Source organism: Maylandia zebra, linkage group LG22 (genome assembly GCF_041146795.1).
Source record: "Maylandia zebra isolate NMK-2024a linkage group LG22, Mzebra_GT3a, whole genome shotgun sequence".
Classification (NCBI taxonomy): Eukaryota; Metazoa; Chordata; class Actinopteri; order Cichliformes; family Cichlidae; genus Maylandia; species Maylandia zebra.
Genome location: NC_135187.1, coordinates 17,087,219 through 17,219,886, shown reverse-complemented (window position 1 = coordinate 17,219,886; position 132,668 = coordinate 17,087,219). Strand labels below are relative to the sequence as shown.

Here is a 132,668-nt window from a genome sequence, read left to right as displayed (position 1 = left end):
GAAAGTTTTAAGCCCAATTTTAAAAGTAAACAAGGTGTCTGTCTTGTAAATCCAAAATGGGAATTTGTTTCACAGAAGAGAGGCTCAAAAGCTGAAGGTTCTGCCTCCCATTCTACTTTTAAATACCCTCAGGTCAGTGCTCCTCAGTAGTATGCATAAACTGCACAAAAACAGCTCAACTTACAGAACCAAGAGTTCAATGCGATGACCTGCCTCCAAATCATTCATCGAGCATCACTGAGGAGGTCCCATCAAGGAACCCGCAAGACCCAAAGGATCTGCTGCCATCATCCTGGTGCACTGATATATAAATATAAAAGTCTGATATGCCATACACAGATTAAAGAAATGTTTTTACTATTTGGGGAGATTTATGCAGAGGCACAGTGAATTGTCTGGAAGAGTAGTCTGAGGGCTGAAGGTCAGCGACTGGTGAGTTGTGCACTGAGGAGATGGCATTTTATTAAATGACAAATGAAGAAGGGGACTGGCTCTGCCATCTTACTGCAGAGCAAAGGGCTCTGCGTTTTATGAGTGCTTTTTTTAAAATGCAGCATACAGATAAGTCAGCAACACACTTAAATCTCAGAGCTCTTCAGGTTTGTTTTTGAAAAATCTATGTGTATGTAATCAATATTAAAACCATCTTTGTCAGGAGTTTGTTCACACTGTAAGTTGTCCAAACAATGCAGCCTGCTTACTCTGATTACCTGGATTCATATGTCTGGATCCAGGCATGCAGTCTGCTTACTGTAAACACCTTACCCACGCATAGTAGAAGAAAGGAGGGAAAGGTATAAAGAACAAATGTTTGTGAAACATTATTTTAATCAAACTGACATGGATTTAATTAGCAATGGCCAAGAGCTTGATCCCTCCAATTAGATACCTGCAGTAGGCTACATAGTGGGTATTTGTCTAACAACTCATGTCAACCATCTAAGTGTTTGACCTTTAAAGTGCACCTGTCTTTAATGAGCCTCTAATTAAGACTCCCGTTAGGATCAGAGAGCTTGCAATTAATAACTCCTTAAATACAGATACAAATACAGATAACGATTCAGGTCTCTGGTGGAAAATGGAGGCACTCCGCACGGAAAGTGGGAGGCAAAATGTCATCTAACAATTATATAAAACAGAAGCAGAACCATGTGAGCAATTTAGAAACTAGGTCTTACATGAACTGTCACTGCTGGAGAAATCATTAAAAAAAAAAACATAAAAAATGGCTGAAATGACCCGACTTTTTTTATCTGCCATGGGGATTGTGATTAATATGTAAACCACTCCTCGAGGTTAATCGAATGCGTAAATGCTTAAACACAGGTATTTAAGTTAAATGCTACTTCTTTAAAAGTGCTATGTAACCCTTCTTTTTTAATTGACAATGTGTTAACTGATCGTACCATAACTAACAAAAAAAAAAGAGTACCATACTTACTAGTCTCCCTTCACCAGCATGTGGACTGATTTATAAGGACACATATGAAATTTGGCAGCAAAATCCATAGGATGTTACATTTACGGTCTTTTCTGAGTACCCCACATCACTGCCTCTCTTTGGCTCTACAGTGATAGCAGTTAGCAAGATTAGCTAAAGTTAGCTTGCTAGTACCCTGTCACACAGGCCTAGAGACCAGTCAAAGACCATCTGGAGACAACCAGCTGCGAGGTAAAAATGTGTATTGTCTGATTGGTTGCCAAATAAATGAAGGTTGATTGCAGTCACTGTGAAATCAATTGCTAAAGCCCCAGTCAAGCATGTTGTTAAGGAAAAATATGTATTCACAAACTGAAGTCACCAGGTTAAATTGATTGCAAACAAGTATATTGTACTGAGCTGATAATTGTTTTGATTGATTACAGATTGCCACACTCACACACAGTTTGCATGGAAGGTGCTGACTTGTACGCAAACATTTGCTAAGTACTCTCCGAGTGATAGCAAAACAGTGAAAAGTGCAACGCAAACCATAGATGGAAATCTTTCACCTTCAAAGCAAAAGTTGTGATTTTAAAACACATTGTAGCGGTGAGGTCCAGCTTGTACTTTAAGGGTCAATAGTGTGTGCTACTAGCTAGTAATCTACAAGCAACTAAGGCAATCATAAGGAGGTTTTTTGCCACTGGGTCGTATACCCCTTTGTGACCATTTTCACCGCCTGACAGCAACCTCCATCAGCCACTCACTTTTTGGCGACTACACATTTTCTCTTGTGGCTGTTACCAGATGGTCGCCAACCTGCCTCTAGGTCTGTGTAGTTGAGGCTTGACCAAAAGAGTCCGCTAAACAACATTTAGAAGTATTTTCTTTAGTGCTAGGAAATAAACATCAGCAGTTTCATGCTTGATTAAGCCATGTCAGCAGGGATAGGCTGCCCTGGGAATTCCGGACATCCTGCATGAATGTCCATCCAACCAGTTTCTTAACTGCTTATAAGAAAGTGGTTGGATAGAAACTCATGCAGTGTAGTTACATCTGGTTGGCTAACTTACCTACCTAACCTGTGCTTTCCTGCCTAATCATATCTTAGTGGAAAGATTGTTTCAATAAAGAGAGTTCATTTAAAGGAATTGAACATGATTTATTAGTTAAAAAAGGCGATTAGACTGATGAGGCTGCACAACCCGTTCTCACTCCCAAAGCGTAACATTTTACGCTAGGTGACAAATCGTCACCATATTACGTTTTCGGCTACCCACCACGTTCCTAAATGACGACCTCGGAAACAGAGGAAATATGAGAACCGTCTGGACTGAACCTACACATGTTCGCTCTTTTTCTTCAAATCGCTTAGAAACACGCTATTTAACATCATTAAAGTCCTGGTTAAGGTCAGGAATAAGGTTATGGTCAGGGCTAGGGATAAGGTTAGGTTTAGGGCTGGAATACAGGGCTGGAACGTCTACTACCGCGGGAGCGTCATTGCACTGGATTCCAGCCATAACCCGCCGCGTACCATAAGAACGCCGAAGGTCTCCTTTCGCGTTCCTCAGGAACGCCGCGGGACGTGACAAAACGTCGACATGTTACGCCTCGGGAGTGAGAACGCTCTGGCCTGCATAGCAGAGCTGTGTCCAACAGTGGTAGGAAGTATTACAGGACCCCTGGAACCTAGATGTCAATGGTGGCAGGGACGAAGCAGGTGGAGATGTGGATGAGGATCTCTATCTGGCCAGGATGAGGCAGAGATGGGATGGAGATGGGCCGGACAAATGAGATTCTAAAAGGCACAATAACAGCTATGAGATTTAAAGCACAGAGAGAGAGAGAGAGAGAGTGGTTGGCTTTCAGAAGATGGACAACAGAATGATTGGGCTAACATGAGACATGTTCAATGTTGACACATCATGTAAGAGTCCAAACAAAGATGTACCAACAGCAACAGAGATGATGGATAGTGATGCTGTTTCCACGTGGAATAGAAGTGTGGTCAGACTATTTCAAACACATCACTGCAGTGAAAGAATTAAAGACACGTCTTCGTTTTTTAACCCACACTTCACTGGTATCTTATTTGATTACCAAATGTTGTGAACACTGTCACACAACGTCTTCTCCACGTACACACCCTAGTTTTACTGAAGTCTGTTTTTTTTATTTAAGTCACGTAAATTTATGTACATCAAAACATCTCTTACATGTTGCATTTTACATGTGGTTAAGTGCAACATGACTCTTACAGCTGCTGGCCTCTCAGTCTCTGTATATCATGCATGAATTCATTATGCAGCATGACAGTGCAGGATTGTATATCTTGCTGTTTCGCCCAGTCCCAGCTTGTCCTGACAGCGCGTGCAAACATGAGAAAGATGACTTCAGTTTATTTAACATCAGGTCTGTAGTCAAGCATGAATTTCAGGCTGGGAGAACACACTTTTTTTCTTGGGGAGAAAATGCAGTCCTAACTTTTCTGTTCGTGTGCTCACTGAACTTCTTCTGGGCTTCTTCACCTGCACATCACTTTAAGAACAGCAAAGAGATTATATAATGGTCAGATAGAGGAACAACTGATTCAGCAGCACAAATATATTAGTTAATCATTTAATGTGGACAATCATTCAATTTGACTTGTCTTTTCCTCACATTTAGAATCTATGTATGCTGGGCTTTTTGTCCCAGCAGTCTTATCCTTCTCAGTTCTTCCCAACAGGAATAAGCTATTTGTTAAGGAAAGCAGGTTATGTTAATGTGCACCAAGGTCAAGATTCAAAATGTCTTTAAGGATTGTTTGTTTGTTTTCTTACCTTCAACTCACTGTTGATGCAAATTAAGCAAATTAAAGGAAATATGACTATTACACTTACTTGGTCTCCTCTTGATAAAGTGTCCAAAATGAAATGACTGCAGCTAAACGATTTGGCTGAACTAATTTGAAGGATTTGGTAACATCTAGCTGATCTGTTGCCATCCAGAGGTGGTGGCGGTGTAGTCTACTTTTAGAGCAGATGGGGTTTTTTAAATGGCCACAGACTTGGACATGGGCAAAGCACTGCCACGTAAACAGGAGATGAGGAGGAATGGTGATCAGAATCATGTCTGGAGTACCATTTGATAGCATCATCAAGGGTGTCCACATTTTTATTACTGATGGTTAAATATCTTAAAGAGGGAGTGGGTGGCTGTGTATGCATATTTGTGTATATGTTTATAGTATTGTGTCTGGCCTAGCTTGTTTCTTTAAGCCTGAATGCCTGTATGCATCTTGCTATCTGATGTTGACTGTTTGTGAGGCTCACTGACCTTTGCCTGGATAAGCCAAAGTCTCCATCCGTCCACACACTGGGTCAAACATTGATATTTTCTTCCTATGCATGACTAGAAAAATCTGCACAACAAAGTCCTCTTCCCAGCCATACCAATCGAAAACAGAATAAGTTTTGTTCTCCCCCTAGTCATTAACAGATAAAGCCCCTCTTTCTTGCCCTTTAATCAAACGAGCAATGGCTTGACATGGCTGGTTAGCTCCTCGATAGAGTGCTCATTGTGCCCGCATTGAAAAGAGCTATAGAAGGCTTGTCTGCGAGCAAATCATGGGATCACTGGATGTGCATTCCTCCCTCCCTCCCCCATCCCGGCCTCCCTCGCTCCATCTCTCGTCTCCTTCTTTTTTTTTTTTTTCAAGTCATCGTGTAGAAGAGCGGTGTATTTATTGCTCATTTGCATTCAGGCATACACTGTGGGCGTAGATTGCCAAGGACAAATTGACTGCTAAAAACAAGTTAGCGAGAAGAACGAAAAGTTGTTTGTGGAGCTTTTTTCAGGCTAACACGGTTTGGTCACCCTCACACATGTAAAACAAGCCAAATTTGCCCGTCTTTTTTTAAAGGCATTCCTTTATAAGGCTTTGTGTTCAGTCACCCTCAGCTTTAGGTTGCATGGCTGCCCTGCTCTCCTCACACACTTCCCCCCCAACAGGATCGAGAACAATGGGTTGCAAGGCGAAGGCCCTTCGTGCTTGCTGTCTAGTTTGTGATGGACCCTCAGGGGCAGGGACTCCTGAGTATTGTACTTTGTCCTTTTTCTTTTTTTTTCTCTCCTTTTTTAAAGCTTCTCCGGAGGCAGATGTGCTCAGTTCAATTCAGACACAGCTGCAGATGAAGAGGAGCAATATTGGTCGGGCAAAGCCCAGCAAGATGGAGCGAGTATGAGGACCTGGGGGAGGTGAAGACAGCTTGTGAAGGAAGTAAGAAAAAACAGATGAGAGAAACAATTGAAAACCAAGTGAGTTAGAGGCAAAAATAAGACAGATGGAAGACGCAGAACAAAGAAACTCAGGTGAGAGTGCATTAAGGTGAGCGAATAAAAGAGATGGAATATGTGAGAAGGAAAAAGAGAGACGTGGGGACCGAGGCAGAGAACGATGAAGAGCTGTGAGGTGGATCGGAGAGCACTTTTTTCCATGCTGCATGTAAGAAAAGAAGACGGTTGAGAAACAAGGTATTGTGGTTTCCCTGATCTAAATATAAGCATGTGGTCGAACCCACTAACTGCTGTGTGCCTCTATAAAGTTTTTTTTTTTTTTGGTTTTTGTTTTTGGACCACACACAAACTATCGAAAACACTGCATTTAATTATAAACCAATAAAATTTAGTCAGGCTGTTTTTCCTACCTGCCTCTCTGTCTATTTTCACTTATGATGAAGTAACTCTGGCAAATTTATGCTGCACTATAATAATCAATGTATAAGTAAAGACTTGTTTGTAAAAGTTATATGTAGCCATGCAACAACATTAAAATTAAAATGTAGCAAAACAGGACTGAGATGACTCCTAGTGAGGCCAGAGACATTTACATTACATTTCTCTGATTCCTTATTTAACATCATTTGTATGTTTTGTTCATTAAATGATCCCCCTCCTCATGAAGACTTTTGTTGTTGTTGTTGTTCCCTGTAAACAACAGCTAATGAAGTTTTTGGCTGATGTTCTGTCAGTGCTCTTGCCACTTGGGAGAAATCCTAGTATTTTTCCATAAACATGGAAATAAGATGCTGAACAAGTGTTGGAGTATAATTGTGAATATGTGGTCATGTGCATGTATATGTGTTTGTGTGTGTGTGTGTTTTGCTTTCTCTCCAACAGCCAAAAATAGAACAGGGAAGAAGCACAACTTCCCTGCTTGCTGGCTTTTTACCCGTTTGTAGAAAGGCCTCATCGGCCTGCAACATTCTGCAACAGTAAAACTAGTGTTTCCCCTCGTCTGCACCCCTGCCATTTCAGTTTGTGTGCGTCTATTTTCAGCATTGTTTTCTTGAAGATTTCTTCTTTTTTCTCTCTCTCTCTCTCTTCAGACCACGATGATGGAGCCTGCCGCGCTACAGGACAACTTGACTGAACTTTTCAGAAACGTCGCAAATCTCACACAAACCCCGCGACTTCAAAGTTGCATCTGAACAGTTTCAGATTGCTATCTGCCTCAGGCACAGAAAAACAAGTTTTGAAGTAAAAGTGGATATCCGGCTTTAACTGTCGGAACCCACATGCCAGACAAACATAAGTATTTTAGACCATGTGCAGGCTTTATCATATTGGCATGAACATGGGGTTTATCATTTGATCACCCCCCCCCCCCCCCCCCCCTTTTTTTTTTTTTAAATCTTCCTGTAATAGTTCTTCTGTCTTGTGTGATCTTTCTACCTAAGTCACATAGGGAGAAAACATTCAAAATCTCACTCTGCGTATGAACATAAGGGTTAAAGGGGCAATCGTTGCCTTGTAGCAATACAGTTTCAGCGCAGCTGTCGACGGCTCGCCTTTCTGTGCACGAAGAAACTTGCACCTGGTCCATTAGATGTGGGGTTATTATAGCAGCACGCACATACATGATGCCGTTCACCTAAAAAGCCACAAGAGCTGGTAAGGAAGTTATTAACCAACATTCCTCACATGTATTTTGATAAAACCATGTAGCTGGGGAAGGGAAAGTGTTGAAGTGGCTATCCGAGCTTATTTAAGGGCTCCCCATTCTCTAACAGAAAACATCTGGAGCCGTTTCTGCACATCATCTGTGCAGCTTCGGCTGCGTGCGAAGTTCCGTTCAGTTCTGTGAAGTTTTGGAAAAGTCATCTCCAGCAGCGCAAAGTGTTTCTTTCTATAAATGTCAGCCAAACGGATTGACTTGCTTTGTTTAAGTACGATTTTTTTGTTTTTTCTTTCCTCTGTTTTAACTTTTGAGTGTCTGGTACTTGTCAGCAATTTCACACAAGCATGCAAACCACCTATCAGCGTGCTTTTTCCCCTTCCTTGCATTTGCACCTCTGATTGCAGCAGGATTCTCATGCACAGTTCAAGCTCCACTCACTTTACAAAAAAGCCACTGCACACCATATAAGTTTTATTAAAAGCGATTACATTCATTGTATACATACCAGCTGTGGCTGTCAAGCTGCTCTGATTATTTAATTGTTATGTACACTGCTGGAAAGATAACGCACCGGCAAGGTAATTGAAATGTTATCCCAATCTTATCTGCGATGATTACTTAAACACTACATTTCTAATGCATGTTGAATTAGGCAATTACATGCGTTTAACGAGAGCTGGTGAGTGAGAGTGAGTGAAGGGGTGGGGGGAGGGGGGGGGGGGAGAAGAATTACCAGACAATGAAATAGGAATATTAAGCATTTCAGCCAGTGAGTGTGGGGTCAAAGATCACAGGGTGCTTATAGGCATATTAGCCACTTGGTTATGATAAATTATGACTGTGTCGCTATGGCAACCAGTAGCCTGCATTCAGCCAAACGATAGTGCTTTAATAAAAGGCGGCCAATGAAACTAGTGCAGTGGTGTAAAGTCAGCTAAGCTCTCGAGTTGGGTCAAAAAAATGAATAAACAATTTTTATTGTGTTTTTTTATGTGGAAGCGGGACGGCGTTCAGAGTTTGTTTTGGGGTTTTTGTTAACAAAAAATCATCTCATACCTTTATTTGAAGGGGAAAAGACGAAACCCATCAAGGTAACAGAGGCTAATGTTTTTTCTGCCGCTACTTTTCTTTTAAGAGCTGATTTCATTTATAGAGACTGTGACTGTTTGTGTGTTTCTGTGTGTGTGTGTGTGTGTGTGTGTGTGTGTGTTTCCCTGTAAAATTTCAGATTCCCCACTGTCTGCCATATTACAATGATTTGCCACTTACTTGACAATTAGACGCTAGCAGCTGGATGCTGATTTTTTGGGGGGGGTGAGAGCGGTGGGCGCTTGTCGCCGCAGTCATGTCACGTCCCCCGTGAGCTCATTAAGCATGTGTGGAGCGAATGGCTGATTGGCTTAAAATGCTGGAGATGGACAGACAGGTCTGTGTTGGAGGGAAATAAAAGAAGAGAGGAAAGAAAAAACTGATTTTTTTTAACCGCCTCCATGTCACTCACAAATAAACAGCTATCCTCCTGTTTATTTGTGAAAGCCAATACCGATATACTTACACTCCCAGACAGTATGTCATATGCTTTAAAATTAGCTGATTAGGCTTTGACTTCATTACCAATGGGAGAGTCTTCTGCACACTAATCAATTTCCAGCATCTAGTAATGGATTAATGCGCAGCACCGGCTGTCAATGGCAGAATTAGCCACAATGCTGTGGGGACGAAGCACGTGGCCGGCCTGTTGTGGGATTTGGGGAGAGAGAAGTCTGATTAGCAAGGATGATATCTCGACCCATTTGCATGCAATCTGCGTTTCCAGTGCGCACTAATACATCTGTGCACGCGCTGCTTTGCATGTGTGTACCTGGCTGCTCTCATTTAATAGCACATCCTGCTGCTGCCTGTTAAGACTGGCATTTTTACAATCTCATTTGACTCTTACACTCCCCAATACAAGCAGGCCAACAAACGCAACCCGCCCCCCAGCTATTTCCTTTGTCTGGGCCCTCCCTCTATCCAATTTGCACTTAACAATTTCTTTCTATTTATTTCCTTTCAACAGCTTCTCTATTCAAATGTATTCAAAGACATCTATTCTTTTTTTTCTTTTAGATGTTTTTCTATTTCACTTTACTCAGTTACAGGGAATTCTTCTCGGCCAGTGATTTTTAAGGCTTTTACTCCTTTACGAATTTTAGGAGTGGCTTTATGCGAAAGCTAGAATTACATGGGGACCATGGAGAGTCTGATGAAAGAAACAGCTGAGTTGTGCTTTCTAAAGTTTCTAAAACTTGACCCATTCTGGAGAATAAGGTCATTTTCGCACATCAGCTTTGGATCCGTTACAGGAGATCCAGGTTGGCACATTTTCCACAGCTATTCTGTCTGACGTGTAGCGTCCATCGAGCAATATCTCAGCTCCAAAGTGGTCTCTGTGTGTGATTTAAGCAAGGGACCAGTGAGCTCAGCCAGTCACACATCACATGGGCTTAATATTCAGGAGCTGTGAGGTTCAATAATAGCTAATTTGTCTGGAAGTTTGTGCTCTCGCATGCACATTAGTTAGATGATGCTGAGAACAGATAAGGGCTGCAGTGTATGTGTGTAAAAGGCACGAGACCTTGTGCCTTTAAAAAACAAATTAGTTGTGGCTGTCTCAAAGCAACACTGGCAGTGAGATCTGCATTTAGATTTCAGTCCATCTGAAACGCTTCTTGATTGCGTTCCCTTTGCTTTGTTGAGATCTCTATCAGATCTGCTGTAAATGCATAAAGTGACAAACTGTATAAATGGTTTAAATTTATCTCTAAGTCACCCGATGTCCATTTAGGATGCTGTTATTTATTTCTTAATGTAATGATACTTTCTATTTTAAAAAATAAATCCAGAACGGGTGGATTTCTTTTACAATGATATTTTGTTTCTGGAAACAAAAGTTTTCAGATATTTAAAAGCCTTCAGAGTGAAGTGTAGCAGTTTTTGCAGAATTAAACCTGGAAGAAGTGAACTTAGTGGCATCCAAAACCAGGTTACTTTTAGGAACCATTAAAGGTGAATGGGCCAGAATCAAACCAATGGTTCAGCATCCATTGTTGGTCTCTAACTGTGTGCGAGAGCCGCTCAGGAAGTGAATACTCGTACATAAACAAGAGAGAGAGGGAGTTAGATGAGGAGCAAGTAAAGCCCGAGGGAGGAAGGAAAATGCCACATTGGTTCATTAACAGATGTTGCAACTGGCAGCCCCCGTTTTTTCTTTTCTTTTCTTTTTTTTTTTTAATGAAAAGGACATGTTGCTCAAGTGTTGAGTGAACATCTGAAGGAGGTGTAGGCTGCAGGAAACCTCTTCCAGCACAGAAATGCCCCGACACAGACCAGCCACAGGGCCCCAACAACACCAACTCCCCCTTCACTGATGAGCTCCTCTGCCACTGGACAAAAGCTGCTGCAAGTCAAGCATGAAAGAAGGGGAGGGGGCGCCAAAAAGAAATTAAGGGTGTGTGGGAGAGAAAATAGCAGGGGGCATGAACCGACAGCTGTTGTGTTCAGCGCTGAATTCACGGAGTAAAAAAATCTCAAAACATCCATCTCGGACAGGAGAAGCCCAGTTCTGGCTTCAGGTGAAGTCAGATCTGATGCGTCATTAACAGGCCTCTGACTATTTTCTTATTTGCATGCGTTGATCAAATTAACACAAATTCCCCTACAAGGTGTTTTTCTGTGACATTCACTTCATTGATACTAATGCCCCGCAGAAAAATTGGAGATCTGAGCTCGAATCCAGGAAGCAGAGAGCCCGGAGAAGCAACCCCGGAGCTTGCTGGGAGTTGTTGTCATGTTCAAGGACACGCGAGCAGGCTAGGGGCACGCTGTCGCTGCCGACTGAAGCTGGAGCCTTTGGAGCAAGTATTGTGTTCCTCAAAAGTCGCCTCAAGTAATACATCGAAAGCACGCAGCATTATGCTGGCAAGGGTTGCGCTTACTTGACAGGACAGTTTATGGAGCCAACACAAAGTGCTTGGTGTCATAAAAATGTTATCGCCATTCTGCTTTTAGAAGAGGTGGGTCTTAAAAAACTCATCTACTTCATTGTTTGGTCGTGTCCGCCTTTCTCACGCTCGTGGCTTTTGATTTATGTTGGTTGTGTTCTGTGCATGGAAATTACTCGCGGTGTGTAAACCTATCAGTCAGTTTCAGCTCCCCAGATAATCTTTGAAAAGCAGCTGTGGTGGCCAACACTTCCCAACCCCTTTTCCTCGAAAGTTTTGACTCTGTCATAATTATGTGGCGCTGTTTTGTTTGGGTTTTTTCTTTTTGTTTTAGACAATGTCTGCATCGCTGATTACATCATGGACGGGAGCGAGTAAAGGAACAAGCCAAATCAGCCCCCTGAAGTGACATGTATTGGCTCGGGAGATGTATTTTTCCCCGTGTTCTCTGCTGTAATCAAAGGGAGTGACTCTCTGACTGTGACTTCCATCACCACAGGCTAATGGCTAATCAAACAGGAGGGCTGACAACTCTCAATGGATTTCTCAAGTTGTCCTGCACGCTCTCATTTTCTCCTGTTTATATATTCAGAAGACCGAACCAGCATAATTGACGTGCGTGCCATTTTCTTAATGGGATCCTTTCTTTTAATGCATATATTTTGTGTGACACTTTAATGTCGTCAAAGTGTGAGTCCGACTTGAAGCTTTTTTCCTTCGTTCCCAAAATATCAGATTTCTTGCATGTCGTTATTTTCACACTCTGCTGTGGAAAACGTGCAACTTTCACTCGCTCCCTTTGTCTTTCAGCCTTTGTGAAGAAGCACAGTTCAAGGGTCAAAGTTCAAAGGCTCTGTGACCCACAGATCTTTTGAAACGTCACATCCCATCAGTTCTCTGGAGCATTCGGAGGAGGATTTGTATGATAAATCAAAAGGCTTTTCCCCCCTCCCACTGATCCAAACTTATTGCTATCCTACCGTGAGCCCTTCACAACACACAGTCAAGTCAGCAAGGGGAATTAACTTTACGACATAACACTTATTGGCTTATCTGGGCACTAATTTGATATTCCTGATTTTGAAAAGAAAGAGATCAAATTAGAGGAAAGACAGCCAATAATGTCGGTTCCACACAAACCCTTGTTTTAAATGATCCAATCAGAGGTTAGATTGGGCTGGAACGATCTGGAACGGCGTTCCGGCACCTTTAATTAATGAGCAATTCAATCTAATCCAAATTACTGTCGAATGAGTTAATTTTACGTGTGTTGCAGCCTGGCGTTGCTCCCGGTAACAGCATGGAGGTACTTGCTCGGTAATAAGAAAATAATGGCGTCTCATGAACCTGCTTACACCTTCAACATATCCCGTTTTTCATCTCATCCCTGTAACGCGTTCATGTTGCAAATGTCAATAACGTTACGGCTGCGCTGCTTCGGCGTCTAGTCAGCACTACAGAAGAGGAGTAAAGCTTTTCCGGGTGACACTTTACGAACAGGCCAGTGAATATGAAGAAAAACACAAACTGTTTCTGACAGATGGGCAAAGAAAAAAGCAAAACAAACTGAACAATACTAGTTTTGTGTTATTCGAAGTCTCAGTGAAAACATCAGGCAGTTCAGTCAAGATTTAGTGAAGGCTTCACTCGTCCGTTTGCAGCATCAGGGTGACGTTTCTAGTGATGTATTATGCAGAGTGGGCTGCGGTGTTTGTGGTCAGCGTTAGGTTACATCAAGGCCAGAAAACATAAATTTATATTTCAGGTGATGATGCTTGTTTGACTCTTCATCATCTTTTAAGCTAGTTTCATAGTGCATAGGGGTTGGAAATCATACAGCTCATGCAACATCTGCTTATATCTTTTTGAATACAGCTGGCTGCATCCACAAAGAGCAGCGCATATTGAAGTAACAGAACCACATGTCAGCTGATCACAGCCTGCACACAAAGAAAAATGTGCTAGAGCTCACAATAGAAATTATTCATTTCCCCACACTGCACTACTACACCTGATCCAAGGTTACCTCACCCACTTTAACCCCTGGGTGTCATATTACAGCAAACCATATTATTTTATGTCCTGTTTATGCCTTTCACTGTACCACAGAGTGCTTCAGCATTTCAAGCTGATAGCGATCCTGCTGCTTTCCTGAAATCACCCAAAATCTGGATAAATCGTACTAACAAAAATTATGTTAAAAATGTAAAACTTCTGAGCAGGCTCAGTGTGGCACATTCTGGCATGTGTTGCTTATTTGGCATTCGCCAAAATGTTACCGCAGTGTTCACAGTCTGGCTAATCTCAGAATAACGTCTGAGTTATAGGTTAACAATTAGGGAATGTTCTGCTGCTGAAGACAGTCTGGATTCAAGATAAATTGGCTCTTTTACTGTCAAGTTGTTTTGTATTTAATGCCTTCCACCCAACAGATTCCTCTGTGGCAATAAATTTTAATGGTCTAGCCTTGCCTCAGGCCACGGAGGTTGAGTGAAATTGGAGAGCCTGGTGAAGACTAGAGTTACATTTATTAAGAGAAAACAGTCATTATATGGATAGAAAAACAGAGTTTAACCCATTACAAATCTGTAAAACCAAAGAAAGCTAAGAGATCAGGTGGGTAATGAAACACGTGTTTTTTATTCAGGTGTTTAACAGAGAGGTCCCTTTTCTTGTCTCTTTGTCCCGAACACACACGCTCAATGGCCACAGCCATGACATGTGGGGCACAGCAATGTGGTGAACAAGTTTCAAGACACTCCCCGCTGGTCTCAGTCTGTGGTGCCGACCGCCTGTCGGCCAACCTCTGGCCGCCATCTGTATCCCATTAGAGCCACGAGAGGGCTGCGGTGCAGAGCGCATGAAAAAAGAAAATCCACTGTGTTCCCCTCAAAGTCATCCTGTATTATTTAATTACAGAGCACAGTCCATAAACTTCATGTTATTAACACAGTGGGAGCACATAAAATTATATTGGATAAAGGGACACCGAGGCTCAATCAGTCACTGACTCGTGCAAACAGAGGATTCAGGCCAGCGATGGTCAGTTATTGTTTTAAACTCCTGTGTAGGAAACACGTATTGTCAAACTTTGTCATTCAGAGTGCGTTCGCAAACACTCGGAGATCTTTTCTTAATTAGGACAGCTAAAACAAATGCCGCGGAGCATCTTTATTCATTAAAGCAAAAGAAAAGCAGGTCATGCACACAGGTTTTCATTGTGAGCTGGCCGCTTGTCAAGTCTTTTCGTCTGTGCGTGGAAACTCTACGCCATCCGTCAGAAAGCTGCAGACGGGATTAGGGGTCACAGGTTTTTGAGGCCACACTTCATGACCTCAATCAGCGCTGTAGGGGACATTCCCAAAAACTAAAACTATCCAGATGACGACCTTTGACCTCAGCTCTGCACTCAACAACCTCTGATTAAGGTGGACGTTGCCTCTGGCCTTGGGAGACCAAACACCTCCATTATGTAGCCCAGGATCGGGCAGAGGATTAGACTCAGGACCCAAACGTACGCACACACAAGTGCTGGCTATTCTCCCCCTCCTCTCCTCTTTTCTCCAATGCAGCTTTTGTGCTTTGCCGGCTCAGGGGGAAGTTATTTGTCTCCGACACTTTATGTTGTTTAGATTTTGCAGAAAATTAAAACAGAACCTGTCAACTGCCTGTTCGTAACCGCAGAAGCTGGCCAAACACAACAATTAGCCAGCCTAAAACTTTTAAACAATGCCATGACGGCGTGTTTGTGTAACGGCTGAGCAGACAGAGAGAAAACACAACACACCTGAGCTTTGTTGGCTATACTGTGAAAGCACATTTCAACTTCAAATGATTTTGCGGCACGCAAGAAAAGACAATGGCCTGACCTGAATAAATATTGGACAGGCTGCGTACCCGACCCAAAAATGGAAATCAGCCGATTGATTTCAGGATAGCAGCGTGCATTTTCTGAAACGGCTTTTTATCGCTGCTCCTGAAAGTCATATAAGGAAATCTAATGTCTCTGTAATGTAAATATAATGCCGCTAATCCAAAGGTGCAAGCAAGCTTGAAATCTCCTAAAGCAGGCATGCAGCAGCTCCTAAATATGTAATACCGTTAAATCAAATTAGAATACCAGTGTCTGACCAGAACAGAAGCCGGCGTGCACCTAACATTGGAAGATAATTCAACAAGCGCACTGAGAGGAAAGCAGATTAATTTGCACCAAATTTATCCAGCAGATTGTTCCAGCGAACATTTCCATTTTTCAGTCAATTATTCTCTTACTGTTAGATTGGCAGCAGAGCAGCACAGAGGATATCACACCTCTTTTGTCAGGCTAAACCCATTTTTGTCACTGGCTTTGGCAGAGAAGGACTTGTATGTGACATTTCAACCTCCATGCCAACCCCTGCGGCAGGCAATACAGTGGCTTCTCAGCGGCGTGGGCATGCTGCCTTTGATGGAGGCTGTCTGGTTCTGAGTGGCACAGTTGGCCCGGATTGGGTTTTAATACCCGGCATCAGCTTTTATGTGTGTGTTTTTGAGATTGTGTCGTAGACATAGAGGAGAGAAAAGGATTTACACAGAGAAATCACTGCATTCAGTGACAGAAGCGGCACATCACTCAGGTTTCTTCCAGACTAAACTGTGATCAGCTTTAGACGTTATATCTCTCAGCGTGTTTTTTCCATGAGACCGTGGCTGAGGTCAGCAGAAAGAAGCACATATGTGCTACTAAATTTGCCAAGTTAAAAATGCTTTCTTTCTACTCTTGGATCTTTATAACTGGTCAGGCTGTGAGTGTAGAAGCCACATCCACCTGCTGTTCTGTTGGCTGGGACAGCCAATAATAAGAAACCTGTCTTAAAGCGCGACCTTAAAGGAGATGAGCTTCAAGGATGAAAATATGGAGGTGGAAATGAGTGCACAATTAATTCTTGCTTCTCAATAAATGAATGCTTTTCATGCTATATAGCACTGTGCAAAAGTCTTGAGCCACCCCTCATTTCATTATCGGTTGTTTCCAAGGAGCCAGATTTGTTTTGATTAAGTGTGTTTGAGCATTAGATTTTCAGGCTTTCTTTCAAAGGTCTTTAAAAAAATTTCTTTGGACATTCTTTTTTTAGGCACTTTGTTACAAGCAGCTTGTCACAGAAACACATAATTTGTTGCCACAACTAGCTATTAGCTGAAAACTTGGTTTATGGTTTGTATTTGATTTTCAACCTGTGTTGTTGGGAATCTTGCCAAAATTTTGGGAATTATGGACACAGACAAGCACATCATATTTTGATCCACCATGCAATACAATCTGGAAAGCATCTGATTGGCAACAGCTTCATTTTTCAGCATGAAAATAATAATAGTGGTCAAGCTAGTGTGAATTGTACAAACTCTGTTTTTGTCTTATATGCTGTATTTCTATGTATCTTTGCACATTTCTAATGAACCTATTATCCATTATTTTTCTAGCAAAATATAAAGAAATGTAACAAAATTCAAAGCTTTTTGCACAGCACTGTGTGTGCTGATACCGAAATAGCACACACAGTGTAGCACAGTTTGCAGTAAAGAAGTCTATCGTCTGCAATTATGGATCTTATTAATAACAAATACTTTGCAAAAAATGTCACATCCTGTCAGCTACTGAAATAATTCACAAGTGTTCTTTATTTGAGCTTCCACTGATTTGGTCTTACACATCTTGCAGCCACATGTGTTGAGTCAATTCAAATCAACTGAATTTGCCTCGTGATTTGAACATCACAAACATGTTTCTTCTTTGTTGGTTGGTTTCAAAGACTGAATAGTGTCACAGAAAAGTTTTGCACGAGTTACACACGCACGCACACAAACACACACACACACACACCGTGCACATATAAACTCATAAAATTCTTCAGGGCCGGTCATGTGCTCGCGCTCTCCGTTCCACTGGAGGCCTTTTGTGGTTAAATGGTCGCCTGACCCCAAATGCCCATTCACACACAAGCAAGGCCCTCACACGCTGACACACACACGTATGCTCATAAAGCCGCACGCAGCACACACTTCTGCGCGCACAAAGAGGCACATTCACAAATACTCGTGTCTTGTGCATCTTTTTTCGGTGCTGATTTTTTTCCCCTGTGTAGAGCAGATGGGCGTTAATGGTGCTGCCAAGTTGAATATCATTGAGAGAAATTTGACAGATTAAAAAATTCACATCAAAGCATCTTTAGAAACCGCCAACGTGCAGCTGGGACAAATGTTGCTCTCAGTTTCAACAGATGCATCAGAAACACAAACATGGATCTGAACTGCCCGCCTAATCTGGTGGACAGCGGCCGCCAGTTTCAGTTAGAATAACGCCTGCTATTGTGATGTGAAAGCAAAAAAAGTTTTCTTCATTTGTCAGCCCTGTGAATAATTCCAGTTCTCCATCACACAGTTTATTTTCTGATCATCTTACGATTGAGCACATGGATTTTATTTTACCGCACCAGTGAAAAACTCATTTTAAGGCTGCATTTGATTTATTTACTATTGTGTGGGCTTCATTGCTCCGCAGCTGTCAGATCTTTCGTCTATGCCGGCTGGTCACACAGCTGACAGTCAGCTGAGGTGTCACTACAGTGTCCTCGTGTGTACTCGCGTGTGAGAGAGTGAGATGCTGTAAATTACTTTTAATGCATGTTTGACTTTGTGACATTGTTCTGTTAATGAGAATACACACCCCGCTGAAACTACTACGGCGGTACAGCTCAACATGAAACGTGAAAATCGTTCAGTCCAGGACGTGAATGCTTGTACCTAAAAAAAACAATCTTTGGTGTACACATTTCAGTGTATGCTGTGCGCTTCCTCTCCACACGGGATTGTGCATGATGGGGCTTAGTCCTTTCTGTGGTTTTGCCTATGATGTTTGCTTTGCATACAGGGGTGTGGTGTGGTGTGGGATGGATCAGGGCGGGGGGATGTTTCTGGGGACTTGGCCTGGCTCCTTATTTTCAAAGCATCGTGTTAAACCGCAGGAATGCTCAGGCAGATACTTTGCTGCACTTGACAGTTTCACCAGGCGCTCGTCTCTGCGGAGGAAGCTCTCATCTGCATTCTGTGGCAGCTCTTCATCCCTGAACTACTGTCTGTGTATGAGTGCATGCGTGTGCATGAACAGAAAACAGTGGAAAATGCTCTCTATTTTGACGCTGGAGATTTTCTCTTCACTTTTTTCCCTCTTGCTAAGTAATTTTAGTGTCTGCTTTGCACCTTCCTGCACTTTATCTATTTTAGGGCAGTTTATTATTCGAAACTGAAGTTGCATTTTCACAGGACTATGAAAAACTAAGTACACCCCATGATTAACTAGCTTTTAGAACCACCTTTAGCAGAAATACCCTGAAGTAATCATTTTCTGTAAGACCTTATCAGTCTCTCAGATTGCTGCAGCACACTCTTCTTTACACTGTTGCTTCAGTTCATTGAGGTTTGCCGGCATTTGTTTAAACACAGCTTCCTCATTGCACAGTTTGAGGTCTGAACTTTGACTGAGATCTTGCAACACCTTCATTTATTTTTATTTTTCCGCCATTCTGTTGGAGATTTGGTGCAGCTGTATAACCCAATGTGTGCCAAGCTTCACATCTGACTCAGTTATACTTTGGCATACAGAGGACCTCAGATCCTGTGGGTGCAGGGCAAGCCCAAATTATCACCCTTCCACCACCACTCTTGACAGTTGGTATGAGGTGTTTGTGCTGATGTCCTGTGTTTGGTTTTCACTAAATATTTTTACTTTGGTCTCTTTTTCTGTCCAATAAACGCTGTTTTCAAGTTTTGTAACTCGTTCAAATGTATTTTTGCACATTTTTAGAAAGACAGAAGGAATTCTCCTGCCAGGCAGTCTTTTTCCAGTTATACTGTTATGAACTTCAACATTTGACATGCTAATCTGAGTCTGGTGTGTAGTTCTTGGGATTTTTTCAGTTTATCTGAGCATTGCACAATGTGCCCCTTATTTGCTCTTCTACTCCTGGGAACATTTTAGCATTGTGTTAATACACACCTGACTTACAAAACTTCTGCTTCTGTAGATTTGCTCACACTTACTGTGCACTTGATCAATTATTCAAGTCCATTTGATTTGCAGCACCTGGCTGCCTATGAAAGCAGTGAGGGAGTAGTCTCACTGTGTACTTTTCATTGGACTCTGTACGTCTTCAATCGTACTTTATTGTTTTTTTATACTATCTTGTGTTTCTTTTTGTTATTCATTTCTCTTTTGTGTGTTTTTTTTTCCTCCAAGAAATGGTCCAAAATCCATTTATCATTAATGAAGCAGTGACAACTTCAGTAACCACTCAGAGATTCAGCAACTAATTTTACCAACAAACTGATTAATAAAACCTTTAATAAAATCTTTATTCCCTGTGAAGCGCTGCCTATATTTCTTCTCTCATACTGTAAGGGCAACCCTGAGAATTGCTTTAAAAATCATCTTCTGCTGTCAATAACTCTTTCACGCTTACAGAAAAACTATACTGTGTTTGGCACTGTGTAGTTTATTTGCCTACTAATAAAGATAAATGTAGCTGCAGCAGCAAATGATATGTCATGCAGGAAAACCTTGTGCAGTTTGAAATCACTTTACACAGTTCACACACACATACATGAAAAGCAGGAAACACGATTTACCCCCAACTTCCATGTTAGTGCATCATTAATACCAACATACGCGCTCATAATGACATGCAAACATGTTTTTATGGGCTCCCACCTGTGTCAATAGCGTGTCAGTTTATTTAGCTTTAGCTGTGGGCTAAAGGGTTAGCTGTTTCCTTGTCGGTACGCCTCAAGGGTGCAAGTTGAATAAAGATTACATGTGTCATTATATTAAGCAGCGGCAGCCCTTGTTCTGTGCACAGTAATATAGGGTGACATACATTTTACATGAGTTCCACTGACCGGCTACTGCTCCAAGGTTGCTCACTTCATTTAAAGCATGGATAGAATTAATTAGGTAAATGTCTCAGAGGTTAATCATTTCCTCACTTCGCTCTCTTCTTTTTTTTTCCCCAGGAAAGTGTTTTCTCTCTCTTTCCTGTGCTTATAGGCTTTTGTCTCAGCACATTTCTATACATCATGATTCAGCTCCTGTTTTAATTTTCATTGTTCCTTTTATTTAATCCCCTCTCGCGTCCTCTCTCGCTTAAATTACATCTATTTGCGTTTAAAAGTCAAACCAGGTGACCTTGTTTGATTTCTTACACTATTGCACGCACACACACACACACACACACACACACACACACACACACACACACACACACACACACACACACACACACACACACACACACATTAAGAGCCATTTCTCTCTTTCGCTCTTTCTCTCTCTCTCTGTCTCACACACACACACATATAAGCACAGTGATTAGAGGGTGGTCTGTAAAGCCTGAGGTTAAGTTGATTAATTAAAACTGATATAGATTAATTAGCTGTGGCGACACTTTGATCTATGAAATCACCTCCATATGTGTAGCCAGCTATGTATTTAGCCCGCATATGTAGGCAGGAGGTTGTATGCGGTTCATTATGAGTCTCCCAAACTGTCATGACCCAGCATAATGACAGATGGTAAACAATAAATCTAAAGATATTTTGCATACCGTTACACCACTCTAATGTGTATTTAAGTGGATTCAGCTGACAGTGATTTTTAAGAGATTTCTTTCTGAGTAAACTAACTTTGGCAAAATAAAAGAGACTTGCTACTTGTGATACTAATCCTGATTTTATAGATTTCACAGAGATCTTTTTAAAACTTTAGTTTCAAAGTGCTTTAGCCGTGCAAAATCAAGTAAACTGAAAAGATAATCGTTTAAACCAGGGATGTCAAACATAAGGCCCAGGGGGCCAGAATCGGCCCAACAAAGACTCCAATCTGGCCCGCTTGATGGCTTTAGAAGCTTTTTCTAGCTTTTAAGATATCCAGCTGTCCTTTTTTTTAAATTTTACAGCCCTTTCTATTGATAAAGACCCACACAGCCCATTGCCATCCACACTACACCAAATAATTTGGACATTTTCTATAAATTAATGAAAAGTTTATTTCATTTGTATGATCTACCAGAACCTTTTATTTAACGCTTTATCGTTTAATTTCACTGGTCCGGCCCACTTCACGTCTAAGTGGTCTTGTGTTGCTTCGCTCTGTCAGATTTTTTTTCACTGGCATTTTTAAGTTGACAGTGTCAGGATTCAGTGGGTTCAAACTGTGAACGAGTGGTTCAGGGAGCAAGGATTAAGCACTACAGAGTCCAGTTAACTTTAACTCCAGTTAGAATCTTTGGGATGTGACTTCATGCAGTGGTCCAAAAATTAATACAACTCAGGATGGAAAAAAATGCTGTGACATTACTTAATCACTGTGAAAATGTGCCAAGGTGAAGGTGTACTGCCAAGGAAATATTAGAGTATTCCTTTGTTTTTTTGACCAGGCAGTTTTTAACAAGATAAATTTAAAAGGAGTCGATGACTCTTCAAAGCAAAAAACGTTCGGGTCACTTTATTTTTGAGTATTTGTCCAAAAGCATCACAGGAGCCGGTCTCTAAGCTTTGCATTTAAGACAGAATAGACTGAACTCCCAGCTGCTGCCACGCTTCCCCAGATAACAGGAATATGTCAGGTAATATCGGCCCTTCATAAAGGACAAAGTTCAAGAGAATAACTACACCCCTCTGAAAACTAAACCTATTTAAAAGCAGTTATTAAAAAAATAATTTCAACAAGCACCAGTGAAAGAAAAGTGACTCAGCTCATCCACCCCGATCTCTTTTTCTTTCCATCCAGCTCACCCTTCATCCTCCTCAGCAGAGAGAGGGTCTACCACTGGCTTGGATCATTAAAAATCAATATGGCTGCTTATTTAGAGTTTGAACTGCGTGTGAATTGGTGAGAGAGGGGGACAACTCCCCGGTGCTAAGCCCTCCAAGTCACATGTGGTTTGTCAAGCTTTGTCAGAGGACAAAAAGGGAGAGCGAGGCAGCGACAGAGGAAGAGAGTGAAGGAGTGTGTACCTCCCTCCCTACCGTGCCACTGTGTGTGTGTGTGTGTGCTCAGTGTAAGGGTGAGAGTGCTGAGGATGAGTGGGGAGGCATAGCTGCTGGGGTCTCCATGGCGATGATGCTAGTTAGCTAGGTAGCACTCAGGGGCCCTGGAGAAAAGTGACAATACAAGGGACTTAGCAGCAGCCGCAGCCCAGCAGCCGCGCTGCATTAATGAGATTTTTCACACTTATTATATACACACACTCCCAGCTAGTGCCAGAGCCGAAGCGGCCCAGTGATGAGTGCTCATTGTGCACCCAGGCAGGCCCTATTTCTCCGAGCGTGTGTGTTTGACAACAAAATTAGGAGCAGCTTGCGATTGTTTACAATTAGATGCACAAAGAAACGTATACAAACACGCATAATCAGTGTTTTTTTTCTCCTGTAAATCAGTTTTCAAAGTCTGTTATCCTTACACAAACTACCAAAAAAGGTAAACAAACAAAAGAAGGCTAAATTATACAGCTGGAGTCCAGGCTGTTGCTACGAAAAATATTTTGCTCCCGTAACATGCAGTGTTGCTTTATCTCCGTGGTAAAGCTGCACGAGAGAGCAGCCCTGTCTTACTCTTCATCTCCTCGAGTTAGGTGCTAGAAAAGGAAACGTGTGGGAACAATGGTTCAGCAGCTGCAACCATCTCTCTTTTGTTTGAATACCGGAGCAGATCCGTGTTCAGCTATATTTTGAAGCCCTACAATCTGACCTCCAAAACATATTTGGCCCAGGATAACAATCCGGGTTAGGAGCTAATCAGTGATTCGAAAGAAACAGGAAGATAAGTCGTATAATGTGGAGTGTGAGGATCGTGTAGGAGCTACGGTGATAAATAAAAGGTGAGGTGTTTATTTTGTTCAAAAATTTAAAGATACACAAAAAAACAGCAACCTGAAGCCAAACAGACAGAGGAAAGGGGTTAGGGCAGGACTATTTATACACGTATGACCGAAACAACAATGCAGGAGGGTACACTCGAAAAAAAAAAATCTCCCTAAATAAACTTTGAGCAGTGATTTGAAGTAAAAATCCAACTGAAATGTGTAAAATCACAGGTTTATTTATTCTAGTACAATACTAATAGGGTTGGTGGGGGTTAAAATGAAATGCAAGACACAGAAGATAAATTACTACCAAAATAAAACAGAAAGTAACAAACCATAACTGAAACAGGGAACCGCGCAAACATGAATGAACCTGACAAACGAGGAGACATACAAGGATGAGACGGAGGAGACACCGGGGGACTGTAAATACAAACTGGAAGTGAAAAACAAAACGGCCTAATGACTAAAAACTAAATCAAACAAGAACAAAAAAAAAGAGAGAGTGTGAGAGAAAAGCATCAATTAGTTTCCCAGTGAGGAAAATGTAACAAAGCCTTTGTTTTCCCTTCTGGCTGTTTGTTATTGCTTGTGTTTGCTTTTGATGTGTAATTTTATCAAGTCGTTCCGGGTTAATCAAATACTAAAGCAGTGTGTGAACTTTCATGAATTCTGGTGAAAATTGTGAGATAAAAATAATAATAAAAATATTGACATGCACTAAGTGAAATAGGGACAGCACAGGTTCAGTATAAACATGTCTAAATTTGAAGTGACACTTTCATTTTAAATTCAGTTCAGTTTTATTTATATGGCACTAATTCAGCACAACAGTCACCCCAAGGCGATTTATTTTATAAAGTAAAGACCCTGCAGTATTAAAAAGGCTCCTTGTCTGCACGATAATCCTTAGAAAACAAATGGGCACAGCATTAGGATTAAAATCAAATTTAAATAAGATGAACCATCTCGTATATAATCTGTTGTTTCTCTATAGCGTAGTCAGATTAAAAGGATTTCTATTCTGAAAGGTTTAATGGAGGCTCAGAAAGTCTTTCTTGTATATATTTGGTTTTTTTTACTTTGTAATTATGCATCATTTATGTAGTTTGATTCTTAGGCTTAATAAAAACTTACACAGGCTGAAATTGTTTAATTATACTCCGTGATTTAATATTGAAGGAATAAAAGGACGAACTCCCAACTTTCTATTTATTGCTGAATCTATGACAGATGACAGCATCCTTATTAACTCTGTCAAATCACTTATAAGCCAGAGTTTAAGATTAATCCTCAACATGCGGCTTTTTTAGGAACAGTGCTATAAGTGGAGCAACAGAGTTTGTGTGACACCGAGCCCGAGAGCACACCAGGAGGAAAACCAACTGCGTGCAAAGGAAATGTGAATGCGACTGTACAAAGGGAGTGTTCCTCTGCTGCCAGGCTGTTGGCTTAGATTAAAGCAGCTGTCAATTGATCAAATATTTACATTTTCCTTCCCTTTTCCCCCTCCTTTCTCTTTCTCCCTTTTTATTTCCTACATTTGTGTTTCATGTGTGTTCATTCTAACGCTGGAGAGAGTGCACATGCAGACACATGCATTCGAAACATAAACATGTGCATTCTGTAGCATCCATTTTCATGAAGTCGGGGTGGGAGGGGGGCCTTTTTTCAGCACTGATGGCACATGCCCCCTAAAGAGTCGCAAAGGGCAGGGGTCGGAGTGCAAAGGGCATGGCCCTATCACGGTGCTAGTGTCGTTCTCAGGGGGAACATTCTCACCAGTGTGAGGTTACGAAATCACTTGTAAAGTTAGACGGGCCGAGCTAAATGCATTTAGACTGCTGAATTTCTGCCCTTCATCTTTCAACTGCCTATCTCACTTTTTTGTAATAACAGGTTGTTTCTTGTTGATGTTTAACTGGTTGTTTGATCTTTTTTGCTGTGTGATTCTAAAAAACTGAATGAAGCGTTTACAAGCGTGGTTGTTAATTATTGATCAAACAGCCAAGTAATATTTAACTTGTGTGTAAACAGACTGAGAAGCTTAAATGAGAAAGACTTTGATCTGAATCCAACAGGAGTTTAGTGAGTTCAGATATTTGCGAGTACCAACTGTCACTGAGTTTCGATTATGTAAGCGAATAAAAAAATGGGAAACAGATCCTGCAATCATCTCATGGCATTATCGGTTATGAATAAAAGTACTAGAGACCAACTGATACAGGATTTCTTAATACCGATACTAATATTTACCAATTTAATATATCAGCTGACATTTTTTTCTTTCAGACACACAAAACATAAACCGATTTCCTTATCATTTCCTACATGTCGTTATTTATGAGTTCTTATTATGACAACATGACAATGCGAGTTAAAAATAATTTCATTTTATTGTCACAACAAGAATGACTCATTTATCCTCTGTCCAACTCTGCTCGTATCAGCTGGTAGTTGCATTCCAAACACTTGTGTTGCAACCAGGGTGGTTACCTTCTGGTGGATAAACTATATCCACCAGAAGGTAACCACCCTGGTTAATGTTGTATAAACTATACAACATTAACAACATTAACACAACATTAACACTCCTGTGTCTTCTTTACTTTTAAAAATTTCATTTATCGACCATCATAAATCTCTACACAGATATATTGACAAATAGCCAATATTGGGCTCTATTTTAGCAATTTGCCAATATCAACCAATATATCAGTAAAGAGCCAGTATCGGCTGACATATCAGTAAAGAGCTAATATCAGCCAACATATCTGCAAAGATCCAGTATCGACTAACATATATTGGCAAAGACGCAATATCGGCCGATAAACTGACAAATAGTCAATATTGGGGGCTATTTCGGCAAATAGCCAATATCAGGCAATATATCAGTAAAGAGCCAATATAGGCAGAAACATATTTGTTGGGCTCCAGAAAGTACAAAAAGCAATCCCTTCCTGTCAGTCTTTGTTGAAGGAGACAATTGGATTAAAGACCTGTTGAGTTTTAGGGGGAGGAGGCTAGATTGTCATTTAATAGCAGGAGGGGAATGCTGATTGCGTCCTCCTTGTGTGTGTGTGTGTGTGTGTGTGTGTGTGTGTGTGTGTGTGTGTGCGCGCGCACGTGTCAGTGGAGAGTACATGTTTACAGCCCATGTAAGTGTTTGTGTGCCTGTGTATCTATGTCTCACCTCCTCCTCACCCTGCTCCGCTGAGAGATGAACAGATGGACACAGTTGGGGGGGAGGACGGAGTCTAGCGAGGCACAGCGAAAACAAAGAGAAGCAGGATGGAGTTTTCTATCTCGTCTTCCCTCCTTCCACCATAACACAAGACACCAAGCTGTGCCTCAGACGTGTCAGACTAACAGGTGCTACAAAGGTGTCTTTTGAGGGAGCACTTGGGTGACAGTCGGACGATGCACCTGGGTGACAAAGGTGACACCGTGTTAAAGAAATGACACCGGAAAGGTGCGCAGATGGCACAAATGTGATTTGCAAGGTGCTCACAGGTGAGGTTACAATGAGGCAGATGAGAGACATGCATGAGGAAAAATTAAGTTATTAAAAGTTACATTGTTATAAATGTGGCTGCTCTTTATTCTTAGATTAGCTGTCTGGAAAATAGAACTCTGGCTTTATTTTGGTCATTTGGAAAATTTTAGAACACACTATAAATAAAGACTGTTAAAAAAAACTCTTTTAAGTACTCACATTTATACAGGGCTTTTCTAGTTTACTTGCCACTTCAGACTACAAGTCACATTTTAACCATACAGGACTTTAGCTGCCTCACAACCATGGCCAATTTAGATGTGCAGTTACACAAACATGCACGTCTATGGACTGCGGGAGGAAACCCACACAGGCACAGGGACACATGCAAACTCCGCAGAGAAAGGCCTCAGCCGGGGCTCGAACCACAAACCATCTTGCTGTGAGGCGACAGTGCTAACTGCTCCGCCCCGGTGCAGCCACAGCATGCAAAAGCACTGCAGCAATGACCAGAGAGCAAAGAATATCATCAGTCGCATAATGAACCGGTTTGTTTCTGTAATTCTTTATGTGCAGTTAATATCATAATGCACATTTTCAGCAAAAACATTAAGGGATTTGTTTGATTGGAGAAGACTGGCCTAAAGAAAAGCAGACTAATGACTCGTAGATATGATCAAAGATCATTTTGGTCGAATTTTTCCCTTTATTATTCGTGATCGCTGCCTAAATTACAGTAGTGTCATTTTGGTTTAGTGTGACTGGACCACATCAGTGCTTGTGAGCTCACTTACAGTGTCACATGACTTTACAAATGACATATGTTTTACTGGTTGACTGGGAATATGAAACTCAAAAGCCAAAGAAAAACTAGAGCGGAAAAAAGAAGCAACTTGATACAACACTGAAACCATGAATGTGCTCTGTTGAGTTGAGGTTTGGAAATGTAAAAGAAAAAATGTCAGGCAATTTTTCATATTGTACCGCTAGATTATACCGCTCAGCCAAAAAGTCACTCCTTCTACCACACGCCTTTCATTTCAGAGCACGCTCACGCCTTTGTTTTCATCATGCACTCTGTAAATACATGTGATTTCTTAACCATCGTAAGCTGGTGCAGCGATACAGTGGAACGTTTTGTTAGTTTACACTGTCTTTCACTGCAGTATATGTATATATGTGTGTATATATGTGTGTGTATATATGTGTGTGTGTATATATATATATATATATATATATATATATATATATTTGGTTGAAAAGATATTTGGTTGAAAAGAATGAGTGAACATGTTACTAAAACTTTTTAAAACTGCAGTTCTTCAAATGGCCACTTGAGGGTTCCTGAAAAAGTGAGTCAGTACCATAGGCAGGATAATGCTCTGCTCCTCTGCCTCGGAAGTCGGATCTTGTAGCTGAGAGTGATGTCACTTCTGAGTTTGGCACATTCAGAATAATTAAATAATAAATAATATATAATAAAGTCGGGAAAGCAAAAACAAGAACATCCTTTATCAAAGGTAGAGCCATTCATGCAGAGTTAGCAATACACCACAATGTTTGATTTGTGCTTTAAAAACAGCACTGCAGCACATTCATGGTTACAGTTTTTCTCAGTCGCTTTGGTGCGTTTCTCAGAACACCATTAACATTTGCACAGCAGTTAGTGCATTTCCCAAAACAATTAGTGCAAACTGCAAAACCTAGTGGATAGCCTGCAAAAGCACGTCACATGCACAGAATTAATTATCCATACCTCAAAAGCAAGTATCCATGTCAATGAAACTGTCAGTGCCATCAAAATGAAAAGTCTTGACACCATCTTTATGAACAAGATAGTCAAATGGCATTGTCATGTTTCCACTATGACAGTTTATAATTTCAGTGTTTCCCATTGCAAAAACAATTGGTGACACCTGAAAATGCTGACAACAGCACTATGGCCTACCTGTACAGCCATCTGAAATGTGCAGTAAAGTCACTGTAGATGTTATGGGAGTCTTGGGAGTAACTAAGACACTGAATACGTACGTTTCACATTTCCATTGTGTAGAAGTGTTTGTAATCCTACAGAATTGTGCAAAAGAAAAATATGCTACAGTCACTTGTTCACTGTAGAATACATGTAAACATAAAATCACCCATTTGGTAGAGCCTCCTCATGAGTGACAGCTGTAATTCACCTGAGATCAATTGTTCAATTTCGGAGACATTTCCAAGAACAATGATACAGAAAGGTATAGGATTTGCTTGACAGATGGCCAATATTTGGCATGTGATAACTAGTTCAACAATTTTGTGTGTGATGACTTAAACAATGGATGTATGACTATTAGTTTTATTGGGAATGACTATTCAGCATCCATAGGTATGATTACTTTTGACTGACATGACATAAGAAAATGGAAATGTCAGAAAGCAGCAGGGAAATGTATGGAAGCAACTGATTCATGTCCAAAATCATTTGCAGTTTGTTCAGAGAGAGGAGAAATTGCTACTATGATGTGCACAAATGACTGAGTGTTGTGGAGGTTGAACTAATAGTTATGAGAATTTCAATTCTGATCTGAGAAACGCACCAAAGCGACTGAGAAAAACTGTAATAGTCTGCATATAGCCAGTCCAAAATACCTAAACATATATACAGTTGAGGTTAGTTTTACAAATGTTTACCAACAGTAACGCCATCTTGGATTATTAGGTGAGGGAATTTTCTGGGTAAGAAATCTTCAAAACCCTGGAATTATGACTTCCGACTTTACATGGAATGTGCTATAAAACATGGATGTGTGAGGAAGTGTCTGAAAAGCTGCATTCAATCCGAAGGTCACCAGATGGCGATAGTTGTGGTTGGAGGAAGACTTCCAGGCTGATAGAGGTATATAGGGTATACAGCGTCTGACAGTCTTACATGTTTTCCTGATGAGTTTGAGCTCAGTCCTCAGTCATTTATTTTGATTATCGATAAAGATAGATAGATAGATAGATAGATAGATAGATAGATAGATAGATAGATAGAGAGAGAGAGAGAGAGAGAGAGAGAGAGAGAGAGAGATTGAGAGAGAGAGAGATTGAGAGGGAGAGAGCATTATTATTAGTTTGCTGATTAGCAGATGGCTCAATGAGCAAGCAGTGACACAGTCAGACCTGCACCTCCTCACCGCATCTGTTTGTTTAAAACCAAGAAGCCAAAATGAAAATGTTAATTGGAAGCTTCAAAATGAGACTTCAGAAACCAATAGGTGACTTTATATTCATTCTCCACACACTCATATGTTAAAATGACTAAATTTAAAGCAGAAATATCCACTGTTACATCCTGCTGCAAAAATAGTTTTAGTCTCTTTTGCTAATTTTACCCTCTGGAAAAAGGGAACTCACCAGTTTAAAGAGAAGTAACACTTAAATGTATTCACTGCTGAGGATGTGCAGGACTTGCAGTGTTTTAAGACTACAGATATTAATATATATAAAAAATAAAACCACAGGGACTGAGATGATGAGTGGATCTATTTTTTCCCCTTTATTATTAAAGCCATTGTGCAATAGAACAAGATTAACTGCTATCTAGTCCAGATATACAACAATAGCATGGAATAGATTTTTGTATGAATGCATTCAATTCAATTTTATTTATATAGCGCCAAATCACAACAACAGTCGCCTCACAGCGCTTTATATTATAAGGTAAAGACCCTTCAATAACAGATTGATTGATATATTTTATACTGGCTGCACACACACAAATCACAGTGTTGATGTCACTGGTGTCTCCATCCTTCACCCTCCTTCAAACACCACCCTCCACTCGCTCGCTCCTCTCTCCTTCTCTTTATTTCCATCGCTCTCTCTCTCAAGGACAGAGAAGTGGCAGATTCAGATTCAGCTGTGCTCTCCAGTCATCTGCAGACCAGGCAAATTGAATAATTGCACGGAGCATGTGCCATCAGGGCATGTAATATTTTCATGTAATTGACAGTGTGTGTATGTGCGTGCGTTTGTGCGTGAGTGCCTTCAATGCCACCTTCTGTGCATCATTAAATTTAAAACAACTTTATTGAGATATCTATAACGACGCACAAAAAAAATCCTGTATACATCCATCAAAGTGTGTAATGCTGAAAGCTGATGTTGTAGCTTTAAATGTGCTTTTATACATTTCCTAATACATACAAGGTCACGCAGCTTTCTGTTTGCTTGTTGCTCCGTGTGTCTCTGTCAGCTCTGTTAAATGGACGGACATATCCGCTGTGCTCTCTCTCTCTGCGCCTGGAAGTGAATCTGATGGGTTTTTCCTGCGACTGTGTCAGCTCTGCTTTGCTCTGACAGTCTCCTCAATTTGAGCGGGAATTAGATTTACTTCCCTCTGCCAGCTTTGGCCTTTCATCAACACATACAGGACAGTGAGATCATATTTGACAAGTGCAGCATAGGTAATCTGTGTCCGGACCCATCATTTTAAACTTTTTTATGTCCGGCATTGACGGGGCGTAAATCTGGAGGCAAATATTTATTGTTAGAAGGATGTCAGTGAGCTGAGAGCTGCCTGACGGTCAGTGAAGGCCAAGTGGTGCCCGAGAAATCAATTCAAAATCAGCTCACAGTACATTGGTAAGAAGTGGATTTCTGGTGTGCATTTTATACTCCTTTTTTTTTTTCAGACAGAAAGCTAAGTGAGTTTTCACTTCTCTTTGTTTGTATGAATTTCACAGCTGGATCATCACTTGTTTCACCCCCCCAAAAAAGACTACGCAGCTCTTACAGCCATGAAGCTAGCTGTCGAAACTGAGAGTGGGAGTCTGCCTTTGCGTTTCTGTTCGGCTTCTGACTGAACTCAGTACTTACTCACCAGAAACTCTTCCTGCTAATTCATCTCTTTTCTTCTCTGAACGTTTACGGAGCAGATTCTTAAAAAAAAAACCCTTCGTGGATTTTTCAATGAAACACTTTTTTCCCCCCTATGTTGACGGGGCTTTATCTTTGTCAGTCGCTGCTCCACATAGTCAATAACGCACGCCAGCATCCTAGCTCTGTATACGTATGCTTCTACTCTCTTAATTCACTAGAAGCATACGGTTCTAGCACAGCGATGATAAGTTGCATCTGTGTGCTAGAACTTCACTGTTTAAATATTTTATCTTCTCATATGTCTCTACTATCATTTTTATAAAAGTATTAAAGTTTTTCAGCTTTGTAATAATTAACTTTTAATATCACAATCCAGGAAAAACAAAGAGAAAGTCTTTGTTTTGATTAGGCTGATTTGATTTGCAAATAAATTTGATGCTTGCCTAAACAAACTACATGTAAAAGGACTGATGTAGAAACAAAGACGTACTATTTCATATTACGCAATGTCCCAGCAAGCTCTGCTCTTTGGAAATATTTCAAAGAGCAGATGGTATGAAACTGCATCATTTTAAGGTAAGTAGAGAGGGGTGGAGGTGGGGGGACTACACAAAGGTCAGAGTACTATTAGTATTAGTAAGGAGGATGTGCTTTTTCTCCTGTGGTGGAAAAGACATGTTTCTAACTTGAAAACTGTTCCCCGGGGTGCTAGCAGGTGGTTTTGCGTGACTCACAATTCCCTTGTTTTCGGCAAATTTGTGACACCTCACTTATGTTTGTTATTATGACCTGAGCCTGTTTTCCATGCATCCACCGTGGTATTTCCGCCCAACTGCAACGAACAAAACGTCAGGTCCACGCCATCCCCGTGCTGTTCCCTGCATCGGCTTCCACGAGGCCTTGTTTTTATCTCGTTTTCTACGGGGTGGGGGTTGTACGAGTGCCGAATTGCTTAGTTCAGCCTCTGCAGATAGCTATCACTTCTGAAGCTATTTGCTTGTAGCCCCTGCGAGGGAAGCCAAGATGGATGCGTTAGCGATTTGTTGATGAGCGAAAATAAAACTTTTACGCTTGACAGTTTGCTCCAAAGTGGATTCCTTTTGCTACCTGCAGGTATGTCTGGGGAACACTTATAATCCATCTGATGCTGTTCAAGCATGGGACAGCGGGCAGGTTTGCCTCTGGTGGTGAATTCCTTCTGCGAGTGTGAGAGAAGGAAAGATTTGTATGCTGCCTGCGTGAGTAAAGCGGTAATATAGAGGAAAACAAGATGCTCAGATTAGATGCTTTGATAATTGTGTGTTTAGATCTCCTTTTTACTCTGAAAACAACCACCCTGGCTCATTTACATTAAATATTTTGAAGAGCTAAAGCACCAAAGTGTACTATTGTCACACTAATCTAAATTAATGTACTGATAGGAACATAATTTAGTGGAAGGAGCCAGAGTGACACAGTGTGTGTAAAGTGCTGAGACGATCAGTAGCCCAAACCACCGAGCTGATTTACACACTCCACAGAATATGCAGTGATTATGCAGCAGTTTGACCTGGTGGAATAATCAGCCTATTTTCTTTCCTCTCTCGCAGCCCGACACTTGTTCTCCAAGTCCCGCTCTCCTCCGTGCATGTGCTTCAGAATATGCGTTAGAGCATTTCATTAACCTACGATGGAGATGTTAATAAACACAGCCTGCGGGCAAGCATCGATTGATCACAATTTCCTTACTGCTGTTTTGCCTGGTGTGTCACAGATACACACAGAGTGCGCACAGATCTACATGAAGGCTTGTATGTGCATGAATAATCACCAGCACAGACATGCACAAATGTACAATAAAGCGCCAGCACACAAGCCCACATCTTCACTCACCCTGAGAATGATGAATTGCAGTGGATTCTGGTTTTCAGACAGATAGGCATGAAGAATTACACTGATCATCGTTTTAGTAATGCAGTTTTTTTTCCCTTCTCTTTTCCTAAACATGGTTCTCGTTTGTTTTGGCTTCTAAGATCAGCACAGCGAGCGGGGAACAAACCAGAGTCGGTGTTTTGGCTTAAAGGAGAGCCACTCATTTTCTGTGTTTGCACGTCGCTGAACGCTGAGGCCTCATCGTGGTGCTGCTGGTAGTGAGGCTTGTTTTGCATGCTGCTTACATGGCTGCACGATCACTGTGTGTGTTTAAGTTGTGGGTGAGACACCGCAGCGGTTTGACATATATTCTCCTGGGTGATCGCACACACAAACACACATACACAGGAAGCAAGGTGCAGCCTGTGTGAGATGAAGGTGTTTACATGCATATTATAAAGCTGGCTTAAAAACATGTCTGAGACGTTCCCAGCATTTGTAACACATCACTGTCACACAGTTCAGAGAGGTATACATTGTGTGAACAAAGCGAAACTTCCATACTTGCACCCAGGTCACTGTGGAGTGGGTGTGCAAAGGCGATAAATACACTCTTTTTTTTCTTTTTTTTCACGCAGCTGCAGTTTTACAGTTGCTATTAACGAAGATCCAGAGGTACTCTGGCTGACACAGACTCTCACATTCGAGATTAAGATCTCTTTTTCAAAAGGAAACCGTGTTCAAGAATAACATGTATGCATTAAACATAGAGATAAAACAGAAACAGAAACACAGAAGAGAAATTCAACGTGACACGATTTGCATATACAGTTCAGATAGTCTACAGTGTGGAAATTAGGTAATTCTGCAAAAGGCTTTGCACCAGTTTTCAAGCAACAGAGTCAAAATATCCTGTGAGCTGACATTATGTAATTTCTATATAAGCGTGGGAAGTGAGGATCATGTTTTGTCATAGTTATCACACGGGCATAGTGTGTCTTTACATGCAGCCATGGGAAAAAGACACTACACCCTAGGAAAACGCAACCTTAGATGAAGAATAAAACATTACAAGTTACATTGTGTCATTCTTTATGTAACAAAAATTAAGTCAGCGTGTGAAAAGTTAAGTACACTCTTACTGCTTCTATAGGAATTAAGCGGGTAAGTAGCTGCTGGGTGTTGCTAATCAAATACACTTAACCAATAATCAGCACCTCTGTAAAAGCTGAAGTTTTGGCAGTTTGCTAGTCTGGAGTGTTCAGGTGTGTTAACACAATGCCAAGGAGGAAAGATCAGCAGGATCTTAGAGAAGCAATTGTTCCTGCTCTTCAGCCTATTAAGGGTTATATGGCCATTTTCCAAAGCACTTTAACGCTCTACAGTTCTACAGTGAGAAACATTTTGCACAGATGCACAAAAGATTTCAGACAGTCATCCCAGGAGGGGACATCCCAGCAAATTCAGCCTGAAGTCAGACCATGCACTACTCAAGACAGAATGCAAAAAATCCGAGAGCTTCATCTCAGACTCTACAGGCCTCGCAGAATGTGACATGTTAAAGTTCGTGACTGTACAATTATTAAAAGGCTGAACAAGTATGACTTGCGTGGAAGGATTGCCAGGAGAAAGCCTCTCCTCTCTAATGGATATGGCAGCACAGTTTAGGTTTGCAAAATTGCATCTGGACAAAGTACAAGACTTCTGGAGCGATATCCTTTGGACAGAGGAGGCCAAAGTGGAGAAGTCTGGCACCACATCTAGAGAAAACCAAACAGTATATCAACTAGGGGTGGGGGAAAAAATCGATACTGCGTAGTATTGCGATATTTTGTTTGCTAATAATGTATCGATACAGGGACAGCAGACATCGATATTTTGTTCCAAAAACTTCCAGTCCACCAGATGGTGCGGTTGAGCTTTTTCTCTAGTGAGGTCAGCAGAGGTTAGGTCAGCACATGGGAAAATTGATCAAACAGCCGTACCCAATCTCTACATAGATGTGAAGCGTAAAGTTGAGGAAAGTTTGAGCACAGCAGAAAGGGTTGCATTAACTTGCGACGCATGGACCTCGCGGGCTGTGGATTCATATGTGACTATAACAGCTCATTATCTCACAGCGGACTGGCAACTGCTGTCTTACGTTCTCCAAACTCGAACATTACATGAAAGTCACACCGGAGCGAACATTGCAAATCTCCTGCAAAATGCAGCACAGGAATGGGGGATTGCCGACAAAAATCTGGTGGTTGTCACCGACAATGCTTCTAATATGACAATTGCCACTCAGCTAGCGGGATACCTGCATGTGAAGTGTTTCGCCCATACGTTCAATCTGGCATCACAACGAGCCTTAAACCTGCCTGCAGTAGCCAGGGTCTTGGGGAGAGTGCGGCGCATAACTGGGTTTTTCAATAGAAGCACAGTGGCAAACCACGCTCTGGAGCAAAAACAAAAAATGTTACAGCTCCCGACTCACAAGCTCAACGCGGACGTCTGCACGAGATGGAACAGTGCTTATGACATGCTCCAGCGTTTCCTTGAACAACAACCTGCGATTTGTGCAGCGCTGCTGTCTCCCGAAGTCAGAAAGAGTAGCACAGATATCTTTACTCTAAACGAGACGAATATTGGGAACACTGAAGAAATTGTCCGGGCCTTGAAGTCAATGCAAGTCGCGACTACTGTGATGTCTGAGGAAAAGAATCCTACTCTGTCTCTCGTAGCACCGCTGCTAGCACAGCTGTTGCACGACACCCAAGACAACATTGGTGACACAGCGCTGGTCAGAAACATCAAGCAAAGTATCAGTCAAGATCTTAAGAAGAGATATGCCAGCACAGTTGAGAGGAACACCCTCTACACAGCATCAGCTCTCGACCCACGCTTTAAAACCCTGCCGTTCCTGTCACTGGAGGAAAGACAGGAAACCTATGCCAGAGTGGTTGCTGAGGCTATAACCCTTCAGGTAAGCAAACATTCTGGTGTTATAATTTAAATAACTTACTTACAATATTAGTCGATTGGTGATATTTTTGTCATATTGGTAATATTCTATTTAACAATTAAATACATTAATTATAATTTGCTAACATATTACTGCATACTAAAAGATATGAAATATTTATTTTCTCCCTCTCTCTGTATGTGTGTGGGTTTTCTACAGGAAGAAAAGAGGCAGCAGCCCATCTGTGAGCCAGAAGCCCATGAACATCATGAGAAACCTGACGAGACTGAACAAAATCCCAGACCCCCTCTCATACCAGCCAAGATGAGGAAGTCTTGTGGGTTAACAGACTTGCTTGGTCAGACTTATGGTGATGTTGGAGCCCCACCAAAATCATTATCTGCCACAGCTGAGGAGGAGGTGAAAAGATACCAGGAGGTCACGACACTGGCACTCACAGAAGACCCACTAAGCTGGTGGAAATCCCATGAGGAAGTCTATCCTTTCCTGGCCACGCTGGCAAAAAGATACCTTTGTATCTCAGGTACTAGTGTCTCGGCTGAAAGAGTCTTCTCAACCGCTGGAGACATCGTCACAGCAAAACGGAGCACTCTGACTTCAGAGCATGTTGATCAGCTCCTTTTTCTGAGCAAGAATGCTGACATTGCTTCACTGTCCAAATGTGTTTAACTTTTTAGGGCAGCAACAAACAGGACAGTTTACTTATTTATATTTATTTACCTTGGCTTTTAGCACAGCAGGACTTGTTTATGTCTCTTAATACGTTTCTTATTAATTATATTATTTTTAATTTTAAGATATTTTATATGTAATTTAAACTGTTTCCTCTCTGTTTTATATTTGTAGCACTTTGGTCAACATTGTTGGATGTAAAGTGCGTTATAAATAAAGATGCTATGCTATGCTATTTTAATTTAAGAAATGTTTTATTTTATTTAAATTTAAAACTTTTTTATTTAATGTAAAATTATATTTTGTTTTAAGCTATAATTGTACCAGATAGTTACGTTCAGTTAAGTTGGTTACTAGACTGTTATACAAACCGTTCACTTTGTCAGCAATAAAACTGACTGACATGAGAGAAAGACTGAGTGTGAGACTTTATTATTAGATAAAATGAATATTGATAAAGTTTACCTTTAAGGACAAAATCTGCAGTAGAAAAAATATGTGATAAATCACAAAATATCGTATTAAAATACCCAGAATATTGCAAAAATATATAAAAAAAAAATCGCAATAATATCGTATTGTGGAGGTAAGCATCAACGACACAGAGCTCTCAGTTCTCACTCCTTCTTTATTCGTCTCCAACATCAACTGCGCATATCGCGCCACAAAACACAGGAACACACTTCCTATACACTGGGTGTGAGTGGAGCCCTCTAGTGGTCCACCACACATGCCCCCCCCGAACACCCAGCAGAACTAGTCCAGGACCCGGGGCTTAAGCAAACAGCTGGAACGGCTGAACTGGGGGGGTGGGGAACTAACAGAAGGCAACCCAGCCTGGGAGCGAGGCTGGCACTGGCGGTCAGAAAAAGCTGCAGACGATTCTCGGACTCCGTTGATTTTGGGTCGCTCCTGGGGGAAAAAACAGAATCCATCAGCCTGGTGGCAGGTGGGCGGCCGCGGCGAGGGGCCTGGGCCAGGACCACCTGATCCTCTTGCATAACATGTACAGGCTTAAGTCTGTCAACAGAGACAACTTCCTGCCGACCGCCAAAGTCCAACGAACTCGGAACAAAAGTGTCAGGCAGGCAGTGGTGCACAGGACCAAGAACAGGAAATGAGTCTCTTGGGGGGCGAAAAGGCAACAAAAAGGTATCGAAACATGGGGGAGGGCTCTCAGGTAAGAATTCCCCGGGGACCCGGAGAGGCTGGCCGAGGACCAGTTCACCCGGGGAAACCCCGAGGTCTTCTTTAACTGCGCTACGCAATCCCAGGAAAAACCCACGTAAGACGGTCGACCCAGTCGCCACTTGTTAAGGAAGCCCGGAGCGCGGCCTTAAGTGACCGGTGAAACCGTTCGCACATCCCATTAGCTTGCGGGTGGTATGCTGTGGTGCGGTGGACCTTGACTCCCAGGCCGTCAGCCATAGCAGACCAAAGCTCAGAAACAAACTGGGGGCCCCTGTCCGAGGTAATGTCAGCAGGGGGGCCGAAACCCACGTTGACAAAAACGCCCTGGCCACCGTCGCCGCTGTCGTGGACGCCAGGGGTACCGCCTCCGGCCACCTGGTTGTGCGGTCCACCACAGTCAAAAGGTGCGTGAAACCCTGTGACTGCGGCAAGGGACCAACCAGGTCCACATGAACGTGATCGAAACGCCTACCCGGGACACGGAAAGGTTCGAGGGGTGCCTGTGTGTGCGCCGGTGGATTTTCAAGCCTTGGCATGGGATACAAACCGCCGCCCATTCTTCCACCGTCTTGCGAAAGCCCGGCCAAACAAATCTGGCGCTGACCAGCTTGACCGAGGCCCGGACGCCGGGATGAGAGAGGGCATGCACTGAGTCAAAAACACGGCCGGTGGAAACGTCGCAAAGAAGGTGCGGACCGCCATCCCACACCGGGGTGTCCTCCAGCACGAGGCCCGTTTTTGTTGACTGAAGGGCAAGGACGTCCGGGTCAGCACGTTGCTCGGCGGCCATGGCAGCGTAGTCGATGCCGACATACACCGGAGAAACCAACACACGTGAGAGACAGTCAGCGACGTGATTGGACTTACCAGCCACATGCTGAATGTCTGTGGTAAACTCTGAAATGGCCGGCAACTGGCGCTGCTGACGTGCGCTCCATGGGTCAGAGACCTTGGACATCGCAAACGTCAAAGGTTTGTGGTCAACGTACGCAGTAAAGTTGCGACCCTCGAGGAAAAAACGAAAATGTCGCGTCGCGAAGTGCAGGGCCAGCAACTCCCTGTCAAAAACACTGTACTTGCGTTCAGCATCCCGGAGCGTACGACTGAAAAAGGCGAGCGGTTGCCAGAGACCTGAAACCCGCTGTTCCAACACCCCCCCGCCACGTCAGACGCGTCGGTGGTCAACGCGATCTCCGCCGATGGGCGGGCCAGCAGGGCGGCGTCAGCCAGCGCAGACTTGGCTGCGGAAAATGCACGGACGCGTTCCGGCAGCCAGTCAACCGGATCTTTGGCTGTTTTACCCTTTAAGGCAGCATAGAGCTGTAGCAGGTGGGCAGCTCTGGGGAGAAAGCGGTTGTAAAAATGTATCATCCCCAAGAACTCCTGCAACGCTTTAACCGACGTGGGACGCGGAAAAGCCGAAACGGCCTGGACTCTGTCGGGCAATGGAACCACACCTTCAGCGGAAATGCAGTGCCCGAGGAAATCCAAACTGGCACTTGGAAGGGTTGATGATCAGGCCGTGCGCTGCCAAACGCTGGAAAACCTGGCGCAGATGGGACTCGTGCTGGCTCGCTGAGCAGCTGGCCACCAATAAATCATCCAGATAAACAAAAACGAACGGCAGCCCATGCAAAACGGAGTCCATCAGCAGCTGAAAGGTCTGGGCGGCACCTTTCAGGCCAAACGGCATGCGCAAAAACTCGAACAAGCCGAAGGGGGTAATGACAGCGGTTTTCTTCGGCGCGTACAGGAACCTGGTGATACCCCCGCACCAAGTCAATTTTAGAAAAAATCGACGTTCCGGCGAGATTGGCAGAAAAATCCTGAATGTGGGGGATGGGGTAACGGTCATTCTCCGTGGCATTATTCAAACGGCGGAAATCTCCGCATGGCCGCCACCGACCGTCCGATTTGGGCACCATGTGAAGCGGAGAGGCCCATGCACTGTTCGAACGCTGTACAATGCCAAGGCGCTCCATGGCTGCAAACTCTTCCCGAGCGACGGACAGTTTCGCGGGGTCGAGGCGGCGCGCGCGCGAACACCGGGGGCCCGACTGTGGGAATATAATGCTCAACCCCATGCTTCGTTACCATGCTAGAGAAATTAGGGACAGACAGCGATGGAAATTCTAAAAGCAAACGCTGAAAAGCATCCCTGGAGGTCACTACATTAGCCCGAATCAGGGGCTCGGCGGCCCGAGTAAAACAGGATAGCGAAGAAAACGAGAGAGCTTCGATTAAACGTCTGTTAGCAACATCGACAAGCAGTCCATGAGCACACAGGAAATCAGCACCCAAAATAGGTACAGAGCTAGCGGCAACAACAAAGTTCCACTGGAAATCCCGGCCATGAAAACAAACAGTCACCAACCTTTCCCCAAACGTTTTGATGGGAGAGCCGTTAGCTGCAATGAGCTGCGGCCCACAGTTCGCTGCTAGTCCGTCGGCAGCGGTAGAGGGAAGGAGGCTCTTCTGGGAGCCGGAGTCCACGAGAAAACATCTCCCGGAGCGCGAGTCCTCTATGAAGAGCAGCCTTTCTGTATTACCAGCGGTCGCGGCTGCTACGGCGCGCTGGCGGGTCCGTTTCCCCGGGCCGTGAAAGCGCAAGACGGCAGGCAGCAACACGCTCTGTCGCCAAAACGCTGATGGTAGAAACAGATGCTCTTTCCGCGGTGCCGGCGTGTAGCAATCCCTGCCGTCAGCAAGGGGGCGGATGCTCCGGGGGGAGGCAGGTGGAGGCGTGGAAGGTGCCGCCAACGATTCCGTAGCCAGGGCGTGAACGTCGAAAGTGCGGCTAGCCAGGAGAATGCGATCCGCTTCTTCAGCCAGGGAGCGATAATCCTTCGCAGGCAGAAGCGGAGAGTTTGCGAGGACAGCTCTCACGGCGGCCGGTAGTTGGCGGAGGAAGAGGTGGGCGAAGAGGAAACCACCGTCATCCGGCCCGAGCAACGATAGCATGTTCTCCATGAGCTCGAGGGTGGTACCGCCACCCAAGCCTGACAGATTGAGGAGCTTTTCAGCTCGTTCAGCGTCGGAGAGGGCATAGAAGCAGCTCTTTGAGGGCGGCGTATTTCCCTTGGGCGGGTGGGTCACAGAGGAGCGCCATCGCGCGACGGGTGGCCAGCGGGTCGAGCGAGGCCACCACATGGTGATACTTCGTGTCGTCAGCCGAGATGCCGCGAAGGGCAAACTGAGCCTCCACGTGTACAAACCATGACGGGGGGTCATGGAGCCAAAAGTCCGGCAGTTTCATCGCCACAGTGAACGTAGCTGCAACAGGAGGCGGAGGTCCAGCGGCCGCTGATGCATCCATAGCGAAGTCTGCGTTATCTGCGGCCCGTTACATGCTCGAGTCAGGGGTCACCAATGTGGATGTAAGCATCAACGACACAGAGCTCTCAGTTCTCACTCCTTCTTTATTCGTCTCCAACATCAACTGCGCATATCGCGCCACAAAACACAGGAACACACTTCCTATACACTGGGTGTGAGTGGAGCCCTCTAGTGGTCCACCACAGTATTGTGAGTTAAGTATTGTGATAATATCGTATCGTGGGGTGTATGGTGATTCCCACCTCTAATATCAACATATAATAACTCATACTTACAGTCAAGCATGGTGGCGGAAGGGGGATGATTTGGGCACCTTGCGCTCATTGAGTCGACCATGAACTCCTCTGTATACCAAAATATTATAGAGTCAAATGTGAGGACAGCTGTCTGAAAGCACAAACAGGGTCAAAGCAACAGCAGCAAATCTACAACAGAATGAGTGAAAAAGTCAAGGTCCAGACCTCAACGTGAACGAAATGCTGTGAATAAACGAATACCTGCAAACGTCAATGAACTGAAGCAACACTGTAAAGAAGAGCGAGCCATTGTGAGAGAGTGATAAAGTCATACAGAAAATGACCTTTAACCTTTAGAAGTGACAGAGGGCACGCTTTGTTTTTAGCACGACTCTACAGGTTAACTAAAAAGTAACCTATGGCATCACTGAGTAAAAAGCAGGAAGTGGAAACTATTAAATAAGGCATGTTTGTGTGTGTGTGTGTGTGTGTGTGTGTGTGTGTGTGTGTGTGTGTGTGTGTGTGTGTGTGTGTGTGTGTGTGTGTGTGTGTGTGTGTGTGTGTTGCAGACAGTCATCCTTTGTCCTCTTGAGAAATTCTTACATATTTAAGACCAGCAAAAGACAAGTAGTGCTTATCCTTGTTCTTTCCCCAGCTTTTAATTTTTTCAAAAGATGTCCTTGGGATATTGCGGTAAAACCTGACCTTAAACTGAAAATCTTTCACCAGTCTGTTGAGGTGCCTCACAGTTTTCATGAGGCGAGTTCCAAAAACACTTTACTTGTTCAACATGCAATCTGTGGCGCTTCACAAGAGCTGCGCCATTGCTCATTTTTACCGCATGCAGTGCAGCCACCACAGCCCCCCGCTTACCGTATAGATTTACTGAAGACAGCCTATAAAATTCTATATCACTTTTCAAACTGTTATCATACAGCGGGTGAAATAGGAGTCTTTTAATGGGACGTATTTAAACGGCTAATTGAAGTGTAATGTGCCCAGATTTTATTTCCATTATAAGCGATAGTGACACGTGAGAGCATAAACGCACAGACCATTAAATGAGCTCAATGAATTAATTTTAATGCCAACACGTGTGTGTGTGTGTGTGTGTGTGTGTGTGTGTTAGCAGATGTGTGTGTTTCTAAATGGTTGACTCTTTTGAGTGTTTGTCTGTGCATATGTGTGCAAAAAGCGCTGCCTTGCTACACGTGTGCTTTTGCCCGTGTGCTTTTGTTCATGTAGGTGCCTCTTTTTCTTCTTCTTCTTCTTCTTTTTGTGCGAGTCTGCTTTAGTTTGAAAGCAGCACCATCCCAGTGCCAGTCGCTGCCTCCCCCTCATCAACCTGCTAATCACTGTGATTAGTGACTCATTTCATCATTACAGGTTTCATACCACACACTGCTTATTCTCAACACAACCGTTCCTAGAGAGAACTTCACACACACACACACACATATACAAGTACACACACAGTGAAACACACAAAGGCCTGGCTGTTGATCACACACTCTGCCACCTTCACCCCTGCAGTCTGCCATCCATCACCGTGCCACTGGGGAAGAGAGGGAGAAAGGAGAGAGGAAAAGACTGGAAAGGGAAGAGAGAGAGAGACGGAACGACCAAAAGACAAAGGAAAGAGTGGCCACGTCTGTCTTTGCCTTGAGCTGGGCCTCTCTTAATCCCCATCATGCACACACTCTCGCAGCACCGGACGAAACAAGATATGTGAAACCAGAAAGCCTAAAAGGTAACCACTTCCTCGAGGGGCAGCTCGCACATATGCGCGTATAAATGTATATGCGGCGAGGTGCAACAGAAGCTACACAGAACTGTGTGAGGTCAGGTACATGTGTGAAGGTGCTGCAGACTTTCAGGCTCAAAGACACAAAGAAGCGCACAAGCGTGCATATAGCATAAATGAAAGAGTCTAAATATAGTCTGTTGACGGATCTGTATATTTTAGAATTATGATTATTATTATACATAGACTTTGTGGGCTTTTAGAGAGGGAGGCTTTTCTTAGATGTCCCTTTTAAAGAATGTTACAACTGACAAGAAGACTCATATGGAAGCTTTAAAATGCTCAAATACTCGTATGTAGAGCAAAATATGTGATATTTATTTATACTGAAATGCAACACATCCTTTTAAGCTATGTTGTTAATTTTAATAGTAAATGAGCTGGTTCTGCGTGACCTCCTGAGCCACAGCCACCCCAATAGGAGCACATGAAACAGCAGAAAAAATGACCTAACTTTGTTTAAAGAGGCATGTCTTCTTTAATGCAACACCCCCCCCCCCCCCCCTCCCCCCAACTCAGTTTTATCGAGATTAACACTTTTTTTTCTATTTCAATCCCTTTTGTAACTTTAAATCTGCCACAGCTCCCATGACACCCACACACACATACACTATTGACTGGTTAAACTCAAATGACATCGGCAAACTTGCTTGTAGACAGTTGCTTATTAACACACCCAGCAGTTAAACAGAGACTTTTTTTTTTTTATTTGGAGTCATGTTTCCGTCCGCATGATGGATCAAAGTTTTGTATCTGCTCATTTTTAGCCCGTTTTGGTTTCTACACAGTCCTTGGGGAAATATCTCGGTTTTTAGCTGCTCCTGGAAATCCACCAGTTATTTCCTCACTCTGTCTGTCATGCATTTTGTGCAAAACTGTGGCTTTTTGCATATCTGCTGAAAACAGAGCAATGCTGTGTTTGATAATGGTGAAGTACTGCAGTAAAGCTGCAGGCCAGATACTTACACTATGTGATTATTTGTAGAGGGTGTTTAATTTTCTCTAGGCTCATCACTAGAATCAGTTTCACACTTCACATTAGGCTTTGGTGCATTGGCAAAACCTCCAAAGCTTACATTATGTGTGTGCTAAGACCCCCACCCTCCCTGAACTTCAGCCACTGCCTCCTACAAGCACGTTCAAAACAAAAGTGATATCAGTCGCAGAAGACCTGAGAGCTGCTTGTCTTCGTGGTTGTGAGCATGTATACATTCTGTATATAGCTTTGCATCTGCAAAGGCATAAGGCTGTCTTTGTACATATTTCCTCTGCTACATCTCGCCCATGTGGTGTGTGTCACAAGTCGAGCCAAAACACCTAGTTAGCTTTTTGTTTCTGATAGCTGTTCCCACATCTGTGTTTCGATGGCACCTTGTCCAGCCTGCTCTGAATGATCCAGCCAGGCAGACTGAGCCGAACCCTCCCCTCGTGCCAAGAGACCGCCAAAATAATAATCCCACCCCAGGTCAGAGTACATTAACAGTCTCTTTTATGAGGTAGCGTACCCCCAGAGGCATTCAGGGGTGGGGTTGAGGGGGGGTCACACCTTTAGAACAATGAAGACTGTTTCCTGAAGGCTCTGAAGCAAATAAATCCAGCCTGTGGGGACCTTTGGAGGGCGCATGGTAGTAGCTGTAACTTCTCAGCAGTAGATAAGTTTTAAATTCTAATGTTCCCGAGTCCCCCCACTGTGTGTGTCTGCGGCTACAAAAAGGTCCACACATGAAATAAAAATTAGCTTTCAAAGGAAATGTATTAGCTGAGTATTGAGAGGGCTACTGCACAAATCAGGGCAGGAACAGGTGGGGAAGAAAGATACTAAAGCAAAGAAAGCCAAGTCTAGACTGCAGGGGCAGGGCTATAGGGTTGTAGTGAGCTAATCCTAACCAGCACTGCCTCGTCTGTCTTCAACCAGCAACACCTTGTAATGGAGAAGTGTGTGTAGGAGGAGGTGGGGACTGGTCTGCATCATGTTCCAGTTTAGAAAAAAAGTGGATAGACTTTCCTGCAGAGTCTGTGTGTGTGTGTGTGTGTGTGTGTGTGTGTGTGTGTGTGTGTGTGTGTGTGTGTGTGTGTGTGTGTGGTGGGGGGGGGGCACATGTTGTCAAAACCTCCCACCATATGGGCTGTTTTACCAGGTGACCCAGTGGACTGCATTACTGGGTGACAGAGATGCATGGCAAAGGCTCATCCATCTCCACATCTGCAGAGAGGATGGAGTGGGGGGCATCGTAGATGGATTGGATGCAAATTGGTGTGAAGCTCGTGCACAGAGTATTTTTCTTTTCTCTCACAGAAGTAGCAGCACACGTGACTACAGCAGCTCCCTGTTTCTCCATATGTGGCACCTCGCAAAGCTACCGAATATGTAAATGTGCCGCTCATAGACGAAAGTTCCCCGCTTTATCTTTTTTTCTTATATTGTAGTACAACTCATTAAACGAGCTCTTTTATTTGTCTCCTTTCTTGAACTGAGGATTAATTTCACTGAAGGATAAAAACAGCACATACTCTTTACCCCCCCCCCCCCCCCCCCCCCCCCCCCAACAGCAGTTTTCCTTCCTCTTTGCTGGTCTCTCCCACGCTTATCTTTCACTCCTACACAGTCTCTACTCTAACACCCCGTGACTGTACAGTAAACCTGTCAGGCTCTTTTTCTTTTTCTTCCTTTCTTTTTTTTAAAATCGCTGACATATTCTGACAACAGCAGTGAGAAAAACAAAAATGATCTAATGCCAGATATTGTTTCAAAAAAATTAGATTAGGGTGATGTTTAAAAAAAAAAAAAAACCCTTAAAGCCTTAAAGCCGTGAAATAATTGCCAGACAGTTTTTTGAAAAATAAAGTGTTTATGAACCTTGTTTATGAACGTTCTGATTTTTATTTACTTTTTTGCAATTTATTGCTTAAAATGTATTGCACAATGTATTTAGATTTTTCAGAGAGGGGGGAAATCACACTGATAATGCTCAAAAACTCATAAAAGCTGTATGTATAAAATATAATGCATCAGGCATTAAGGGTTAACCGCATTTTTGCATTAAATGTATACATTGTGAATGGTATTGCAACTGATTACACAGCTTTGTCTGCACAGGGGTTTTTTTCATCAACTAAATGATTTCGGGTTGTAAATACATAAGAAGCATGTGCAGATGCTCCCTCATAGTCTCAGAAATTGATCTGTATCATTGCCACCTCTTTTTCTTTTTTCTACAGCATCTTCAAAGTGTGGCCTGAGTTTAAGGCCGTAACGGCAAACAAAAAAGTCCAAAAAGCAGCCCGTCGGCAAACAAACTGAGAAAGGGAAGAGGAGGAGGAGGAGGGCGAGGAGTGGGGGTGAGGAGAACGGAGGGGGGCCATGTTTACCTCACTTCTCTTGGGGCACTGCTTTAGGGTCGGAGGAGGGGGCTGGCTTCACCAGGGGGAAAGGGTGGTTCTTTCTAAAAGGGAATGGGGGGTGGAGTGCTGTGGGGAGTACTTTAGGAGAAAGGGAGAGGGGGGATATAAAGATTTATACTTGGGGGAGGCCAAGGTGCTGTAGACCTCCTTCCCTTCTTTTCAGCGAGACTTGTTTTCATTTGTCAGAAGGTCCAGTAAAATCTGAGGAACAAACGCTCACCCTCGAACACTCAGATTATCGCACGTTCGACTCCCTTTTTGTAAACTGTTAAACTCTTCACACGACATTCGCACCTAGACACAGTTCACGCGGTGTTACTGCCACACATGTGGACCCAAGAAACTACAAGTCATTCATGGCAGCCGAGCAGAAATGAAGATTTGAGCACGAGCTGCCTCCTCTCCTCGCAGCTTTACATTCAGGGTATTTCTCTTACATTCAAAGAAGGGAGAGGTAAACGAGTAATTAAGAATTCAGCTCTACAAAGTGTTTTTTCATGGCCTGACTTTTTATCATTTTGATAAATCGTGTTCTCAAAACAGCGTGGATTTCAAACAATCTCACGGTTAAGGGAACGATACGTGACTAGACAGTGCCAAAATGAGCTGCCTGTTTGTTATTTAGCTCCACACAGACAAAATCAGTTTAACTCTGGCAAACACCTTCGACAAGCCTCCTCACCCCTTAAACTCTTTCTCTCACACACACACACACACACACACACACACACACACACACCAAAGGCCTCTTCCCAACAAAGCAGCAGAGGAGCGCGAGAGGCAAAGAAATAGAGAAAAAGGAAAATACACGCTTGACTAATCCTTGTATTCAGAGTCGGTAGTGCCTTCCCCTCCCTCTCCTCTGACCATGAGGGAGTGTGTGTGTGTGTGTGTATGAGACAGAGAGAGACAGAGAGAGAAACTGGCACTCTCTAACCTTGACATTTTAGCATCATGGGGGCGATGAATGAAAATGACCACAATAAACGTCGAAAGGGAGGAGGGAGACGAGGGAGACGATCATAAGAGAGCAGAGAGGCTCAAATGGTGAAGGAGCAAAGATCTATCTATCTATGGACATAGATATAGAGGGCAAAAAGTGTGTGAGTGTTGTTTTTGTGTGTGTGTGTGCGCGCGCGAGTGTCACTGTGTGTGTCCTAAGTCAGCAGCAGCAGCAGCAGGGAAGGAATGGGATCCTTGCTCTAAACAGCCTGCTGGTTATTTAAAGGCCTCGGGGCCTGTGCTAGATTGATGTTGTTTTCTTTCAATCAAGGAGCCGTGTGGGACGCTCTCATGCTGCAGACTGCACGCATAAACACTCTTTACTGCTCTTGTAGGGAGGAGGACAGGCCGAGACGCTGTGTCTGCATCCGCCTGTCTCTGCATCCGCCTGTCTCTGTCCCCGTGTGTCTCCGTCGGTCTCACAGATTGATGGGAACTTTTCATAAACCCAACACAGCTTTAGGACAACCGACATATTTCTCAGGGGGTCCTGATGCTGACGCGGGATGCCATATTGGCAGGTTTTTTCCTTAAAATGCATCCATGTGCACATTGACTAAACGTTTTTTCACCCCATCCCGATTTCTCAGTTGTACCAACGTTATTCTTGTGCTCTCACAGTTTTTGCTTCTTGCTAACACGTCATTAGCATGTTGTTTTGGGGTTTTTTCTTCTGTTCTGTGTAAAGGAAATAGCGTTTCGAGGTTAAAGTCCTACACAATGACTATTTTTCACCCTAATAAGCCTTCATTACTCATCCTGTAGTCATCTGTATCACAGCCTCATGTCTGATTGATATCCTCTTACACTGAGTTCACCTATTAACACTCATCTCTGGTGACCTATTACAAAAGTGCACATGTGTTAGCAAGGTTTATCCTTTCATTTGTTACAGAAAAACACTTTTTTTTTGGATCTCTGATTGTTTTTTTGAATAATATACTACACACACGCAGACACACACACATGCACACACGGACACTGACTCAGATTCATTTCCTGAATGCTTACTTAAACTTTAATCAGCTCTTAGATCGTGAGGTTTATGTTTACAGATAAGGAAGATGTGTCCTTATGTGACTTTGCAAATAGATTTAGAGCAGTATACACACTCTCAGCCACACCTTTCTAGTTGTAATGTACTCACAACTAGAAAGGACTAGAAGTTTCTCTAATGGCCGGTCTATCTCCTTAAGGCACAAGTATGAAACATAAGGCCCAGGGGGCATAATCAACCCGGCAATGACTCCAGTCTCAGCGACTAGGCAGCTTTGGAAAATGTAGAGGAGTGCATAAATTCTGATGTTTTAAGTGTATTTTCCTATTGATACCCCCTCACCCCCATACACACACACAAACACACACACACACCACCCACCACCACTCCATTAATTGAGATTTAAGACAAGATGTCTTTTGTTTTATAGTTGGTTCACAGGAAAAAAGGATATTTTCTGTGAATTAATGATTATATATTTTATAATTACAGTCTGCAAAATGAAGTTCCCGAACTGTTTCTGTAATTTTACACCTTTATCATGTAGTTTTTACTGGTCCAGCCAATTTAAGATCAAAGTGGCCTGCATGCGGTCCACGACATAAAATGAGTTTGACGTCTCTGCCTTAAGGCTTATACAGAGTAAGAAATAAAAAGTGAGGTTATAAAATGCCCAAAGGCCTATCAGAAAAGTATGTTTTATTTACCCACTGCAGACTTCACCTGCAGATGTTGAATGGATTCTGAATTACGTCTTCAATTTCCCCTGCTGCCCCAAGTATTTGCAATCTAAGACAAACTACACCTATCCAGCTGTCAAGGCAAGGGAGAATCTCAAAACTGTCCTCAGCTTTTCCCCACAAGCAAAAGATTCATGCTCACATTTTTAAAATATAAGTAATCGATGCGTCATACACCACACACACGCACACACACACACACTAATGACTCGGCCAAGCAACTCTCCCTTCAGATATTTTATTCCAGAAAATACCAAAGAGGGGAAAAATATTAAACATTTGTTAGTTGAGCTCTCTCTGTATGGTGCGCTGACACGCCGCTGTTCAGGAGACAAACTGTTTCAACTCCTGTGGGCAGAGAGCTTCTATAAATCTATGACCTGAATTTCAACAGGAGATATTTTCACAGAGAATCTTAATAGAGAAAGACAAAAAAAAAAATCACACAATGTTATGTGCGACACATTTGACTGTGTAAATGAGAAGCCAGTAGTTGTTTTCTATCAGGCAGCAATCACAGCTGAAAGTGCGAGTAAATCTGAGTGTTCCTGTTGTGACAAATAGATTCTGGCTTCGAGAAAACCTCTCTGTGTAAATACATAATCTATGATTTTAATATTGCTCCTCACTGTTTCTCTAAACTAGTCATCACTTCGAGACGATTCACTTCAATTCATTTTTTATAGCGCCGGATTACAACTGTTGACTGATGGCATTTATGCTGTAAGGTAGAGACCCTAAAGTAGGGTCAACGGGGGGTCAGCTAAGCAACAGTGGGGAAGAAAAACTCCCTCTTAACAGGAAGAAACCAGGGAGAACCAAGCTCAGGAAGGAGAAGCAATCTGCCATAATCTGCTGGGAATTGATGGAAAAGTGGTAATAAAGGGAGAGCATAAGAGCAAATGTGAGCAAGCTCCCGGTCACACTGCCGTCTGGTCGACAAAGAAGCCACACCGAGATCTTGTTGTGTTACACAGAAGCTGAGGTCTGCTTTCAGGACGATTAAGAAGTTGAAGATGGGCATGTGCAAAAGTTTTCAGAGGTGCTGCAGGAGACGACCTCAGGTAAACTTAAATCGAGTGTGATCTTTGCTTTTCATGAGCAGAGTTAGTGGATTTTTTGAGGGCAGTTTGTGTCTCTGATATGGATTTCACTGTGTAGTCTCTATTCATGAGATGAAGAATGATTCTGCACAGATTATTCTAATTCATCTACCAAAGCCACGTTCTTTTAGTTGAAGACAAGACCACATTTGACCGTTAAATATCCATGCACATCAACAAATAGCTGCAGTTCATTTTTATACTGTTGCATCAAAGCAAGAAGGTCCTAGGTTTGAACCACAAGCTGGCTGAGGCCTTTCTATGTGTGGTTTTCAAGTCCTCCCGATGTACTTAAGCTTCCTCCCACAGTCCAAACACATGCATGTCAGGTCCACTAGTGATTATAGTGTCCTAATGCGTCAATGTGAGCGTGAATGGTTGTCTGCTTCTCTTCAACATGTACCCTGCCTTTCGCCCATTGACAGCTAGGATGGGCTCTGGGCCCCTGAAGCAGAAGCAAGAGGATGGACAAATGGACTATTTGCATTCACATGTGATGATTATAGGAATAGCCTGCTGCTCTGCAGGTTGGGGACAGACTACAACACTTAAAGGTTACCGGTTAGTCAAAGAGGTGGTAGTCTACTCCTGAGGACTCTAAATATTCCATTATTCCCAACATCTTTTGGATCTCCATGGCAACTAACACACACACACATGGGCACATGCACAGACACACATAATAGTCTCTAAAGAGCATAAAAGGGGGGTATAACTCAGTTTACTTGTGAGCTCTCTGTACTTGACTGCACTGCTGAGTCTCGCCATTGTTTTTTCCAGCCAATTAGGCAGCACCGCTGCAAAGGCCAAATGAGACCTGTTACTATTATCTAACAGCTTACCTTTTTATAGACCTGCATGTTATAGATACTGCCAGCTGAAATGCAGGGGAAATTATTACAGTCATGGTGGAAAATAACTGGAACGGATTGTGGGACGTGTTGGATGAAATGGCTCAGGTGAAAGAAAAGGTTGGTGAACGCGCACACAGACACACACGCATATAGAGATGCGCACACGCCTTCGTCGCAGCAGTATCCCCTGCGCCTTTTTCTTTCTCATCGACCACAGCTATTGACGTACTGAATGTTGGAAGGCTGAGTCAATAAACAAGAGGAAAAGCTTTTTGAAGCGAGAGTGCCTGAAAGGAAGAGAGGATCCAGGATGCATTTGTACGCATGCGTGCGTGGGTGGGTGTGTGTTGAGTGCATGCATTCATGTGTCACCTGCACATTTCTTTCCTCTCTCTCCCTCTCTGAAGTGACTTCGTCCACACTGTCTCTCTCTCTTTCTCTACTCACGTCTCCTGTCCTCCCTCTAGACTCATAGAGCTGAGTCGTTAATGTTTAATGCTCACTCAGGAAGCAGACACGCTCATGAGAGAGGCTCCCTGGCACACACGTATGTACGCGTACACACACTCACACATCCTACATCCACCTAGCAACGCCATCCTCATTAACAGCCTGAGATTTGACCTTTCACCTCTAGACCAGATGGCTGATGTTTTCATTCTGGAGGGAGAAGAAATGAACCAGGAGTGGCTCCACATTTTACAGCGTCACAAGAATGATGGAGGTGTTGGTTTGTCACCAGGAGGAATCAGAGAGAGCTGCTGCTGAGACTGCTCCTCTAGTTGCATATCGTTTGGGAAGATTTTTCTAAGGCCACACTTTATAACATCAAATTATACCTGTGAGATAAAAGTGTTCAAAATATTCTCTTCCTTTTATGGTTCAACTGTTCAAAGTTTGGTGTGAAACAGGCCTGAGTTTGGAGTAAAGTGTCTCTGACTCCCAGCACTGTGACGAAGTCCAGATCCAGCTCCAGGTCTTTGCCACTTTACACATCAAAAGACTCCACAAATCACTCGGTTTGGACAAGAGGCAGCATTTGCACAAGGCTGAGAGTAAGCAGGCGTCAATGAGTGAGAGGTTTCATTGTTTAAAAGAAAAGAAAGTGTGTGTGTGTGTGTGTGTGTGTGTGTGTGTGTGTGTGTGTGTGTGTGTGTGTGTGTGTCTGCGTGTGCACACGTGTGTGCGTATGTGGTGTTAAAAAGCGACCGAGACAATGACTGAAAGCAGGCCTGTGTACGTGCCTGAGCGCATGTTCATGCATGGTTAATGGTAAGGCAATGGCACCCTCAGGTGGTGGCAGGACCATGATGGAGTTATCTCCATGTTTGCGTGCTCACGATTGATAAACTTTATTTATAGAAGTCATTCAACATGTACAATGTTTCGACAAGCATCCTGTGACCAAGTAGTTATGACTCCCATTAAATAGAAACCGACAAAAAATCCTTCTCTCATACGAGAATAGTGACAGAAACAAAGATAATCATGAACCAAACTTCATAAAATTCAAATAAAAACAAACAAACATGTTTAACGAAAAATAATTACCCGTCATTAGTGTACAGCGACAAGTTGTTAGGGTGTAAAGTTTGTGAACATTTTATTGACCCTTAAAGGTACAGTACATAAAATCTCACCAATAGGTGTCAGTAAAGTAGACAGAACATGCATACGCTTTATTTATTTATCTATTTATATTTAAATACTTGGCAGAAATATTGAATTAAATAGCAGGTACCAATTAAATATTTTATTTTTTGTTAAACAATAGTGAGTGGTCCTAGATAGTTTTCCAGAATGTGTGTGTATGTGAGTCAAAGTTTTGCTTTGATGGATGTTTACCAGACTGGATTCGCTCCAGAGTGTTTCAATATATGGGTAGGCTGTCAGTCCACGTTTCACCTCAGTTGTCAATGCCGGGTGAGAAGTGTCCAGGTCAATAGAATGACTTTACAACTTAGTCTCTGTTAGCTACTGTTAATCAGTATAAGTGAAACTTTCTTTGAAGTCGGACTTGGACACTTGAATAAACTTGAATAGTTCTTGAATAAACTTGAATAGTTCAGTAGGTAGAGTGGTTGCCCCATGATCGGAAGGTCGGGGGTTCGATTCCCCTTAACAGCTACCCTGAGGTACCCCTGAGCAAGGTACCGTCCCTACACACTGCTCCCCGGGCGCCCAATGACTGCCCACTGCTTCACTGAGTGAATGGGTTAAATGCAGAGAGCAATTTCCCCACGGGGCTCAATAAAGTACAATAATGTACACACTTTCTTCTTCTTTCTTCTTGAATAAACTCCAAGGAACTCTAATAGAAGAGTGGGAATCCAATCAAACTATTTATCAGATGGAAAGTGAGATTTTTAGGAAGCTCAAGCCCAATAACTTAGTTGGCACAACATTAGTTTATAACCAGCTGTTGTTGTTTAGTTGACTCATTGTCAGCTGTCTGGAGGTGGGAGGGTTACATGTCTAATCTGCTGACAATAAGTAATTGTTACAATATCGGGAATACATTTTCATATTTTTGCACATTTTTGTGAATTATAGGCCTGATTTCAGTTCAGGAGGTGAGGCTTGAGGTGAGGAGGATGGCATGGCCCCCCTGTTGTAGCCATACTGACCTGTCAGTTCCTGCCTTTCTTTCCACCTCATGCTCTCTGCCTTAATCCTCTGTCTTGTGTGTTTACGTGTGTGTGTAAACACACATGACAGTCCCATGGTTTATTGGGGATATGATATGAGATATTTGGAGACTTAATCAGAGCAAATATTTCAGTTGAAGACAAATAAACTGCATCCCAAAAAAGAGACCAACCACCACACTTTAGAGACTATATTGAAAGACCTGCTTGGAGAAAATGTTGAGGGGTTGTCCAAGCAGTGATGTGCTGAGCGTAAAGGCTCCAGGATTTATAGAAGCACTCAGGGGAACTTTGTAAAAGGGCCTTGGAACTGGTCAGAAGTTCACAAATGGAATGAAGCTTGCAAGCAGCAACTACAGGCAGTCAACCAGAGCTGCATCGCATGCTAAAAATGTAACATGCCTCATTCCCCTTACGGCATGTACCAAAACATTCAGTGCTAATTTATTGGTCTATTTAAGCTTCAAAATATCCAGCTCTCTCTCAAATATAACATATTATTACTTCACAAATCAGTAAATACTAAAATTTGGCAGTATTTTAAAGGAAGCATTTTGTAGAATTGGCTAAGATAGAATGATAAACAAAGATACCCATTGCTGCTGATCTACACAGTTCAGAAAACTAAGAAAAAGATGGTTTTACATTGGAAATAATATTCCTCCGTACTAACATAAGATTATAAGGATATCTCATTTTAAATATTTTTATATGCAAAGAGCACCATTCTTATTTCAGCATCAAAGCGAATTAGTGAAATAGGACCTAAAGGTTTAGATGACATCATACAATGGATATTACAATGGAAATAGCTGGGAGACCCAAATTCTTCTACTTTAAGTATTTATTTAATCAAGACCAGTTTAAGCCATCTGTATAAAAAAAAGTATATATTATTCAACAAAGGTTGAAGGGACGGGGGGAGTACTAGTAGAAAAACTAGAGGATCCGCAACAGGGCCTTGAGGGACACCATAACAGTCACATGGTTACTGGTGCAAAAAAGAAAAAGGACATAGGATGATGTAGTAAAAATATTTTTTATTAGTAGAGAAAAGTCAATGGCAGATAATCTCAGAACTGGTAGATAAACAAAAAAAATTAATGAAAATGTGTAATTCTATGGATGAAATCCCAAGATGAAGTCCTGAAAACAGCTCAGCACTAAGCTATGGGTTAGTGATAGTACCTGAGTGGAAATCTCACCAGCCTGAAGTGTACAAATATGTGTTTTTAATCAAATGGCAGCAGATGTGTAATCAGCACTACTTACCAAGTCGCCTCTGTAACAGTGAAAACCTTCCAAAGAGCTTCTCCCAGCATCGCTGCATGTGTTACTTCACTCTCTTTATACTTTTTGCTTCTCCTCCTTCTTTTCTGTCTTATGCACAGACATATACTCCAAGAGAATCACGCTGCAGGAAAAAAAGAGGCAGAGACGGAGAGATTAATTTTCCATTTGTCAACTTGGACCGCATTTAATTTTGCCATTTAAGTCAAAGGACATGGCTGGAGAGGCTGGTGGTGTGTCATGACGCAGTGTGATTCCAGAGACAGCTCTGCTTATGAGAAAACTCAACCACGATGTCTGTTCAGTATGACCTGAATCTTTAGATCTGGCTCTGTGTGTGTGTGTGTGTGTGTGTGTGTGTGTGTGTGTGTGTGTGTGTGTGTGTGTGTGTGTGTTTGTGTGTGTGTGTGTGTGTGTGTGTGTGTGTGTGCGTGCGTGTGCGTGTGCGTGCGTGTGTGGGTCCTCTTTTCTCTTTAATCAGAGAGTGAGTGAAGCAGAACAGCGTGGTGGGCTGAGTTGAGGAGCCTTTCTGTTGGTCTGGCTGGCATTCCTACCCTACTATAACCAGCTCCGGATGTTTTCCTGTCTCTAAACAAAGGATGGATTAATGTGTGTATCTCTTCATCTCACTGTAATCATCTCATCTCACATTACCAACAAAGGACCACCTAAATTCAGACATAGTTAGCTGGATAAAAACCACAAACTGCTATGAGCTCTGAGTGTAAAATGACTGTCTCCTCATTATGGAGACAAGCAATGATGCATCCAGCCTTCTTCATCTTTACCTGTTATTCCTCTTCTACTGTTTTCTTCTTGTTCCTCAATCTTTTATTCTTTAGTACCTGTAATTTGTTTATGTATTACTTGCACACCTTTCCACACCTTCTTTCTTTCTATATTATCTTTTGTTATTTTTTTCCCTTTATTGATTTCCTTATATATATCCCCTGACAGTTCAAAGCAAATAAGCAGCAGAACCATTAATACATACGGTAAGAAAGGTTGTAAATTGTAAGCCACTCTTAAGATTATAATATTTGGCTTTGGTCACTCTTACAGCAAGTATCTGAAGTAAAACCGCATTTTGCCTATATCAAACAACCATATAATTTGTTTGGGGGGCGAATAACATGCGTTGTAACTGTTGTGTCAGCTCTCTATGTGACTGATCCCATCCCCCAAGTGCTTGCTGTATGTATCTTATGTGGGTGTGGTCTGCCCTCTGGTGGCCATATGGGGAACTATCTCAGAGTAAAAAAAAATCAATATCCCAACATTCCATTGGAAATCCACGTGCTGTCATATATAGTAATCCATGTTGTTCTGTTCACTAAAAAGAAGAATATGCAATTAAATCAACCATAAACACAATGAAGATTCAATATTTCACTGTCACCATTACATCCACTTGCTTATTGTATCAAAAATCTGGTTAACATACAGGACCTTACAAAAGCCTTGAGCCATTTTTCTTCCAAAATATTCCAAGCCACTTATCACTGACATGAATCAGTGGGATGAACTGCGTTGTGTTCATCAGTGGCAACAGGTTTTATGGACTAATTAATCCAAATTTTATATTTTTGGTTCAAATCATTGTCATTATATATTAAGGATGTCAGGAGAGAGGTCTGCAACCATCTCTAAAACATGGTGGAGGCTCTGTCATCATTTGGTGCTGCATTTCAGCCAGTGGTGTTGGAGATCTTTTTTGGGGGGGGATTATGAACACAGAAAAGTCCAGTGAGATTTTAATCTGCGATGCAACCCATCTGGCAAGTGTCTGGTTGGTAAGGGCTTCATTTTTCAGCATGACAATGATCCAAAACACACTGCCAATGCCATAAAAGCACAACTGGACAGACAAGCACACAATATAACACTACCAACCATGAATTGGCCTCCCCAGAGCTCAACATTATTGAAGCAGTGTGGGATCATCTTGACAAGAAACATAACAGATGACACCCAAAATCCAAAGAAGAACTTTGAATGTCCTTCAAGAAGCCTGGATAACTATTCCTGGAGCTTTATTAAAGAAATTACTAGAAAGCCTGTCAAAAAAAGTTCAGGCTGACTTTCAAGCTTGTTAGAATGCAAACTCGGTTTTCCACTTATACACTATATTTCCATTTACACGAGTTTAAATAAATCACTGCACACATTTCCTATTTTCCCATCAAAATATAAAGAAATAAGGGATGGCTCGGGGCCTCTGCACACTGCTGTTTGTTGGTATATAGACTCATCTCACTGCCGATCAGCCCCAAAGCAGTAGCAGACCCCTTTGTCGTGTTTTGAGATAACTTTAATAGATTTAGACTCATTCTGAATAGAGTATTGGATGGCAACTAGCCAACATCCTAGTTGGTTTTGTCTGTATCGAGCTGATCGATTACTTGTGTGTAGTCAGCACCTTTGATGTGGTTTCATTATATTTTTATTCACGTCCAGAGTAAATTTATATGTTTGCCTTGCAATCCTCATTGATCATGAAAGCCTTGTAACTTCCATTTCAAAGAACATACTAGTGATTGAAGCTTCTTTATGAGTTATGGCTTTGTTTTTTTTCCTTGATGACACATACAGAATTCTTTTTAAATCATCAAATATGTGAGATGAAAATCTATGTTTTAAAAAAAAACTCATTCTGTTTGATGTTGCATAAAGTTTTATATTTAAAAGAAAGTCTGGATGTTGTCCCACCATCTGCAGAAAAAGCAAAATCATGTAAATGGCTTTGCTGCAAGATAGCTGATTAAAGTAAATGTACATCCCCCTTTGTCTCTTTCTCTCCTAATTGATTGCCTGGCTTTTGAGACAAGAAGAAAATAAATATCTTTAAGCCAAGATACTTTAGTTGCACAGAAAACTAAAACGGTTTCCCCCTGCCAACGCCAATACACTATACTGCAGTTTTAAAGAGGCAATGTGGGCCAACACTAAAATTTAGTGAGATCTTCCTTTGCACATGCTCCACTACTGCTCAATGAAGTTTCATGACATTTACTTTTTGTGTAATGTTGATGACAAACAGAAAGATTGAAAGCATACCTTCACTGACAGCATCCACAATAGTTCGTGGCAAGACAACATCCCTAAACCTTCAGACCGTGTCATTTTTACTTGTGTTAGATTGTTCTTCCAAGCGGCCTGCAGCAGATCAGCAACCTGACCAAGATGTGCTCTGCTTTTTTCCCTAGGACACCAGTGGTTGCATGCTGGAGCAGCAGGTTGAGTGTCGTGGATGACAACAGACAAGACCAGTAGCATTGTAGGGATGGAGCTGGACTCAAGGTGGTTGTTGTCCAAGATAGAGACAATACTGGACAATAAACTCTCATCGAGTCCATGGTTTGTTGGTCAGACAGGAGCGCGTTGCCCAAATGCACCACTGAATGACACAGGAAGTCATTTCTTCCTATGGCCATCACTATGTATAACTCCTCCATCTACACAAGTACACACTGCAATAGTTGCACGCACTTAAAATCACATCGTCTACAAAGAAAAGTTCCAATTACAGTTTTTTCTGAATGCTTAAACCCTAACTGTGATTCCTGTAGCACAATTTCTAAAACTATTCAGACTTATAGCAAAACCACTCACTGAGTTTGCAAAACTAAAAGCACAAAAACTGCTTTGCACTCAGTTTGCAATTTTGTAACACACACTTTGCAAAACTGTAGGCACAATTCACTGCACAACACTCAATTACCAAATTTCCAACACACTCCTAGCAAAAGTATACACATGTATGGCTATCATTAACACTAATTTGCCAACTGTCTGGCACACTTTCACATGTGAAAACTGTTTTAGATAATTAGTCCACTTTGCAATCAGCCTAAGCACTATGAACAGGCCACAGGTAAGCTGTCTATGTGGAGTACAATGGAAGGAGCAGTAAGAGTGAGAAGAGTGAGAATCAGAGGAGGCCGAGGGAGAGGACGTGGAGGTGAAGAAGTTGGAGGAAGAGGACGTGGAGGAGCAAGAAGAGGACGAGGAGAGGAAAGAGGAAGGGTAAGAAGAGTAAGAAACAGAATAACTGATGACACCAGAGCTACAATAGTGGACCATGTCATCAACCATGGGATGACCCTGAGGGAAGCTGGCCAACGTGTTCAGCCTAAACTGAGCCGCTACACTGTGGCAAGCATCATTAGGACATTTCGAAATGAGAATCGGTAAGTACAGTCACTTTGCACTAAGATTTGTAGCACTGGATGGATCTATAACAGAAGTATGAGCTCAAACTGACATGGCCTACCTTGTGCACAGAGAAAGCAAAAGCCAGATGTGTTTTTCATTCATACCATCAGTGTGTAGTTGGTGAATTGTGTGCTTAGTAGATGATGGCTTGTGTGTACTGTTTGATACGGAAACACCATTTTTACAAAGGTGTGAAGAGTTAATCTAGCTGTGTTCGCTTTTGCAAGAGAACTAAAATGTTTTGATGATTGGGTGACAGGTTTTCTTATTTGTGTGAAGAGTTTTGAAAAATTAGCCAATAGTTACAAAAATGTGCTTAAGCAATCAGAAAAAACTGTAATATAACAAAGGGGGCACCTCAGTGTCACCCATATATATGTAATTTAGTGTAATATACAGGGATATTTATGATTAGAGCTATTTGTATTTATTACAGCGATTTTGTTATATTTTGTAACTTTGTAATATATTGTATTCTATTTAGTTTAGTTAGTTAGTTCTTATTGGATCAACTGTGACCACATAATTTCCTCTGAGATTATTAAAGTATTCTGATTCAGATGCTAATTAAGGAAATGAATGGATGTTCTTCCAAGTTTTGGCAACCAGGGAACAGGGAAATTAATTCTTCTGATTGACACACAACAAAAACATATATCCATCTTTCCTTATGGTAGGTTTATGACAATCACCTGTGATGATTCAGGCCCAGATGGTTACAACTGCAAAAGATTTAACTTTATGTAGAGGAAGGTCTGTATTTTTCCACCATAATTCAGTTAAAACATATGCAGACCCTGTAACTGTTGCACTGTTAAAGTCATTAAAACAATACCACACATCGGCCGTTAGTGGGCGCAATACGCTTGACTACTCGTTTTCATAAAGCTAGTTATATAGAGCACCACCACATTTACCTCACAATATTTCATTAATTATTAACTAACAGCAAATATGACAGCATCAGATGTTGTAGAAACACATCAAAAATCACTGTCTCTTCTGCTAATAACCAAATGTCAATGTAACCATAGTCCTAACTTGATTGTGGGCACCCATCAGATGTAGTTCTGACTACAGTTGATAAACATTTACTCACTAAATCTACTACAGCGTAACTATCCCTGCATGCAGTCACATAGGGAGCATTGCAGAGTCTGTGCTGCAGGATCGCAGTGAAACCTGGGTTTGGGCTCTGTTTGTAAGCAGTCAACACATTCATGAAGAGAGTAAACCAGCAGCACTTTGAGCTACTGAGAGGGTAGCAGCCTGCAGCTGTTGTGCACAGCCAGCTTCAGGGGCCCAGGAATGCTGTCAAGCAGGATTGCGGTCATGGATGCTAATTAACCCAGCTGAAAATGAATATTCCCGATCAGCTGGTTCTTACGCTGTGAGGTTTTTTGTTCAGGTTGAATGGCTCAGGATGCCTATACCTCACAAAGGAGGGGGTGTGAGATTATCACGTTCCAGGGGCAATTAGAGATGTTTACCTGGTGCACTTTGAAGCTCTCTGCTGACAGAAGAATAGCTTCCTCTTGGCCACCCAAGTTGGGTGGCAGGTTTTATTACAAATCCCGTGTAACCTGGATAAAAAGATGGTTTTGTGGTCTGTAAAAGATCACAAAAATAAGACTTAAAGGCATCATAGGCCATATTTAACTCCATATTATGAGGACAATGTAAAAATGCAAGTAAATCTTCACCTGTTATGTATCTGAAAAGTTGAGCAGGCTACAGCAGATGGTTAAATATAAAGATATGTGGCTGTTTTCTTCACACTATGGTGTTTTTATGTGTTTGAGTTCCCAGTGGCTCACACTTCACCTTCACTTACAGAGGTAATGATTGCAAACTGAACTGGGGGGGTTATATTAAAAGATACTTGTTCCACACCACAGGGTTTGTGGGCTTACACCACCTTGTTTGGATCAATGAATTCAATCATTTAGCTACAGACCTTTTTAAAAAATGTTTAGAAAATCGCGTCCTCTGGTGTCTCGGAGGTCCAGCGTGCTCAGTGCTGCCTTCACAGATTCTGGAAATGCACCAACTAACCGGAAAGACCACTTTTTTTTACCCTGAATATATTAGGCTATAAATTGGAGAAGGCGGGGTTAGAGGAAGTCTGCTTACTTTTTACATCTATATTTTTAAATGCTTACTTTTAAATATATATATATTTTGGTTTCATTATTTTTTTTTCTTCATATGCATCAAAAGACGACTAAACACGGCTGATTTAATATGATATTTTTATTAACAGGACATAATACATATCAAGTTGTTATTGTTATAAATATTTGTGTGTGTGTTTTGTTTGTTTGTTTTGCGATAGCATACATTTTTAAACCTTAATCCATTATCAGTAGTAGCTGTTATTTACTCAGCCTTTACTGACTACAGCAAGGATACAAATAGATCCCGACTGAGGGAGTTGGGGATTTCGTGCGGTACGTGAATGCATCCCAGAATCCCGTTTTTTTTAAAGAGGGCTGATGTCATTTTCAAAACTTAACTCACACTCCTCAAGTCAACGCGGCGAGTCGCACACCTCCTGCTCTCTCGTGAAGTCCTCCCTCATGTCTGTCGGAGCGCACTGAGAAAAGAAAAAAGAAGTCGGGGAGGTGAAAGAAACACGAAGTTCTGTGGAAGAAGCGAACAGGGAGAATTTTTTAGAGCAGAAAGCCCGGGACCAGAGCCCCTCTCTCTGTGGGCAAAGGCGACTGAACTTTTTTTCTTTTTTTTTTTCCTTCAAACGGGAAAAAAATGAATCGGAGCTTTAATAAGTCGCAACCTCTGCGAAATCCTAACTGCAACGCTGTGGAAGTGAAAAGCAAGGTGAGTGGAAACTTGAAAGCCCTGCTTGGTGGTGGTGTGGGTGGATAGGATTTTGGGGGGATTAAAATAATAATAATCATGATAAATGTTCACATGGCTGTCCCGTCACGGAGCCGGAGCTGGTCGGACGGTGTGCAGCCTACGCCACATAACTATTTCCGCTTTTCCCCCGTGAGTTGTGCGGGGAAAGTTGCAGGTTCTGGATGTTTCTCTCATTTGCAGTGATTGTTTGCTTCTTACTTCCTATCCAGATTTTGCTGATTTGACTCTTTCTTTCCCGATGCTGCTGTGGGTGGTTGATGGAGGGGGGCTGGGTAGGTGGGTAATGGGGTTGTTTTTGAAGCACCTAGCTCTCCAGATTTCCTACAGCAACAAAGTTTCCACCTGTTAAAGTCAGACGTTGCATTAGTTGCACTGAGTTTTTGTGTTCTTGCTACACAGTATCAGCCTAGCTCTTTGTTTTGGATCATTTTTTTAAACGCTGACAGACTAATGGACACACAAACATCAAGTGGATTGCCAAGATTTCAAGTGTTATGTCTCAATGGAGTGCCCTGATTTATGAAGCTTTTCATCTCAACACGTACACAATACATCCACATGAGTTATGCGGCTCTTATTTTAGTTTATACTGCAGAGGAAGAGTTTTATTTTTGTTTTGTTTTTTCGATACACAAGTGACTGTTTGTGTGGGCTCTGTGAAGAACTACCAGCTGACACTCATCACTTGTGAACCCCACAATGATTGCTGGTGACCTGCATTCTAATCCAGTGTTTCTGATTTATTTGTGAGATAATGCAGTATTCGCATGTGTTCACACCTGAGGGTTAGATTGAGAGATGGGCAAGTGGTGCAGAAGGTGACTCATTCACTCCTGAGTTGTTTCCACCTTTTGGCCGCCCAGTTTCAGTGGGGTGGTGGACAGATGGAGCACAGATGCTCTGATGGTGACAGGTGGGTGCGCATGTACTCACACAAAAACGGCCAAAAAGGCGAGTAGTGTTTGTGTGTGTAGGTGGGTTTTTTTTTGTTCTTTTTGTTGTTTTGCCATTTCTTTTGCTGCAGGGTTTGTTCCACAGAGACAGGAGTGGTCACTCCGTGGCTGCTGCAGATTGTTTGTGGGTGGGACTGGCACGCCAGGAGCTCTGTGGCTAGAACAGACAGGTCCACCGGCGTCACCACGGCACACCGTCATGCCACCACGTCACACGTTTCCACTTTTGGATCAGATGTGACTCATCCCTCTCCGTCACGTCACTTTAAGTGGTTTCACATTTTGTTCTACTTCGTCAGGTTTTGTTTTGTTTTGATCCGTTTGGGGTGTGTTGGGAGCTCTAACCCCCGTCCCTCATGTTCCCTCATCTCCCTCAGTGAAGAAATCAAGCGTGTTAATGAAACAAAAGCTGATTATTTGGAGAGAAATAGCACACTGACAGTTGAGGACATTTGAATACCTGTAAAGGGAAATCTTATCTGTTACATAGCTCTGCCACAGTCTGGGCCTCTGAAGGCACAGAGGAGCAGGATCAGCTACATGTAATTCAGTTCATCATTTAGTAGTAAATAATATGATATCCTCACAATACTAAGGGCACATTACAATATTATTACAGTTTTAAAGTTTTGCAGTAATATGTAATGCAATCTATCACCATTTTCAAACTGCAGATTATGTCCTCAAAGTTAAACTTTGTCAGTGTTTGTTTTATCCAATAAGATAAAGTTATCGTAAATGCAGCCCATTTACCATTTTATCTTGTTTTTGTTTTTTTTCCTGTAAAATGAGATTTTCCAGACTGCCAACACTGGCACTAAAAGCGTGCTGTAAATGTAACCTAATACTTTACTTTAATGAGTAAAAATTGTTACATTTTTAAGAAATACACAGAAATAAACAAGACCCATCGATGAGGTTTGGGACTCATAAATTGTGTAACACTCATCAAGACTTACCTTCTTATGTAAACGCCAACAAAACAAAAAAATACACAATAAAATGTATACGGACTTCCTACCTTCTCATTAGATACAAATGTTTCCATAACAACAACTATGGTTCATGGTAATATCCAAAGCCAAACGGCTTATTTACCGACTCGAATCATCCTCGTATTCACTTTTGTTTTGTTTTTATATAGTTATGCAAACTTGTGCCGTGACAAACAGGTTTTCATTCCTTCTGCGTAGTTAATGTAAAGTTGTAACAGTTACTGTTGGTTCCTACAGCCGCTTTATTAAACATGGAGTTCTCTCTCAGTACGTGGTTTTTGTGTGACTTGAAACAAACTCTGATAGGAGAAAGATGCCGCTTCGATTGCAGAAGGAGACGCTTCTTTGGTTGCAACCGAGGGACACAAAATCTCCCAAGTCAAACGCGTGCAACTGGTCGCTGTGGTGACCTTTTTGTGAATAAGGAAGCCCCCAAAAGTAGCTTTTGAGTGTCTTTGGGTGCAGTTGAACATTTGCGCATTCATTTTTGTTATGCGATTACTTTCTTTAAACCAAAAAAAGTCTAAATAATTCATTTGTTAAGCAGAAGCAAACATGGCCTTTAGGTGCACTCCCTTTTTAATAATCGTATGCCAAATAAGGCTCTAGAGAAAAATGTCTGTTATGAAGACGCTGCAGAAATGCTGAGGTACATTCAGATTTCCAGAAGTGTCAAGAGTGTTACATATGTGATTGATTGCTGTTGTGTGACTGGTTCTTACTGTTTCATGTTTTTTTTTTTTTTTTTTTTGTTTTTTTTTTTGTTTTTTTTTTTTTTTTTGTTTTGTTTTGTTTTTTCCTTCGAGAGGAATCTGTTTCTGTGATAAGCTTATCAGGGCTAACACTGGAGGTGTCTGGCTGCCTGTCACTGAGGCCTCAGCCAGGATTTGCTGGTTTCACTCACATCAAGCTCTTATCAGAGTGTTTTAGGAGATGTAGGGGGTTGAGTGGAGTGGGGTCCTGTGGTTCTCCTTTATTAAATACTTAGTCGTCTTTTAAAATCCTGGGAGCCTGTAGGCAGTTTCTGAGGTGAGTTACCCCAACTTACCGAATATTAGGTAAGAAAAGAGCCAGCGTTGGCCAGAGACAAGAAGTCGGTTATCTTCCATTTTCTTCAGTGTGTCAGTTAAAAGGCTCCAGACATGTTTCAGCCTGTCGGACGTCACTCTGCAGCAGTAGGCCAGCGGAGCAAGTGATGTCATGTTTGTAGTGGTGTGCTCTAAGAGTCGAGGTTTAGCACTGAGGCCCGTGATTAATCGCGCCATGTTCAGACTTGCTCATACCTGAGGGCCGGGTTCTGCTGGTTCAAACAGATTTCTTTTTTCAGACTGATCACGTGCTGCACTAAGAGAGCAGTCGCGTTCAGAGGATAGTGATACGCACAAGTATAATTATGATGTGGAGCGTAGCGTATGATGTCTTTCAGAGTTGATTACAGTATATGCGCGCCTCGGATTCACTTTCCTCGACGCTAACAGCACCTACTTCACTCTGACGAACCTGCTTGTCTGCTTGTTGTGTCATTGTAATACGGGCTGAGGTTTATGAGCTGAAGGTGGGTGGCAGGTTTTCAAAATGCAGCCTCACACATTTGCCTTTCCCGCTGCCTTGAGTCAGCCTGGCAACAAATTACACCCGGTATCCCCCTAACTCTCCTCACACACCACCGCTTAAATTTATGTGTCATCTTCTAATTACAGAGCTGGTTAATGTATCCCCCCCAGCTCCTCTTCTTCTTTCCAGTCAGTATTCTGCTGCTCTCCTATGTCAGCAGTTTTCCTCTTCTCCCTCCTCCTCCTGCTCCCTGATCATCTCCCCACTCTTCTCCTCTGCTGTCAGCTTCCCTCAGCTGTGAGCTGATGATTACAGTAACAAACAGCGCCTTAGTCTACAAATTACTACTCTGATTCAGACCCCGGTGCTGCCACTGCTGCTGTCTGTTGTTGTAGATTATTGTACCGTGCTTCAGCGCCTCAGTCGCGCCTTTGTGTGCTTGTCTGTCACATGATGACCTTGTCGTGACCCTCAGGCACGCTCTCGTTGGCGATACAGTGGCCTACCCAGGAAAAGCTGAAGCCCAGTTGTTCAAGTCTGTGCTTTTGTGTATAAATAGTGGGTGGGAGGAGTGGCTGCCTGCTACTGTCATGCATAGCTACCTGAATTCTGCTATTGTATAGGGACCTGCTTTCCATTTCCTGGTGTTTTCAGGCAGTGCGCGGCTGAAATTTGTTTTCTCGGTGATACGATCTTGATGTGCAGAGTCGCACGTAAAGCTACAGCGTTTCCCCCAGGAAATGATTTAGCTGAGATGGAGAACCACCCAGACCCCGATGCATCTTATCCGGTTATAATTTTAGCCAGTGTAGGAAGATCCCAACAGCAGGCACAGATGTAAAGGGACTGGGTTTTAGGGAATGTGCTCATTCAGCTTCTTGCAGATAAGTAAACTAGAAGACTGGTGTGCTCAGTATATGAAGGCCATCTAGTAAATGTCAGCCTGGCTTTGTATAAAGACTGAGATGATGTCTCAGAATTGTGAACATCAACACGCGTGAAGTGAGGGGCTGCAAATGTACTTGTGGGTCCTTCCATGTTGGCGCTTCAGATGCTTCACAGCTGACCATCTCAGATGTGGCTGAAAATATTCTGGGGAAAAGAAAGACCTCTTATAGCAATTGTGCAAACTTTCATGACCCTAATGTTGTTCGTTTCTTCTTTTCTTTTTTTTTTCCCTCCAAGTATTTTGATGAAGTTGAGGTGGGTTTACTTTTGTCTTGTTTTCAAATCTGAAAAGCTACTTGAGCTAGGTCCTGCAAATGTTTTAGGATAAGTATCTAGACCTCTGTGAATGTTGACTCTCCGGAGTGTAGTTTAGTTTTATATACAAGGCATAGAATAGTCATTAAAACGGTACAAATAAGGTGAATGGGATGGATTTTTTTTTTTTTTTTTTTTTTTTTTAATACCAATGCTGCTGTTTGGTGATTTATTTTAATCAAATTCATTTCATCCAAATTCAGTGTGAAGTCTGGTGCTGACTTTTCTCCTTTTTTCCTAGTTTGTTTTGGAAATTATGCATAATTCCTTCTGAGGAGTGCATCTTTCCCCTGGAACTTTCTCTTAGTGACAAAAATTGGTTCTTCTCTTCCAATCCACTATGTATGCAAGATGGGGACCACTGAGAGTTAGAAGTTTGCAGCTTTTGTATTTATTTTTCTGTTGGCTACATCATCTGAGTCCTTTGAGATTATCTGGAGTCTTCATGTTGTAATGCGCTCAAAGTACTGCAAATTTAGAGACACAGAATGAATATTGCTTTATTCAGAGGTCTTAGGAGTGATTCCTAGGACATTATCCTTGAAGTGTAGTTGTTTAAGCCTAAAGAGTGAACTCAATTACAAAAGGCAACACAAATGACAACAGTTTAAAAGCATCTGCACCAATGAAAAAAGTTACAATAAACCCATCAACATTGGATCTTTGAAGAAAACAGTTGTTAAGTTTTGATATTCTTTCAAAGAGTAATTCACCGACCAATGAATCATCACTGTGAGGGTTCAATCCATAACAAAATATCATTGGGCAAGATACCGAACCCCAACACATGCAGCGGAGTGTCAATGTGTGTTAATTCAATTTGGTGTTATTTATACATTCCCTCAAGGCACTTATGTATGTTAGAAAGCACTTGGGTAGAAAAAGCATAGAAAAGACAGGAACCAGTTAATCTACTATTTACAAGACAGGCCTCTGATATTAAAAAGATAAATCAAAGTTGCACAGCTGCCTGCTATCGTGACCCCTGGTTAATAAGAGAGAAGCTGAAAGTAACCTTATTCTCATGATTAAGAAGTTTTAAGTATCTGAGTTATTAATCACTGGATTGTTTATGCATTCTGGCAAATGCACTCATTCATTTCTTTGCCAGAAGCTTGATAACAAAACTTTGAGATTTGTCAGTTTCATACAAAGCTGCAGACACCATAGCTTAGCATAAAACCCGGAGAAAAGGGGAACAGGGAGAGCTTTATTAGCTTTTTGTACACGTTATATAAACAAGACTCGGGCTGAGATTTACAGGTGACTGTAGAGGGATTTTCACACCTTCAGATTGCTGATGTAAGCAGTTTTAGTTGTAGCTTTAGCACAGAGATATCAGTCGTCAGCTAACTCCTACTGAAAGTATTTTTGTTCTATATTTCCTGAAGGTTTCATGTTGTGTAATCCAGTTGTTTGGAAAGTTACGCTCCTCTTGCGGTATTTAAAGTTGCAGAGAATCACAGCTGTTCAGTTTGTTTACTGCTTCAGGAAAAAAAACCTTCCTTTCTTGGTGCTTTATGTTACTTAAGGTCACAACCACATGCTCGGTGAACTTCCACCCTGTGACTTTTATGTGGAACAGTCAGAATCCCAGTTTCCTCATCCTGTTTGGTTGTCCCTCTCACAGCTCCTCTTTTGATTATTCCTTTTTTTTTTTTTTTTTCTTTCTTCTCAGTATGGGGCAGAGTTTCGCCGGTTCTCGGTGGATCGGGTCAAGCCCGGCAAGTTTGAGGAGTTCTACAAACTCATCCTGCATATCCACCGCATCGCCAACATGGAAGTGATGATTGGTTACGCCGACGTTCACGGCGACCTGCTCCCGATCAACAACGACGACAACTTCGTCAAGGCGGTGTCAACCGCTCACCCGCTCCTCAGGATCTTCATACAGAGACAAGGTAAGCTGATCTACACTGTGCGATTTCCTTCGCCTCTTTATCCCCCGCAGATTACGTCTTTAATACTAGTTTAAATATTTCTTTCCAAATGTCTTCCAACTGGTAAACCTACCAAACTATCAACTGTTGCATTAACTGTGTCTTGGGCTGCAATTATGGTGCTGACTAGAATCAAGTTTCCCCCCCTGAATATTTCCTGGTCCAATTATGAGGGCTTTTTGTTTACTTCATGCCAGGCCTTCTGTGTGTGTCTGTATATGTGCTTTTGTGTTTCCGGCTCTCTTATTGGCTGGATAAGTTTCAGTCTGCCTCTGTCTGCCTTGGTAAGTCCTGTGCCTGATCCAGAGGAAGCCCTCGCAGGCATATGAAAACACACTCGCGCGCACACGAAAAATACACACACGCACACAGACCAGTGTCTCGGCAGTCCCATAGAAATCAGGTCATTGAGCAAAGGCCTGTATCCCGGCATACCAGACATTACTGAGAGACAAAAGATCTGCATGAAAAGAGAGACTCCTTACCGGGCTCTCTCAGTTTGTGTGTGTGCGTGCATGTGCTGATGTATTTGTTCAAACACAACACCACGGCACTCTGAATGGGAACCAACTCCTAGTCTCTCTCGCGCACTCTCTCGCTGATCCCAACTCTGGAGAGGGTCTCGACTGCTGCCAGCCAGTCATCGAGCATACAAATGAATCTATTACCATTCACTATTCATACCCACAATCCTCCTTGGAATGTCCCTCGCTCGGTTGTGTAATGAACGGGTTCACTCCAGGGTTTTGTTTTAATTGTCAACCAGTGGTTCAAAAAACAAAAAGATATCCACAGATTTCCAGCAAGAAACCAGGTTGAGATATTTGAGAGGCCCAATCGGAGTGTGAGTCACCGCCTCGAGAGATTAAATGGCCAGACCAAAACCAACTAACTGTAAGTTGGCTCATAAGTCATCCTGCAGTAATGTTTGACTTAAAAATAAAGGCTGATTCGACCAGTCAGGTCGCGTAAGTGTAACACCTGAAAGCCATAACTTGTGTCCTTGTGGTTTAGCTGACACGTCACTGTCCTGCTGCTTATCTCAGTGTCTATATTCCTCTGGTGATGCATTTGATTCTCATGAATATTCCCCCTTGCTGGCTTCTTCCAGAGCATTTAATACAAAGGGGAAATTCCCTCAAACACCAGAAGGACAGAGGAGTCTTTGCTGATAGAGATTTGGCTGCTCTTATTGTGGGAGGGGGTGTATTTAGTGCTATTGTGGTGGTGAACTGCTGATGTGGTTTAGAGGAATTTGCATTGTTGTGACTGATGTTGAAACAGTCAGAGCATCCTTATGGCTCATTTATGCTCGCTGCAGTGGTTGCTTTGGACACCAGTGATGACGCTTCATCCATTTATACTTGCTTTTAAGGTGCTTTTGTCTCAAAGTTGCAGAAATCTCCCTCCATGGGGAATCTGGGAGTGCCTGTGTAATAGAAATACCTGCACAGGTGGACATGCTGACAGTCTTGGCTTAAGCTCATCTGTTGGAAAAATTTAGAGATGCACAACTGGGCGAAAAAACGGCAAAGAGCAACTCGTGCCAACGGGTATGATGTCACTTTTGTCATCCGTTGCCGTTCACACGCAGGAGAATGGAAAGTGTAAATGGGCCCCGTCGCTGGGATTCTCTTGGCGATGTGGATGTCATGACCATGTAGTTGTTCTACTTTCTAAACTACCTGGAGTCTCCTATGAAGAAGTGCATTTGTGCTCATACCAGACTAGAACATACCTCTACCTTTGCACAGAGCCTTCCCCGCATTCAGTGTCTGATGTTGAAATTTACATCACTCGACTTTTCACAAATGAAATTGTAACACTGGTCTTTGTATAGTCTATTGTTAAGTGCTGGACAAAGAGTTGTGTGTTTATGATAGTGTGAGTACCTTGTGCCTGAGAGAAGATGCCCCTGTGACCAGTGTAGTGGCATGGGAAAGTGTGTGTGGACTGTATCAGTCAGTACCAGCCTGTTAGTGCGGGTCATCAGTGGTGTCGCCACATTACTTCTCTGTCTGCTCAGATGAAAGGAAAGGCTTCACACACTCATTAAAACAGTGTGACTCACCATCCAGTCACAGCAGGGGGATTGTGTTTAACCTCAACCAGCCGTGGCTTTCATATTGATCTAGACATGAAAATAAAATCTTAATTATAGAATTAAAAAAGTTACAGCACTGGATGGTATGTGTAGCTGTTTCATAGATGCAGTTTATAATGAAAAACTTTGAAAGCTTTAGGGAGGGGAAAAACATTAAATGGTGCCCTGACATACCAATGTTGTTTTGGTCTAAAGGGTTTATGATTAATAACTCAATCTTTGTACTTCATTGCTCAGACAGACCCTCCCTTCCAACACGTGACTGGTCATCTGTCTGTGCTTGTGTATGGGCATGTACCTTTTCAGTGTTGCTCCATTTAACAGTGGGTATTTTGAATGTGCCCATGTCTCTTTCATCTACCTGATACTCCCCTGCCAGGCTTACATTTCCATTGTTGGTAAAACTGCTTCAGCACGTGCCACAGTTTTGTGGTGATGCTGATGGTACCAGTTACCGCCCGTAGGTGCTGATGGCAGCTTTTTTTTTTTTTTTTTTTTTTTAAAGTGGTAAAACTTCACCTGCAGAGTACAGGGTTACACTTTGTGGTTTTTGTCCAAGTAGCCTCTCATTACAGGGTGCTTGTATTTAATCATAGCAAAGAGAAGATAATTAAGATAAGATAAGATGACCTTTATTAGTCCCACACGTGGGAAATTTGTCTTGTCACAGCAGGAAGTGGACAGTGCAAAAGTTATGACGCAAAAATTAGAATACAATAAGAATAAATACAGTACACAACTGTACAGAATAGAATAAAATAATATACTATATACAGTAGAATAAAATAGAATAAAAATATACAATAAGATAAAAATAGAATACGAATGCTATATACAACTGAGTAAAAATACAACGATGCCAGAAAAGATTATTGCACTTAGTGTTATTGCACATGTGTGGATGTGTGTGTTTGTTCAGTTAAAGTTCAATGTTAAATTGTTAACATTGTGGAGTGAACTGAGATATCTTTGATGTCCGTTTTTGAGTTTACAGAAGGTGATTTTGATTGCTGTCGTTGTCTGGCAGGGTAGACTCTTAAATACTTTCCATGCGCAAAGAATAGAGGCAAACAAGTGGGGGGGGGAGAATAGGACACATGAGAAGATAAGAGTTGGAGGAGTTCTGTATGTGGAGTTGTTCTGCTTCTCTCCAGTGTGTGAGCAGTTTGTTGTGTTGCCAACTAATGACTCTAAATTGGGATCTCATTTTGGGGGCAATGCATACAGTGACTCCTGTACCCTCTTGTTTTCTCAGCTTTTGCTTTCCAGTTTAATACGTCAGTAACTCCTACAGTGTTCCAGCACGTCTGACGTATTGTCAGATGTTTATGGTGCGCTTATCTAGGGAAACTGCAGAAGTACTAACTGCCCATTCATATTCTGTCTCAAAACAATGCAAATTAAGATATAGATAAGCCTAAGAGGGGAACACTCCTTACACTGATGTCAGCATTTCACCAGCTTCTATTTATTTTTCTTCTATTAAAGTGGATCTATTCATATGCTTTTCACTATTCTTTGTCATTAGTTGTATGGTTGCAATATAGCAAAAGTTTCAAATAATCTTGGCATATAGTTCCCAAGCTCAGGCTTCAGACTGCTCCAAATGCAAAAGAAAGGAGGTCGTCCTGCTATGATCATCTCAGCACACAGCTCTGTCTTCCTTCAGTGTTCCATTTGTGGTCAGCCAAACTCGTTTTACATTGTGGGCTACATACAGCCCACTTTATTCTTAAGTGAGCCAGTGAAACCTCCCTGTTCTGTCACTGTTTAGAAGTTTAACTGCACATTTAATCCCAGACACATCTTGTATAAGAAAAAGAACTGCTTTTACAACAGTGTGTTGTAACCATCTGTTGCTGGTAGTAAATGAAAGAAATCTAGAAGCACAACTCTTTGCCCAGATTGGGCAATTTTTGTTAGTTAGCAGAAAATGACCTTTTTTATGTTTTTAAGAAATCTTTAGTAGATGGTGGGGGGAAAAAAAACTGGAACTTTTCTGTCATTTAACGGTTTATTTGGTCATGTATGAAAGGCAACGTGAGAAGTCCTTATCAGTAGGAAATGATGTAAAACTCCTGAAAATGCAAGTAATCGTTCAAAAGTTATGCCCTCCTTCACATTTTCCAAAGCTTTGGGGTCTTTGTTGGGCCAATTCTGGCCCCTGGGCCTCAAGTTTGACACCTCTGCTCTAAAAGAAGACAAAGGAGCTAAAACCGCCTGGGCTGCGCCGAAGAGCAGTGCGCTATGAATCACACAAAATTACTCTAACAGAGTCTAAGAATGTAAAATGTGGAGTTGAAAATGAGTGTAATAAGTTCCCCATAAATTAACAGAAATATTAACTGACCCCTGTTGGTCGACACAACATTGGACTGAATCTATCCAAGCTGTCTCTGGAGTATAACAGGAACTGCACATGAAGGCTTTTAATGTGCTGAAAAGCTTTGAGAGCTGACAGGCTTCAGCGCCGTCTTGCAGGTAGTGGTGCACAGCTACTAATTTTCCACACTACAGTAATGACTCTAATAATCGTGATGAAGGTCTTTAATGATTTGTGTACACTGGATTACAAGCGGGGCTCAAACGAGGACATGCATGTTGAATTATATTGAAACTGTACCTGCACTTACACCATGGCAGACACAATCTGCGTCTATCCAAGCAAAGCACATTCCTGTTTTTAAAGAGCTGTTTTTTGGGGAGGGTGGTGGTGGCAGGGGGGGGCTGCAGTTGTTTTTGTAGACTATGCCAGTGGCCTGCACACAGACTAAACTTTCAACAGTGACAAGAGACCCCTTTTTGGCAAAGGGCTGAAAGTTTAAATAAATAGATCCAAGGTTGTGTCTGAGCGTGCTGGGCGTTTACAGCTCCGGCAACCCAGCTGCTCTCCCCACCTGTGAAAACTGCGATCAGATACCAATATCGGCCAAACTAAAGAAAGATGTGGCACCACAGCACAAATAGAAAAAGCGGTGGACTGTATCAGCAGCTGTGCCAGTTTCAGCTGAGCTGTGCAGACATCCAGACCGAGGCTGTTACACAACAGCTTGGACTGCACAGTTGCTTGGAGATCAAAGAAAAAAGGAAAATATATATTTCTGAATGTCTCCACTTTGCAGATTTCCCGCAGATGACCTTTTATTTACTTTTTTCTCCTAACACAACTACAGAGCTGTCATGCAGTAAAGTTACATAGTAACAGGAAGAACCAATGCCGCCTGCTGAAATTGCTTGAGTGGAAGGGTTATTAATTGTTTTAGCATAAGAGTCACTTTAATCAGGTGCTTCTGTTCATTGCAAACTGTTGACATCCAAATTGTGAGGATGGGGGAGGAACATATGGGAGGTTGAAAAATCGACTTTCTTTCATCCCAGAATAAGACTTTTGAAATGAATCACAGATGAATCAAAGGAGGAGTCTTTGTCACAACAATGTGTTTTGTGGTATCTGGTGCACACACCATGCAGTGTTTGCTACTAATTTCACTTCTATTTGAGGCAGATAGGGTTGCACACGTAAAAGAGGCACACATGTTCTGCAGATATTTTAATTGTGAAGTACTTAATGAATAACTGGGCGAGCTATTCGGCTGCTTTTTCAGTCTGCAGAACAAACAGACTACATTCGAGTCCACCTGTCACGACAGTTTGGGTGAGCGTCCACCAGGATGAGATCGTCTTTGGAGGAGTGGCTAAATGATATTGAGGACCATCACAACGGCAACCAGGCCAGCCAAGCCAAGCAGTGGAAAACATGTGATGGAAAGGTCCAGGGTGAGTTAGTTAGAAGGAAATGATCTTTCCAAACAAGACTGAAGGGATTCCCCCCTAGTAAATCAGGGATGATTTTGTTATTGCCTCCACATATACTTGCAGCCAAAGTAAGCCTGAGTGTGGGAATCATGGGGATGTTGGTGATATGGGTGAGGCCCACAGGTTTGACCTTAACCAAACCAGCCCTGACCTTTCCCACTCTGGAGTCACTGTGACAAAGAGCAGGAGCTCTGCTCAAACTAAAACCACACTCAGCAACCCGCATACACGTCCCCTCCTCACTTACCCTGCCTCAGTTTTTCATGTGATAGAAAATTATTAAATTTCCGTTGTGAAATTACAGAAACACTTATCAAAGAGAAGATATTAGGCAGAATTTACCGTAAGAAGGAAAAAATGTTGTTGTGCTAAAATGTGGTTTATGCCTTCGTGTTGATGACACAAATGCTTAAATATTACCATGGAGACTAATTTCTTATCGTGATTTTTTGTCTCAAGTCTCATTTATTATTACCGAACATTACATCAGTTTCAATTTTATTTCTGTAGCACATTTAAAAAGACCAAGGTACATCAAAGTGCTTCACACAAGTACAGCAGTACAGGATTACGACAATAGAAGAACAAAGTAAATACAGTAATCACCTTGATAGCCTTTTCTTCTTTCGTAAACCACCTGCCTAGTCTTGTGTGGGATCCCCTCATTGAGCCAAAACTGCTCTACCTCATTGAGGCATAGACGCAGGTCATTGCGGGTCTTGCTGTGGTGTCTGGCACTGGGATTATCCTGGTCCTGTGTGGTGCCAGGGACATGATGGAACTGTGGAGTGCGCTTATTTCGCTGCAATTGGTGGAGTTTGGCCATTGAGTCATCACTTTGGTCTCGTTCTTGTATTTGTTGAGACGTTTTTGCAGTTTGCATGAGGCATTGTCCTTCTGGGAAGGCTAGTCTTTCTGTAGCATGGCGTGCTTGGTCTGTAGCACCAGTTTGGTACATTTTCCCAGCAGAACATTGCATTTTTAAAAAAAAAAAGGTCTATATGTTGGGCCTCATCTGCGTATATTTTCTGAAATGAGGTTCTCAATTGCATCCCAAAAGTAAACTTGTTCCAAACCAGTTACTGTAAAGATTCCTCAATGCGGGTCTTTATAGTAGCTTTTCTACATTTTTAGAGCCACTGCCTGTGCTGTGATCCTTACAGGCTCTGTGCTGCTGTTTTGGTCAACTGCAGAGATCCTGTCAGCACATCTGGCCACTCTCACACCATGGCCAAAGGGCTTCTGAGAACACGTGCATGCACGTGTGTACTTTTGTCCACATGTCCCCGTTCACAGCCTTTGATCCATGTGGGCAAGAGAGGGAGAGAGTCCCCTCAGTAATTGGCGTTGGCTGTGTTTTCCAGGACGCCTCTTTAAGCTGATTTAGCCCTAAAGACACCAGATTAGAGTGGATGTTTTGATTAGTGTAGATAATTCAGCATTTATTCCTGCCAGTGCAGCTTTTCTTTCTTTTCTTTTTTTCAGTTTCATCTTCTGTGCTCAGTTGCATTTCAGATGCCGCTCGGTGGATTAATAACTCTCATTCCAGTGAACTCCCTCGATGGCCCGAAACCATCTTTTTCCTCATTCCAGCACATCTATTTTGGTCATGCAAAGGCACTGCCTCATTGCTCGGCCTTTAGTGTGCTTTTGTGACTCCATTTGTGGTGTCATTAAGAATGACTTTCAGTATCGTCTATTGTGCTGGAACCTTAAGTACCTCGTCCCTTTGTGTTTGGCACCACAGAGCAGCCCCTGGCTCTGCGATGAAGGTTCAGTGAAAGGGGCTGCTGTGAAATAACAACCCGACACACTGCATATGGCTCTAAAGAGGAAAGAGTGGTTGTCATTTAATCTGTTTTTTCTTTCTTCCCTTGTCTTGTTCTTTGTTACAATTCTCCTCTCTTTTGCTTGCTCTTGTCCTCAGAACAGATGTAAAAGTGCAGTTTCTGCACGTATGGCAGCAAAACTATAGTATCTGATCATCTTGGTATGTGTTCAAGTATTTTACTTAAGGTAGCTCCAGCCAGTCCTCATTCTTTTCATGTTGGCGCTTAAACATGACTCAGTCGTCAAGGGCAAAGAGGGGAGAAAACCACAGCAGACAGTGGGGAGTCGCCCTGACAGTAAGACAGACAAACATGCAGGAAAGGGGGAAGGAAGGAGAGACAGCCGGGCAGGTCGAGTCCACCTCTATCCTGTGGTCTGGCTCTTGTCCTCTTCTTCCAATCTGAACCAACAGAAATTAGCAATTTTTAGGAAAATGTGAAAAAGATTAAAAGCTTTTTAGCTTTAATTTTAACAACGGTACTGGACAAAAAGACTTTTTATTAGTGCTTTTTGAAAGCTTTAAACAGATACTTTGATGTCACATCTGTGTGACATTCAGAGGGCAGCAGTATGGGAAAAGGTTTCATGGATCAGTCACTGTCAGAAATATGAAGCCTTGCCTCTACTGGGGGGGTGGGTCTGTGCCATAAAACCGTGTGTAGTTCTTGTGTATGTGTGGGCGTCACAAGAAAACCTGTGTGTGGCCTTTTTCTGTGTCTTCAGACAATGCTAGCTATAGTTAAAGTGTGATTAAGATCCCCGCTTCCTGCCAGGATCAGGACAGAGCGGCAATAGCCATTACTGATGGGTGGACAACAGAGCCACGGCAAACCAGCTTGCATGACGCTGTAAATCGTCTCAGCTGGCAGGAAAAAAGAGATGGATGTGCATGTGAGAATGCACTAAAGCGACAGCACAACAATGTTAACCATGCAGCCAGTCAGGAAGTGCATCATTTTATGATGACTGCACCAGAGGCCGGGCTTGCGCTTGACCCGTAACAAAAGCACTTCTTATTGTCGAATGCATACTTTCCTACGTGATCGACAGTCACCACGCAGCGCTTCGCTGTGTTCTCAAGACCTGGGAGGGAAAGTCCTGGTTTTTTTAATGAAACGTTCAAGGGTTGTTGCATTTGTCAAAGCTGTATTCGTGTTTGTGTTTGCTAAGTCTCTGTTTTCATTTTGGTTTACGACCTCACTTTGAACTGCACCTCCGCTCTCCCGCGATGAAGTTTCCAGACATTGTGGGAGAGCGTCTGTGTCAGGGCACCCATCCCGAACATCTGCTTGCCACTTACGACGGGCATTTTAATTGATTTTTTTATTTTGCCTTTGAAAAGTCTGGAGTCAGCATTGCTCTTTTTGTCAACTTGTCTGAAAAGGAAAATCGATCAGATGTTTTACTCTCTCTGACAGGCACATTTCCTCGAGGACACAGCTGATTTGCAGTTCTTCATATGGGTGAAAATGAACTCCATACACAGCTGGTCTCAATTTAAAAAATCCCATCACACCTCAACAGAGTGTCTGTTATGTCTACTCAGTTTTTTTTGTTTTTTAAGAAAAACTCAGGGCCTCTGAAATTGAATTCATCCTGCATGCACTTAAAGCTCTAGAGAGCCGGGCTCTGGAAATGTGATGAATGTCATGAACATAGCCGGTCCTTCGGAGACAAACAAACAACTTCCCAAGTCACTACCAGCAGCATGAACCTTCAAAGAGCATAAACGAGCTTGTCCTTTCCCCTGGTTTATGGCCGGGAAGTGGAATGAGATCCTGTCACATGTGTGACTTTGAATATCCCAACTGTATGTGGGTTTCTGTTCTCCGTTTGTGTTTGTTTGGGAGCTGTTTTAAGAATAATTTCAACAGCTTTGTTTTTGTGCTTTCAGCCTGACTCTTATACAAATTCTTTCAGGCAATTGTGACTCATGCCAACCGAACAGATAGTATCTTGGTCTTTTTTGGGGGGGGGAGGGGAGCATATGGAAAAATACACTATGATACTACACTCGAATGAGTAAAAGTACTACATTTTATTTTATTTTCTGCTCCCCGCTGCTGCCAGTTGCCCTGTGCATTTGTTTTCATTCAACACCTTACAGAAGTGACTATGCATTGTTTGGCTCTGATACCTAAATTTAGCACAGATTGATTTTTGTGGGACTCTGTATTCAGAAATGTCAACGTAATTCAGTCGGTACCCTAAACGTGCTGCTTTCAGTACCCAACCTAATGATGTGTTTGGCGTTGACGAAGCGGACAGAGGTGAGTGATGGCAAATTTCACATTTAATACCAACAAATTAGGAGCAAAGGAAGTGTGTGTTTGGGAAACATTCATGACCGGTTTACAGTTGTCAACATGTCTGTCACAGTTGGCAAAGTAGCTTTAACTTGTGTTTCCCTACACATGCACGTACTCGTTTGTTTCCTTTTTTCCCCTCCATTCCTGACGGCTACACCTGGTTGAAGGGAGGTTCAGGTGTGCCATACAGACAGATAGTATATGTGGGTTTGAGTTTGATCTCTGAGCAGGATGGCAAACATCTGTAGTCTCCAAAATGTCAAACTAGTCCCTCTATAACAGTTACATCCGTCAGCCTTATCTCCAGCAATGGATCAGACCTAAATGATGGATGATGATGATGATGAGTTCCTTCAGCCAGGACAGAGACAGACCGAGAGTGGTCAAGTACAAGAATGCAGTGGAAAATTCCCAGGCAAAGTTTGGACCGAACCGTGAGGGAAGAGGGTGAAGATTTGGGGTTAGAGAGAGCGGGGAATATGGCCGCTGGGTGGGTGTTAGTGGGTTTTCAAGGGAGGAGTCGCTGGTTTGGTGCAGAGACAGCTCGCTGCAGTTCCTCCTTAATTACAGCTCTACTGAAGGACAAGGCCAGGCATGCTCTGAGAGTGCTGCTGTGTATGTGTGCAGCAGTGGAAAACGCACACTCATTCACACATGTGAATGTTATGAACACAGCTGCAAGCTTGAGCAAAGGATTTGTCCTTTTTGAGGAAATCCCATCACCAAAGCGTGCAAGATGGCTCTAAGTGTATGCGGCAGTCTGCGGTGCAATTATCAGCTCAAAACCCTGGACGTGGCTTCAGTGTAGTTTATATTTGTTCTGTTTTCTGCACCTGGTGAAAAGCTTTTGGATTAATTTCAAATTTGAACATTAAAGTTAAAGCTACTGCGCATTTCAAGGCTTCGTGACATCTTGAGCTATAAGAAGTGTTTGCTAGCTAGCACAACATCAACCTAGTTTAGCCTCTGCAAAGAGTTATTTTGGGAGTCCATAATTACAAAGGGAGGGACTGACTATGCTTCTCGAGAGCTCAGCCACAGAAACACACTCCCCACGGGCAGAGTCGCTCAGCTAACTCCAAGTTAGCTGTGTCCTGGCTACAGAAACGGTTCTGTGGTGACCAGTAGTAGCATGGCTAACATGAATGTGATAAACAAGTAGACTGCACTTAACACCTCGCTATAAATTTTATAGCGAGGTGTTATCTTGCAGATGCACTAAACATGTAGACTCGTCTTTCAGATCCAACTGTGGAGCAAAGTAACTTTATTTTCCTAATTTGATGACCCTGGTGAGGTCCCCGAGGCCAAAATCATACAGCGCTAAATCCACCAAACATATGGGAGGACTGAGGGGTCCCTGTTTATTATTTTTGTAAGTTTCTGGTGTTTGGTTATTGAACCTCACTAACAGTGGTGTCAGTAAATGTGAAGCTAACAGAGCATGCACACACTTAACATGCACACAGTCACCAGTGTGTCTTATGCACACTGTAAAGATCACGCCTGTAGTCATTTTTGTGTCACAGCACATTTCATGTGTTGTGTAGTTTTGTTTTTCCTCTCTACGCTTACAGTGGTTGGAGCTGGTTCCGCTGAGAGGGAGTGCAGTGTTTCTTTAGGGTTGTGTACTTTTCTTGTATTCCCATGTGGCCACGCCACACTGATGAATTAAGAGGCCATTTCGTTGTTTGTTTTAAGTGGAAAAGGGGGGGCTGGATTTCTGAGTTTGAACCTTTTTTGTTGTCCCTGGTGAGGGAAAACACTCTTGTTTGTTGTTTAGCCCCAACAGATTCTATAATTGATATATTTTTTGTATAATTTATTTCTATCTTATATCATATATTACTTATATTTTACTCACATCTGGTTGTTAAAGGGGTATGTGAGCGTGTGTGCGATTTTTAGGTAGTTAAAATACAGTACATTGTCTTATATAGGTCATGAGGCTATAACAATGAGACAAGCTGTCATGCCCCTGCGACTCTGGCTGTTATTCAGCCATAACATTCAAAGTCACGATTTGATTGGCTACAATTGTGCTTGAAGCCTTTTATGATTGGCCATCACAAATCACCAGAGCCTGACAGTGGCCCCTGCAACGTGCATCAAAGTAAACCCCAATTAACCTCTAATCAAGGTGTCTTAGCTAAGGCCTGTCCATGATTTAAGTTATAGTGGATGCAACACTTTTTTTTAGCAGCTGTGTATTTGTCACACAGGATGTGAGAGGTTCTCAAATGGCACTTGTGCATCTTTTAATATAATCTTGCAAAGGACAAACTTGAAGTCTCATAAACGTGGTTTACTTTTTGAGCCCATTTGGGGATGCAGTCAGCACCCAAACACCAATAAATTCCCACAAAGGTTTTAGGAAAAAGCCCTCCTCTTCATTTGATCTTATGAGCAGAACAAAAACACACACCGTGAGAAGACGCTGCCCACTTCTCCCAACCACCATCCCCCGTTCTCTAAACATGTGGGCCACGAGTCGGTGGTTGAATCAGGCCAACTCAGCAGTTCAGGACGGGAGAGGAAGGAAAAGAATGGAGGAGGGGAGGAATGAGCCCTGACTCTTGTCCTGGTACGAGTTGTGTCCTAGAGACTCCCTGAAACAATGGTTACTGACAGCTCATGTGGAAATACTCCCACAGACAGTTTTGACATGGTGTGTGAGAGAGAGGGAAGAGAGCAGAGGAGAGTACTGACTGTTTTAGCTGTAGCTAGCTGCGAGATGAAGTAAACTGCAAATGAAATCAGTGGAGCAAAGCAGGGGCAGGAAAAACCAAGGATATGTGTCACTGTGCACAGGAAGTTTTCTGTTATGCTGTGTGGTTGTGTAAGAGTTGATGTTTCAGGTGCTATCTTTCAAGAAGATGGAAGAAGGGGGCCTGTCCAAGCTTGCAGAGCATTTTCCCAATCGCACTCCATAGCAATTGTGGTGGTGGTGGGGCACTCACTTGGAGGCTGACTGACCCCTTTTTCATGACTCACTAGAGCTCAATGTGTTTGCTCACATTAAGGGAATGGTTGAGTACGTAGCAGTGCAAATCTCACGCTGAGGCTTAAGACTGAAGCCGTCCGGCTACATCGAATGTGGACAAGTAGTCAAAGTTCTGCTTCAGCTATCGCTTAATTTTAGACAAAATAAGCACAGTTGACTGGACGTGATTGCTGCATACTCGTCTGCTTGGATAAGAATGAAAAGATCTCATTTGCTGTCCAACGCAATATTTTCTTTGGCCTTCTTTCTTTCTTTCCTTTTTTAAAAAAATTATTTTTTTTTTCTACCATGAAGTACAGGAGATGAACGTCTCCAGAGGCAACTTCAAAACAAAGGCTCCCTTTTCCTGTGAGTTGATGTAAGACCCTCTCAGCACGAAGTCTTATTTGAAGAGAGGCAGAATCGCCCTTCCTCGGTTTCTCTTTGTGTGTTTCCCCTGAGCCGTCCGTTTACAGAAACAAAACTGGTGCGCAGGCAATACGACGACTTGTCCTCAGCTGTTTACACAAGAGCTGTTCTAAATTTTTCACATGCCTGTTTGTGCACTTACTTCCTTACCTGCCCGCCTTGATTGTCACAACCTCCGGTGTGTCCTGGCCTGTCTGCAGAATGTTTGTGTATCTGCATGTGAGCTCCAGAGAGACCATAATCCTCCTAGTCTGCCTGTCGTCTGTCACCTGCAGCTGATAAAAGATTAGGTTTAAGAGGTTGGGAAGGATGAAGCAGAAGGTCATGAAAACGGCAGAAGAGGTCTTCAAGAGTTCATTCGTGGTGTTTGAGATCACACAGATTGTATCATGAAGTAGCCTCTGTAAAAGAGTTCTGTTAAACTGAAAGGGTCATAGCTTGGAATTTATGTTTATTATTTTGCTTATAGGTTGATTATTTGGATACAATTAAACAAACCATGTTGGTATCGTGCTAAGTCGCAAGCAGCGGTGCAAGTTGAGGGGAAATAAGAATACAGTTAAAGGGACAGGAAGTCTATGTGTGTTGATACTTGATGCCAAAATTCTGACAGCGCAGTAGTACTTGTTCTGTTTTGGTACATTAGCCAGTGTACTGGTACGTTGGAGATTAAGTCAGATTTTGAAACTGAAATGCTCCTTCAACTCAGATTTCCAACTCGGAGAATCTGAGCAGTCTTACCAACTCAGAATTAACATCCAAGATGGCAGCAGTGAGTGTAATGGGTAAAAAAAATAGTGAAACTTCTAATCTGTGCTGTCACTGCTGTGGCTAAAGAAGCCATGCACAAAGCGCTAAGCAGCCTCTGTTCATGGAAAAAGCACAGGGAAAAACTACAAGCAACTAGTGCGGCGTAGGGCAGTATGACCTCTAATCACAATGACGATTAATTCAACGTCCTCAATCACAAAAGGTGCCATCATACTTTTCAGACCAAGGGAGTAAATACCTCCAGTTTTTGCAAACCACATAAAAGACCATCATCCAGATCATTCATTCTATCACCATCCAAACTGTTTTCATCCTCATGTTATTCCAAAATAATATGATTTTGTTTGAAATTGCTGGAAAAGCCACATTTTTTTTTTTCCATAGGCTAAAATGTTTGCAGCTGGTAAACAAGAATAAATGCTTGAGCTAATATAATGCAACTAGCATTATAGCTTGTGGGGTGATTGGTAGGCTACTTGAAGCCATACTAATGTTAACATTTGAATAAACATTCTGCCATCATCAATATCTGCTTATGTCAGTACTACTGCTACCAAGTGCTACATTTCTGCTATCATGGATTTACTTATTTGGATTCCAATTCCATCTTTAGATCAGGCCTACCATTTTGGACCAGGGATGATCTCTGATCAGTAGTACTGATACATGGTTGAAGGGCACAGTGTAATGTTCCCGTGTTTGTTCAGTATAGAGAATGATGCATCCAACTGAACAGCAGCCACTGTTTTCCGTTTACGCGTTTTTAGTTTTTATTATTCTTATAATAAAATCTAAAACCTTTTTTTTTTTTTTTTTTTCCCTCTGGCAATTCATTCGACTTGTTTGCTCCTATTAAACTTCATGATCAATGCTTTCAGCATAAAGCATAAAACCATCTCAACAAGCTGCTGCAAATGGACCGTGTTCCCTTTTTCTCACTCCTGAAATGAGCGCACGTGAATAATATGCGCACAGGACTCGTAAACATTGTTCTCTCCATTAAACAATGTGAAGCTAATCCAGAGTCCCAATCTTTTCAGCCTGGGGCTCATTAAATATTATTTGATGGTTGAAGAGGCCGATAAGCTCGTGTTCGAGGGTGGGAGTGGAATCAAAAGGTTAGACTGCAGCTATTTTCTTCGCCCTATGTCTTCCGAGTATTCCTTAAGAATGTCTTTTTGTATTGTCTTGAAGAGACGCACAAAGATGGCTCTATTAAGAAACAATATCTTCTGTTTCCTCATATTTGAAAGCTTTTGGAGGCATTCCTCTTAAGTCTTTCCCATCCTTCCAAACACACCCACTTAATCACTCGCATGTCTCATACTAACAGAAGTCCAGACAGATGGCATGTACTCAAGTCCAGGTCTGCTGCTGTGACCCGGACGCTGCCAGAATCTATTTCCCCGCATCCGTTCTTTGCCAGAATGCCTGTAAAATATATTACTTGTTGTATGGTTATGAGACGTGCGAGCGATCATGCGCCGGCGCTGAGTGTCGTCTCGTTGTCTTTTTAAATAAAAGCAGTCTGTACCTGGATTTTGTCTCAGTGCATCTCTGTGATGTAAAGAGTGTAAGATGTACATGAACTTTGGTGATGTATAAGGGTGTTTATATCTTCATGTGGTCAGTAAGCAGTGAAAGTAGAGCGTTTACCTGCGGCCATATGGCAGCGGAGGCTTTTGGGAGCTTAAATCAACAGCATGTGTTTTTTGGGGTTGGAAGCATGCGTATGGTCAGCAGAGAGGCAGCAGGATTAAAAGCAGAAGCAGTAGTTGGTTATGTTCAAGAGAAAGATGAAGGGAAGGAAACTTGATGAATCCCACCCCCACCCCACCACCCACCCCCGAAGGCATTTTGTAAGTGGGAACACTTGATGGAGTGTACATTGTTCCTTTTTGAAAAGTTGAAGGAATGCAGGACCTGTCTACTTCGCCACACTCCTCCCTCTTTGATGTTTCACTCTCCCCTCCTCTGTGCCTTGTCAGCCACCACCCCCCCTCCTACACATAAACACAGATTAATCTCTTAAAGTACGCGTGCACACACTCCCTTTTCCATTAAATGCACTCCTATTTTCCCTTAACTTGCATCTTCCCTTCTGACTTGGCCCGACACCCACATACGTAAAGTTTCTGGTGGTTTGTGAGGTCAGAGGGGGCGTGATGGGGGTGGGCGATACCTGCAGCGAATCTCAAACCTGTGACTCTCTCCACACCCCACCACGCAGACGAGCCAAGCCAGAGTGGAGCAGACAAAGCAGCTCCATTTAACTTGTCCCAGATGTGCAGCCCGGCCTCTGTGTGCTGCAGAAACTGTTAGCTGAATGAGTGAAGCCGGTGTGAACGCGGTGCGTGCAGAGTGTGCACCCAAAATCTGTATTTGGCACAAGCTAAGACTGCTGTTTCCCTGAAGCTAACGGTTTATATTTCTAAACTGACTGTCCCTTGTTTTTATGTTATCCCATAATTTTTATTTTTATTTTTTTTATTATCTACCTGAAGCATGCAGAGAATATGAATGCAGACTAAACAAAGGATTGTAGGTCTTTGAAGTGTTAAGCAATCTCCATGACAGTCGTGGCTCTAAGCTGTGGTTTGCTACCATCTTTGTGGAATTAGCAGGTTGAAGGAGTTCACATTGAAGTGTATTTATGTTTGGATATATCCGTATCCTCTCTGTCACTTGTGGATGAACTTGTTTGAGTGAAAGTAGGACTGCAAAAATTAAGAAATGCTTCACTGTCGAATTGCCTGTATGTGCATAAAAAGCACAGTGAGATTTTACAATGTTAAACAGTTTAACTAATAATTAAGTGACTAGTTGCAACTGCAGTTAGCTTTGATGTATTAAATTCCACCGATCCTGTAATCCATTTTCTTCTGCTGATCCATTTTGGGGTCACAGTTAGGGATGGATATCGTTTAGGTTTTATGCAATACAAGTGCCAAACCGGTACTTTTGAAATGGTGCCGGTGCTTAAAGAATGGAGAACACTTTGTCCAAAAACCTCTTACGTTTTTATTTTTAGAAGTCCTTTTTTTTTTTTTTTTTTTTTTTTTTTTCTTTGCAGCTATAGGGCATATATGGTATCACTCTATCAAACAAGAAGACAGCCGCATGTAACTATGATGGTGTTTGCTAGTTCACCTCCTTATGTGCATTAATTTAATAATGTGGTTAGCCTACTCAACGTAAATTACACACGAACAACATTAAGCTACTCACTCAGAGAAGAATGGCTGCTGCTGCCATCATCATCATCCGTCATCATTTCTGCTACACTGGCAGGGCTAGGGGCCAGGACTCTACTCTTCGGGTTCTTTGGGGGGGGATGTTGCTAACTCCGGGTCCGATAACACACCCGCAGTAGATGTGCTCGGTGTGAGGTCTTGCAGCAAGCTATCAAATACGGTGCATTTCTCGGCTTTTGAAAAAAACGCTATGCGTCGCCAGGTGTTTCATCAGATTCGAGGTGTTACCTCCTTTGCACAGTATCACCTTAAAGCACTTGTTGCAGGCTGCTGAGTTTGCATCTTTTTCTGTGAAGTACAGCCAGACTTTTGACCGCTTCGCCGTGTGCGTTTTTAATCTGTAGCTCTGCTCTAAAAGAACGTACGTACCTGGGCCCGCCTACTATCCTTGGAAAGGTAAAATGATTGGCTACAATCCAAACTGTATGACAGCTCAAGAAAAAAAAAGCACCGAAATAAAGCACTGAAATGTGCGCTGCTTTTCGGTCTGGTTACTACTGTTTATGTCAGAACCGGTACCCATCCCTAGTCACAGTGGGGCTGGAGCTTTTCCCAGATGTCATAGGGCAAGAGACACCTTGGACACGTCACTTCTCTGTCACAGGGACAACATAAAGACACCCATTCATGCTCTAGCTTCTTTCCCCCGCCTTTTATCAGTTGCAACAATGCCATTTGTTTTCTATCTCCACACTCTTATTTTGAAAGTTTCCCTAGCTGACAACCAGCTACCTTTTTTGGCCTTCCTGTCTCATGTTTCTTTACCACTTGCCATGACCGACTTTGATGCCACTGTCTTGGATTGCATTTGGTGACTGTAGTCTTCATTCTGCTGTGGACATCTGAAGGTGTCATTAAACCAGAATCTGCAGCAGGTGAAGAACTGGTTCATGTGGGAGAATGTAGTACCACTGTTGCTAACTGCCATCCGAGACGGTGGAGCTGGTCGAACCTCAAGGCTCAGTGATAACTCTGATTTAGCTGCTTATTGCTCTAATATACAAATGTTACAGTGTGAGTCCACTTATAGATCCCCTCCCCTTTACTGCCGTAAATATAATCACATTCTGTTGGAAACACTGAATGTCATGGAAATACGGTAAACCTTAATATGGTCTGTACATTCACAAAATCACTGAAACTTCCAGTTAGCTCCTACCCTAACCCTCAGTGCAGCTGTCTGTTATAACCACGCACATTTATCGAGCTTCTCCAAATTTCCACTCGGGCTCTGCCTCATCCACCCCTGCAAGAATGTGAAATATGTTTGCATGTTTAAAAATGTCTTTATTCAGTCTGGATTCCTTTTCCATGTTAGTGTTAGTTGGAAAAATCTTGGCAGTAGTCTGCTCCTAAACACAAAGAGGGACTTCTCAGCCATCTCCAAAAGGGAGGCCCGGACACGTCCAAGAAGACGGATTGTTTTGGTTCCTCCATTTGATACTGAGACAAAGATGAAAACCTAACCTCTCATTTAAAAGATACTGCACGCTGCATTCTGAGTTTTTCTTGCCTTTTTTTTTTTTTTTCTTCCTTTTTTTGACATGGGAAAGAGACGTAGAAATTTGCTGCTCAGCTCATTCTGCTGTATTTGGAAGCGTTGTGTGAAACCACAACGGATAGTCATGAAAACCAGCTATTTGCAATCCCACGCACAAGGAGAAAGCAACACAGAATGCTCTGCATTTCATTAAATCTCGTCTTTTCTAATGCAAACGGGACAAAAAAAATGTAAATGCGGGTAAAGTGGGGAAATGTTTTCAGTAGGACGCATAGGCTTCACTGTCCTGCATTGTACTGAGCTGTCTGGTTTTGTCCTGCGAGGCTCTGCTCTGTCATGTGAGGTTTCATCCTTTCCTGCATCATGCCATGTTCCTGGTGGTTGTGAAAGTGAGGAGCTCCCAGCTGTATGTCTGTGTGTGTCTGTCTGTGGGGCTCAGGAATGGAGCCCACTGCCACAGCATCCAGTGACCTAATGCAAAAGGCAGCAGGGTCAAGCCCTATTCACTGTTCTCTCTATATGCCTCGTCTCTCCCTCTCCAGTGATTAGTCTCTGCTGTCACTAAGCACTTTGTCACGCTTGGACGAAGACCCTGGTGGGGCCTGGAAGGGTTGTTGGGGCACAGGAATGTCACATGCATAGCTGTACTGTAGCCGGATAGACCAGCAGACTGATGCTTATAGGCTGCTGCTGCAGTGAGCTGATAAAATGCCATGTCCTGTGAAAATTCTCCATATCCAACACTTTTTTCTTTCTTTTTTTTTTCTTTTTTTTTTAAATGAGCTGGGAAGTCGGAACTTTTCAGCATTATGAGATAATGCTGAAATTATGAGATAAAGTTTTACGTTTTGGACGCAAGGACGTTTTGGCGTCCTTGCAGAAGCTCTGATGAAAAGATTGCAATCATGTGTAGTAAATAAGAGGCAGCCAAATGCTGCTGACCAGAAATGGTGTGATCTTCTCCCGTAACTCCTCACAAGAAAGCATAGCTGTGAAAATATGAAAGTGGTCCGTTTATACCTGCAATAACTGCAGAAACACAAAGTTCAACTATTAATTACCCTTTTAGGTTGACATTTTTAAAATTTTTATTTATTTATTTACCAATAGCAGTAGCCTGGGAGGTGTTGGATATGATGGCGAAGAGAAAACGAGTGCTTTACTTAAGTACCAAAACTGCAAACTAGTGCTTTTTGTTTAGATTGGCCTCGTGGTTGTTTTTGAAGTTCCTCAGCTTGGCTGTTTGTGTCTTGGTTGTATCTGGGCTCACACCACTGTGGAGACCACTGCTAAAGCTGTTAACCAGCTGTGTGTGCAGATGCCTCGACCCACTCCCACATTATGACAACTCTTTTTGCAGTGATAAAACCATAAAGCTTAATATCACTGATTGCATTTAATTCTTCCAAAAAACAGCTTTTAAATGGTGAGGAAATGAAGCTCAATCAAGACTAGCATGCACGTGAGATTAGCCAGTCAAATGCCTGGTATCATCTGGCATTGACATTAGCTTATCTTCTGGGGTTGCCCTTTGGCATACCTGAACTAACACTGTTTGATTAGTGTCTTACGCCGTATTTGCAGCAGTGTTTAACTCCTATGTACACTCACATGATGGTACAAGACGCACTAATAACTGACCTTATCAGTTCAGGCTCTGGTTCCAGCAGGTACTTTGTTTTTCTCTGTGGTTGCACTCTTTTCCTGCACAGGTGCAAGCAAAGCTTTTAACATACTGCTCACACATCTTGAAGGTGACCCCTAACACTTTGTATGTGACAGTGTGCTGGACTGATGATGTTAGACAGAGTAGCTTATACAAGCAAACACACCCAGGTCCAATTCCCTGCGATTTTATTTCCCTCCGTTAAATCATGAGTGTTAGCCATGTTGTATCAAACATGAAATTACCAAAGCTGACAGAGAGGGCTTAAAGCACAGCCTCAAAATGGAAGTGCACTCTTGCTGTGTTTCATTTCCATCTACTTTGCCCCTCTGAAGTTGTTTTGAGTCAGTGGGAATGTCAGAAGACCTGCCAGGAACAAGTGTGCAGTGAGGTCCTAATGGCTGGGTCGTAAAACTTTTTAGATTCCTGCTTTTTATGGGAAAGGCTGGAAAAGCAGTAGGACTTGAAAACGCCTTCTTTTCACAGTTTTGGTTAACTAGAGGTGGGCTTGAGTGGATCAGAGGCTATTTTTCCAGTTTTTCCCCCTTTGGCTTTGTAAGGTGTGAACAGTATGGGGCATTTAATAGCAGCTGAGAACCAGCCTTTCAAGGATTCATTAAAAACTGTGGGTAAAACAAACAGAAAAATATATATGTCAGCAAAGGCGCTCATTAGCCAAAAAAAAATGATAGTCAGGTTTAAAATAGGCACTTGCTCTGTCTTGTCTTGACGTAATGCAGGAGTTCAACCTGATCGGAGATATCGCCGACTAACCACCACATTCTTGGAGTGGCAGGCACACACATCAACAGAGAGCAGAATGTAGACTCCTTTTCACCTCTGACCTCAAAGCAGTCGGAGCCACATAAGGTGGTGTTCTGGCATCGTGGTGCATTTGGAGCCAGTATTGCTAAATAAAACTCCCTTTCACATGTTGATTTAAGCATTGCAACACTGAATTCCTCTCAAAGGAATCAGAGCTCCCGTATTACCTTTGCTGATACTTCACACCTCAACTGTTAAACGTTATTTTTGTTTTTGTTTTCATTTGTTTTTTTTCCATCTGTCAGCATTCAACCTCACTCCTCTGGTTTGGCTTGGCTTGAGTTCTCTAGTATTTCTGGGCAAAGTAACAGTACAAACAGCTGTTACTAGCGAGTGTGCATGCATATAAGTGTTCCTAAATTTGACTCATTTTCTATTCCATACTGTGATCAACATTTAGTCTTCTCACGGGCTTTTAATTATTAGGGCGAACCTGCAAACACTCAGCATTGACCCGGCATTCTTTGATCAGCGGGTTCACATCAGCTTACCCATCATGCTTCATCGTGCTGCAGGGATTAGGTTTGTCAGGAGTTGTTATGTTAACCATCGTGTTATCAGCTGGAACATGCTCACTTTGGGTTTGTCTGCGTCTCCCACACTTGGCAGGGCTATGACACTGATGGTTCATCCTTACTCGGTTCTTTTCCAAGTAGTTGACCTTTTTAATAAGATGTAGTTTAGAAACATCTTCTTTTTCATGCAAACGTTCAAGTAAGAGAGAGTTTTCCTGCTTTATTAAACCCTAAAGAAACACATGTGAGTTTACCAAGAAGGCATACAGTGTCTGTGCTTATGTAGAGGGGTTTTCAACAGGCAGCAGACACTAGGTGTTGAGCTTTTGCAGTGGAAAGGTGCTTTTTAATTTGATTAATATATTACCCCAGTCCAGCAGACAGACATGAACTAAGTTTTGTGGCCACTGTTGTTTTCTTCTTCTACTCAACATCTCAATTTGATTGGCTACATATCACCTAACTAGCTAGATATGATCCATCATCAGTTTATCTACTGATTATTTTCTTGAGAAACAGGTTTTTATAAGGACTTTTTTTTTGTTTTCCTAAATATAATATGACTTCAGGCTTTCCCGTGAAGTGTGTTGCAATTCACAGCGTTGCCTCTGGCTGTTTGTCGTTGTTATTTAATACCTTTTGTCGTGGCTCTCTTGGCTCTCATTCTTTCATCAAACTATGTGGTATTACTTAGTGTTTGGTACTTGCCTGCTGAGGTGTATGGAGTTTGAGGCTTTCATTTTAGAGAGGTAAACAGCCGTCTGCATACATTTTGATTGTGTCACAAGTCGTTTTTGTTGTTGTCATCGTTGTTGTCTTGGTTTTGTTTTTATAAATAAGATGGAGGGAAATCATAGTATTGGAAATAAAGAAGATAATTTGGGGCAGATTTTATACAGTGACCTTTTTTTTTTTTTTTTTTTTTTCCCCCTTAAATGCAAACACAACCCCAAACAGCTTAACTAGTCTTTCCTCTTCAGCTCTTCCCCTTTGGGTATATCAGCACACCACTGTAGTCTGTTGTAAATATGCAAGTCCCTTAAAGCAAATTACAGAAATATATGCTTCTTTGGGGTTTTGCAGAACAGCTGTGAGCCATTGCATACAAACTACAGACTTTTCAGTTGGGGGGGGGGAATCATCTGTTGCCCCATATACCGCGATGATGTGGCGTGGCATTGCTTCAGACTGAGGTGAGGGTGTGGAAGGAGGGTGTTGCTCCGAAAACCTGTAATGACATTCTAGCTGCAATCCCACCCAACATGGTTCCCATCAGACAGACTTTCACTTGTGGTAGAAATTCCCGCGCTACAGCGAATGCCTCGTCTGGTTTCAATCAAATCAGCTTCTGCTGCAACATGCACAATACATTTTAGAATACCAAGCACCAAGTTTGATTATATTCAGACTGTCTCTGCTAAAAAATGCATTTTTACAAAGCAATTTATTCTTCCTTATCGGGCACTTCTGGCACAGCAGCTTGGCTTGAGTCTTTGAGGACTTGACAACATTATTTCATGCTGAGCCAGGAGATGTCAGTCTTATAGTTTGCACATTTATCATTTCTATTTTTGCCTTGTTTTCATTGTTTCCCCATGATTTCTACGGTCGACAGCACTGCCGATTTCATGGGAGCTGCTTCTGTTCACCTGACAGCATTAAGACCCTGAGCACACGTTGCGTTTCACAACAATTATATTCTTTTCTCTACTTTTCATGTCCATCATACAGACATTATCAGAAAGAGATATGACACTCAAAGTATTCTGAATAGAAATTGTAGAGCTATGTTAACCTGCCGATGTTTAACTTTTAAAGTTAATTCTCCCAAAAAAATTAATTCTCTAAAAACAAAAAATTGCAGTTGTCCCACCCTCTGACCCCACAGAGCCAATCAAAACTGATGCATGCACACAGTCGAGGTTCGCGACTTAGCTGCCACCACAGAGCTGGCAGGTATTTTGTTGTTAAGGTTGGGCTGTAGGTAAGTGTATTCAAAACATGACTTAACCCGCCTGGAAAACTTCCCAGATTCGTTGCCAAGATGCATGCCAAGAGGATGGATTTTGGAAAAAATTGAATATATTGCTTAGTCATCAGTCTGCACACAGAAGTTGTAGAGGGAGAACATACAATGATGATGAGTCGGCACTCCATATGGAGGTGTATGGCAAAGGTCCTGAGGCTGGAGCTGGCTCAGAATTGAAATTTATTTCAGTGTTTGAATAAAGGCCCAACAAATACTGTGTGCTGAACCATCAGTGCACAGTCAAACACACAATTTCATTTTTTTTTTCTTTCTTCTTAAAGTGTCCCTAACAGTCGGGCAAACATGAGTCATAGTAATGGAAGTACTGGAGCTGATTCTCCTGTCTGGGGACCTTCGCTTCCTGTCACATCACGGTTTACTGTGTCCAGATTTCCTGCCTGCCTGAGAAGAGAAGATTAGAGAGCTATTTTTTTTTTTCCTCTCCTCCTCTTATTTGCATCTTTGTCAGAAATACAACTCAGTGAACATATGTGTAATCATATGTGAGTCAATGTGAAACTGTAAATACACATTCATCCCTTTTTAAAAAAAAAAAAAAAAAAAGTTTGTTGCTGTTGTTTGTTAAATGCTCAGCAGTGATTACTTTTTTTTTTTTTTTTCTTTTTTTTAAATGTCAGTCATTCACTGACAGGGTGATCCAAGCCACTGATTTCCAACCAGGGAAAAAGTACCAGAGGAGGTGTTTTTTCTGTAGCACAATTTTAATTGAAAAGATGAGTGAACCTGAACAAATTTGGCCTGAGAAGTTAATTAAAAGTAATTAATAAATGCAGACAGAACAAAAGGTAAGGGGTGACTGGGTAAAATTGCTATTTAAAATGATGTTCAGAGCAGTTATTAAATTACAAATGAAAATTGATCAAAGTTCAATAATGACTGAAATGGCTAAAAGTAATTCCTAGAGACTTTGTGTAGTTAAAACTGTAACTGCTCAAAGCTTTAACATATCTGATAAACTCTCTGACAGTTTGACATGATGACAAATGATTAACATTATAAACAATTAGGAGTTAAATAACAGTTGATTGGAATTGCTTCAGAGTTGGGGGGATGATGTTGTTCCTGTGGGGTTTGTCAGATTATAAAAAGGCTAGGGAGCACTAATCAAGTCCACCATGAAGGCCTCCATTGTTTCATCGATGGCTCTGAATCTGTGGTTGGAAACATCGAGCATTAACTGAGATTAGCAAACAAATCTTCCCTCAGCTCATTCTTTCCACATCGTGTTGTCTCATTGTCCTTTGAGGTCACTTGTGAACTGAGGTCGTGGAAGATGGTTCACTTTCTAATTAGCTATAAAGAGCACAATGAGGGGTTTTGTTTTTGTTTTTTTTAACATTTGATACTGAGTTGTATGGGTTATGGTACATGTACCTCATGTGACTTTGTATCTGCGTGCAGAAATGCAACCCTGTTATCCATGTAGCTGCAGCCTGGTAGCAGAGGGGTGGGTCACAGCTTTCTGCACTGGAATGCTCAGCAAACTCAGCAGTTCACACACACACACACACACACACACACACACACACACACACACACACACACACACACACACACACACACACACACACACACACACACACACACACACACACACACAGCTTCTCAGCATCTGAATCTAGTTGACCTGTTCAAGTTGCACTTTTGCATAGAAACCTTGTGAGTAAACCTCTGAGCACTCCGGTGTTGTTTATAACTTTCCTCTAATTAAAATATTGTGTCAAATCTGGAATAAAAGTTGTGTAAATGATTAGCAGGTGTTTCCCAGGACAGTTCGGGTCAGCTACATCTGTGCATCATTTGCACAAAGGTTTGTAACAGAGGTTTTGATAGTCCTTTTTATCTTGTTCCGTTCCAGATTTATATTTTTGTTCTTTGACTAGTTTTCCATGATTCATACTTGCAAATAGTTATTTTTCTATGGGGCCTTGGTTTAACACATGGAAGATAAACATTTTGAAATGGTTTTCTTGTCACTAAATCTTTTTCTTTCTCTGTCTCGTCTCTTTCTTTGCAGAAGAGATAGACTATACCAACTTTGCCTCCAACACCATAACACGTAAGAAGAAGCCTGTGGTCGCGCTGCGCAACGACGTCAACCGCAAGCGTCCTCACATCCGCATCGGCATGCCACAGGACTTCCGACCCGTTTCCTCAATCATTGATGTGGACATCTTGCCTGAATCTCACCGCCGTGTCCGCCTGTATCGCCACGGTTCAGACAAACCTTTGGGCTTTTACATTCGAGATGGAGTCAGCGTGCGCGTGACTTCTCACGGACTGGAGAAAGTACCTGGCATCTTCATATCTCGGCTGGTGCCTGGAGGTTTGGCGGAGAGCACCGGGCTGCTGGCGGTTAATGACGAGGTGCTGGAAGTGAACGGCATTGAAGTGACGGGGAAATCCTTGGATCAGGTAACAGATATGATGATCGCCAACAGCCACAACCTGATTGTTACCGTCAAACCAGTGAATCAGCGCAACAACGTTGTCCGCAGCAGCAGGATCTCCGGCAGCTCGGGCCAGTCGTCCGATAGCAACGGCTCAACCGGTCACATGTATGTAAACATAGGGGGGATGCCACCTTCTGGGGCGCATGGTTATCAGGATGACCTGGAGAGTGACGAGGATAATGACGTCGTCATAGAGAAAAACATCAAGAGGCCATCTCAGAGGTCCAATGCTTCGCTGGCATCCAGTGCGTCCCGCACACAACACCAGAATCCGACCACCACCTCAGGCTCGGCGGCCCCTCCGAGCCCTCCCACACGACCACTATCGGTGGTCTCCACTGCTTCATTCCACTCCCAGCAGAGTCTAAATGGAGGGTCCCACCACCACCAACACAGCAGTCTTAGCTACCAGTTCCACAAAGACCTTAACCTTCAGCATAACCCACACCAGCAGTCCCTTCACAGCCATCAACCCCACGCGCAGCTTCATCATACCAGCAACCCAGCCCTCCGCCACAGCAACGGCAGCCTGCACAAAATCCTCAGCTCACTGAAAACTGACCCACGAAACAGTCTCGCACTTCCCAGAGGAGGGGTGGAGGAGGACGGCACTGTCATTACCCTATAATACTTACAAACACAGACACACAAACATCCCGACTGCTCAGAGACTAAACTGGAACAGCTAAATAATGAGCATGTGCGTGTTTTGTCAGATACTAACTGTAACTTCTGTCTGGTTTTACAAAACCTTTGATGTTAGGAAGTTGCAAACAGGAAAGAGCATTGTGTACATATTTCTTGTGTTTGTTTTTTTTAAAGTCATCTTTATCATACATGAGAAAATTTGTATGTTTTGTAATAAGCATCAGAACAAATAACTGTTTTTAGGCGAGTCCACTATCGTAGTTCTGAATGTACCTACAGCCTCGTGTCTTTACTTAGTGACCACTTTTTATTAAGACCCTTTTCATTCTTCTTACTGGGACCAACTGGGGTTTGTTTATGTGGATGTTTTAAAGAGTAAATCTATATTTCTTATATTCTGATGAATGCTGTGTAGAGTGTTTTTGTTTTTTTTAATAGGTCTTTTATGCTTTATGATCAAATCCGTGTATCTGTTTCAATAAATTATTCTGTCTCATAATTATGCAAACTATAAATGTGATGTTTGCTCCACTACTTATGCACTTAATGGCTTCTAAATTGAGACAATCATTTCTGCATTTATATAATTATCTTTTTAGCTTGTTAGAGCTTTCAAACTACAACTGGTCACTTCATTAGGCACACCTTATTGTTGTTTTAACTCCTTATTCATGGCACTGATTCACAGAGGTGCTCATTCCTCTGATATTTTGGTCAATATTGACCCGATAGCATCACATCATAGCTACAGATTTCTCGACTAATGTCATTATCCCATTCCACCACATTCTTAAGAATTGAGAGCTGATGACAATAGAGGCCATTTGAGTACAGTGAACTCACTGTCATGGTCAAGAAACCAGTTTGAGGTTTGATTTGAATTCTGACATGGTGTGTTATCCTGCAGGAAGCAGCCGTGGGTACAGTGTGGTCATAAAGGGATGGAGATGGTTGGCAACAACACTTTGGCTGTGTGTCGCTCTGCACTAAAGACCCCAGAGCATGCCAGGAAAATATACCCCACACAGCTACATCACCAGCTTGAGCATCTCTGAAAACAACATCTACACACCGTGGTTCTAACAAGTGATTTGTTACTGCAACTTAGAGCAGTGTGACCATTCTCCTCTGACCTCTGACAACAACTCATTTTCACCCAGAGAACTGCCACTCACTGGATTGTTTTATTTATTTTGGGGGGGTGTTTTCTCTGTAAACTCTAGAGATGGCTGTCTGGGGAAAATCCCAACATATCAGCAGTTTCTGAAATACTTAGACCAGCCCATCTAAGTATTTCAGCTATGCCACTTAAAAGTTACTTAAATCAACTTTCTTCTACAACCTGATGCTCTGCATGAACTTCAGCTGGTTTACTGACCACATCTACATGCAAAAATGGATATGAGTTATGTTATATACAATTTATATAGATATTTGCGCTAATGAGCAATAGTACAGGTGTACCTAATGAAGTGGCCAGTGAGTGTATTTACTTTAAAATGTATTTTTGTACTGAACAGACACAAGATGCTGTTAAGCACAGATGACTGCATGAATTGTACTAAACAAAATGGAAAAATAAGTTTTGGTTTCAAACTAAAGGCCAGAAGATTTTCATTCAACTCAAAGCTGATGGTGAAGCAAAGAGGCTGACATTCCAGTTCAGAGTAACTAAACTCTAAAAAATATTCCTTGTGTTTGTCGGTAGAACTTAACAAAAAAGAATTTTTCTGGTAAAAAAAAAAAGTAAGTTGCCTACATGTACACGTTTCAGTGAGTTGAATAATCAATGTTAGAAGTCAGTGCAACACAAAAATTAAAAAACAGCTCCTTAACTTAAATGTTTGAGTATATTGAATAAAATACTTTTGTCATCAATCAACAACAGAAAATATTAAGTTTGTGTAACATGTAAAAATGAGTTTCAACATCCTTCCTGTTTGAATTGAGACCATTCAGACAGACGAGGGCAACCCCGTAGCATATGTTCGTATCTTGCGCAACAGTTTCTGGATTCTTGTGGCTTCGTGGGAGAAGAGGTGTGTTTGCCCTCGACTGTGTTCGGTGAGTTAAGTAAGTACTGAATTCTAAATAGATGAATTACAAGTTATATTTGTACACTCTAAAATGTCATATTTTAAAAAAACTGAAATTTGATGGTTTAAATCGTAATTTAGCAGAGTAGAGCTGTTGTTGTTTTTTTTAGTTTAGCTAGCCGTTTCTTTTAGCTAGCAAACGTTCCTCACAAATAAAAGAGACATTAAAACATGTCACTTGTCAGGGTACATTTGGTTAGCTGATAGACCATGCCGACAGCAGAGCATGTTCAATTTGAACCCGTATATGTTCAAATTAACCGGTCAGTAGCTGCCTGCATTTTCATCATGGTGTCAGAGTAAATTCGTGTTTCCACAAGATGGTCTCGGGTGAGGTAACTAATTACTGATAGAGTAAAATGTGGTGAATTTATCCCTGACTAAAAGTAACTGCTCATTTGAACATATGCTTCTCATAGGAACCGAAAACACACTCCTCACTCATTGGATGACTTCAAGCCTGAGCTGATACAGAGGTGTGTCAGTCGTTTGAATGCAGGAGATGATCCTCTTGAGGAACATAATGAAAATCCATTGTGTGAAGATGTAGCAAATGAAGAGGATGAAGAAATTGGGGAATTGCCTAATTTAATTGAGAAACATTTAGCCCACCTACTACTAAAACTGGAAAGTATATATAATGTACCTCGCAGGTGTATTGATGAATTAGTTGTTACAGTTACAGTTATAGTTCATGTCATTCTCTGATTCAGGTCCTATTCATCAAAAGCACAATTGTGCTGTTGATGAAATTTAGGTTACATTTACTTTTAGTCACTTCATCCTATTGCTAGCAAAGTGGGCAGTTAAAGCAGGCCAGTGTGTAACAGTTTAAATTGAAGTTACAAAGATTACATCTTTATTTCTTTTAAAAACATATTTAAAATCAATATTTGGCACAATGCAAGTCACATAAATGTAATAGTTTTGACTTTTCACCTAATAAACTGTAAGTTTAAGTTTTGTTTTGCTTTTTTTATTCTCCAGAGTTCGGTGGAAATGAAGAGAGAGGTCGCAATCCGTTGCCTGAAGGTGTATCTGAAAGAGAAGGAAGAGGATCTCTTCAGAGAACAGCTGGTAGGTGAATCTCGCATTCTTTTGTGTTTTATTTTTAAATGGCACATAAAATGCTGACATGTTTCCATTTAAACTACCTACTTGCCAGGATGGTGAACAACAGTTCCCAGAAGAAATGGTAAAGATTGTAGTCACCAGACGTGCAGCAGTGTCTCTCAAAGCTGTCGCTAAAATTGTGATTGAAGGAACAGCAGTCCTGGAAGACCTTGATGTGCCCAGAGTGTGTGCCTTAATGATGGGGCTTATATACACTCTCAATCTGAGCTACCCAAAACAAGTAAAGAACACTAGAGGTATTTCTGGAACTTGATGGGCTTAAACCAGTCCACGGGTAATGTCTGTTAAGTGCAAACTTCTGTCATGAAACGAATGTGAATTGGACTGTAGTATTCCGATGTGCCTCTTACGTTTTTGTATGCAGTCCTAGATGAGTGTAGTTTTGAGAAAAGTTTGTAATCAGAGATGGGCAGTAACGCGTTACTTGTAACGCGTTACTGTAATCTGATTACTTTTTTCAAGTAACGAGTAAAGTAAGGGATTACTATTGCAAAATCGGTAATTAGATTACCGTTACTTTCCCGTAGGAACGCTGCGTGATTTTTTTTTGCGAGAATGTCTCATGACAGTGACGTAAGCAAGTGCGACGTTGGTGACAGCAGCTGTGTGCAGATCAACAATGGATAATATATCGAGTGCGGGAGAGAGTATGAGCGTGCAGCGTTTAAAGTGTGGAAGTACTGACCTTACTTTGAGTTTGATTCCATAAAAAGTGACAAAAACATTAGCGTCCATCGTGCGTGGGAAGAAAACTTCTTTTTACAGCGAAAAAAATCCCTAAACTTCCAAGCAAGCACCGAGTAGCTACGACGTGATGGGAAACTCACAGAGACACTCGCGCAGATTCTTCAACTGACCGCAGCACACCTACACCAGGGTAACCCTCCGCCTACCCTGCTCCTGCTTTACAGGTGAAAATAGAGCAAAAGGACCGCTGAGTCTTTGACTTTATTTATTTTCTGCTGTGTTTTACTTGCATCTGTTTGAAAGAGTGAGTGAAAACACAAAAAATATTTTATTTTATGTGCTGGAATGTGTAGAAAATAGGTTTAAATGTTAAACTAATTTATTCAAGTCAGAGAATGTTGCATATAATTAAATGTTTTGCTTGATGCATAAAGTTAAAAGATTAAAACTGATAAAACAAGTTAAAAAAAGAGACTTTTCCATTTGATTACATTTTGTATGATGGATTATGTAGAAAAAGTAGAATTGGGCTGAAAGATCTATCACTTTATCACCTCTTCAGGTTGTAAATCGTGTTTTTAAAAAGTAACTAAGTAACTAAGTAACTAAGTAATTAATTACTTTTGAAAATAAGTAATCAGTAAAGTAACGGGATTACTTTTTGGGGGGAGTAATCAGTAATTAGTTACTGATTACTTTTTTCAAGTAACTTGACCAACACTGTTTGTAATACATATAATCTTAGCTTTGGATTGTTCTGTTGTTGAACATTAAAATCTTTTGTCATTTCCTTGATTCTGCGACAAGTTGAACAAGTTGATACCAATTTAAGTTAATGTTAATGTACATGAAGTACTTTTTTTAGTCCTTTATAATTAAAGGGCTGCTGTAATGTTTCATTTATGTTGTATTGACACAGAAGTGTATTACTTTGAAAATGTTTTGTAATAAAATAATCAATTGGAATAAGTGAAATGGCTTTGTGTGATTTTAGAAAAGCTACTATAGAAACCTAAACTAATTGACATGGATAATTGTGAGTAGGATATATGTAAAAAAGTTCGTTGGTGTAACTCAACTAATGTAATTTCTCAACTTAATTTTACCAGAAATTTTAAATTAATATTAGGTTGAATAAACTTAATTATGCTTGTGGAGGTCAAGGTAAATCATGTTGGTTTGTTAAACAAGTTGAGTTAGCCAAACCTAAAAATTACTTGCTGAATTTACTTAATAATATGCAAAATTTGTAACTTAAAAAGCTGAGTGGAAATTGTTACCTTACTTTTTTAAGTTGAGGCAACAAAATATTTTTTAGAGTGTAGGAACTCATAACCACACAGTGTGGCATAAGTGGTGTGAATTTCTGGAGCACCATTTCTGAAGCTTAAGTAAAAGTAATCTTGACTCGTGTAAAACCACAAAGACTTGTGGCTATTTAAAGGTGATGAGTCTGTAGTGATGTCATCTGCACCTCATTCAAGTCATTAAAAGCTACAGTGAAAGCCACAAATCCTAGGCTTTTAGAAAGCAGTAGTCAGGCTGAAGGAGAAGATAAGAAATTAAGGTCTTGTTTCACAAAATAATTCACTTTAGACATCACAAAGTCAAGATGTAGACTATCTGAAGGTTGAATTCCTTGAGTCGGGTACAGCTTTATCATCATTTTGCTTTTGGCTACAGCCTCTGCTTCCAACCTAGATATGCAACTGGAATGCATGTCAGAGGCCCTCCGGCAGCAAACATCTTTCACTTCTCTGCTAATGAATATTTTCCTCCTGTGTTTGTTCAGGGTGCCACACTGCTCATACATCTAATAGATCCTTCACACCCAACTAGTCAGCACTGTCAGTCAGCAGACTGTGGGTTTAGCCGGAGACCTGAAATCCTAACTGTCACGCAATCAGTCTTCACTATCTGTGTCCTTTTATCAGAGTCAGCCGAGGAAGGGCAGTTACAGTTAGAAACAGTTATGTTATGTTCCCCACATGTGATACAGATGTTCAGCTGATAGAATATAGGATTCAAGCGCACACCGATTAAAGCCGACAAACTCAAAATAAACAGACGTGGCCGCCTTAATGCTTTCTTGGACATGAACACGTCCAACTGAAGATCTGAGGTTCAGAGGGAATTATTGGAAACGTCTGCACAAGCCTGACGGATTTGACAGGTAATCCTTTTCATTGGATACTTTGTATGCTAAAACGTGTTAAACCCCTTTGATCATAGGCAGGTTTTTTTTTTCTGCATACAAAACATGTTGACCTGCGTCAGACATCTGAACTCCCCCAAGTCCCCATGCCGTATTTCACTCTGCCACATGCTGGTCGACACTGGAATAACACGTACTGAAATGTTAAAAGTTACTGTTGTATTTTATCAGACCAGACAATCTTTTTTTTTTTTTCTATTGCAAGAGTCCTTAATGCTTGTTGGAAAAAAAAACCTACAGCACTTTCCACAACATAAATATTTAATCTTTTCCCAAAAGTAAACTACACTTGCCTCTTTTCAATGCTCTCGGTGTCAAATCATACAAGTTCATCCATGTAGAAATCGATTTTAGAAATTATTTGCTAACAGGGGTGCCACATCTGATTATGCTTATGCTTCTCACTGGCTACCCAACTGCCACCGATGCCCCTCCCAAAAATGGTGGCACATACAGGAGGTCGGTGGTCCGATCCCCAGCTCCTGCATCCGTATGTTAAAGTGTCCTTGGGAAAGATAAATACATACATACCATATGAGTTTGCATGTGTATGAAAGAGTTAAAGATGTGTCTGTGGATGTGCAGCTTCCAGTGTATGTTTATGTAGAGGGGAGAAGACTTGGATGGTAAGACAAAATTATAAGTTCTCACAGTGGATTAGTAGATAGTTGTGATCACTGCTGTGAAATTCAACTTAGGGTTCAGTATTGTGTGATTAATCTTACTAACTTGATAGCGGAGCACCACAGTGGTGCATCAGCACACAGGTTTAAACCTGTCCAAAGACCCCGTCAGGTTAATTGGGGATTCTAATTGGCTGTTGGTGTGATGATAAATGGTTATCTGCCTTTCTGTGTTAGCCTGTACCCAGCTTTTCACCCAATTTTAATGTTATGTCCAGTTTAGGCAGTTTAGATTAGGCTACCCAAACCAACTTGGCGACCTACAGAAAATACTCTAAGAGTAAAAGTATGAATTTTGCACTCTACCAGAAAAAGGTGAAAAAGCTTAATGCCCTCATCTCAAATCTGGCAGCAGGACAATGATCCAAAACACACCAGCAAGCCCCCCTCTGAATGGCTTACAAAGAAAACCAAAAAAACAAAACAAAATTAAGCTTTTGGAGTGGCCAAATCAAAGTGTGGACTTAAATCAGATTTTGATGCTATGGTATGACCTTAAACAGGACATTCATGCCTGAAAACCCTCCAGTGAGGCTGAAATAAACAAATTCTGCAAATAAGAGTGGGCCAAAATACTTTCACAGAGATGTGTAAGACTTGCTGCCACTTAGCACTAAGGCTTGATTGCAGTTCTTGCTGCCAAGAATAGCACAACCAGTTATTAGGTTTAGGGGAGATTCCTTTTTCACACAGGGTCAGGTAGCTTTTTTTCCTTAATAAATGTAATCATAATTTTAAAACTCCCTTATTTTATTCACTTTGGATATCTTTTTCTAATATTAACATTTATTTGATAATCTGAAATGTTTAAGGGTGACAAATATGCAATAACAAAAAACCCAACAACAACAACTAAGAAATCCAGTGTTGGGTAAGTTACTTTAAAATAGTAACTTAGTTACATTACTAGTTAATTCTCTCAAAAGTAACTCAGTTACTTCAAGTTACTCGTTACTTTCAAAGTAACTAGTTACTAGGGAAAGTAACTTTGGTTTTACTCAGAATTCTCTTGTTAATGTGTTGCTTCCATAACTTTGCCAGTCTTCTAGCTTGCTTACTTGCCACAAGTGCACTGTGCCACCTACCAATAGAAAGGAAAAGATAATGTGCATATTTCCATGAGAGAAATCCCACGCCTGGACCGTCATTGACTGCTGCCATGATTCTAGCCTACGTCACAGCGTCATGCGCGCCTTTTACATCCAACACATAAACTGGAGTCGTGGTGCTTTCGATTGTACTCAGAACTCGGAAATTCTGCTTTCTGAATAGGAAGATGTAGGCAACACCAGACTGCAGATTAGCTGCATACAGGGCTGGACTGGGACAGAAAATTGGCCCGGGCATTTTGACTAGAGACCGGCCCACCATTATAGGAAAAATCATAAAGCCTTTGAATGAAAATAAACACTGTTGTGACAGTGATGTTCACTGTTTTGATGGTATATATGCATCAATCTATCAATCGTTTGTTGTAAGATTCAGATAATTATTTTTTAAAAGCTAGACATTTTAAATGAGAATAAGAAAGAAAAGTATTTCTTTTTGCCCCCCTTTCCCTGTTAATGCCCTACATGCCCCCCTGGCAACACTTTGCTAGATCTGCACCTGCACAGTTACCAGCTGTCAGCTACCTAAAAAAGGATCCTGGTGTTATTTGTCTCTCAGAAACAGTTCATAACTTCCCTTCAACTCATTCATGTCACCTAAAAGGTAAACCTGTTTCTCCATCACCTGTTCAGCTCTGATGATTCAGTAAGGACATCTCCTGGTTTCATCTTCATGTTTCCCTCTCACCAGATAACCAAACCATATCATGACCAGCAGCTTTACAGCTGTGGCTCCAGCAAACATCAGCTGATACTAGAAATTAATATTAAATAAATTCTAACAATAGCTGATCAAGCTTAAACGTGCTGCTGTTGTTTACCGCGACATCCGCTGGTTTCCTCTTTCGGCAAAGTGAGCGATAAACAAACAAGAGAGCCGATCAGCTGATCATTGATCAGTTTTCATGATTGAAGCAGAAACGGGAGAGGGAGGGGGAGAGGATGAGAGAAGAAGAGGCAGCTGTGCAGCAAAGACACAGAATAACTCCAGCTTTGTGCCTTTTTCATTGTAGCTGAATTACGGGACAAACTGTTCCTTTTCACCTCAATAAGAAACGCGTAATATTTTCTCTGAATACCAGGCGGGACGGTTGGCAACTCTAATAACTTATGAACAAAATAAAGTTCAACATCAGTAACATCATAGCACCACCCAGCTGTATAGAAACTCCGTCATGCTAGCTAGCACGCAGTACGGAAAAAGTCAGAATAACGAAAATAAACTCCACCTAAACTTGGTTTATATCTGACCCAGAGAGACTGCAGGTCATAACTTCTTACCTGAGGTTCAGTTCACACTTGGACCGGCGGCCGCCTCGGGTCTCTTTTCCTTCTGCGTCCCTTTTCCTTCATCCACCTGCTGGCCTCCACCACTTGCTAATGTTACTGAATCTGTGGAAGCTCCGCGATAGCACCACACGAAGTAACGAGTAACGACCCTATCTAAATCCCAGTAACGAGTAACGCGTTCCTGATTTTGGCATAATAACTAGTTACCGTGCTCGTTACCACAATAATAACGTAGTTACTGTAACGCGTTACTTAATAACGCGTTAGTCCCAACACTGAAGAAATCAGGAAAGGGGCAAATACTTTTTCATTGCACTATAACAAATCTCATTGCAGTTATCTCTTTTTACTTGAAGTGTTCAAGTTGTAAGTTTGCCTTATAGTTAAAAGAACTAAAATTTAAGAGTAAAACCTCTAAAATTGATCCAGTGGTTGGAATTCTGTTGTAAAACTGCCGTGTCCTAAGATGAAAATGATGGGAAATAAACTGAAAAACTTTGACATTTTTAAAACTCAAGTGGCTAATGGAATTTATTCATTTTGATGCATGAATCCAAAGGGGCAGACATGCAAATAAATGGCGCTTGTATCCAGCATTGAGAATGTATTCCATTATATTCTATTTATTTATACTGTACTTTTCTTTATTTACATTTTCCGTTTTCTGCTGCACTAAAAACACCTTTGTCCCTTACGAGCTTCCGTCCATTGTGCGACACACGTGATCTAGTCATTTGACAAGGCAAAACACGGCAGTAGATCAGAAAGACAAGCGACATGGACCATCAACGGGTTGACAGGGTGGGCCTGCTGTCTCCCCTGGAGGAGTCCAGCGCTGAGATCAGCACAGACAGCGGAATCGTCTCTCAGAGTGCGAGCAGTTTGTCGATGGTGAGCGAAATCCTCAGCAGCGGGACGGTGTCGCAGAGCCCCAGCTTTGGAGCAGCGGCGGGGGCAGGAGTAGCAGGAGCAGCTAACGTTATTTCTCAAAGCCCGAGCCTCGATGAAGCTGCAGAGCCCGGGACAACCGACAAGCACGACCCAGAGCAGGACGACGAGGTGCTGAGGCACACCGCGCTCAGCTACTCCTCCTACATCAGGGCGACAGCAGGAGACGAGGTGCGTGCTGTTATATCAGCAGCTAAGCTATGTTTAGCTCTTTGTTTATGATTTGACTGTCAGTACCGCAGCAGCCCTACACAGTCTTCCTGTAAACGAAGTGTTCCACTTTCATTATGAGTACCAAATAAATTGGTTTACATCGTCTCCATTAAGGACTATATGTCTTATTCTACCTAGCATTTTCTTATACAACAAGAACGTTACGGTACAAGAAAGTTTCACGTTGCTTTTGTCAGTAACTAGGACGGTGTTGGCAATGACAGTTGCTAGGCGACACGAAAGTAGTGATAGGATTGGCTTTCCTCTTACATCAGCTGGCCTGTAAAGATGTATTGCAGAGGTTTATGTCGGAAGTCCCAAATTAGGCCAACTAATTTCAAAAACAGGTACAAAGTAGAAAGAATTGTGTTTTAAATGCTCTACGAGTGCAGTGACGTAGTGCGGTCCACCAGCACCACATACTAAGACTGTGGCCCACATTTTACTGGGTTTAATGAGTCTCACAAGAAATATGCAGCCCCAAAAAGACATGTACCTGCACGGACTCTACTCAAACCAAAAAATTATAGGCTGTCAGAACAGCAGCTGGAGTAACAATTTAGCCCCTGATGAACTTTGATAGAAAAAGGGGAAACACCAGTATAAGTAGACCTTCGCAAACATTGAAGCTTACTTTTTAAATTGCATTAACGTCGAATCTGGCCTTCACATGACTTATGCCTCACCATTAACCAACAGGAAGTATGCTCTGGGGAGAAAGGGGATGAAAGTCAATGAAATCAAGACAGAATACATGTGTGTGAATGAGAGAGAAAGTGTAAATGTGAAGCTGCAAGGAGCAGAGATCGTGAAGGTGGATGAGTTTAAATATCTGGAGTCAACCATCCAAAGCGATGGACAGGGCACAAGTGAGGTGAGGAAGAGAGTATGGGGGAAGTAGATAGAGACAAGTGTCAAGAGGATAGCAGCAAAAGTAAAAGAAGATTTGCGAGGTGCTGCTATGATTTATGGTTTGTTCAGTTTGCCTCTGACCCCAAAAAAAAGACAGATGACAGAGTTGAAGATGTTCAGATTTTCACTGGGATTGAGCAGAATGGACAAGTGTTTCAGAGGGACAGCGCACGTTGAGGAATTTAGTAGTAAGGTTTGAAGGGCTAGAGTTTGAGATGGGATAGAGGATATATTGGACAAAGGATGCTGAATATGGAGGTGCCAGGCAGGAGGAAAACCACAAAGATGATTCGCTGCTGCCAGAATGATTGCTAGAGCATCTGATGGCAGGAAAAGTTTCTGAAAAGTCATATATTTACAAGCTTTTAATTCTAACTCGAAGGGCTTGAATCTGGGTGACGGTGCGATTAACTGCTGTTAAGGTCAAAACTGGGTTGTGGGATTTTTCATGTCACTTCAAAAGTCATTAGAAGAATGGCCTGAGAACTGATTCAAGCCCAAGCCATGTGACTTGAGTCTTAAGTGGATATGCGTGATACAAGGCATGTTACAGAGAAGCTGAAGAAGGAGCACAAAGGCTGCTGTGTTTTGGCCATGCAATCTAAACGTATTGAAGCTTGTGTGTGGGCAACATAACTATGACATATTTCACACACTCTGGGACCCTTACTTTAAAATCATTGTCTTATATAGATCCTGTGCTTGGAGAAAAGCTTGGAAGAGATGCTGACAAGAGTGGATGAGTTTGTTGGAATGCTGGATATGGTAAGCTCAGTCAGAATATAAAAGTGTGTCTTACATCTCATGTTTTAGATTACGCGGATAATTTGCTTCTGATATTCTGTCTTGTTTTGTCTACAGATCCGTAACGATACCTCGCAGATAGTGAATGAAAACCTACCTCAAATCCAGCAGAAGTCTGATGAAATGAGACAGATATACAGAAGAATTGATAAGCTGGAGGTAAAGCGACTGTTTCATACGGTTCATTTTGTTTTGTATAAAATATTCATTTGCCGCTTTTATAATGCACACGGATTCCTCAGAGAGGCATCCTGCCAAACTGCAAGCGGCATTAACAACTCTAATATGAAATGCATGATTGTGAGTTGATGTATATTGATTTTTGTGCAGTGTTTTTATTCATAATTAAATACAGAAAGTATCATCCTCACAAATGGAGACCCTGAGCCACTTGTTTGTTTTTCTATTTCCTCTATTTATTCATTCGTGTACCGAAAAGGTAGAAGTATTAGTTCCTGTTCCTCATGTAAAAGCTTACCATGCATTCAAATGTCTGGTAATCTACCAGCAAAGGGGACCTTATTTGCAAAAACTATGTTTATTTGAGTTCATACTCACGATTTCTTCAGCTGAATGTCATTAAATGTCTTCATCAGGTAACTTGTGATGAGACAAAAATAAAATTTACTTCATGATAAACAGTCATGTGAAATTTTTCAGAGGAACTTATGCAGTTCTGTGAAAAACTAGGTGCATCCCATAATTCAGCAACTTGTAGAACCACCTTTAGCAGAAATAACTTGAAGTAATAATTTTCTGTATGACTTTATCAGTTTGCAGCCATTCATTTATGCACAGCTCTCTAAGGTCCCGTCACAGCATTTCAATCGGTTTGATGTCTAGACTTTGTTTGGGCCATTGCAGCACCTTAATTCTTTTCTTTTTCAGCCTTTCTGTTGTAGATTTGCTGCTGTGCTTGGGATCATTGATCATTGTTGCATGACCCAGTTTCAGCCAAGCTTTAGCTGTCAAACAGGTGGCCTCACATTTGACTCTAGAGTACTTTCGAATATCCAACTTTGCAAACCTAAGGTGAACTTTCAGGGACGTCCACTCCTGAGAAGGTTGTGTTGACTCACACTTCGGTGTTACAGTCCAGCAAACTGCCAAACTGCTTTTACAGAGGTGCTCACACTTGCTGATGATCAGTTAATCAAGTGCATTTTATCACCTGACAGCTACTTGGGCTCATAATTCCTATTGAAGCGATAACGGTGTTCTTATGCTCATTGTTCAGCCCTTATCTCAGGTGGTGCACGCCAAGTTTAAGTTTGTAAGTTTTTCATAGAAGTGGATAGAGTGCTGTGTAAACTTCCTTTTTCACATGACTGTATATTAACTGCATAAACCTTTTTATATTAAAAAATTATCTATCACAATCTATAGTTAAAATTAAAGACACATTTGTTTTTGTTTTTCATTGCAAAATATGATTAATATTTCCTGATTTGTAATAAAGAGTCAGACTGGACTACAATTATTTGTGGAGCCAAGGTCGGCATCTGCATGTCTGCTTCATAACGTAACAGTCCATCATTGGTGTAACAGCACAGTCATTTTTGACTGGGGACAAAGCGTAGCTGTGTCAGCTGTCTTTTCTGTCTGCCAACCACAGGTAAATTGAATATTGTAACTTTTGTAGTGAATCTTAAATATGCTGTTGTGTCTGCAGGCCTTTGTAAAGATGGTGGGAGCCAATGTCAGCGCAATGGAGGAGCAGGTCACACAGGCAGAGGGAGAGCTAGGAACACTACCGGGTGCTTTCAAGAAGATCCTCCGCACAATGACTGTCCCAGGCTTCTTAAACGTAAGAGCCAATTTCTGCACTTGTGAATTATAAATTTTCTCCACTATCCACTGAGTTTGGTGTTTGCAGGATTAAACAAAAACTTATTATTTAGAAGGTTCCCAAACTAGTTCAGCTGTGGGCTGCCCACTCTTACTGTAGCAATGTACTGTAATAATCGGTTGCAGTCCAGAGCTTTTGCTGCTACTTGTAACAACCAGCACTTTTCACAATGTTTAAATTAATATCATACTTTATTTGGTTGTACTTTTCCACTGGAATGAAGCAAAGGGAGTGAGGTTTGTCTTCATAGCTTTTCTGTTACAAAGAAGAAGGAGAAGTCGAAAAATGCTTATGGATTAAAAAAAAAAATCTCCCAAAAGACCCATAGCTGTGCATCAAATGCATCTATCCCGAGATGCATTTGATGCATTTAGCCAGGATCCCAAATGCTGCTGATGGCTAAAACCACATGCCCTGCCCACTTTCTCCACATTGGGTCTAAATGGGATAGAATGAAATAGATTTGGGGAAATATTAGGTGCTCTCCTTTTAGACAGTGAAATATCTGCTGAGCCATTTATTGCCTCTGAAAAAGAAAAAAATTGACTGCCTCCACCACGATCATGGAGGAAACTGGCGATCTGCCGTTAGTGACCTCAGTTGCATCCACACAGAATTTGATTTGCTCAACGTTTGTTGTTTGTCCAGAGATTGGGATCAAGGCCACCCAGGTCATTTGTAGTCACTATCCAGACTTCATTGAGATCATTATGAGTAAAGGTTCAGATTTCATAAAAACAAAAACACCCACAGTGTTTTTATTTATATGTCTGATTAAGATTGATGGTGTTCAAGAACAGCATCATGCCTGCGGAGTCAGTGTTCTTTTTAAGGTTTCCCCCAGCAGTTGTAACCACACTTCATTTATTAGGTTTTTAACTTTTGTCTCTTTGCTTTCAGAAACCAGCCAGTCCAAGACGACCAGCACCACATCAGCGTCAAGAAGTCCCCAGCGTGTTTCGGACAGATGATTATTTCACGTCACAGCCGGAACAGTGACGCGCTTGAACGTTCAAAACATAACTCGGTTCTAACCTCAGAGGCCTGTTGGGCCAAACTGCACAGATGACTTTTACTGCCACCTATTGCAAGGAGGATCTATTGGTGCAGTGGCTTCAACAAAGCAATAGCAGCCTTTCTGAACAAGTCACTGGAAGTCAAGTGGGTGCAGACAATCTGTGCTCCTGAAAGTCCTTTCCCTGGCAGCAACAAACACTGAACTGTAGCAAAATTATTTTTAAAGTGCCTGAATGGGTCTTTGGTTTTGTTTTCACTAATGGTGAAGAAAATGTAAGATGTTAAATTTGTGGCAAGTCAGGAGGACAAAGTCGTCCCACTCGCCTGTAGAGCACTGTATAGAAGGTACAATAAGATCTTCAAATAATACACAGAGAAATAACCCAGCTTTGTTTTTATGACTTACATTCCTGTTGATAGTGTTTGTAAAGACCTGCACGCTGTTATGAACTGAGCTGTATTTCTTTGTCTCTTCTACACCCCCACCCGCCGAGCAATACTGATCTTATCCTGTTAAGCATTTAACGTCTTCCATTTCAAAGTATTCACTTTATTTCGAGCCTTATCTTACTGCCTCTCTCTGACACGAGGCTACGTCTTTGATTGCACCTTTTAGGAAAAAAAGCACATTATAGATTAGTTGTCACTTGCTGATTATGTTTTGTGCCAGTGATGAAGCTGCAGTCTAAATAGGAAGAAGAGGAACTTTGGACCTCATCATGGAGAGGGGAGCAACAGTACCTAACAGATTAATGCAGTGCGGCCCCTTTCTTGCAAAGTTTAGCCAATAATGGTCACAGCTTCAGCTCTGGTTCTTTGATTACTTGCCAAATTAGATATTAAAAATGTTTAATTTTACATGTATGTATTTGGTTTACGATTTTGAGATAATCATTAAAAAATATTTGAGACAAGCTCGTTTCTGTTTCATGTATGCGATCCTGAGTTTTAGTGTTTTAGAGGGTGGGACTCGGTGAGCAGGAAAAGCTCCTGACGGAGAACTGCGAGGCTCTCTCATTGGGCGGCTTGTGCTGACGTCACGCGTTAGTCACAAGTCGGAGGAAGCGGGAACTCCGGTCGCCTCGTTTTGACTCGTTTCCCCACGCCGAAACGTCTGCTGCTGGAGAAAAAAAAAAGCAAGCAAAAATAGCGGACAAGGTAAAGTACTTTTTGAGTCAAGTGTCTAATGAAGATGACGGGTTACTGAGGATTTGTTGACACGAGTTTAATGAGGTTAATGTGGAGACAAAGGTTTTAAAAACAGTTCTCGGTAAAGGCAGCAGAGGCTAGCCAAAACTTTGAGACCGCAGCTTGGGTTTCTGGTTAACAAACGGCAGGATTGCGACAGCTCCGATTTATATTCTGCTTAATTCCGACTGCGTTAACTAATCTCAACTAGTCTGAAAATACCTGGACAGCAACTTGGTTAACTCCCAATAGACTTGAATCTGCTTCTCTTGCTATAGTCGCTGCAGCTGGTTGAAACTTTAGCACGAAGAAACCACACCACTTAAAGAAGCAGGCCTCATTTTCCCCCCAGCTGTGCAGTCACATCTGTATCCTTCAGCACGAGAGGCAACCCATTGTTTTTTCATTTAAAATATGAGTGGGGCTCTTTTCTTTTTTCTTTTTTGTAAAAGCATGCCTCTTTTAAGCTGTCCTTCTGATGTACTCATCTGTAATCCTGCTCACTCCCACTGAAAATCTTAACATCTTCCGACTCCTGTCTTTCTGTCAGCAGGTCTCACTATCATCTTGTAAACCTTCCCTTTCACTTTTTCTTCTATGTTTATGTCACAAGTCACCCCTGACACTCATCTACATCCTGCCTGCAGTCCTTCGCAGTGGTTGAAAATAAAGTTTATTTAAGATGATAATATTTTCTTTTTTTTTTTTAAATCTCCAAAGTCGGGAAGTTGCTTTGTTACAGCAGCTTAAACTTAGGTTAAACACAACACACGTAACAAAATGGTATAAGAAATTGTGTGTAAATCAATAAAATATGAGTCCTATTCTGGAAATGTTGGGACACTGTGTAAAATGTGAACACAAACAAAATGCAAACAGTGATTTCCAAACCGCATAAGGCTGTATTTTATTCACAATTGCAATTTTATGTACCCTTTTCTTAACAATGGCACTTTTTTTCTGAGTTTAAACATTAAATATGTTTTATTGTGTTCCTTTTATGTATAAGTTTTTTGCGATTGAGGTTGTAAAATACAGTGACAAACATCTGAAGTAATCCTGTCTGTAATAATATAAATACATTAAATGCAGGGTTAAATTAGACAGTACCTTTATTGGCAATTTCAAAAGGCTGTCCATTAAGATAGTCATTTAACTGGCCCTTCATTTTTACATACATATTTTGTTTAAGGCACATTAGACACCAGAAAAGTCTTATTTAAGTGTAAATAATAAACACAAGTTTCTTCTCATTTCTTGACTTATTTTACTTAGCTTGTCTTCTTTTACAGATCCAAAGCTGCAAACATGGCCTGTGAGAAAGAAATTTGGCAAAAGATTGGAGAGGGCTTTGTCCAGGAGTATTACAACCAGTTTGACAATACCAATAGGATGGGACTGGGTAACCTTTATGTAAGCTTTCCAGATGTCTATTCAGTTCCATCACGCTGGATGTTAAAAATATTTTGAGCCTATAGTTATGAAAGAAAAAATGTTTCTGCAGTCTCCTGATGCCTGTCTGACGTGGGAAGGATCACCTTTTCAGGGGAGAGAAGCTATAACTGGCAAACTAGTAGTAAGTATCTTGTTTTAGCAGGTTGTTGGTCCGGCATGCACAAAGAAACTCCATAAATGCTGCTTCTAATCCAGGTTATGTTGTGTCTGTGAATTTATTAATAATATTTTTACGCCTCTCCTTTCATCAGCACATCAGTCTAAACAATAATATTGTTCACAATTCACAGAACTTGCCTTTCAAGCGCATTAAGCACATCATCACAGAACAGGACTTCCAGCCCACAGTAGACAGCTGTATCCTCATCATGGTGTTTGGACAGCTACAGGTATTCTATGATTCTTCACATTTTATTTTATGTTTTTTATTCATCTGGCTGAAGGACTGATGAGCTTACACCATGTCAAGGCATCTGCAGTAAAATCACTTCTCCGACTACAGTTTTGGTCAGAATTTATTCAAATGTACACAAAATGTTCTCACTAATGGGTCTTTTTACCCAATTTGTGCTCAGTCAGAAATGATGAGGAGGAACAAATATCAGTGGCATTGTGTATATCATGTGACCTTGTTCACCCCAAAAAACAAACAAAAAAAATAACATTTACATTTTATTCTAAAATCATCATTCAGACCTGCAGGTGTCATTGTTTTGAGTGTTGGGATCCAATACTACTCTCTCTGAGAAAGCAGCTTTTGTAGATTGCCCCCTTGTGGTTGGAAGAGTTACATTTTTAAATCCAGTGAAATGCAGGGTGGCAGGGAAGTTTTATGTTTATTTTCATGATAGTCTGGCTGTGGCAGGCTGCACTTTCCCAGTACAAATGACTGTTTCACTTTCTGAAGAGCATGTAGATAAATGATGTGTTGCAGTTCATTAAGTGTTTGATAGAGAACTTCTTACCAGTGTGTGTGGGTCTGCTGTTTTTACTCTGTATGTTAACTCTGAACAACATGTATGGCTTCTACATTACAATACAATGTGCTTTATTATCATTACTGCAGTGTTTTTAGAGTCCTAATGAGTTATGCTGATGTGATTTAAGTTTATATTCCTGCCAACATTACAGTTTTAGTTTTTCACGATTTTGCTGTTAATTATTTCCAACAGGTAGATGATGATCCACCGATGGCCTTCCATCAAGTGTTTATGCTGAAATCCCAAAACTGTGCGTGGGCATGCACGAATGATGTGTTTCGACTGGGGATACACAACATACCAGTGTAGTGATTTGGATTAGTAGGTTCACATTCACTTGTATCCAGTTCTGAATTCACACTGCGGTGTCATGCTGCCACTTCTAGAAAGATATTCCACATTTTTTTGGTGTTTACAATGCATGTATTAATAACATTTCTATTCAAATAAAGAATTTATTACTCTAAACTACAGTTTTGTCTTGCCTTCCTGTAACAAATAGCTTTTTTTTAGTTTAATCTCTTTACTCATAGGTGTTGCTTGATGTCTAATAGTGCAAGTGAGATGAGTAGGTAAAAATCACGGTATTAGTCATTTTCGGAAGTTTTATCGTGCTACCCGTACCACGTGTTGTTTTAAAGGTGAACTTCTTAGTATTTCCGCTAGGGGCGCTATACCCCCGTATGTGGGGATTTAAAGTGTCAAATCAACAGAGCTACAACTACGTCCGCAGGGTTATGGCACCGAGTACAAGCTAGCTAAATAAAAAACCCAAATCCAGTCCTCAGAATGACTCCGACGGTGAAAAAGTCATCTTCTCAGGTACTGGAGCTCATTACTATCGGCCTGAAGCACAGCTAGCTTAAACGTTTATTGTTACTGTGTGTATCGAGGACGTCGGTTGTGTAACTAGGTTTGTAGCTGTGTAGTAACCTTACCCTTTATTGAAACATGGGGAGCTAAAGCCTTTGTAGCTTCGGAAAAGCATATTTTTAGCTAAATGTGACAAATAATAGGGTTTACGGCAAGTTTTAGCTGTGAAAGTGCTTTCCTGCTCGTGTTAGCTGTCAGTCACGGTGTTTGAGGTTAAGGAAATAACGACTATAAATAAATAAATCAACTAAAGCGTTTAAAATGTGTATGGAAGGCGACCAAAAATATCTTGCTTTATTCATTTATGTTTTTCAAGTGGACACGTTAATGTTATGTCCTTTGTTTTGTAACGAGTTAACGCGCAAGCGCAGTGCTCCGTGTTGTAAGTAAAGGGACAATCCGTAAAACGAGTTGTGTGGAGCGAGAGAAACAGCGACTAGGAGTCAAAAATGCAACAAAAACGAGACAGACACCAAACTAAATGTAAAGGATTGTTTGCAGAACGGCTTCAGAGAAGATGATACAGCCTGCCAGAATGGCTTGGAGACGGAGGAAGAACCTCTGCTCCGAGAGAACCCCAGGCGGTTTGTCATTTTTCCCATCCAGTACCGAGACATCTGGAAGATGTACAAACAGGCCCAGGCCTCTTTCTGGACCGTGGAGGAGGTGGGTACTGTACTTTGAGTGGTTTACTGAGTGATCTTAGGAAGAAAATATTGAATGCAACAATGTCTAACCATCAGGTTTTGACAGTTGCTGCTGCTGCTACTTTCCACTGTGCACATATTGATATCCACACATGAAATGAAGGAACTGAAACAGGTGTGCTTTTGATGGTTTTTTTTTTTTTAGGTCGATCTATCCAAAGACTTGGCACACTGGGACCGTTTGAAGGCAGAGGAAAAACACTTCATCTCCCACATCTTAGCCTTCTTTGCTGCCAGCGACGGTATCGTCAATGAGAACCTGGTGAGACTAGTTTGCAGGCCTCTAAAGAAATTTCAAGAATATATATTTTGCATGTAGATTGAGAACAAGCTCATTTGATGCATTGGCAGCTGAACTGCAAAATTAATGAAACTGATATTACTAGAAGCCCTCAAAAATGAAGTCACACATCAAGAATGGCTATCAAAAGATAACCGTACTTGATGCGTTAACATAAATGCAGATGGCACTCTAAATTTTTTTTTTTTTTTACTTGGTGTGGTTCAAGTGTTTTGTGGGACTTGCACGCTTCATCGCAAATGTTTTTAATCTACACAACAGGTGCAGAGGTTCAGCCAGGAGGTGCAGGTCCCTGAAGCGCGATCCTTCTACAGCTTTCAGATCCTCATAGAGACTGTCCACTCAGAGATGTACAGTATGCTCATCAACACTTACATTAGGGACCTGAAGGAGAGGTCAGTTACTCGTGGTGGCTCTGTTTTATTTATTTTTTATTTTAGCAAGTCGGAAAATAGTTTTTGTGTCGTGTTTATGTTGTAATGAAAGTATGAATCCTTAACCCGCTTCTCTATGAGTTGCTTTTGTAAACTTTCTGGAGATTTACAACAAACTGTAGCACCTGGGGTTTAAATACAGTAGACCTAAAATTTCAACGCAGAGTGTGTTGTTTACAGAACAAAAAGAGGAAGTTGAGGACGTTAATACACAGCCTGTCAGATTTTATTCAGCAAAGTCCAGCAAATCATCATTTACCCAGCTTTATTTTTTCATAATGGATGATAAAACTTGAATCCTATCACATTCTGCTTATAAATATTATTCATGTAGCACCATGAAAGCATGCATTAAAGATGCCTTGTAATTAATCTTTGATTGTAAAGTCAGTCTCACCTAGTAAGAATGTTTTACATCTGTTTTAAAAAGTCTTGTTTGGCAGCATTTATTTATTATATTTCAAGACATGTAAGCAGTTCAACAGGAAATGCTTCCAGAATATATTCAGACTGCAGCCTTGTCTCACTGACAGATTAAAAGCTGATAAATAGTTCACTGCATGTTCAGAGAGTCTAAAGACGTAAACGTAGGCAAATGAGTGCTCTCCAGTTTGTGCTTTGAATGAGGAAACTAAATAGTTTGTCAGACAGCTGTGTCAGGCCCAGCAGGAGGGAAAGGGTCAGAGAAAGGCAACTACCTGGTGACTGATCCACTGTTTAAGTTACCTTTATTAGGTGTTCAGAGTTTTCACTGAGCCTGGTTTCTGGAACAGACTCCTGCACCTGTTTGTCACAGGTTAAGTCGAGACCGTTCTGCGGTAACTGCCGTTGTTTTCCCAGCTGCAGCAACTTTGATGTGCCTTCAAACAACAAACGTCACTCATCAACAGACTGTTTACAGATGCTTTTAAGTCTAAACACTCAGCAAACTCCATGAGTCTTGTTGCATTATTTTTACCCTGTTCCTGAGTGTCTTTGATTAAAGACAAACAAAATAAACTATTCCCTACATATTGTTACTACAGTATAATTACACATTAAAAAGTCTTTAGTTCATGTGTTTTCATGTTTGTGTGTTTTAGGGACTATTTGTTTAATGCCATTCAGACCATGCCTTGTGTGAAACGGAAGGCAGACTGGGCCCTCCAGTGGATAAACGACAGCAAATCCACATTTGGTAAGGGAGAAACAAAACTTGACAAAAACACGACAACTGAAAACTAAATATAACATCAAACTGTCCTAGAAGGAACCTCGTGTTTGATCACTTAACAGTCATTTTTGACGTTTGTGCCCCAGGGGAGCGGATTGTGGCTTTTGCAGCTGTGGAAGGCATCTTCTTCTCTGGTTCATTTGCTGCTATCTACTGGCTGAAGAAGAGGGGGTTAATGCCTGGCCTTAGCTACTCCAACGAGCTCATTAGCAGGGACGAGGTGAGACTAATTCACGCACAAAAATATGTGTTCTGATGTGTTGAAAGTATCCCTGAGTTGTGAGCGAATCAGACATACTTGTGGGTAAGAGAAGCAGCTCATATTTAAAATGGAGGTGTGGCATCTATGTAATTATTCCTTTCCAAATGACAGCGTAGCACAGAGTGTTTTCCATCTAGCTTTGTCTGTTGTCAGTCTTATGTGACTAAATGAGTAGATGCACATAATGACCATAAGTTTGAACTGCTGTGGAAAACCTTCAGAAATAGAAACAGTATGTCTGCCCTTACCTGCATTGTCATGCTTATAACTGGTATGACTCCTTAACTTTGTGCAGCAGCCTCAGCGGCCAAATTCATAAGAGCTGTATAATTCATATATGCTGTAAAGACAACATTGGTCTTTAAAAATAAGTCAAATGATAAGAATAAACATGAAAGATTAAACAGCAATCATAAACACCAATATACTGTCAAAGCTGGCAGCAGAGTCATGACTGCACATTCACCTCGCTCTTTGGAAAATGCCCTCAGACAGATATTTCCCTGTTATAGCAAACACTGTACAACAGCAGCTCTGCACTGGCTGTTTTGAGAGTCAGATTTTCAAAATATCTTATTGTTATAAAAAATCAAGAGCCTCATATCAACTAACTAGTTAATATAACAAGTTTTTGGTCATTTATGCTGACTGTATGGTGGCAGACTCTGAAAACACTGCTTTTACATCTTGCTGACACCCGGTTTTCTTTCACTCAGCATTCACTGTGTTGAAACTAATCATCACCCTATTAATTAACAATTACAAAATAGTAGTTGTTGGACATGCAGTTCTCTTACAATTCACCAGGGGGTGCTGTATCAACCATGACCATCATTGTTCTTCCTTGAGATCAAGCTGATGTAATAAATGCTGTTGTGTAAACACAAGTCTCCTAAAATAAACCTGGGACTAAGTACACCATGAATACACATTTTTTCAGATCAGCTGTTCTGACATGTTTTTTTGTTCTTTGCTAGGGTCTGCATTGCAACTTTGCCTGCCTGCTGTATAGCTACCTGGTGAAAAAGCCATCAGAGGAGAGAGTCAGAGACATCATCACCAAAGCTGTTAGCATCGAACAGGTCAGCTAATGCTACACATTACATACATTATATGCTTGCTTATTAAATGCTATTCACCTCATATTCCTGTTCATTTTGTCTGCACTAACTCACATTGCAGTGGATCAGTTGTAGCTTTACAGCAGGGGTGGGGGAACTCCAGGCCTCAAGGGCCGGTGTCCTGTAGGTTTTAAATGTGTCCAACACAGCTGATTTAAATGGCTAAATTACCTTCTTAGCATGTCTTGCAGTTCTCAGGAGGCCTGGTAATGAGCTAATCATTTGATTCAGGTGTGTTGATCCAGGGTGATATCTAAAACCTGCAGGACACCGGCCCTTGAGGCCTGGAGTTTCCCACCGCTGCTTTACAGCATGACATTCTGAAGCAATAAAATCTTAATAGGTCGTACCAGTGCTATAAGTCACTAATCGTTATTATTCATATACAGGAGTTTCCCACCGCTGCTTTACAGCATGACATTCTGAAGCAATAAAATCTTAATAGGTCGTACCAGTGCTATAAGTCACTAATCGTTATTATTCATATACAGGAGTTTCTCACAGAGGCCCTGCCAGTAGATCTCATAGGAATCAACAGTTGCCTCATGAAGCAGTACATCGAGTTTGTGGCTGACCGGCTTCTCACTGATCTCGGACTGACCAAGGTAATGCTAATAATCATTCGTTCAAAACCCTCTGCACACCGGAATGGGTGAAATTAAACCTATTTTTGTCTTTTTTCCTCATTTTTTTTTAATCCAAGGTTTACCAAGCTGAAAATCCATTTGACTTCATGGAGTCTATCTCACTCGAGGGGAAAACCAACTTCTTTGAGAAACGGGTGGCAGAGTATCAAAGATTCGGAGTCATGTCGAGCATGATGGACGGTGAATTCACACTAGACGCAGACTTCTAAAAACTGACATGGCATGTTACTGTAAATTTGTTACATTCGGTCAACCTATTTATTTATTTCCATACAGTTATTATACAACAGAGGTTTTCAAGTCTTACTGTAATACTGATACAGTGCTACGAAGTGAAGGCTGTACTCTTTTTTTTTGTTGTTATTGTTTTTTGGGATGTTTTTTTTGTTTTGTATTAGAGATGGAGAATTATTTAGCAACCAGTACAGTTTATAAGTAGAATGGGTGAGCATCAACATTTTGCCATCATGATAAAATAATGAGGGAGGTGACATAAATAGTATTTCTTTCCTCACTGAGCATTGTGGATAATAAAAACACAGAATATATTTTTACTTTTCTGCTTCGTGTTGCTTGTTTCTATGGCAAATTGCTTTAATATTTTCTAACTTTTAAAATACAATAAAAAATGTTTTGCCAAATATGTGTAGGTGTTGTAAATGAATGCAAGAGGTAAATGTTTGTACAGCTGAGAACCAACAACAGCCTTATTCTCAAATGTAGGTGACAAGAAATAAATGTGATGTGGGTCATTTTATGATTGGTGGACAATGTGGGCTTCAAAAATTCAAAAAGGACTCTTTATTTTCTAAATTTCTTTTATGCATGTAAGAAGAACAAATAATAAACCATCCAAAAAAAATTATTTCAGCTCAGGCATCAAAGCTACACTTTTTATGCAATACTTTGGTTGCTGTATGCTGTGACATGAAAAAGTGGACTTTATAAATATTGTTTTAGAAATTATTAACCTTTAAATTAAAGATAATCACCGTCATACTAAATATTCATACAGTTTCATTCATTTAAACAACTTTCAGAACCTACCTTTTTTTGTAATTTTAGTATTTATCTTTGAGTGTTTGTTGAATACATTTTTTTGTACACTTTTCAGAAAATAATTGAAACTATGCTACAAAGGCAATAGATTACTCCCTTGTGAGCTAAGAAAAACATTTATGGTTATTTTATTCAAATTATAAAGCACCAGGGTTAATATTAGAGTAACAGTGTTGCACAAGATAACATGGATGAATGGATTTTTTTTTAATTCACAGATTATGACATAAGTCTAACTCAAACAAAATACTCAGGACCACGGGTGTATTGTTTAATAATATTCGGTATGTTGTTAACATGTTTGTACAGTAATGTTTTATATGTGCACTCACGGGATTTCGAGCAGCTGGGTTGCAAATCAGTGCTAATATTAGTGTTCTCTCAGAAATAAAACGTGAGCTGTGTAATGTAATAACGCATGAAAGTGAAGGGTAAATGCAGTTAAATGAAATAAAAGAAAGAAATTTCAAAAAATTAATTTGTTGTCTTTTTGTAATGTGGGTTAAACTGGTTAGAGTGACACAATCTAGACATAAAGATCGGATAAACACAAAATTTGTCAAAGATTTAGTGTTTTTGGAGTTAACACCTGACTGGATTGTGTCACTTCTTTTTCGTCTCACTGTTTTATCTCTTTCTTTTAAGGCTTAACAATTACAAGAGTCTATCAACACAAAGCAGAAAAAGTGGGTTGTAACTGATTTTAGTTGTTATATTTTTAAGTTGTTATTTTGTATTTTTAAATAATTGTTTGGAACCACTTTTTCAACAACTACGTGTACATTTAACCTCAGGACAGGTGTCATTTATATAGCATATGTGTTTTAGTATTTTGTGCATGGGTAATTTTCAAATTCATGGGTAAGACAGAAAAGCTCCTGTTCTTACAGAGCGGCTCGTGTAAGTGCATGATGCTGTCCTGGACAAACCTGTGAGTGTGAGCTTTTTAATACTGAGCAGATGTAGTATTGATATGCTGCTGTTTGTAGCCTTGATGTTAACAGTCAGATTAGATTAGCCACTCCTCCGTTAGCACGGGCGCTGGAAATGATAGCTACAGCTAGTGTATGCGCAATTTTGAAAGATGGCTGGAGACTTGCGAGGTCTTGCGCTGGAGAAAGCCGAGCTGCTTTCCAGCCACTTGAAGGAGCTGCTGTCTTCGGGACAGGGATATGTTCGGGCTCGATTCGGGGTTGACTTGGGTCTGAAGCCCGAGCTGTACCCGACGTGGGTCATCCTGTCCACGGCCGCGGCGGGTCTTCTGCTGCTGATCAGTCTGTCGTGGGCCGCTGTTTGCGGCGGGCTGCTCGCCGGGAAAAAGCGAGGATCCCCGGTCACACACGGCAGCAGCAGGAGCAGCAGCAGCGGCGGCGGCGGTGAGCCCCTCAAGGCCGGTTTCGCTAAAACTGCCAAACCAGAAGAGCAGAAGAAGAAGAACAAAAAGAAAACGGTAGAAAAGGTACCGCAGGCAGCCTTTACTTTTTTTTTTTTTTTAAACTAACTTTATTTAAAGTAAACAAGTTTACATATAAAATGCACATACACATACAATTACATATACAAAACCATGAGCACATACAAAAGGGAGAAACAAGGAGGAAAATCTAGCATCTGAGTCCACACAACGTTCAGCAGCCTTTACCGAGCCGTCTAATCACAGCGAGTCAGTCACAACACGCGCGGGTGTTCATTTAACTCCTTAACCTAAGTGCTCCCTCTGCAAAACAGTTCAGTTAGACACTTATTTTATTATTTTATTAACAAAAGCGGTTAAGTTTGGCGTTAGCTAGCCAGCTAGCTACCTGGCATGTATGAATTGACGGTCGTATAGCTCGTCGTATACTTTGTTTACACAGCACAAATTAGGCCATCTAGGGACAATTCCACGACCCACTTACAAGTGACAAAAATAAACCCGTAATCTAACTGCATATGGATGAAGGTAGGGTATTTTATTAAGAAAGGGAAGGTGTTATCGGTGTTTGCAACCACCTGATACTCCTGTTTAGCTAGCTAGTTTATACGTCATCGTTAGCCACCTGAAGCTTCAACTTTCGCTTTGATGAGTGAAAATGGTTTTAAAGACGTCCGCAACCCAGGCGCGCTTCTTTGAAGCTCGTATTTAGAAAGCGATAATCTGTTTAACCTGTTAAATATAACTTTTAAAACAAGCTAACAGACAATAAGTGTGTTATTAACCAGTCATATAAGGCTTAATAATTTAGTGTTGACGCAAAAACTGTCGTTTTTATTTTAAGTAAGTTGATATTTTCTTTAGCACTCCCTGTTTTTCTGGGTTGTCATGCTGTATGTTTCTTATCTGTGTCTTTTCACCCCTCCAGAAGTCTCAGTCCAATGGGCAGCCAGTGACTGTGGCTCAAGAGGAAGTTAAAGTGGCTGAGGCAGTTTCTAAGCTGCCAGCACAGATCAAAACTGAGAAGGTATGATCAAAATTAAGGAAATGTGAAACCAGTGGTGGGCAGAGTAGGCGCAGCATTTCCCTGAATTGCTCAGTTTTGTTGATGTTTTGCAAGATAGTTGTATTACTGGTGACATACTGCTAAAACTCCACTTCTGTGCAGTGAAAAAATACATTTGGAGACTACTGTTGGGATGATAAATAATAAAAGACATTAAGTGCAGTAAAGTTGTTATTATGAGGTAACTTGATTGTTCTTTTATTTCTGTCCACAGAAACCGGAGGTGCAAGCCCCGGTGCAGGTGAAGAAGAACAAGAAGAAGAACAAGACAGATGTGAAACCAGTTCAGCTTTTGTCTTCAAACGATGGGAAGGAACCTGATGACGGTACAGCTCAACCGTTGAGGCGGAAATGTCACAATAGCTTCTCATTTTCAAAAGGACATTTTAATATTATGCAGAATGTGCTTCTCATGCATGTCCTGTCATTCTGATTGCAGCCAGACTCTTTAAAATATAGTAATGAGCAAATATCCTTCATAGTCCGATATATACCACATTCCCTTAGAATGTCGTGTTATTTTTGGGGTGCATGTATGTGTGTGTCATCCAGGTGTGTGGGAGACAAAAGTCAGTAACCGAGAAAAGAGGCAGCAGCGCAGGAAGGAAAAGGGTCCTGAGGACTCTGGCGGTTCAGGAAGTGTGGAAGCATCAAAAACGCACGTGGAGGCAACTGTACCAGCAGCAGTTAACAAGAGGAACAGAGGAAACCATGGTATTCATGTAGAAGGAATTCACTATGTTTAAATATAGTCACCAACCACTCTTTTAGCTACACCTGTTGAGGTGCTCATTAACACAAGTATCTAATGAGCCAGTCACATTGCAGCAACTAAGTGCATTAAGGCAAATGTATTTTATTCTAAAATGACAGAAGAAGGTAGCATATTCAGTATGCAATTTTGATATATAGTCTACCCGCATTATCACACAGTATTATGTGGTAATAACCCTGTTTCCAACCCTGTTTCAGAGTCTTTTCATTCAAGAGCCACTGGAAAGGGAGATACAGCCAGTGAAGCCGTTAAAGACAAAGGTAAACCATTTTTTTATGAGGCTCTCTTAAACGTGAACTTATTCAGAGTTTTAAGGTATCACAGAGGTGATTTTCAAGCTGCTCAGTCCAGTGAAATTTCAATATTGCTCGTAAGTGTTGTTTTCTTGTCAGTGAACTGGTCTGAACTCCCCTCCTGTGACATATTTTGAACAAAACTGTTACTGAGGGACTCTGATGGTCTTTCCTGTTTGTATGTTCCCTCAGTTTCCTCCAGCTGGAGGAAGGAACCTTCGGTCAATGGTGGAGGCTGGAATGATATGTCCTTGAAGATCCCAGGTCAGATGAGCACTATGGAGGGAAACAAGTGGAGTGCTATCTCAGCAGCTACACATTACAGGGGCCAGCCAGAACCCCAGCCGTGGGCTCAGGAGTCACAAGGTACCATCTAGATCTGAGTAAACCTTTTTACACCACAAATGTAGATATTAATAGTTTGTATGACATAAGAGATTCTAGACTGAACATACTGGAGGAGATTTCTCTCTACACGAAACATTAGAGCTGATAATGAAATGAAATGACCTTTGCCCCTTTTCCACTAGTGCAGATTCTGGTGGTCAATCTAGCATCAGTTTCAGCAGAAGAGAGAATAAAACCAGGTCGAAAAGCTGGCGCAGGCATAGCAGTTTAAACTCAGTGGCTGTGAGAGACCCTACTGCAAGAAACTCATCAATAATTGGCAGATGTAGCCCACAAATCCTCTAAATTCTATGTAAAGATCATTTCTTAATGCTTTCCAAGTGTGGGCTAGTTCTCAGAAGACACTGAGACAGAACTGGCTTTGTCACAGCACTGGCACCACTGACATAAGGTCAGGGTGTAGTGAAAATAAAGACAGTCTGTTAATGAAATTATAACCTGAGCTAACATTTAGTAAGCAGCTATGACAGCAGGTTAAATCTTTGAAAATTTAAACTTGAGTTAACTGCTGCCTCAACAAGGGCAGCCCAAGTAATAACCCGGCTTGTCCTGATGGATTATTGTCAGACAAACCTTGTGGATGTCAAGCTCACTGTAAGCCTGCCAAGGTAAACACAGTGCATTTATCATGAAACTGAGCAGGATGTTTGGTAAAACTAGAGTAGACCTTTCTTTGTGTATAATGTGATTTTGATTTATTTAGTTATTTTATCTCCAGGAGACTGGATTTCATGCTGTGAGGTGTTCAAGAAAACGTGCCAGTGGAAAAAAGACAAGATACTCCAGCCTCATATTAGAAACCATGCTGTTAACGTTTAATCTCCGCTGCAGTTTGTTTGCATTCCACCAGCATAACCTGTCTTTCTGTGTGCTGTCAGCAACAGCGTGGAGTGGCATTGATGGCCGGATAAAGCCTGACCTCAGCCCAGTGTCCTTCTCCATGCTGGGACTAAACACCACAGGTTTGTCACCCAGTCACACACCAGACCTTTCAGCTGTGTCCACACTGGAAGCGAGTCGGTGACACTCGGGAAAATAAGTGCTGCTGCCAGCACAGAGTGGGCGGGACCCAGGATAAGGCTTGCAAATGACGGAACTGAAGTGACTAACAATGAAAGCTCGTGATGCCGTTGATTGGCATGTGACCTGGCAGTAAATACATTACAGGGTTACCAAGGCAACTAGATACAGAAATGTCTGCAAGCAACCAGCCATCAGCTTCAAGGCGATTAATCGCTTCCAGTGTGGATGCTTATTGATTGATTGATAATTGTCATGGCTAGATTAATGAGTCTACGTCCCTCATTAAAATAAATAAATGAACAAATAACCTTCTGTCTCATACAGATCCAATTTCAAATTCAGTGGATCTGCAGTGGGCAAGCCGCCCTAAGGTTAATGATGAATGGTCAGGATTCAGTAAGTAGCTATGCATCAAATCCTCCTAAAAAGATTCTTCAGGTTTTTACCATCTAACTATCTTCCATCTGTATTGTGTGATTTGTTTTTTTAGATGGGATGGCAGCAGCAGATCCCAGCTCTGACTGGAATGCCCCAGTGGAGCATTGGGGAAACTATGAAGAGCCCCCCGTGTTGGTGACACCAGCTCCTGTGCAGAAAGAACAGCCTGTCCCCAATAAGGTTTTTGTTTTGTTTTGTTTTGTTTTAATTCTGGCTTCTTACTGTATTGTTTCTATTATAGGCTTCACATAAATTGATCTGTATGTCTTATTGTTGCGTCAGGTGTTGGAGGATGAGAGGGACACAGAGGATCCGTCCGGCGGAGAAGCCAAATCGAAAAAGAAGAGGAAAAAGAAGAAGAAAACAGAAGAGGAGGCTGCATCTGACGCTCAGGTAATAAACCAAACCAAGCTGATAAAATCAGGTCTTCAAGTGAATATTTAACCTGTTGTAATATAATCATTTCTTGGGTTGTAGACGGTGAGCACGGCGCACGTAGTCAACACAATACCCAAACCCCAAGAGCTTCCTGCACTGCCCTCCAAAAGGCAGAATGCCAGCATAACCTCCACTCAGAGTAGGTTTCAACATCTCTGACTCCAAATCTGTGTTCACTGTGTTGTAATCATTTCTAAGAGCGGCTTGTTTAGGTTTCATTTGAACACAAGTCACTATCTGTGGGTATATACCCAAGGTCATTATTTCATAGTTATCACGTGACACGCCCACCTGGCGGGCAAAAGCAGTACTGCGGTCCTTTGCCCTCCAGCCATCCATTGAACATCTTTCAGTTTCACTTAGCTAAAATCCCAGAGAGTTGCTGTTCTATCGGATGCACTAATCAGTACTTCTTTACAGCTGCCAGAAGGGCGGCACCAACTTGTCAACACACCTCTCCTAACCCTGCCTTACAGGCCAACCCTGCTTTCCCACAGCAACCCAGACTGACAGTGGCAGCTCATTTAAACTTTAGGAGAGATTTAGCTTACATTGGAAAGACACTTGGTCAACTTTACTATAATGACACGTCGTTAATGTGACAAATTAATAATACTGAAATTTTTCTGGCCCAACACTGTAAAAGTCCCAAGTTAAGAAAATGTAAGATTTAACTTTGGTTGACTTTTTTTGAAGAAAAAAATCTAAGACCGTTTCTGTTTTACTCTGTCCAGCTCTTCTTGTAATTACGGTAGGGTTATTTTAGCAGCCTGTGCAGCCTTTTCCTTTGTCTCTACATTAATGAATGTACTCACACAGGAAACATGCAGACCAGCTGAGTGTATTGTTAGTCATCCCACATGATGCTGTTCAGTCAATCAGATCATTTATTCAGAGCACGTGTGAAAACCGAATAATACACATTGTTGAAACACTGTTGAATTTACTTTTGTTTGAGGAAATGTTCTGTAACTGGATGCCCTTAAATTTCAATTGAAAAACTTTTTTTTTTCTTTCATCTCCGTGCAGAGAGGTCAGAGCAGATTGCGGAGCCTCCGAAGTTCTCCCAGAAGAAAAAGGTCCGAAGGGAGACATAAATTCACCTCACAGGTCCAGACAAAGCATATGCAAATGATTGTTAAACGTGTCACATGCAATAATTACCAGGTACACAGTTCAGAGATCAGTTTCACAAACAAAAAAGTAAACAGGTGGAAGGTATCACCTGCTTGGCGAAATTCAGAGATGAAATGTAGTCCTATGGACTGAAAACTTAACTAATTTGCACTATTTGCTATACTGCAAACAGAGTGGAGTTTGGGGTGAGGTGGGCTTTTAGTGGAGGTACATATTTAATGACAGCAAAGGTGTTTTGTTTTGAGACTTTATTTGCCCCCCTCTGAGAGTGTATGTAATTGTTAACCCCAAAAAATAAAACGGGTTTTAAATTTTTATTTCTTTTGTGATTTTTTTTTTTTTTTTTTCTGTTTTTTACCAGAACACCACACTTTTTGGTTCCACACAGTGTTGCACTTTGTTTTGATTTCTGTGCAGCAGCCCCCTATGAGTTATTGAAAGGTTATGGAGCAGAGAAATATACCTATCTCACTCACATGCCCATATGTACACTGACAGATTAAGATACTCCTGCTCTTTATACTGGGTTTGATGTGACATCCGTCATTAAGAGCTGTAAGGGTGTTCAGGTGACTACTACCATTAGATACATTGATTGGTACTGATGGGTGCTACAGGACAGTGATGTAGCTGCAAAATGATATAGGCACTTGGCAACTTTGCTTTTATATAGGAATACAACCAGGTGAAAACCAGCCTAGTCAAGTCCTATACTGGAAAGAGTTGTGTCATTGCCATCAGTGCAGACTGACTTGGATTAATTGCAACATCATTCTAAAACCTTCAGCAATCTGTCTGAGAATAATGATGTTTGTTTGAAGACACATTTGCGAATGAAAGTGGTCGCCCAGAGGCTGAGGGTGTTCCATGCTCAACTTCTGGGCGACCAGTTGGTCACCACAACTACTTGCAGTCGTTACCAACATAAATATTAAATAAATCCAATCACCAGGCAACCCTAAAAAGAGGCTGCTGTCCTGTTTTTTTACTCTTGCGTGACTGAACCACAACTCACGGCTCTGTCAGCATACATATGGCATGTGAGTATTGTTTTGAGATAGGTTTGTGTATTCTTTTGTCTAATATTTCTGTCATTTGAGTGAAAACACTCTGCTGTAGGGTGTGTAGTTTGTGCTTTTAATGACTGAATGAGTGGCAGCTGTGGTCAATGTCAGTTACACTGGTGTGAAAGGCATCTTAGCCATAGAAGCACAGCCATTACTGTCCAACTCCTAACTGTACACCTGTCTAACTGTATGCACAAAACCCAGCTTTGCTACAAATAAATGAAAACACTTCTGTCTGAGCTTCAGGGTGTCAGAAGGGAAATGTTGGGAGGCTGAAAGTTAGTAAATGATATGATATATAGTCTTTTTGAATGACAGATTGGATTTTTGATATTAAACAACTGATTCTGGATCCCCATTGGAGACTTAACTGTACATCTAGGCTGCAGTAACTGATATGAACCACCGGGAGGCACTGTATTGTGAAGTTACTAGTGGGATTCAACTATACTGCAGTAGGACTACAAATGTGTAATCCCTGTACTTTTATAAACAATATCGCCCTGAGTATGTCTGTCTTTTATCTGACTGGATTGTATTTAGATTTTTTTCCATACCTAATGATCACTTCTGAACTCTTGTGATTTTTTTTTTAAACATTTCTTCCACTTTTGTGCTAGAAAAAGCCATGCCATATGTACAGATTGTAAGGGCTTTTTCCAGTTCTGTAATTGCACTGTGCAAAAGGCTGTATTTGGTTCCTTTTGATTTTGAAGAAATGTTTTTATCATCTTTTGCATATTGTGAACTATTTTAATCTTTTTAGTTTGGACCTTTGTTCCAAGATGTGTGATGGGCTAAATGTTTTTGACCTAAACTGAGAATGAGGATATACTTAGAGATATGACATGGAGCAGCTTTAACTCCACATCTATTTGATTTTAAACAAGACACACACACACATACATACACTCACAGAATTACAGACATATATAAAAGGAATTTAATTCCATTGCCTTAACTTGTAGTTGTATAGAAAGTGCGTTGGAGTCCTTTTTATAGTTTCCATCCAGTTGCAAGTTTTGGTGTCAGAATTGATTTAATTTTGCATGACTTTGATAATAGAATGAGATAAAGTGATCAAACTTTTGCTTTAAATGTTAGTACTTGGTCCACTCATAGTACCACTCAGTATCTATACTGTAATAGCTTTCTGTATGGAGACGAATTGCAGCTTTCATGTGGGCATCCAGTTTAAGGGGACATTACCATGTTTTTGTGAGATGTAGTGCATCAAGGCGTCGATCAGCTGATGGTGGTAGTTGTTGGTAGACCTGGTAGATTGCAGAGGATAAAGTGATATGTCACTGTGGTTTCAGGTGCCCTTTTGTTAAATTTTTACTGATGAATATGATGATGACTCAATCAACGTATTTATATACTTGTCTCTAGGAAATGTTTTTTTGTGAAGGGTTTTGTTTAATGAGGAGATAAAAATGAAATTTCTATGTTTGTTTGGTAAAGATGAAAATTAAATGAGAAGTGCTTGTATCACATTGTCATGGAAATGTTTTTTTCCCTTCCCTTCATATCGTGAAGAAGGTTTTTGGTGTTATTAACTCTTTTAAAAAGATTCTCCTAACATGAGATTCTCATGTGAAGTGTATTGTTGATTTGATCGATTACCTGTGCCTTAAACAGCTGCTTTGCCACTTTTCTTTAATATGTAAAAATTAACCAAATGCGAAAACATACCATCCCTGGCCACTTTATTAGGTACACCTGTTTAACTCCTCATTAACACTATCTGATAAACTAGTCACATGGCGGTAACTCATTTACACATGTTGGAATGGTCAAGATGAGATGTCAAAGTTCAAAATGAGTATCAGAATGGGGAAGAAAGGTGACTTTGAACGTGACATGGTTGGTGGTGCCAACCAACTATTCTAGGGTTTACAGAAGATGGTTCAAAAAAAGAGAAAATATTCAGTTAGCAGGCCAGAGAAAGACAGGCTCAAATAACCACATTATGACCAAGGTATGCAGAAGAGCTTCGCCTCAAATCTCACAGCAGATGAGCTACAGCAGCAGAAGACCATGCGAGGTGCCACTCCAGTCAGCTAACCAAAATAACCAGGGTCACCAAAATTGAACCAAAAAACACTGCCTGATTTAATAAGTCTCAATTTCTGCTACGGCTTTCAGATAGTGGTGTCAGAATTTCATGTAAACAACATGAAATAATGGATCCATCCTGCCTTGTATCAATTGTTGAGCTGGTGATGGTGTAGTGGTGTGGGATATGTTTTCTTGGTATACTTTGGGCGCTTTAGTACCAACTGAGCATAATTTAAATGCCACAATTACCTGAGTATTGTTGCTGACCATGTTGAGTCCTTATCTCAAACATATAGAGAGCACCTTTGAGGCATAGTGGAAAGATGGAGTCACATCATGGATGTGCAGCCACAAAATCTGCAGCCACTGCTATCATGTCAATAGGGAGCAAAATATCTGTGCAATGTTTCCAGCACCTTGTTGAATCTATGCAATAAAGAATTAAGACTGTACAGGAGACAAAAGAGGGTCGCACCCAGGACTACCAAGGTGCACCTATTGAAGTGACCAGTGAGTGTATGGCATCATGAAAGAAGTCTATTGTATGATTCCATAAAACAGTTTGCATGGTTACCAGGAGGCTTGCCTTAAATTTATCTTCCACATTTAGCCAGGATAGCTGTTTATGCTTCTTGTAAACATTTGTACAGCAAGAATAATGAAGAGCTGGCTGCTCTGTTCAATGCAATTTCAGGGTTTTATTTTGGAGGGGGTT

At 41.6% G+C, this 132,668-nt stretch overlaps 5 protein-coding genes and 1 long non-coding RNA gene across 8 annotated transcripts; all 6 read left to right on the top strand.

The window, feature by feature from the left end:
• The first annotated feature begins 59,755 nt into the window (after positions 1-59,755).
• Positions 59,756-97,135, top strand: pard6gb (par-6 family cell polarity regulator gamma b). Of its 2 annotated transcripts, none has more exons than XM_076879141.1 (3): positions 59,756-59,872; positions 69,221-69,443; positions 95,553-97,135. In XM_076879141.1, the coding sequence occupies exons 2-3, from the start codon at positions 69,320-69,322 to the stop codon at positions 96,614-96,616; spliced, it is 1,188 nt and encodes a 395-aa protein (XP_076735256.1). In that variant the 5' UTR covers positions 59,756-59,872; positions 69,221-69,319; the 3' UTR covers positions 96,617-97,135. The 2 variants fall into 2 exon arrangements, with proteins under 2 accessions (XP_076735256.1, XP_012774014.1); XM_012918560.4 differs by lacking the exon at positions 59,756-59,872 and adding an exon at positions 62,372-62,735.
• Positions 97,136-98,719: 1,584 nt separating this feature from the next.
• Positions 98,720-100,258, top strand: LOC143414536 (uncharacterized). The gene is made up of 3 exons (XR_013095162.1): positions 98,720-99,208; positions 99,720-99,809; positions 99,898-100,258. It is a non-coding gene; the product is annotated as an uncharacterized LOC143414536 (long non-coding RNA).
• A 6,153-nt stretch (positions 100,259-106,411) lies between these two features.
• On the top strand, positions 106,412-112,507 carry bloc1s4 (biogenesis of lysosomal organelles complex-1, subunit 4, cappuccino). The gene is made up of 5 exons (XM_004549189.5): positions 106,412-106,969; positions 108,617-108,688; positions 108,785-108,886; positions 110,400-110,534; positions 111,477-112,507. The coding sequence occupies exons 1-5, from the start codon at positions 106,628-106,630 to the stop codon at positions 111,573-111,575; spliced, it is 750 nt and encodes a 249-aa protein (XP_004549246.1). The 5' UTR covers positions 106,412-106,627; the 3' UTR covers positions 111,576-112,507.
• Positions 112,508-112,598: 91 nt separating this feature from the next.
• Positions 112,599-115,684, top strand: LOC101479319 (nuclear transport factor 2). The gene is made up of 5 exons (XM_004549188.4): positions 112,599-112,751; positions 114,074-114,194; positions 114,286-114,357; positions 114,527-114,625; positions 115,409-115,684. Exons 2-5 carry the CDS (start codon positions 114,090-114,092, stop codon positions 115,523-115,525), a joined length of 393 nt encoding a protein of 130 aa, XP_004549245.1. The 5' UTR covers positions 112,599-112,751; positions 114,074-114,089; the 3' UTR covers positions 115,526-115,684.
• A 199-nt stretch (positions 115,685-115,883) lies between these two features.
• On the top strand, positions 115,884-122,311 carry rrm2b (ribonucleotide reductase M2 b). Its single transcript, XM_004549187.3, has 9 exons — positions 115,884-116,038; positions 116,591-116,755; positions 116,942-117,058; positions 117,359-117,492; positions 118,614-118,708; positions 118,831-118,964; positions 119,984-120,088; positions 120,619-120,732; positions 120,831-122,311. The coding sequence occupies exons 1-9, from the start codon at positions 116,006-116,008 to the stop codon at positions 120,981-120,983; spliced, it is 1,050 nt and encodes a 349-aa protein (XP_004549244.1). The 5' UTR covers positions 115,884-116,005; the 3' UTR covers positions 120,984-122,311.
• A 525-nt stretch (positions 122,312-122,836) lies between these two features.
• On the top strand, positions 122,837-131,383 carry mtdha (metadherin a). Of its 2 annotated transcripts, none has more exons than XM_004549186.2 (12): positions 122,837-123,292; positions 124,176-124,274; positions 124,528-124,639; positions 124,866-125,027; positions 125,286-125,348; positions 125,574-125,747; positions 126,674-126,751; positions 127,137-127,208; positions 127,303-127,430; positions 127,533-127,643; positions 127,728-127,827; positions 128,718-131,383. In XM_004549186.2, exons 1-12 carry the CDS (start codon positions 122,918-122,920, stop codon positions 128,783-128,785), a joined length of 1,542 nt encoding a protein of 513 aa, XP_004549243.2. In that variant the 5' UTR covers positions 122,837-122,917; the 3' UTR covers positions 128,786-131,383. The 2 variants fall into 2 exon arrangements, with proteins under 2 accessions (XP_004549243.2, XP_004549242.2); XM_004549185.2 differs by having other exon boundaries at positions 122,839-123,292; positions 126,668-126,751.
• The last annotated feature ends 1,285 nt before the right edge of the window (positions 131,384-132,668 follow it).

Coding starts and splice junctions, on each gene's coding strand:
- rrm2b (XM_004549187.3), top strand. CDS start 116,006: ATGACTCCGACGGTGAAAAAGTCATCTTCTCAG. Junction 117,059..117,358: donor GTATCGTCAATGAGAACCTG/GTGAGACTAGTT, acceptor TCTACACAACAG/GTGCAGAGGTTCAGCCAGGA. Junction 120,733..120,830: donor CTGATCTCGGACTGACCAAG/GTAATGCTAATA, acceptor TTTTAATCCAAG/GTTTACCAAGCTGAAAATCC.
- bloc1s4 (XM_004549189.5), top strand. CDS start 106,628: ATGGACCATCAACGGGTTGACAGGGTGGGCCTGCTGTCTCCCCTGGAG. Junction 108,689..108,784: donor TTGTTGGAATGCTGGATATG/GTAAGCTCAGTC, acceptor TTTTGTCTACAG/ATCCGTAACGATACCTCGCA. Junction 110,535..111,476: donor CTGTCCCAGGCTTCTTAAAC/GTAAGAGCCAAT, acceptor CTTTGCTTTCAG/AAACCAGCCAGTCCAAGACG.
- LOC101479319 (XM_004549188.4), top strand. CDS start 114,090: ATGGCCTGTGAGAAAGAAATTTGGCAAAAGATTGGAGAGGGCTTTGTC. Junction 114,195..114,285: donor TGGGACTGGGTAACCTTTAT/GTAAGCTTTCCA, acceptor ATGTTTCTGCAG/TCTCCTGATGCCTGTCTGAC. Junction 114,626..115,408: donor TGGTGTTTGGACAGCTACAG/GTATTCTATGAT, acceptor TATTTCCAACAG/GTAGATGATGATCCACCGAT.
- mtdha (XM_004549185.2), top strand. CDS start 122,918: ATGGCTGGAGACTTGCGAGGTCTTGCGCTGGAGAAAGCCGAGCTGCTT. Junction 127,431..127,532: donor AACAGCCTGTCCCCAATAAG/GTTTTTGTTTTG, acceptor TTGTTGCGTCAG/GTGTTGGAGGATGAGAGGGA. Junction 127,828..128,717: donor CAGCATAACCTCCACTCAGA/GTAGGTTTCAAC, acceptor ATCTCCGTGCAG/AGAGGTCAGAGCAGATTGCG.
- pard6gb (XM_012918560.4), top strand. CDS start 62,664: ATGAATCGGAGCTTTAATAAGTCGCAACCTCTGCGAAATCCTAACTGC. Junction 62,736..69,220: donor CTGTGGAAGTGAAAAGCAAG/GTGAGTGGAAAC, acceptor CTTTCTTCTCAG/TATGGGGCAGAGTTTCGCCG. Junction 69,444..95,552: donor GATCTTCATACAGAGACAAG/GTAAGCTGATCT, acceptor CTTTCTTTGCAG/AAGAGATAGACTATACCAAC.